General features: G+C 53.2%; 8 protein-coding genes and 1 long non-coding RNA gene across 11 annotated transcripts; 2 read left to right on the top strand and 7 right to left on the bottom strand.

Annotated features, from left to right (window-relative positions):
• Window positions 1-10,958: 10,958 nt before the first annotated feature.
• RAB7A (RAB7A, member RAS oncogene family) lies at window positions 10,959-30,270 on the top strand. The gene is made up of 6 exons (XM_064156786.1): window positions 10,959-11,054; window positions 25,869-25,929; window positions 26,980-27,106; window positions 27,904-28,122; window positions 28,636-28,764; window positions 28,915-30,270. Exons 2-6 carry the CDS (start codon window positions 25,877-25,879, stop codon window positions 29,008-29,010), a joined length of 624 nt encoding a protein of 207 aa, XP_064012856.1. The 5' UTR covers window positions 10,959-11,054; window positions 25,869-25,876; the 3' UTR covers window positions 29,011-30,270.
• Window positions 30,271-37,524: 7,254 nt separating this feature from the next.
• LOC135182550 (histone H1.10) lies at window positions 37,525-39,133 on the top strand. Its single transcript, XM_064156783.1, has one exon. It carries the CDS (start codon window positions 37,673-37,675, stop codon window positions 38,327-38,329), a length of 657 nt encoding a protein of 218 aa, XP_064012853.1. The 5' UTR covers window positions 37,525-37,672; the 3' UTR covers window positions 38,330-39,133.
• A 3,310-nt stretch (window positions 39,134-42,443) lies between these two features.
• LOC135182551 (histone H2A type 2-B) lies at window positions 42,444-44,895 on the bottom strand. The gene is made up of 2 exons (XM_064156784.1): window positions 44,795-44,895; window positions 42,444-44,713 (listed from the first exon to the last, which is right to left on the bottom strand). The coding sequence occupies exon 2, from the start codon at window positions 44,642-44,644 to the stop codon at window positions 44,264-44,266; it is 381 nt and encodes a 126-aa protein (XP_064012854.1). The 5' UTR covers window positions 44,645-44,713; window positions 44,795-44,895; the 3' UTR covers window positions 42,444-44,263.
• Window positions 44,896-46,229: 1,334 nt separating this feature from the next.
• Window positions 46,230-51,731, bottom strand: HMCES (5-hydroxymethylcytosine binding, ES cell specific). The gene is made up of 6 exons (XM_064156782.1): window positions 51,469-51,731; window positions 49,506-49,649; window positions 49,093-49,212; window positions 48,378-48,538; window positions 47,763-47,955; window positions 46,230-47,356 (listed from the first exon to the last, which is right to left on the bottom strand). Exons 1-6 carry the CDS (start codon window positions 51,649-51,651, stop codon window positions 47,150-47,152), a joined length of 1,008 nt encoding a protein of 335 aa, XP_064012852.1. The 5' UTR covers window positions 51,652-51,731; the 3' UTR covers window positions 46,230-47,149.
• Window positions 51,732-51,833: 102 nt separating this feature from the next.
• On the bottom strand, window positions 51,834-75,048 carry COPG1 (COPI coat complex subunit gamma 1). 2 transcript variants are annotated; one of them, XM_064156781.1, is made up of 24 exons: window positions 74,816-75,048; window positions 70,552-70,604; window positions 69,713-69,793; window positions 69,544-69,615; window positions 68,320-68,399; window positions 67,476-67,551; window positions 67,228-67,320; window positions 66,882-66,968; window positions 66,573-66,730; window positions 66,035-66,168; window positions 65,212-65,279; window positions 63,796-63,984; window positions 63,241-63,336; window positions 61,088-61,331; window positions 60,171-60,246; window positions 59,755-59,858; window positions 59,521-59,646; window positions 59,029-59,097; window positions 58,534-58,676; window positions 57,082-57,253; window positions 55,393-55,490; window positions 53,894-54,032; window positions 52,826-52,924; window positions 51,834-52,250 (listed from the first exon to the last, which is right to left on the bottom strand). In XM_064156781.1, exons 1-24 carry the CDS (start codon window positions 74,841-74,843, stop codon window positions 52,120-52,122), a joined length of 2,616 nt encoding a protein of 871 aa, XP_064012851.1. In that variant the 5' UTR covers window positions 74,844-75,048; the 3' UTR covers window positions 51,834-52,119. The 2 variants fall into 2 exon arrangements, with proteins under 2 accessions (XP_064012851.1, XP_064012849.1); XM_064156779.1 differs by lacking the exon at window positions 74,816-75,048 and adding an exon at window positions 73,777-73,892.
• A 3,075-nt stretch (window positions 75,049-78,123) lies between these two features.
• Window positions 78,124-104,308, bottom strand: COL7A1 (collagen type VII alpha 1 chain). The gene is made up of 105 exons (XM_064157072.1): window positions 104,229-104,308; window positions 104,007-104,126; window positions 103,739-103,885; window positions 103,416-103,532; window positions 103,190-103,339; window positions 102,866-102,994; window positions 102,632-102,778; window positions 102,347-102,472; window positions 102,132-102,275; window positions 101,924-102,049; window positions 101,704-101,850; window positions 101,495-101,623; window positions 101,268-101,414; window positions 100,984-101,106; window positions 100,751-100,897; window positions 100,543-100,679; window positions 100,336-100,462; window positions 100,113-100,256; window positions 99,881-100,041; window positions 99,733-99,774; window positions 99,546-99,572; window positions 99,386-99,430; window positions 99,104-99,196; window positions 98,732-98,803; window positions 98,402-98,437; window positions 98,272-98,325; window positions 97,975-98,043; window positions 97,772-97,885; window positions 97,429-97,455; window positions 97,230-97,283; window positions 97,056-97,118; window positions 96,876-96,935; window positions 96,713-96,748; window positions 96,532-96,576; window positions 96,300-96,335; window positions 96,149-96,193; window positions 95,992-96,027; window positions 94,741-94,776; window positions 94,626-94,670; window positions 94,456-94,527; window positions 94,254-94,298; window positions 94,121-94,147; window positions 93,999-94,040; window positions 93,289-93,369; window positions 93,093-93,128; window positions 92,948-92,983; window positions 92,782-92,862; window positions 92,571-92,606; window positions 92,284-92,355; window positions 92,065-92,109; window positions 91,838-91,873; window positions 91,633-91,668; window positions 91,442-91,537; window positions 91,260-91,295; window positions 91,047-91,082; window positions 90,836-90,883; window positions 90,683-90,718; window positions 90,401-90,532; window positions 90,018-90,227; window positions 89,900-89,935; window positions 89,499-89,543; window positions 89,257-89,328; window positions 89,104-89,148; window positions 88,873-88,935; window positions 88,748-88,792; window positions 88,424-88,459; window positions 88,102-88,137; window positions 87,854-87,898; window positions 87,575-87,607; window positions 87,350-87,412; window positions 87,225-87,260; window positions 87,035-87,115; window positions 86,867-86,935; window positions 86,724-86,759; window positions 86,552-86,593; window positions 86,376-86,420; window positions 86,188-86,232; window positions 86,040-86,075; window positions 85,850-85,909; window positions 85,582-85,707; window positions 85,376-85,447; window positions 85,097-85,132; window positions 84,788-84,847; window positions 84,557-84,601; window positions 84,450-84,485; window positions 84,267-84,302; window positions 84,123-84,179; window positions 83,678-83,749; window positions 83,344-83,415; window positions 83,208-83,243; window positions 83,050-83,130; window positions 82,907-82,960; window positions 82,641-82,694; window positions 82,502-82,564; window positions 82,350-82,412; window positions 81,965-82,081; window positions 81,591-81,668; window positions 81,457-81,510; window positions 81,200-81,248; window positions 81,073-81,120; window positions 80,567-80,656; window positions 80,146-80,223; window positions 79,713-79,832; window positions 78,841-79,020; window positions 78,124-78,713 (listed from the first exon to the last, which is right to left on the bottom strand). The coding sequence occupies exons 2-105, from the start codon at window positions 104,116-104,118 to the stop codon at window positions 78,664-78,666; spliced, it is 7,530 nt and encodes a 2,509-aa protein (XP_064013142.1). The 5' UTR covers window positions 104,119-104,126; window positions 104,229-104,308; the 3' UTR covers window positions 78,124-78,663.
• LOC135182547 (uncharacterized) lies at window positions 94,919-95,913 on the bottom strand. The gene is made up of 6 exons (XR_010305240.1): window positions 95,885-95,913; window positions 95,770-95,802; window positions 95,523-95,594; window positions 95,367-95,426; window positions 95,205-95,240; window positions 94,919-95,000 (listed from the first exon to the last, which is right to left on the bottom strand). It is a non-coding gene; the product is annotated as an uncharacterized LOC135182547 (long non-coding RNA).
• Window positions 104,309-121,595: 17,287 nt separating the features above from the next.
• LOC135182546 (cytochrome b-c1 complex subunit 1, mitochondrial) lies at window positions 121,596-130,233 on the bottom strand. 2 transcript variants are annotated; one of them, XM_064156777.1, is made up of 13 exons: window positions 130,074-130,233; window positions 129,417-129,553; window positions 128,894-128,980; window positions 127,802-127,931; window positions 126,903-127,101; window positions 126,267-126,346; window positions 126,004-126,119; window positions 125,658-125,801; window positions 124,911-125,071; window positions 123,861-123,946; window positions 123,301-123,389; window positions 122,686-122,761; window positions 121,596-121,813 (listed from the first exon to the last, which is right to left on the bottom strand). In XM_064156777.1, exons 1-13 carry the CDS (start codon window positions 130,225-130,227, stop codon window positions 121,749-121,751), a joined length of 1,524 nt encoding a protein of 507 aa, XP_064012847.1. In that variant the 5' UTR covers window positions 130,228-130,233; the 3' UTR covers window positions 121,596-121,748. The 2 variants fall into 2 exon arrangements, with proteins under 2 accessions (XP_064012847.1, XP_064012848.1); XM_064156778.1 differs by having other exon boundaries at window positions 129,417-129,557; window positions 130,074-130,217.
• Window positions 130,234-130,566: 333 nt separating this feature from the next.
• SLC26A6 (solute carrier family 26 member 6) lies at window positions 130,567-135,978 on the bottom strand. Its single transcript, XM_064156776.1, has 19 exons — window positions 135,851-135,978; window positions 135,408-135,547; window positions 135,211-135,321; window positions 134,793-134,965; window positions 134,535-134,699; window positions 134,255-134,407; window positions 134,006-134,088; window positions 133,764-133,911; window positions 133,543-133,656; window positions 133,358-133,435; window positions 133,130-133,225; window positions 132,901-133,007; window positions 132,743-132,812; window positions 132,492-132,584; window positions 132,307-132,411; window positions 131,608-131,784; window positions 131,427-131,481; window positions 131,018-131,139; window positions 130,567-130,925 (listed from the first exon to the last, which is right to left on the bottom strand). The coding sequence occupies exons 1-19, from the start codon at window positions 135,976-135,978 to the stop codon at window positions 130,902-130,904; spliced, it is 2,142 nt and encodes a 713-aa protein (XP_064012846.1). The 3' UTR covers window positions 130,567-130,901.
• Window positions 135,979-136,360: the final 382 nt, after the last annotated feature.

The following is a 136,360-nucleotide window of genomic DNA, read 5'->3' as shown; positions in this document are numbered from 1 at the left end:
TGGGAGAGACTGCTTTTGCAGGTGAGAAGTGCAGAAGCTCATGCCAGCTGCTGCCTTCTAATTGTTCCAGGCCATGGTACCTCCATATGGATCCAGCCATCCAGGTCTGGTGCCAAGCAGCAGCAAGAGCCAGGAGTCCAGAACCACTTAATTTTCTCCCTCTGTGATTTATTTTTGGTTATTTTTAGTTCTTCCATTGCGAGGAGTGTCGCCCTCCAGCAGTAATGCCCCAGAGAGCTGAGTCAGGAAGCAGCATGAGAGAGGTGACCAGACACTGCTGGCATCCAGGTACTGGCACAATGCCCTAGCTCCAGGTGACAGTGCTGTGGAGAGCCCATGTCACCCCCAGAGACACACCAAACAATGGGAGAGAAACAACTCTGGTGGAGCCAGTGCTGGCCCAGCCATCTACCAGGGCTGAGGGACAAGAACAACCTCATAAATGCCTCTAGCAGCAAAAGCCATGGACAGAACTGCACCCCAGGAAAAACCCTGTGCTATTTTGTTTTTACAGGGCTGATGCCAAGCACAGAGCTGTGTCATCTGTCAGAGCAATTTGTTCTCAAGGCAGGAAGGATAAGAAGTTACTTTCCTTAAGGAGCGGGTTGGCTGTGACCACAGGAGCCTGTATCAGCAGGGAACAGGATTTATCCCAGTATGAGCCTCATACCAACAGAGAGTTTGTGCCAGGAAGCAGGGACTATGATACAATGTGTTGCTCTCAGAGGAGCCCAGGTCAAGGACAGGAGATACTCCAACAGGGCTGTGTATGCATAGCTGAAGTCATCCTGGCAACACCCTTAGCTTGCAGATTTTAGTACACATCTTAACAGCAATCCTGAGTAAAACACATGCATGTAGCTGTTGTGATGGCTGAGATAAATCTTCATGCTTTGGGTTTTATTGGTCTTTCAGTGCTTAATCAGGTCCGTGTAAAATCACAGCAGCCTTCTGTTTGCCAGTGGGAGGCAGAGGGCACTTCTCTCTCTATATATATATATTGGATACCTGAGGTTTTACAGTTCTCAGCCATGAAAGCACAAGTATGACTTGAGTGAGTGATGGCAGAATTTACTTAGCTTTGCCAAGGCCCTCAAAAAGCACCTGAAAAAAAACCCACAAAACAAACAAACAAACAAACAAAAAAAAAAACCAAAAAAAAAAAAAAAAGGAAGAAAGAGATTCTTACAGTTTAGCTATTTTTTACAGTCTTGTTTTCTAACCAGTCAGCACAGCTCATGCCAAGCTACTGCCAAGCAAAACACATAATGATTCTTGCTTGGGGCTTGCCTGTGATTTCCTTGCAAGTGCTGGGCCTGGAGAGGTGCTAACCAGGGCTGAGCTCCTGCTCTTTGTTCAGCTACCCTGAAAACACGTTCTGCCTTTCCACATTTAACAGGGCACTGTCTGCTCAGGGGCTGCTTCTCTGGGATTTCTTCAGGTTCCATCAGGAACCCTCAGTAGGTTCCCCTTTACAATGTTCACCTTTCTTTAAAAGAATTTCTTCCTAGGTTAAAAAAAAAAAATCCCTTCCAACATCAGACCATGAAACTCACAAAAACTAACAGAGAAAACTGCACAGCAATTGTATGCTGTGGGAAGCACATAGGAAAACCTGCTGGAAGAAAATAGAAGCTGTGAGTCTTGTGAGGGGGTGAGACCAATGTGTGACAGGTGTTGCAATAGGGAGGAAAATCTGCAGCAAAGAGGACACTTTATCACTTTAAAAGGTACTTTTAACTGTTTTTAAAGCTTACTAGAAACATAAATGAAAAAGCCACAGACAGGCTCTGGTGGGCTGCTAATGAAAGAAATCTGCTACACGTGCGCAGCTAACGCGCAGAGCCTGAGCAAGGAATGGGTACATTGTCCTCTTGAGACCTGCTTTGGCATGGGTGGGTCTGGATTTTGTTACAGGATCAGAGCACGTCTAGGCAATTGTGTTAAACTGTGTCAGGTGCTTAGGTGGTGATCGGGACTGCCACTCAAGAGCAGACAGGGCTTAGATACACCACCTGCTTTGAACCAACCCCAAAGCGGCGTGTCCACGCCACACTGCAGTTTGAAAATGCTTGTGGCCGACTGGAGTCTGCAAAGCTAGAGGAGGTAAAAGGGGGACAAGGGTCTGTATTTTCATTTCAGAAGTCAAACGTTGCCTTGTAGAGATAACTAAAGGGGAAAGGAAGCTGCTGTCCTTCAAGGCTCCAGAGGAGGAGGCTGGAGGTCCTAGCCATGAGCAGAGAGAGGCGATGCTGGCAGTCCTCCGGCAGCGGCTTAATCTCAGCCTTTCACTGCCGCTCCTCCTGCCAGGGCCTGCCTGGCACGGAATCACACCTCTGCGAGTCGCTGTTTGCCTCAAGGCTGCAACCCCCCAGGGCCCAGCGGTGGAAGCAACAGCACCCTTGTTTGCCTGAAAAACACAGATACAAACGCCGTGAAAGAGCATCCAGTGGAAACCCACGTAGGAGCACGTAGAGTAAGTGTGCTGGGGTCCTGGCAGTTATCTTTCCGGCAGCGGTGCCAATTCTTGCCCAACCTGGGCTGGGAGATGGGGCGAGTTCGCTACTCTGAGGTGTCAAAATGCCTTGCTTGCCCCAGCCCCGCCGTGCCCCCTACCCCGCAGTGCCCTGCATCACCCACAGCCTGCTTCCTTCCTGCGGTGTCAGCACACCGCCGCCAGGGGGCACCTAGGCGCCCCGCAGCGAGCCAGAGCCGAGGGGGCGCAGCTGGCGCAGTAGGGAAGCGCAGCCCCCTGGCGAACGGCGAGCGCTACGCGGGCGGCGCAGCCCCCTGGCGAGCGGCGTGCGCTACGCGGGTAGCGCTATCCCCTGGCGAACGGCGTGCGCTACGCGGGTGGCGCTGTCCCCTGGCGAGCGGCGTACGCTACGCGGGTGGCGCTGTCCCCTGGCGAGCGGCGTGCGCTACGCGGGTGGCGCAGCCCCCTGGCGAGCGGCGTGCGCTACGCGGGTGGCGCAGCCCCCTGGCGAGCGGCGTGCGCTACGCGGGCGGCGCAGCCCCCTGGCGAACGGCGTACGCTACGCGGGTGGCGCAGCCCCCTGGCGAGCGGCGTGCGCTACGCGGGTGGCGCAGCCCCCTGGCGAGCGGCGTGCGCTACGCGGGCGGCGCGGCCCCCTGGCGAACGGCGTACGCTACGCGGGTAGCGTTGTCCCCTGGCGAGCGGCGTGCGCTACGCGGGCGGCGCAGCCCCCTGGCGAACGGCGTGCGCTACGCGGGTGGCGCAGCCCCCTGGCGAGCGGCGTGCGCTACGCGGGCGGCGCAGAGCCCGTCCGCTGCTCGGGGCCGGGGCCCGCCGCGGGGGAAAGCCCCGCCCGGCACCGCCGCCATAGCGCCGCCTTCCGCTGCCGGCTTGACCGGCCCGTCCTGCAGCCGTCACTAGTAAATGAAAGGGAAAGCGCAGTTTCTTTCTCGCAGGCTGCTGACATGAGCCCTCGATGGAGTTGCATCCCCGAGGTGTGTTTGATGGGCGTGAGCCTCCCAAATCTCGAGGGACACAGAGCACCTTGCGGAGGTCCGCTGCAGAGATCAGCGGTCTTCACTGCATCATCCCGAGGTCTTCGCTGCCCTGCCAAACTGCCAGGCTCTGGGGCGTTCAGTATGTCTCCTGAGGTTGCTGCAGGAGGTGGCACTTGCCCCGGGACAACCCCACCCGGGTTATAGAGAAGGGCTGTGCAGTAATGCAGGGCCTGGGTGCTCTGGACCCGTGCTGTGATTTAGTGCCCTGTCTTCAGATCAGTGGTAATGCATTTTCCGACAGACTTTTCAAGGTCCTGCAAATGCAGGGCTGGGAGCCACCTCAGAACAGCACAGTGCCAGGGCCACAATCCTGTGCTAGGTGTCAGTGAAGCCCAGCAAGGCTGCTGTCGGTACAGTAATTTCGTTTCCGTCTTTGTATGGAAACCTCTTTGCATACATCCTCTTTTTCAGCTTGCTTTTAGGAAGGAAAGCACTTGCTGGTATGTTTACCTTGGAAGCCTGTTGTTTAAATCCGGGTTTTAAAGCCTCAGTTTTGCAGGATTTGTCACAGACAGTGGGAAGTTGAGGATCCCACTAATAGCACCAAGAGGGGGTCATTTGCAGATTGGCAGCTCTTGCTGTGCCTTCTGTTTCCTCCAGAAGCCTCATGTTTGTGCAGTGCTTGCTGTGAGATAATGTAGATTTCTCATCAGGTTACTAAACTTTGGAATCTGCTGGCAGGGACGTCCCTGGATGGTGCACTGTGAAATACCAGCTGGGATTTACATTTCTCCTGCAAAGGCAGCCCCAGACAGGTTCAGTCAAGTCCACTGACCCAAGTCTAGCTGTTCAGGGACCTCAGGCATGCCTGTACATGGTGGTCCACAGTGAACCCTTCCCCAGAGAGAATCCCATCATGCCCTGACAGATAGCTGGTGGTGGTTCCTTCCCACCACAGGGTGATTGATGTGTGACCCCAAAAGACAGAACATTAACTCTCTGTGAACAGCATTGGTCTGCAGCAGTGAGGACAATCACTCTTTCCTGATAAGAAAAAAAAGGCAGTCAAGTGTGAAAAAAACAAGCTTAAGGATGAAAGATACTCTCTTCTTATTCACTTCTTTACTGGCAGGTCTCAGACTCCTCACACAGAGCTCTCCTGCCTGCCTGCTAAGAAGTGCCAGATACGGCGTTTGCGTTGCTTTTCCCCAAGTCACAGGTATTGCTCAGCACACCGATCCACTCCAGCAGAAAGGAAGGCAGGCAGTGGGGCACGCAACCCCAAACAGATCACACAGAAAGCAGCTAAAAGGCAGCGTTAGCCTCTGCCCTGTACTCCAGCAGGCCAGCCCAGGCTCTGATGTTGGAGTGGCCCCAGTACACAAAGCAATTTGCCAGCAGGCAGGAGTGCAGATGTTCCTTAGGCCAGCATTGTGCTGATGTAGATGGGATAATGCATCTTTTGTAGTGCTCTCAGGTTGGCTGAGGACTTCACTGAAGGAGACAAACCTAGAGATACTATCCATCTAAACAAAGTAAGAGATGCTGTTTTCTGTTTGCCAGAAATTCAGGCAGCAACATGGGGCCTAGAATAATCACAGTTTTAACACCCTCCTATAATCATTTCACTTTTAGACTATTTTTCTTTGCAGACCATACCTTCAATTTGGTGGCTCAGGGATTTGCAAACAGTGAGTCATAACTCCCTGGGGTCAAAAATGCAGCTGCTGAGGCACCAGGCTTTGAAAAGTGTTGTCCAAGATAAAAGCAAAGTAAACGTCACTGCCCACACACTCTTATCCTTCAAGGCTGAGTATCTTTGTCACCCTCTTCAAAAGCATGCACTCAAATTTATACAGGCTTCTTGTGGTTGCTATTGATACAGAATTTGCTTCTCCTTTTAGAGCAGACCAGAGGGGATTGCGAAAATCTGTGCCTTGAAAGAGCTGAGGCAGAGAGATCTGAATCTAATATGCAGCCCCCTGTGCTTGCAGGGGGGTGGCTGTGGGATGTGTCTGTGTCCTTCCCAAGGATGACCCAGAAGAACTCTCCAAGCCTCAGCAGGCAGGTCCTGGCCTTTTGATCCAGGGCCTGTAGATCCTGGAGAGCATGCATGCAGCCAGTTCCTACCTATGGAGTGTCATCTTGGGGACACTTCTTGGCACTGACTCATGCTAAGGAAGAAGTAAGTTGTGAGTCACTTGTTCCATAGTGTCTCACTCATAGTGGTCATATGGCAACAGGCTCCTGTCTCATATTCTTGGGTATAACAACAGCATGACACGGCCACCCTTGCCACAAAACACTTGGCTACAGAGCTCATGTGGCTGGCCCACCCCATCGTCCAATGCGCTGTGCAGAGAGGAGTGGTGGCACACAACCTGTAGGTCTGCAGAACATCCTGCCACTGCCAGCCCTCAGCATGTCCTGCCTGTCCCCATGGCTCCAAAGCTACTAGTGTCATGCCCCGTGAAAGCTCTCAGGCACACCAGGCCATCACTGCTTTGGCTTCAGAGCTCAGTAAGTAACAGCTTGCAGAACCTGCTGCTTTGGTAGTGCTGCTCTGACAGAACCCTGATTCCTGAAGAAAGGCCAGCTCTGCAGAGGCCTGTGCAGCTCTGCTCTGGCTCTGTGCACCTCTCTCTGTACCTATTTTTACATTCCTACGGTTTATAAAACCTTTCGGAAATGTCCGTGTTTAGAGGGACTCAGACCTGACAAAAGAACTGACTCACTCTGGCCTGAGGGAAGTTACTTCACTCCCTGGATCATCTTCTCCACTTGAGTACTGAGAACAATCACGTGGAATTACCCTCCAACGCCAACTGTAAAAAGTTAATTATCTGTTATTTAGCGCAGCTGTAGAAGTGGGAAGGTGCTGGTGTTGCTGGAGAACATCTTTAACTGGGGAGGCCAGCTGGGAGCCCTGCAGGGGACTTGGGTGATAGTCACCATTTGTGTGACAATCTCTTGGGATTAAGTCACAAATAGAATGTAGGTACCTCTGTGCTCCTGAGCCCAAGCTCAGGACCATCAAAACACCCCTTTGCTCCATGACACTTGAACTTTCCGTGGGCTTTGGTTTCCTGCAGTCCAGGCTCCAGGGGACACTGAATGAGTAAGTGCAAAGTTGTGTGGTGCCTGCGTTACACTGTGGCCCAGCAGTGTGTGGTTGTTTCTCCCTGCCTGTCTTGGAGAGCCAGCAGAGGCATTTGTCTGAGGGGATGTCCCCTGTGCTAAGCTTTTAGTACACAGTCTCTCCAGGATGCTGTGACTCAAAGGCAGAACGAGGGAGAGATATGGACTTTTGCATCTTGGGGAGCAGGCTGGCATCTAAGGAAAGGTGCCACCATTGCCACCTCTCGATATCAAAGGGATCACAACTCTGCAGTGGCTTTGTGACTCTTGCTGTTGAGCAAGGGGAAGCTGTTAAACAAGTCCAAAGCCATTTCTTTTAGGTGCTTGTGTGTCCTTTGTCTGATGGTGGGGATGTGGCAGTTAGGCTTCAGTGGCTGCATCTAGACTCTTTATCAATGCTTTGGTTTTTCAAGATGTTCAACCTCCAACAGCTGCATTTTATCAGTGAGTACAGATGCTGGTAATCTCTTGCACTATATGCAATGTCCTCTGCACCTCAGCAAAAGCTTGGGCTGGGGATGTGCCATGAGATAACATGATTGCAGTTGCTTCCTATGGTTGGTATCTGGTGATCAAGTCTTGTCCAGAGCTAGCTGTTTGCTTCCATATGTTACTGTTGTATGATTTGGGAACCATCTGAAGATTGCAAAGGTGAAAGCATTAGTAGATTACTGGAATGGTGTTTGTACTGCAGGCAGGGATTAGAGAAGAGGGTAGGTGAAAGACCAGGCTCTGCTCTTGCCAGGGGAAATGCAAATGTGGTCATGCAATAGCAGATTTCTAATGCCAGCAGAAGCAGGGTGAATCCACTTTAGACAACATAAATCAAAGAGCTGACAAAGCTTGGAGCATAAAAGCAAGATATTGTATGTTTACTGCACTTTAGTTCCCCTTTTTTAATGTTAGCATAATGATAATTTGAGGAAGCTGGTCTGGAAAGCCAGAGGTTATGTAAGGAGAGTGTTGTGTAGCTAGCTGAGAGAAGACAGCTTCACATAAGGATCTCTGGACAGCCAGTTTTCACTTCAGCAGTACAGCCAGTTTGGGCTGGTCCTAGATTTCTCTGGGCACAGAGACAAAGAAGGGTTCCAGGGCTGTGTTCAGTGCTGACAAGGAGGGACTGCAAGACTCTGGAGAGCTGAAATGTGATGTAAGAGTAGCAAAGGAATAACTAGCCTCTCCTTTAAACATCAGGAATGGCCAGAGGTGGGGGAGCTATGTGTCCATGAAAAAGGGTGAAAGGATTAGGCACTGTGGGGAATGCCAGGCATTCACAGCTAGTGTGAAGGATTTGTAGGCACTAAAGTGATGTGCTCTCTGGACCTCTCTGCAGGCTCTTCCAAACTCAGCAGCCAGCAGCTGGTTTTGTATCCCTCCTATTTCTGTTCACGCTGCCATCTTACTGGACTAAGAGAAAGGGAGCGTCCCTTTTGTTCCAAGGACAAAAGAAGAGGTGGTGTAAGACACCAGATGTTTTATTGTCTCTAATTGGATCAGAAAGATTAGCAAATAGAGATTAGGTGTCACAAAAGGAAGAAAATCAAGTCAAAGTTTACATCCTGGTTTCGAGGCATGAATTAATGAAAGTGAGGTTTCTGCACTGGTAAATGTCTTAAGATCTGTCGCTATAACCTTAGGGTTCTGCTCCACTTATGTGAAGGACCTTCAAAGGCAGGGAATGGATTTCTTCAGAGCAGTATTTGTGCTTGGGAATTATTTGCTCTGGGTTCCAAACTGAGCTATTTGTATGGGGTTTGTTGGGTTCTGACATTAAGAAAATAAGTGGTCAGATGAAGTATCACTTTGGGAGGGTACATGATGACCCAAGCTTTTATTTTCCTCCTGCTGCCCTTGCTTTCCCCATCAGCAGAAGGATGGGGCAAGCCAGGACATGTTTTAGGCCTATTAGCCTTCCACCACATAAGGTTATTCTCCATGTAACACAGGTATGTGATAGAGAGTGGCAGGATTGCTCTGTAGTGAAGCAAGAAAGAAGAAATTTCACCTGCCCTTTTTGATAGCTTTTCATATTGCATAAAAAGAAGGAAAAAAAGGAAGCTTTTAGAAGCTGAAGAACACCGTAACTCATCATTAATGTCTGCCTGTAACAGCCCACCATGTGGGTCTCCTGGTAAAAAGTGCTTTGCCCCACCAGCTGTTGATGTGCACATTGCTCACAACTGAGAAGATACTTTCCTCCCCACCCAAGAAATTATGTGTGTTTGGGAGGGTTTCCTCCATCATTTCACTAAGGAAAGCTTTTCCCCCTTTTTTTTCAAACCATGTTTTAACTGGTCCCAGATTCTTCTGCAGTTCTCTGCACCTAATGTGGCACCTTAAAAGCACTAAATAAAGTAGATGGAATCACAGAATTGTTTTGGTTGCAAAAGGCCTCTAAGATTATCAAGTCCAACCATCAGCCTGACACCACCATAGCCATTAAGCTGTGTCTTGATGTGCCATGCCTACATGTTTATTGAACACCTTCAAGGACAGTGACTCCTCCACCTCCCTGGGCAGCCTATGCCAGATGTCAGACTCCCCTCTCTTGTTAACAGTGATAAGGTACCACACTTGTAATGAACTTGCTGGCATTTTGTGAGGAAAGCCCAGCTGCCCTGGCTCACATTGACTTTCTCTTATTCTGCATTTCCACAACTTAAACAAGCACAAGGATCAGCAGCTGTGTCCTGCCTCATCTATTCCTGTTCTGCAAGGTATGCCCTGCATGAAGCCAGTCCAGTGCACTAAGCTGGCAGAAAAATTATCCATACTGTTTTGTTGCTGGTTATCATCAGATTTAGTGCTTCAGTAATTCAGGACAGCTTCAGCAGAGAGCAGGTGTACAGGAGAGAGTGTGACAGTGACTATCTGAAGTTGGCTTGGGCTGATCTGCCCTTTGGAGTGGTGGTGGCTCCTGCTGCAGGTAGAACACAGGCTTCTCTGGGTAACTGAGATGCCAAATTTGGCTCAGGCCCCTAGGCCACTGATGTTTGATTTTTTTAAAGTAGGACACTGTAAGGACACTCCACATGCTCTGCAGTAGGGACTCCTCAGAAGGGATTCAGGCCAGGCTTTGTCAGGTGACGCTTGCTGTGATGTGCTACCCTAACTCTACTGATCTCTAACTGCTTTGTGAGCATCAGTGAATCAAACCCTGCAGCATCTTTCTGAGGGAACCTTTCCAGCTGACAGACAGGGAAACTGTTATTACCCTACAGAGGAGGTGAGCAATTTGCTTAATGATATGTGGCAGATTTGTCTCTGGACAGAAGAGCAAAGGTCTTTCCACCTGCCAGTTCTGCGATGTCTCTGGTAAGTCAGTCCCTGTGACTTAAAGAGCTGGAAGCAATCTGCTGTATATTGCTCAGAAGCTATTTGCTTTTTAATAGTAGTAGAAAGTAGTTTTGTTCTTTTATCTCTTTAATTAGCTCAAAAAAATTGGTTCCTTCCTAGATTGCTTCAGTTTTTGCTCTCCAGAGTTCAAAGGTTAATGAAATCCACAGTAGCCATGTGACTTGGGTGAACCCAAGAGAATATTCAAGTAATTCCTGAATAAGAAAACTAACTTGCTGCCAACTTGCAGAGTAGAAAATAGAGATTTCTCTTCTAGCACCGGGATGGCTGTTATCCCATGGATTGAAGTGCCAGAGAGTTTACACAGTCCCATTTTCCTTGCCTATAGTATAGGTCTTGGAGCTGCTCATTGCCTGATTAATCACGACTGCACGTTAAATTGTCATATTTTATTCTTTCTTACTTAAAAATGCTGTTGCTATTTCTCTCCAAATCGCAGCTGCAAATAAAAAGATCAGAACCAACACACTTATGCCCTTGTGTCCTCATCGTTTACTTTTGAAACCGTAAGGTGGAAAAACGTCTCCAGCCCTTTCCTGTTCTGTCTAGACCTCGAGGGAGCTGCAGGCAGTGAGTGTCAGTCAGCAGCGCTGCTAGACACAGGGTGCTAGGAGGGCAGCAGCGTTGCTCGCCGCGGCGTTAGGTGCGGTGACAAGCCGCGCAAGCTGCGCCCTATCTGACACACGCCCGCTGCGCCTGTGTGGGCGTAGCCGCCTCAGTGGCACCACAAACAACATCTGGACTCGCTCTGCACGATGAGCTGCTCGGCCGGGCCTGTCTTCCCACTTACGCTCCCAGTGTCAGCGGGAGGCGGCCGGGCCCCTCGACCCGCGCTGCTCGACCCGGCAGCGGGCAGCCCGCGGCCCCGGGAGGCGACGCAGGTCTCCCCCCCGAACCCGCCGCCACCGCCACTGGCTGCCGGGCGCCGTGGTGACGTCAGGGGCAGCGGGCGGGCCCCGTGACCGGAGGTTGTCGGGGGGGAGGCGGAAGTGAAAGCGGGGAGGCGGCTGGGCCCATTAAAGCCGACCGAGGCGAGCGGGGGGGTGGCAGTGAGTCTCGGGCGGGCGCCGCGGCACACGCACCAGGTAAGCTCTTGTGGGGCCCTGGGCACCTCTTACTGCGGGCGGATCCTTCATGCCAGAGCCTGGGGTTGAGGGGTGCCAGTTCCGCCCTGGCTGCAGGATCCGCCGAGTGAGGGGCGCCAGTCGGGGCCACTCCCCGCGGCCTGGGTGAGGGGGGAGCGCCGGGGACAGCTCGGCGGAGGGGGGGACGGGGAGGCGCTGCATTTTTGCTTCCCAGGCGGGCTCACCCCTGGGGCCTAGTCTGCCGGAGACAGGCAGTGGTTGTCCGCCCCCGTGCCGGGGTCCGGCTGCCGGGTGCTGAGCTTCCTCGGGCCGCGGTGGGCCCAGCCCGTGGCCTCCCACGAAACAATAGAGCTGGGCCGCGAGGGTTTCCCCGGGAAAGGGCTTCTCCGCGCAGCACTGCAGGGAGGGGGACGCGCAGGCCTTCCCCGCGGTGCGCGTTTCTCGAGGCCTTTATTGGAGCCTCCTCGTCTGAGAGGCTTAAAGAGGCCCGAAGCGGTACCTCGCCGAGAGGAGAGCGTATTGTCTGTGACATGTGCTGCTGTAGCTGCTTCTCAAAGCGTGAAGGAGCTGTGGGGTACGTGGTGGTCTGTGTGCTGGCTTTTGGGAGACGCTGCACTGAGGTGGTGTAATGCTGCCCTGGGTGGTCGGTGCATATCGCTTTTAAGATGAGCAGGCTGCTGCGGGAACAATTAACGTGACAAAACAGGCAGCTGAAGAGACTGGCAGTTATTGCGAAAGTGGCTCTCGGCATGTGTAAAGCCTGAGTCAGTTCGGAGAAGTATTAGAGTGGATGCTGGAAGTGCGTTTGGCTGTGAGTGTATAATAAGGTAAATTGAACGATAAATGTTATTAGTCTTTGGGTGTATATATAGACTAATAAATATGGAAATACCTAATTGTTGTACTGAAGACAGCTACGCTATCTTCCCGGTAAATAGAGGGACCATTTTAGCAGTAAAAGCACTGTAAAAAGACTTATTTAGAAGTAAGATAGGGAACCTTAGCATGAAAATAAGTATATCTTACCCAGTTACCTTTCAAGGCAAAGCTCAGTTTTATCTCTGAAAATACTTGCTGATAGGCAGGTGTGTTGTTATATATATGTATGGGTTTTTTACACGTGAACATGACAAAACGAAGTCCTCTTGGCTGTAAGCAAGCAGTTCTTTTACAATTGCCAACATGGCAACTTCAAAACTTACGGCACTTGCCACTGGCAAGCCAGCTCTGACTTATGCTCTAGCACTCTGTGTGACAACTAGGGCTGGAGTAAGTGGAGAGTTCTCTTTTTAAGGGGAACGGTACACAAACAGTTATGCCATGGTGTTTGGCTGGCTGTGACTTGAAGGTTTATCATAGGCCATACTAGAAGTGTGGTAAAAGCTGCAGCTTTGCAGTGCATCCAGTGGAGTCAGGCTGTTGGAGTCAGTGTACCTTGTTCTCAGTAGCTGTATTTGAGGTTAAAGTGGGTGGAGTCATTTGAATATTCCTTGTTAAATAATCAGGACATCATTGCTGTACTTATTCAGGAAGAACAAGTATACTTGTCTCTTTTTTTCCCCCTCCCCCTTGTGACTTTGAACAGCTGACTGAACACATGACTTGTCTTCCATGAACTAATGAGTAGATCTGCCATGCCTGGCCTTAGCCCTCAGAATCCAAAGCAGCTCTAATAACTGTTACTCTCAAGTGCTGCACTCCCTTTTTTTTGTGTGCTATTATGTTAATGCTCTACTTCTCATGTAGAAAAGCTGTAAGATGGGGTTAATCTCACTCCTCAGTAAGGAAAGCTTTTAAAATCCAACAGCAGCTTCTTGCTCTCCTAACCTGCAATGTGAAGTGTAACTGTTAAGATGCAAGTCAGTAGCTACATGAAACTGTCTTGTTTCTTATGGTGTCATGCAGTGGTCTGTGTCCTCAAATGCCCTACTCATAGTTCAACATGGCACATTAAGTGTTGTACCTTAAAAGGCGAGGGTGGCATGTTAAGAATTAAACTGCAGTAGCTGCACTACAGGTATCTTTGCCCTCCTACCAAAGCCAGTCAACCTCTATGCAAAGTAGCAGCAGACAAGTTACAATATTGAGCTCTTAACTGAAAGTGGAAAGTGTACGAGCTTTGTAGACGCTCCTCTGAAATCACCTAAGGAAGATACCACTTGGTTTTGTTTACTACCCAAAATCAATGCCTGTAGGCAAGAGGGCTACCAGATTCAGTTTCTGCAGCACCTTTTTAAAGCTCCTGTTGTAAGACTTGTGTTGAAAGGTCATGTGAATTACCTGTTGGAGCAATCTCTAGCAATGCTTGTCCTTGAGGAAACATGACAGTTGCGATCAGACCATCTGTGCAAAACTATAAATAGCTTTGCCTCTAACATGTATGGGATTTTGGTCTGACTTTTCTGTGAAAATGAGACTGGTTTATGCAGAACTTAACACTTGACTGTAAACAAACATTCTTGTGTTTGATTAGGGTGCATTTTTAGATGCTGCATTGTGAGATGGGTGTCTGGCAGGTCCTGGTTTGGGAATAAGAGCTGTGGATTAGGGGAGTTGGGTATTTGCAGTCTCTGAAGCTCCTGATTTTGAGGCGAGTTCACAGATACTTAATAGTAGCTGTCCATAATTTTATATCTATTTCTTCAGGAGCTGAAGTAAACTGAGTATTTGATAAACAAATACACCACTCTCACCTTGTATGCTGCCAGTGTTCCCTAATGTCTTCTGGGCTTCTCTTTGACTGTGATCTGAACTGCTCTTAAGACTTTATCACTAGGGTCTGATGGACTCACGATCACCTCGCAGACCTGTAGGGCAGCTTAGAGCCTGCTGTCTTCATGGGAGGTAACTGGACTTGACTGGTCACTAGCATGCTTGCCTTGTGCTTGTGGGACAGCAGTCTACATCCTTCAGGTGCTGGAGTGCTTCATCTTTTCTTAGCATTGTTTTGGTAATTGCAGTTTAATTGCCTGATGAGTTGGACTTCAGTTGGCTTCCCCCTGCAGCTTCCTAAAATGTTCTCTTGTAATTGCTTTATAACACTGCCTTCAGACAGTTAAGTTGTGACAGTGGCTTGTGGAAGAGTCACTTTCTGCAGTGAGAATCCAAACGTGAGCTATGCATCTCAAAACTCAATTAGGTACAGGTAATTAATTGACAATATACCACTTTCAATTCTACAGTTAGCTGCTCTATTGAAGGTCATATTCCTCTTTAAATGCACCTTGAATAAAACTTCCAAATGAGTGCCCAAGGTCAGTGACTCCACATGTGTTCTTCAGAAATAGCAGGCAGTGAAGGGATACCCCTCTATCACATGGCTGCTCTCTAGCTTCCAGCGTGCTTGTTGCTTTTGTGCTCGGTCTGCAGGGATGCAGCGCTCAAACGCGGTGTGCTGCTGCATTTTCTGCTCGATGGAGATCTGCCGTGGTGATGTCATTGCTGCTGTTATCGCTGTTCCTGCGAGACTGCTTCTCCTTGATGCCGGCAACCAGCGCTCCGTCCGTGGGGGAAGCTGTGTTTAATACTGCTGTTGCTAGCTCATGGGCAGTGATAGGGAGTGAAGCAAGCTTCTCAAGGCCACTGGAGTGTGTTGATTTATAGCTGACCTCAAATAGCCTTGACTTCTCTTGCTAAGGATCCTGTTCTTGAGGCCATGGCTGTTTTCACAGGGCAGTGAAATCTCAGGAGGGGTGCACTGCCTTTGAGGTGGGATTGAAATGTAAACTTTTGGCACAGACTCCTCTTTGTTTAGCTTAAGGATACTTGATTTGGTGAGTGGTGTCTCTGCATGAGTACTTAATGTCATCTTAAGGTGTCTAACTGTATCTAACTGTGCTTTCATGTTTTCAAGCAGAAATTCCTAAATGAAACTGAATAGATCTTTATACTGTCAAAAAAGCCCCACACAAAAGGCCATCAGTATTTTCCTGTAGTCTGTCCTGTGTTGCTGCATGCTTTTAACTTTGGCCACTTTGAAGACGAGCCGGACTTGTGAAGCTGGGCAGCTGGAACTGCCTTCAGGGCTTGTGTGGCTGTAGTACTTTGACCTTGTTTGGTGGGGCTACCAGTTTATGTAATGGATCTGTGCAGAACCCTTGATCTCTCCAGCTGGGAAGTAGCATCCTCTTGAAAGTAAGCTGCTTGGTACCTGTCTCCAAGTAGACTGAGTCACTTGGTTATGCAGCAATCTCTTCTCTTCAGCTCCCAGATAGGGATAATGATATCTGAAGTCCAAACTGCCATTGTGATAAGCATCTCAAACATGAACAGTGAGATGATGACAATTGAGGTGTATCTAGACCTGATCTTCACTCCTCTGCCCCCAACCAGAAGATGCAGTTTACCAGTGCTGCTTGCATCACACCATGCAAGTGGCTTTAATGAGGTTTTTGGTCCCTTGTGGATCTTCACTGGGATAATGGCTGAGCTGATAAAGCTTTGATTCAGGGTCTGTGCAAGAGGTAATAGGGTATGAAGTATCATTCTGGAGCCAGGTCTCCACAGCAGAAATTCCCTGTTAGTGCCCTGTTAGGCACTGACTCAGCTGTCATGGCAAGTTATCTGTTGCACTCCTATCCTGGGACAGGTACTGAAATACTTGTCCTTCCTGCTCTGCACACTGCATTAGCATAGTAATATGTATTGAGTGTGTGTGGGATCAGAAGTTCTGCTTCACAGATCAAGGTTCTTAGATTGCAGCCTGACCCTAGAGGAAGCCTTCTCTGTAGAAGACTTGTTACTGAGAACAGGAGGACCTCCTGGAACATATGTAAGGTTTTACCATCACTGTTGGTATTGTACTTCTCCTTGTCTGGCAGTAGGATTTCCCATTAGTATTTGCCCTATCTCGTATCAAGCTTTTGGTGCTCAGAGACACAATGTTAATTTTCAAAGCAAAATCTCAGGTGTAAGCTCCGGGGTCCAGCAAGCATCTCAAGGGCCATTGTTTTTCACTTGAAGGTCTCGGCCTTGGTCAGTCTCATTGCAGTCTCTTGTTTCCTGCCCAGCCTCCAGGAACTGGTGGAAGCTAGCAGCCAGGAGCAGATAAACAAGGTTTGTTTGCCACCAACAAGGTCTAAAATCTGTGCTTTGCCTACCACTGCAAAGGTTATCTAACAGTACCTCTTTGTGTTTCTGAAACTGAAAGCATGAAAGGAGTGTGTGAAACCTTAAGAAGCTGTAGACAAAACTAGAAATTTATCTGACTACTTGAAAAATATTGTCAGATACAGTAAAGATCTAACAACTTGGCAAGTTAGCCACACCACTAAAGTCAGTAGTGTTTTGGATTGGTCAGCCTTATCTTCTGGACACAAAGATTAAAACCCAGCTGCCTGTAGCACAGCTTGATTTACTGGGGGAACTGTGTTCAGTGGGAGGGACTGGCATGAGATTTGGGCTGGGCTGTTGGTATTAATACAGGGGCTACTGAAACTGTTATTTGGCTCTACTCACTGGGTGACCGTGTGCCAAAAGGCAGGCAGACATGACTGTATAATTCAGGCTGTATGGGTACTGTAGCTATGTTCCAGTCAGTGGTTTCAGATTTGTCTTGCTTGATTTGAAAGGTCTCCACCAAGGAGACTGCTCTGGTTAGAGGCCTGGCAACATGGAAGCTATACTGGTATAGCTGAAATGCTTTGCGTAGGCAAGGCCCTTAGTCAAGACACATGGCTTGTTGCCTAGTGTCTCCCAGCAGCCAGCAATGTGCTCAACTCTCCTCCCACATCCTGAGATTGTCTCCCCCAGGGCAGAATAGGGGAAGTTCAGCTTGCTCTGATACAGGGGGAGGGGTGTTAAAGCAAGCGTGCCTGTTGTTGTAACAGCTTGATCCATGGGGAAAACCTGCTGGGAACACCCTGAAATCCCGTGAGATTTGCTAGGGAATTGATTCCTCTTGGGAGGTAGTGACGTGCCAGTACCGATCTTTGAATGACAATGTAACTTGAGCCTCCAAAAGAGCAGATGAAGATCTGTTGGTGACCTGTATATGTCTGTCTGTTCCTGGGAGAAAAGATATCCTGTGGTGTAAGGGCCCTTCAGCTGCTGGAGGAACTGGTGGACTGAAACTTCATGACTAGAAATGTCAGCTTCCAGTGAAGCTTCTGGGGTATGGCTTTCTGAAAGAACTGTCTTCCTATAACCTCAAGACTACCACTTGAGCAGCCCTGGCTTTCTGTCTAGGAATCCTGGTGATGTTACTATGTGGCATTAGCTCTAAAGGGGCCTTTCTACACACCTGTGTGGTGCACAGCTGCAGTCTCCAAATGCCTGCTGTGAAGATGATGATCATCATCCTGAGCTGGCTGATGAGCAAAGTGATCTTGTAGAGCATGACTGTCCAGCATTGCTGGTGGCACTCTCTGAACTCGCTTCATTTCCTCTGTCTCAGGGCAGTTGTCACCTGGAAGAGCTTATATGTTCTATTGTAATTTTAGGCTAAGCAGCAGTCTGAACAAAGTAATATTCCTGTAGACATGGTGAAATGACCTCCAGACTTTTCCCACTGCTCCTAAGCAAACTAGTGGTTTGACTAAGCATTCAGAGACACATCTGCCTTAGTACTGTAAGCAGATGCATTTCTGTGCTTGTTTTGTTCCTGCTTTCAAACTATTGTCAGATCAGCATGATTGCTCCTCAAGAGAAGGTGTCTGCTGTGATAGCTAAACTGGTAGAGATCAGATTCTAAGCTTTATACCTCTCTGGGGGTGGAGGATAGTCTTATGTAGTTTGGACTTTTCAAGGGTAGAGTCACAATTCATAGTGGCAACTTTAGAGCAAGGAACTTGTTCAGTTCCACATCTAGTACTTAAGCATTGTGCAGGCATATACCAGTTCTGATCTGGAGAAATGCTGAGAGGTGTAACAGGGTTGTGAATAAGTGAGGCTTGGACTGGAGAACTTGGCTTCAAGAATTCAGGCTTTGAGCCTGACTGATAATATGCATCAGTGCCTCTCAGGAATTCAGTGCTCTCCAGATCTCAGCGCTCACAGCCCAAACTGAGCTGCAGCTGAGCTGAGGCCTAACACAGGACAGACTTCTCATGTGCAAGTCCTGTGATGCTACTTCAGACATGGCTCCTACCACTGGGACTGCTTTTGCCTTCTTTGTGCCATCCAGACTCTCTGGCAAAGTGGCCATTGGCATATCTTCTCCCAAAGAGTTCTTTGAGCCCTTACCCACAGCATGTATGCTTCTTAGAACTTCTGATTAGGGATTCAGTGTCTAACTGAGGAAAACTAAATGTGACTGAAAGGAGCATCTTCCACAATGCCAACTCTGGAGCTTCCTCATTCACACAAAGAGCCTCTTCTACTCACAACTATTCCAAAGTTTTTGCTTTCTGCTTGGGTTTCCTACATGTTTTCCCAAGCTGCATCATTCTCTTACTTGAGTCTGAGCTGTTTTCAGAGCATGATCAGCAACAGGGTACAGCAGGTTGGTCTGGTGTCGTACCCATCTGGTGGCTAGCTCAGACCAGGTCACTTGGCTGTTAGCCCCATGTTTCATCAGTTTAGTAATCACACTACTGGCCAGTGGACCAAACCTGGAGCCACATGGCTGGGCTTCATCTGGCTAGTTCCTGAGCTTCACTTGATCCTAAAGCAGTTCTGCCAGTGTTGGGAGGCTACCAGTCCACCCTTGAAATGAGGTGGAAACTTACTGTAGACAGCTGTAGTCTGAGAAGTCTATTTCTATGTTATATGTGTACTAGCAAGCATCTAAAGCTCTAGACTGTTCTTCTAGAAGGTAAAGCTTTTGGCTTACCCTTCTCAGGTGGGGGCTGAAGATACTGAACAGCATTACCTACACCTGATAAACTGCAATATAATGCTTTGCACAAGGTATCAGAAATTAATTTATAGCTGAGGCTCCTAGCTCTCTGGAGGTAATGCCTGCCTTATAGGGCTGTCTGGGAAGAGCACCAACTGGATGGAAGCCTGCTCTTGGTGAAACTGCAGTAAGTAGCAGGCAGCCTGTCTGCTCCTCCTAGGAAGGGAACTGAGCTCTGCTTGAGCTCTTGGCTGACTGCCAGCAGGAGGGAATATGTTGGTTAGAACAGCAACATAAATGTGTGAGGAGGAAGGAGGTGGAAAGCAGTTTTGAGATGCTGCTGATATAGCAGTAGCTAGAGTGTAGCCTTCTGTAAGGCTGTTGGAGGAATGTCTTTCTACCTGCTTTTGGTATGGGCTTCACTTTGCTGCTCTGTAGTGCATCAATGAAGGCTGAAAACACCTCTAAACCATGTATGACTGTATGGATTGTAGGAGCCTGATGCCCTGAAAAGCCACCCATTTACAGAGTGCAGTTTCTGCAAGTTGTCAATCCCAGTGCCAAGATGCTTCTAATTTGCCTTTTTTAGGCACAATCTGTATTGCTCCCCCCAAACCCAAATGAGAGGTTTTTCTAAATGGGATCATTGAACCAGTTGGGAAAGCTGAGCTACTAGTAGAGCTGTCAAAAAGATTGAAGAGGGTTCTGTACTGCTTGTGCACTCCTTGTCAATGCAAGGCTCAACTTGCTGTTGAAACTTTATGTTCGTCTGTGGCAGTCCTCAGTGCAAGGATGCCAGGTGCTTGCTCTACTTGTAAAGCACTCAAGTGGTATAAGGAAAGGCTTTGTAGCAGTCAAAAAAAATCATAGGCTGGCTTATCTCTAGTTTCTTCATGAAAGGCAGCTTGACAACTCTTAAGCCATGTTCATATAATGGCAACAGCCTCTGCTGATTGTCTTCTGGTTAACTTTTTCCCAGCGGAAAGGACAGGGCTTCTGCTGTGCCTGTGGACTGTTGTCATCCTCGGGAGAATGCAGGTAAGAGCTCCTCAAGGTTAGTATTTTTTAGTGCCAGGTAGAGATTCATTTTGACTTGTCCAGGCTGTCAGTCTAGTCCTTAGCAGGACCTTCTTAGCAATGTCTGCATGACCAGGTAGTTGGAACCAGGGTGGTGGTGTTATGGTATCAGTAAGACTTGTTTGGCTTCACCTTGAGCTCCTACTGCAGTTAGAGATTGAGGCCTCCATATAGAGGTTGTCTGGACCACCTGGGTGCTCTGGAAGTGGGAACTGTGATTCTGGGCAACTAATAGCAATTGCAGACTGGCTACACTCTCTCAGGGTGAGGCCTTGGATTTTCAGAGTAATTGAATTGGAAGAAATTTGTCTGCTTAAAGCCTCACCTAAACTTGGCTTGATAATCATGGCAAGATACAGTGTGACCATGGGGCAAGTGACATATGCCAGTGTGACATGCTTGATCCTGTTAAAATGGGATAATCGTTCAGTGAGCACTGTACTTTGGTGGCTGAAGGTCTAAGCAGGCTGAACATGGTAGGGAACTTGCAGCTTCAGTTAAGGAACTAGTTCAGTCTGACTGAGCTGGTCCTGAATTGTTCTTCCAGCTTCATTTTCCTTGAAATGCAGAACCTTGGAAGGGGAGAATAAGAATAGCTCTTTGTAGTACAGAGATTTAATGCTTTGCAGCCTCCCCCATGTGAGAGAACAGCGAGCAGAGATGGTGTTTCTGTGTCAGAAATTTACTTAGCTGCATTTTGGGACACTTCTTGAATTTCAGGAGCAAAAGTTCTTCAAACGTTTGTGTGGATGTCTTCTGATGAGTATTGTCATTGTGGTGAGCCCACTGCAATGTGTGCTATCTCCTAATGCAGTTCTACGCTTTTGGTTGGGTGTGTTTGCTAAAGGTGGTATGACATAGTGGAGAAATGAATGCTTTGCTTACTAGCCACAGCACCTGGCACAGATCTGCAGTGCTTCACGTTTATCCCTTTCTGTGGAAAACCTACTTGTGTTGCCTCCTGGGACAGGAGAGAACTCAATGTTCATAAGTGCTGCAGCAAGTTGAGCTCTTCTGAGTGCACACTCGCCTACCACTTTGCGCCTTGTCGGCCTAGTGTTCAATATCCCTGGCAGAAGACAAGGCTGGAGATGCAGACCAACAGTCTTGCTTCAGCATTCAGCTGATTTCTGGCAGAAGCTGCAGATGGCAAGCTGGTAGATACAGGAGCAGATAACTCCAGCTCTAATATCCCAGTTCTAGCTTCTGCATAAACATACTTTGGTTATTGTTGAGGATTGCAATTTCAACTGTGGAACAGCAAAGTCAGAACAGTAATGACTGTTGCAGCAGCTTGTCAGCATGTTGAGAACTGGAGCAGATAGAGAGCTGTTGTCTTCTGTGGAGGTGAGTTTTCTGCCCCCCAAGGCTAAGTACCTTCATACCAAAATTGTCCCTGAGCAGCTTAACAGGGTGTTCTTACTGCAAGGCTTACATCTGTTAAAGGATAGGTGATCTAAGACATCTGGTGGGCTATCAACACAAGCTCCTACTGTTCTTTGCTTCTATGAACCTAATTAATATGAAAATGCCCACGTTGTGCCTTGACACACAAACATCTCTAAGGAATCCATAACCATCCATTTCTGCTTTGAGTTAAAGCAGCTGTCTTAATATAGCAGGAGGACAGTTGTAATGTACTCTGAAGCAACAACAGAAGCCTAATTAGATTTGGCATAGGCTTTATTTGTTCTTGCATCTGAGGAGCTGTAGTGCTATGGAGCTTAGGACACGTTTTGACTCTTCCTTTCTGATCAGCTAAGCCAGTCAGATGTTAGGGGTTCTCCCATGCTGCTCCAGCAGGCCAGCCTTACAGAGGCCATAAGTTCTGGGAGAGAGTGCTATACCAGGCTTAATCTCAACGTTGTTAATGGCTTGCTTAGAAATAGGCATTAAAAATTGAAGAGGAAGACTCCTCTCCTGCATCAGTGTAGTGGTTGCCATTCTTCTGGCACCAGTTAAGCCAAGAGGAATGATGCTGACTGATACTCTGATGGCTCCTAAGCAGGGCTGGCTTGCTGTGTTGGTAGACTGCGTTCTGAGCAATCATGCAGGTGACCTTGCTTCAAGACACTTCACACAGTGTAAAGCAGAACTGATGTCTTGGATCAAATCTTAACAGACAGGTTTTTCTTCATGGTATCTTTGAAAAAGGAAGTGTTTGTTCAGAAATGCTCCTGGGACTGGATATGAGCCCTATGAGCTTGAACACTGCCATCTTAAGGGCCAACCTGACTCTTACAGGATGCTGCTCTGGAGTAATTACACCAAGTGTCATAAAATGAGACAGGCTGCATCTATAGTGCATAACAGCCTTAGACCTGCATATCACTGACTCAGCACTATCACAGTTTTGGTCTCAGCTCAAGCAGAGCTTCCTCTTTGTCAGAGCATAGGGAAGCCCTGCACAGCCTGCATGTCAGCTCAGTCATTTAATGTTTCTTGCAGGTGTGACTGGAGAAATAATGTGAACAAACTGCTCCTTTTGTTATTCCAACCTCATTTCTCTCCACTCGAAGTATGTTCTTGGTCTCCTTTAGTTGACTCTGTACTAACAACATTCACTGGAAATAAGATCTACGTAGCATATATGTAGGCACTATTAGGCAGTAGTAAACCTCCTCAGTGCTGTGTAATGTGAGAAACAGCCTGTGACCTCATGCAGGTAAATCCTTGGGCACTCAATCTGGCCCAGGTTGGTTGGTTGCACCTCGTTCTCCTGACACAGCAAATGGCGTGCCATAATCGGGGTCAACTGAGCTATTTGGGTTTACTTGAGCTGCAATGTGGGGAAGCATGCTTTACTGTGAAAATCTTATGTTCTGTTTGCTTTTGGCTTAGTTTGAATGGAATCACCAAAATGCTTTGCATGGTGTTTAGGAGACTGTAGTAAGGCTAATTCCATGGGCTCTTCATGGAGCACTAGTGTGTGGCACTTGTTCTAACTCAGCTTGTGAAAAAACATTGTGGCTGGAAGCAAACATTGGAGGAGACGTCGTATCCTGTCCTGGGAGTGGTTTGATCCTTTGGGTCAATCTGTTGAGACTAAGGTTTCACTAGGACCAGTCAGACCTCTGCTTGGCAGAAATAGCTGCTTTAAAACTGGAGCTACCTTGGAGACCTGCTCAGCTACACAGAACGTGGTGAGAAAAGCAGGCAAAGGTGATGCTCTAGAGAGCAACTTGATGCTACGTAGAGGAGTTTCCTTATATGGGAATGCTTCAGGAAATCAAACACTTCTGTTTCCTTCAAGACGTGGAGATGTGGTCTCTTCTCCAAAGGCAGCATCTCTTCTTGTACTGAGCAAGGAATATTGGTCTGGTTATAGCTGTAATGGGAAGGTTAGGAGGACTCTACTCATCAACTGTCTGAGCTTCCAAATAGCATTGATCAAGCCTGGTGGAAGAGAGTGTGAAACTCTGGGCAGTGTCCACTGCTGACCCCTGCCAGGACTGGAGTTCCTTGTGGCGTCATAACCCAAACCAAATACCAAGCTGAGGCAGCTCCTTCAGTGCTATGGCTCATATCCGTTGCATCACCTGGACTGGCAGCTGAGTGTCTCACCTGACTGGTGTTCATGAATCAGTAATAGCCCTTCATGCTGATGGGGTAGCCTGTCAGCTATGACAAGAAGGCATTGTCAGCCCTTCACATGTCTGCAGGTGGCTGCTCAGCTGAGCTTCCAAGATAATGAGACTTGACAGAGCAGTTCCCCTCTCATCCTAGTGGGACTTGGGACTGTGTTGAATTTGGGTGGTAAACGTCCAGAGAGATTTAGTGTTGTAATTAAGGACTGCAAATCCTTCCTTGAACATGAGAATGCCAGCTTGTCCAAAGCTGCTTCAGGCAGTGGCAAGTGATACTGAAAACACAGAGGAAAATAGAAGCAGTATGTGCTGGGTTCTGGCAGTCACTTCAGGATGAGCTGTTTTCCTCTGTCTTGAGGAAAACAGGTGACTCACACTGGACCTGAACCTATGCAGATGTTTTCCATGACAGTTCAGTATACACAGCTGCCAAAGCTGCTTCAAAGCTCTGATTGCTTCTTGCTTCATCTGGGCTGATTGTGCTGCAGAAGTCTGGCTTGTAGCACATGCTTTGAAAACACAGGGTGTGCAGTTGTTCTGAGGGAACTTATGTGGTCTGTTGTCCTCGTGGCTACAGAGGAGACAAACTGTAGAATACAGAGCTGAGCAGGAGCAGAACTGAATGCTGGCATTGTTAACAATTTTTATCTGTCTGTATCTTGGCTAGTAAAGCTGGGCTGCCAGTTGGACAATTGAGCAATGCAGTCCAGCATAGACAGCTTTGGAAAGGAGAGGTGTTTACACTTGGAGAAAGTGGCCTGTGCAGGCTCACTGGCATCTGTTGACACCCATCTAAGGCAGGCATCAATGCTTTGGGTGGCCTGATACTGCTGTTCACTCAGCAGCCTTGAGTTGTTATCCTCTTAACTGTTTCCCCTCTGGATATATCACTAGATATGAGGTGGAGGAATTCCAGCAAGGGGTAGCAGTGAGTGCACCACCGCACTATGGTGGCTGTAGTAGTGGAATGAGACAGGTTGCAATTGTCTAGCAGCTTAGGTTGTTGCATATCCTAAGAAACAGGACTAAGCTACTTGGGAGACACATCCATGAGGTAGAATTGAAGGCCTCCCTTAGCTGTGAAGTTCATGAATTGCCCCTGAAGAGTAGGAGTTGTGTGTTCAGTGAGATGTAGCAAGATGGGAAGCACATCCCCATAATACATGAAACCTGTTGTCAAGGGTCTCTGAATGCAAGAAGCACATCTGTAACTATATTCTGGCTTCTTGCCATACGGAACCTGTGGAGCTCCTCAGGGAAAGCCAAGGCATCCTTGTGTTGTAGATTAAGTCAGTACTAAATCAGAACCTGATATGGTCGACCCTGAGCACCCAAGAATGCTTCCCTAGGGTGGGGAGAAGGGCCTCGCAGTAAGGGCATGCTCAACTGCTAACAGCAAGACTTGGTACTTGCCCTCACTGTGCTAAAGCACACCCAGAAGTGTTCTCAGGCCTGCTGCATCTGACCGCCTAGCCTCCTCACTAATTGGAGAGAGACCTGAGAGCAGGCAAGACTATATGGATCTCTGGAGCTCAGCTCTCACACTTGCTAATTGGGTGGATCATTAGTGGCCCATTTAGAGATACCTGCCTGCAAGGTGGACTAGTGTCATGGCAGGATGCAAGAGAACAAACAACTCATCTAACAGAGCAATAAGCTGAGTGTTCTGAAGTTCGTCACAGCCTTACTTGTCCCTCTACTGAAGATGAAGTGGCAGCACTTAGCTTCATATGCTCTCAGCAAAGCCAGAGTCTGTTTGCTGTGTAACAGCTGTTCAGCTGGCCTGTGTGGCTATGTTGTGACCACTTCAACTGCAGCATATCCTTGAGACTCAACATTTTCACTAGGGAAAGCTGTCACTTTCCAAGCTGAACTTGAGTGAGGAAGCCCTGTTTTGTTTTTTTTTCTCTTTAATACTTGAAGATACTGAACAACATAAAAATGCTTTCGTGGTGTTAGACACATCTCTGCTTACATCTCACTTAGTGCCACGTGTAAGAACTCACCTGTGTCAGGAGCTGATCTGCTGCACTGCATCTGGTAAAGCTGACAGAGATGGCTCAGGCTGGTGTACCCACACTGAAACAGGGTCCATAATGGACTTGGTGCTGTAAAGGACAAATGCCTGCCTCATCTACATGTTGATATCAAGTTGCTGAGTGGTATGACGTTGCCTTGCCTGTGAACTGGGCAAACACCTGGTTAGTGCTCAAGCGTAGCTTTGAACTGAAGGAATCTGGTTTCAGGAGGGCTGGGCCCTGCCCCTCGCTGGTTCCTTCCTGGGAGTCAGGTTTCTCAGACTCCACACTTGCCGCTTTCTGCGGGAGGAATGACATGCTAATAGTGTCTGATGGGATTGCTTTTCCTTTCTAGTGTAAAAGATGACTTCTAGGAAGAAAGTGTTGCTGAAAGTCATCATCCTTGGAGACTCTGGGTAAGTGGAGAAGTCTTTAAGCTGCCCATCTGCATCTGCCTGGAGCAGTACTCTTGACTAGTGGGAGCCTGGATATACTTTAAGAAACCATCAGTGCCTGGAAGAGAGATTTTTACAGTCCCAGGTAGCTGTGCTGCCTCACAGCTTTAAGAATTCTTCACCACCCTTTGCCCTGAATGTGTTCTCTCAGTTTAATGCAGCCCTGTCACACTAGTAAGCGGGGGGATATGCTGGGCAGACCACTCCAGGAGCAAACTGGATAGCCTTTCTGCAAGCAGGATGTGTGGTGATGAAATAAGCATTAGAATAATTAAAAAACAATATTTTGCAGTCTTAGGTGACTTCTTAACACTCTGCCTCTGACAGAGACATGGTTTGTACTGAGCCATCTGCTTAGCTTCTGACTCTCTGGCTGGAGCCTGTCCCTTGCAGTGAAAAGCTTTGCTCTGTGCTGTTGAAGTAGTTTGCTGGCTGTTACAGGTTCCTTGCTATGCAGGCTGTAACCTGACTCCCATGACACAAGCCTTATTTATACCTCAAGTGCCCAGTAAGCCGTTCATCAAGGAGTGCTTTTCAGCCATGGAACACATGTGAGCCTCTAAGCTGGTGCTTTGGGGAGCATCTCAATCTCTGGGTGCCTAGCAGAGTGTATGTAGCTGTTGCAAGCTGGGATTACCTCTTCTTCCACCACCACCTCCTGCAGAGGTTGGTTTCTGGTGGGCTTCTCTGGGGTGCTTCCTCTCTTACCACAATTGCCCTCATGATCATGATGTGATACCTGCTCGTTACCAGGAAGCAGATTACTCATGGGGAAATGGTTTCTCAAGACTTTAATCCTCCATATGCTTTGGTAGCTGATGCTCTTACTCAGCATGTTGCTTCAGCATCTACTGCTGTGAAAGCCCCTTCTTGCAGAGGTGGATATGTTCTCTGGTTGAACAGCCAGGAGGCTGTGGAGAAAGAGGACTCCATAGTGTTCGGTTCAGGGTGGTCAACACAAGCACTGTTGTAGAAACAGCCTACCTGGTCTTTTCCTGTCTCTCTGTACAGGGTAGGAAAGACATCGCTCATGAACCAGTATGTGAACAAGAAATTCAGTAACCAGTACAAGGCTACGATAGGCGCAGACTTCCTGACAAAAGAGGTTATGGTGGATGACAGGCTAGTGACAATGCAGGTAAGGAGTGACTCTGCTCCCTGCTGTGAGGGCTGCTTGCCTGCCAAGACCATGCTCCTGTGGCCATAGCTGCTGCAGTGTAGTCCAGAGCAGCACAGGAATCAGTGCACTGTGTGCAAATCTTGTTTGCACTGAACTGCTCTTGCCCATAAGTGCTGCTGGGTTTCTCTACAAACTTGAGTGGGCCAAACAAGTGAGGGCAGAGATCAGCTTGGGCTTAGTTGACTGCAGCTTTGACAGGCCCAGTTTCAAGAAAGAAAAAAAAGAAACTCACAGATAACACCAGAAAAAAAATATCTTAAAAATGCATTTCCCTACTGTGCAGGAACTGGAAAACGCTGTGAAGGGACTCCTTGGTCAGCTCAGCTACTTGTGCTGCCCTGAGTCCTGCACGGTGTTCCCTTGCCAGTCTGCTTAGGTCTCTGGTATCTGGAGCTTTCATCTCTTCATGGCTGGACTGACTGCAAGGCAGCAAAAGCCTTGCTGTAGCCATCAGAGGAGTGGTGGAAAGGTGCTGGTGCCCAAGTGTAGCCAAGCACTGCAGGCAGGTCACCTGCTGACCCTAATATTTAAATCCTGATTGCTCAGAACAAGGATATGTCCCTTGCTTATGCTGGACACCAAGGGTCAACTCTTTAGAGTGTCTGGCTCTAGTGACTACAGACATTCCCAAGCCTCAGGTGCTTCTCTCTGGGTGGCTGAGGGTTACAGGTGCCTAGTGGGGAGTATTGAAATGGATGCCCTACTTGTGGACTATTGGAGTAGAGCTGACTTACCTGCCCTGTCTTTTGCTCCAGATATGGGATACAGCAGGACAAGAACGATTTCAGTCTCTGGGAGTTGCCTTCTACAGGGGAGCAGACTGCTGTGTGCTGGTGTTTGATGTCACGGCCCCCAACACATTCAAAACCCTAGACAGCTGGAGGGACGAATTCCTCATTCAGGCCAGTCCAAGGGATCCTGAGAACTTTCCTTTTGTTGTGCTGGGAAACAAGATTGACCTAGAAAACAGACAAGTGAGTACTGGGACTTGACTACACTTAAGAAATCGTTGGAGTGGGAAACCTTGTAAGAACAGGGGAGGGTTATCTGAGAAACAGGAGTGGGAGGTGCCTGAATGTGGCTCAGCTGTTCTGTGCCACTGGGGAAGAGTTTCTCCTGCCCCTGTTCACAGCGTGCTCCTGCCCACTGGTGGAAGGATTGCAGCAGCTTCCCAAGTTAGATGCAAGAAGAGAAGCTGATTCTCCTCCCTCAGAGTTGCTGAAGAACACCTGTGGGACCAAGTCCTTGCTCTGTAGTGCCTGAGCAGTCTGTGTCCTGTGGTTTCATATTCCTTAGATATGGTCTTCCTTGCTCTGGGGCTGAGTGTATCCAGTGGTGGTGAGCAGTTTCCTGTGCTATGTAGTAAGGCTGTAGGTTTCAGGTCAGAACTGTCTTGACTCAGGTTGGATATGAGGGGTCTCTGGTCTTGTCCTCAGAATAAAGTCATCTTTCTGCATAGCTGAGGGTGGTGCTTTCTGTCTACCCAGGTCACCACAAAACGAGCACAAGCCTGGTGCTACAGTAAAAACAACATCCCCTACTTTGAAACCAGTGCCAAGGAGGCCATTAATGTGGAACAAGCTTTCCAGACGATTGCACGAAATGCACTTAAACAGGTAGGGCTTGGGCCAGTGCCTGACTGCTGCTTGGCCTCCTGTGGGCAGCTTTGGGCTCTCCAACAGCCTTCACCAGCTGAGAATGGCTCCGTGCATGCTGGGAGCTGTCTGTAAAGCCATGACACTAACTCATCCCTTCTCTCCCACCAGGAAACCGAAGTGGAGCTTTACAACGAATTCCCTGAACCCATCAAACTAGACAAGAACGACCGAGTGAAGGCTTCTGCAGAGAGCTGCAGCTGCTGAGGGGAGAGGGAGGGGTTGAGCACAGTCCTTCACAAATGAATATCACACTTAGGCCTTCAAACACACAGCCCCTCTTCTGTGTTTAAAACGAAATTTAAAAGAAACTTCCATCTCCAGCTGCCAAAACCCACCCATCTCTCATGAGCAACTGAGAGTCCTGCACCTCAGAGCTCACATCCCTGCACCATCCACATCACACTTTTCATGGTAACAGACCTTTCTCTTAGCTTAAAATGGAAAGTCTTATGTATGTTTGGAACTGAATCTAATTCTGGGTGTCCAATGGAGAGAAACTGTTTACAGGTAATCTGTGTAACAAGTGACATACATTTTTAACTGTCTGGTGTTTTTTTCCCCTGTGAAGGCTGCAACTGGAAAGGCTGATTACCCATAGTTCATTGCAAGCTCAGCACTCAGTCCAACTAGGTTGAGTTTTGTATGTATCTCTGTTAATGCTTGTTACTTTTAACTAATCAGATCTTTTTACAGTATCCATGTATTACGTAATGCTTCTTTAGGAAAAATCTTATAGTACATGTTAATATATGCAACCAATTAAAAATGTATAAATTAGTGTAAAGTTCCTGAATTACATGTTCGAGTACTGAAACACAGATTGTGTAGAAAGTGAGGAGGACACTTGTGAACTGCAGCCTGCTAGCAGCACAGAGTCCAGAGAGAGGCAGTGTTCTGTACAGTAGAGATGAACTATGTAAGCCTTCTTGTTTTGAAGCCAGAAAAGAGGCTTCATCTTCTGGAAAATCTGTCTGGCTTCCTTGTATCTAAATTCTCAGATTTGCGTAACAGCATTGATATGCACACTGGATTATGGGATTTAAAATTAAACACAGCTATGAAAAGACCTCGTTTGTTCACCTCCCCTACTGCTTAACTCCTAACATCCTGGAGCGAGTGTGAGAAGGAGTCAGAGCTGAGGTGTCCTGGTGGCGTTTTTGTACTGTGGAAGGAGCTTCTCTCCTACCTGGGTTTGTGGTAGCTGTTTCTCATTGAATGACCTGGACTATGAATCTTCCCTTTCTCCCTACTGACTGCTAATCTGGATTTTTGGTATGGAAAAACCTGGCAATCTAGTCCCTTTCCTCTCTTTCTTCCTGGTATTTGTTCTTGCGTTTGTAGCTTGCTTAAATGGAGCCCTTCTACCTGTTTTTCCAGAGGTCTACATTCTAGTACGTAGGCTGAGCTCTTATGTAAAGAGACAAACATGATGCCAATAAACTTAACAAGAACAAACCTTGTTTACTCCTGTTTCTGACTCTCTTTTTTTTCCTTCACTAACATGCTTTCTTTCCTCTGCATATTCACCACTTTGGCAAGCCAGTAACTGCTAACTGAAGGATGCTTGTGCTTTCTCCTTACTATAAAGTTTATGCCTTCCGGACTGGTTTTCAAGGGTGGATTGAGCAGGCTCACCTGAAACTGCACTACCCCTCTGCTTCTCTTGAAGCTGTCTGCCAGGGCAGGAATGGTGCTGGATCTGAGTGTCTATGAGCATAGTCCTTCAGCCTGATCCTAGACACATGAAAGTCTTTCTGGAAGGGTGGAGAGGATGGCAGTGCTGTTAAAGCTCTTACTCCCCTCCTCTAGGAAGGGTTGGGGGAAAGAGCAGGCTTGGCCCTCTCCAGCTCACTAGTTAAATGCTTCAGTTGAAGGAGAATCAAGACTGGCCTTCAAGGTAAAGCCTTTAATTTCTAGATGCACTTGACAAGACTGAGCTCACTACTGTCTGCAGGAAGTTGGAAAATAAAGTCTGGAGAAATCAGCACAGTTATTTCAAGAGCCTTCTAAGAGTCTTTGTGCTCTCTATCCTATGTTATGGCTTTGTCTTACCATGCTGTTCTCTCACTTGACTGGGCTTTTGCTGTCCACATCAATTTCAAATAACTACTCTGCCTGCATCTTCTTGAAAGACTCAGACCTGTTCATCTCCATTTAAAGCACCTCTCTGCCCTTGTTCTAGTGCAATAGACCAATAACTAACATGTGATGTTTGAGGGGGAAAAGGGATGGTCTTAACTGTGGTGACCTGCTGCTTTGGGGTGCTGCAGCTGTGGATGAGTGCTGAATTTTCTCTCCCACTACATAATTTCTTAAATGTGTGTGTGGACAGATTTCACAACTTCTATACACACATAAATGGATATTATATATAGGAGTGGAAAAGCAGATCACAACCTCATACAGACAGATACCTCACATGCATGTTTTTGGGTGCCCAGGGGGAGGGGTGTGAATTGGCCTTTTTCCCCACCATTCTCTGCATCTGTGTTTTTCTCTCTCTTGGGGGTAGGAGGGGAAGAGAGAAAGAATGATTGAAAATACAGCCCCCCCCTCCCCACCAGTCGGTTACACATGTAAGGCAACAAATAAACTCTGTGTGCCAGGAGATACATTCTCCTGTATGTGTAGACATCTGTATGTGTCTATACATCTTGGTGTGAGAGAGCAGCTCTTGCTCACACTATGTACATTTGTCATCTATGGTGGTGTGTGCCTCTAAGTACAGAGGTGAGAACCTGAACACCTCTAATTATATATGTAATAATATATAGAATCGTAGAATCAACCAGGTTTGAAGAGACCTCCGAGATCATACAGTCCAACCCATCCCTGAGCCCTATCCAATGACCTAGACCATGGTACTAAGTGCCCCATCCAGTCTTTGCTTGAACATCTCCAGGAACGGCGACTCCACCACCTCCTTGGGCAGCCCATTCCAATGCCAATCACTCTCTCTGGCAACAACTTCCTCCTAACATCCAGCCTAGACCTGCCCTGGCACAACTTGAGACTGTGTCCCCTTGTTCTGTTGCTGGTTGCCTGGCAGAGGAGACCAGCCCTACCCAGCTACAACCTCCCTTTAGGTAGTTGTAGACAGCAATAAAGTTATATATATGAATATACAGAGCAAGTATTGTGTGTTCGTGTGATGAGTGCTCTCTCTTGGTGAATATACATAGGCAAGGACTGTGGTGAGTGAACAGATCACTGTCCTCTCTATATAATGAGTATGTATGCATACAGGAAGAGAGGTGTGTGTGCAAGACAATGACTATATATACACGTGTGTGTATACATGCCTATATACACAAGAGCATCTGTCCTTTTCTAAGCATGTGTGTGCACATATATTTAAACCACACACATATTTCTATACACATATAAATATACACACATATATATGTAGTGAGAAAAAGGTGTGAGTAGCTTGCATGCAACTGCAATGTATATACATGTGCATGTGAACAGTGCTTTCTTTAGCTCTATATATAATCATTGTGTGTGTGAACAGTCTCTCTGTGTATGTACATAAGCATCTATATGAGCATACCTATAATAAGGACTATTATGCATATAAGCACAGCTACGTGACTAAAAAGCCTTCATGCTCTCTCTTGTGCTCTCTCTCTGCATATATATGTATATGTATGCACAAATAGACAAAGACTGAGAGAGGAGGGGTGTGTAGGTGTGTGCAGACTATGAACAAGGCTCTCCAAGTATAAATGCCTCTGTGTGTGTGTGTGTGTGTACATATATATAAAGAGAATTATGTCTGTATGCATGTGGACAGTCTCTGCACATGCATACATGTATGTGTGCATATATATGTGCATATACATGTGTCTATATTTGTGTATGTATATAGACACATCAAGAAAAGTCTGTGTGACAATATATATGTATATTGTTGGGAGGGGGACACACACACAGAGAGCTCTTTCTTACCTCCCCCCAAGTGTCTATGTGTATAGCAAGAGAGAAGTGTGAGTGAACAGCTGTCTCTCATATACAAGTATGTCTATAAATATGTGTGTGGTTTATGTAAGAAGGGAACTGTGCTAGCAGCTCTATCTAAATATATGTAGGGATGTAAGTGTGTGTGTGAGAGAGAGTAGCCACTGTGGAGCACATAGAGCAAGAGAGGAGTGTTGTGTGTGAAAACATGTATGTGTACACATGGACAGAGAACAATGTGGGTTCTGTGTAAATGATACATGCTCTCTCTAGTTCTGTGTCATGTATAAAGAGCTGTGTATGTGAACGACCTCTGTGTATTCATATACATACCAAGGAAGAGTAGTGTGTGTAAGAATGGCTCTTGCTATCCCTGCTTGTGCCTATGCACACAGAGGGAATAGATTGAGTGATATATACACACATATATTTATGCACCTCAGAGATTATATGTGCTGGAGGGATATGTGTGTGTGGAGAGAGTGATGGCTGATGTGTGTGCATGAATCACTGTCACTTGTTTGTGTGCCTAAATATACAGATATAATCAAGGGAGAGAACGTGTGTGACCTCTCTTAATGTGTATATATTTATGTGGAGAGAGAGAGTGGTGTCCATGCACTGGTGTGTGACCAGCTCTCTAGCTAGTGATGAGGATATACAATTTTCTGTAGAGGGCCAAGTGTATGTGTTTGTGTGTGACAAGTGTGCAGTCTCCTCTCACTGGAGAGATGTATGTGCATATTGAGAAAGAGAAGTGTCTCTCTGTCTGAGAGAGCAGAGGTCTCCCCTCATACCAGTACCTATGTGCATATACGTGTGTGTAGTAAGAGACTACAGTTTGTGTTTGTACAGCTCACACCACTTTTATGTACATCCATATATATATATATATATATATACTGTGACAGAAGTCTCTGCATGTGACCATCACTCTATAGAGATACACATATAGATATATGTATATAATCACAAAATGCAGCAGGTTAGCAGGAACTCACAAAGGCCATCTTGTCCATCCTCCCTGCAGTGAGCAGGGACATCCCCAGCTGGATGGGTTGTTCAGGATCCCATCAAATTTGACATTGAATGTATCCAGAAATGAGGCCTGAACCACTTCTCTAGGCAAGCTGGTCCAATATTTTACCACTCATGCTGTGAAGAACTTCCTCCTAATGTTCAGCCTAAATCTACCCTGCTCTAGTTTAAGTCTACTGCCTCTTGTTCTATCACTACATGCCCTTCCCTCCCCAGCCTTAATGTAGGTCCCCTTCAGATACTGACATGCTGCTATAAGGCCTTCCTGGAGCCTTCTCTTCTCCAGGTTGATACCACTCATGAGAGAAGAGTGTGTGCATATAGTGAGGAGTTTATGTGCGTGTGCATATCTATGTACATACATATATAGGTATATATAACAATATGGAATTGTGTGTGAACAGCTGTGTCTCTTCCTGAGTATACAGATATGTGTATACATGTAGTGAGCAATTTACATGTATAGAGTGTATTTGTATAGGTACAGTATATTTGTGTATATAAGCAAGAGAAAGGAGTATTGTGTGCAGGAGACCAGCCCAGTGCATAGGGATACATGTATGTATATGGAAAGAAAAGGGGGTGTGTAAGCAGTGTGCTAACTACATATGCATCTAGAGAGAACTGTGTGAACAGTTTGTCTGCAGATATGTAAGTATAAATGTGTATTTATGCACATCTCTATAGAGACAGCACTTGTGTGTGTGTGTGTGTGAGAGAGAGAGGAAAAAAAATACCTACCTTGCTCATTCTTCACATACATATATGGAAACATACATCTCTGCACCCCAGAGATCATACATGTATATGGAGCAGGGAGGAAATGATAGAAAAATGTGTGTGTGAGAGAGAGAATAATGCTGCCTCTTTCTCTTAATTACATATGCATATCTATCTACACAGAGACAGCAAGAGAGAAGGATGTGTAAGCAGCTCTACACTCACTGTATGTAGCTGCAGATATGTATGTATACAGTGAAAGAGAATGCTGTGATTATCTTTTGTGTGTGAACAGGTAAGTATAAGATGTATGGATGCAGTTCTGTGTATCAAGGAGGGTGGGGCTGTATTGGACCAGGCTGCCCAGGGAAGTGGTGGAGTCGCTATCCCTGGAGGTATTTAAAAGATGTGGTGCTTAGGGACACAGTTTAGTGGCAGTGACTTAGCAGTAGTGGTGGGATTGTGGGCTTTAAGTGAGCAGTTTGCCTTGACAATCTCAAAGGTCTCTTGCAGCCTCAACAGTTCTTTGATTCTATATATGTGCATAGAGAGAGGTCCAGAGAGAAAAATGAACTCTGTGACTGTGAGACCAGGTCTCTTACACCCTTATCAGTCTGTATACATACATTGTGCATACATGTGTGTGTATATGTACTGAGACTGCTGCGTGTGTGCTTGAACATCATGTTCTTTCTCTCCTCTCCCATTTATATATATATATGTGCATACATACATACATATATATATATATATATATGAGATTAAATAGGCATATACAGCCACAGAACTGTTTGTAAGGCTCTTGAAGTCTCAGTTTATGCTATACATGCATATAACATGCTGAGACAGCAGTGATATATGTCCAAAAATATGCATGCATATGTGTGTGCATATATATATATATATATATATATATATATATATAAAGAGTAATCGTGTGAGAACAGGTCACTCTCTGTGTATGTGTACATGCAGAGTGCGTGAGAGAGAAAGAGCAGCATGTGTATGAGTACTCCTATGTGTGTGAGAGGGATGCATATGAACACCGCTTTGTGTCTGGAAGTATAGATGTGCATCTAGCGAGAGAATGTGTGCATGTCTTGGGGCTATTTCTGCCATTCTCCGCGTCTCTGAAAAGCACATGCAGAGAGACACACACAGAGACGCAGGCAGCCTCTCTCCATGTGTGTGGCTCCGCATCAACCTGTGCGTCCTGTTTCCTACCCTCTCTCAGGAGCGACGGGGGGGGGGGGGGAATTGGGGGAAGGGAGCCTTTGCCTGCCCCCCCCAGGTGTTCTGGGGGGAGTCTGTGTGCGTGTAAATCCCCTGGCTCGCCGCACGCCCTCACAGCCACACAGATAAGTGGGAGATCACTGCACCTCTCCATAGGGATTTTACTGAAATAAGTGTATGTCTGTACAACTCTTTTAAATGTACATACCTCGGTGCTTGTGTGCAAGTGTGCGCGGCTGCTGTGGGGGCGCAGAACTACTATAGGGAGGCTCTCTCCTGGCGGCGGGGGGGGGGGAGGGAGGGCAGGGAAGAGGGGGTGGGACAGGCCACTCTGCTGAGGGTATGTGTGTGTGACACGACCACGCAGAATTCGGCCCCGGTCAGGGCAGTGCCCACCCCCCGCCCCTCCCGCCCAGGGACTCCCACCACGGCGAGCAGCAGCCGCCAGTCCCCTCCGGCGCGGGAGATCCGGGCGAGGGAAATGGCGGAGAGGAGACGGGGGATGGGGAGAGGAGGAGGCAGGAGAGGTGGCGGAGATGTGCGGGCTCAACGCGGCGTGCGTGGGCTGGGGGCGGGGTGCGAAAGTGTGCGTGTGTGTGTGTGTGTGTGCGCGCACATTTGCGTGCGTGTGCATGGTGTGTTCGTGTACATGGTGTGTTCGTGTGCATGGGTAGGGGGTGTGTACGTGTGGGTGCCTGTGCCACCCAGCACACGCTCCCGAGCCCCAGCGGACACGCGTGTCTCGGCTGCGGTGTTAACCGCTCGCTCACGGCAGGGGCACATGAATCCCACTCCCAGGTACGGAGGGCAGAGAAGTCCCTTGCCCGAAGTGGGGGCGTCTTGCATATTTCCGTTGCGCACACACACCCCCCTCGCGAAGCCTCGTTTCTCTGGTGGGCTCTGTGGGGGTAGGCTTCATAGCACCACTGCTGTTCCTTCCCCTCAGCCCTTACAGAGCTACACCCTGCAGAGCGGCTGACACACATCCCACCACCCTAGGCCCCCCCGCGGCGCAGGGGACTCACGGAAAGCATTGATTCCCACAGCCCCTGCACCGTGCACTGGGTCTTCTCAGCGTCCCCCACCTCCAGCCCACCCACACCCACTGCGTTCTCCGTATTCTCCGCTGCGGAGTAATGCCCGGGTCCGGGAGGGGAGGAGGGGGAGTGCACATCGGACACGCAGGGCTCCCCACTAGAGGACCTCAACCGAATGGCTTGAGGGTAGAGGTCCGGGTGGAAGAGCGGCGCCCCAGTCACCGGGGCGGGGACCCCCGACCTCGATGCGGCATCTCCGCGCTGCTACCGGCGACCGCGGGAGGGCGTCGCCTGTGTTAGTTCCCTCCGGAGAACCCCAGTCCAGCGTCGCCGCCGCCGCCCCCCGCCGCCCGCTGCCTCCCCTCCCCTGCAGTGGCCCCTCTTGGGCAGCGGATGGCGGCGGCAGCGACGCGCGAGGGGGCCGCCGCTGGCCATTAGCCGCCGCCGCGCTGGGCGCCCCCCTCCTCGCTGCTGCCGCCGCGTCGGGCGCGTCCCCGAAATCGCGGCGGGGGGCGGCTGATAGGGCGCGACGAGGGGCGGCGGGGTGACGACGGGCTAGGGGCCGGCGGGGTGCAGGAGGCCGAAAGGGCGCAACGACGCGGGGGGGGCCAGCGGCGGCGCAGGAGCCCCGCGAATGGGCCCCAAGAAGCACAAGTTGGAGCTGGCGGCGGACCAGGCTGTTGTTGTTCTCAACGTGGTCCGCCCCGCGCCCATATAAGGGGCGGTGTCGGCGCCCGCCCCACCAGAGCGCGGCGGTGGCAGCGCGGAGCCGAGCGGAGAGGAGCTTGAGAGCAGTGCGCCCCGCCGGGCCTCGACCACGCTGCGGCTGCCTCTGTCCGCCCCCACCTCCTTGTTGTTGCCTGCACACCCTCGGCACCATGTCAGTAGAACTAGAAGAAGCAGATTTGCCTCTGACTGAAGCGGAGGAGGTGCCTCTCGCTCCGGAGAAGAAAGCAGCCGCTAAGAAAGCGAAAGGCGGCGGCTCCTCGTTGTCGCCGTCAAAGAAGAAGAAAAATAACAAGAAGAAAAATCAACCGGGTAAATATAGCCAGTTGGTGGTGGAGACAATCCGCAAACTGGGGGAGCGCAATGGCTCATCACTGGCCAAGATCTACAACGAGGCCAAAAAGGTGGCCTGGTTCGACCAGCAGAACGGCAGGACCTACCTGAAGTACTCCATCAAGGCGCTGGTGCAAAACGACACGCTGCTCCAGGTCAAGGGCACCGGCGCCAATGGTTCTTTTAAGCTCAACAGGAAGAAACTGGAAGGCGGTGGCGAGGGAGGCGCGGGCAGCAGCGCCCACAAGTCCCATAAGAAGGCCACGGCATCCACGTCCCGGAGGGCGGAGAAGAAGCCAGTGACCAAGAGTAAGAAGCCCGAGAAGAAATCTCACAAGAAAGGAGCCAGCGGCGCGGCGGCGAAAAAGGACAAGGGCAAAACCAAGAAGGCTACCAAGAAGGGAGCTGCGTCCCCCGGGGGCAAGAAGGTGAAGAAGTCTGCAAAGCCTAAGGCACTGAAAAGCAGGAAGGCATGAGAGCGGGGCACAGGGAGCCCCCCGCCGCCCCCCGGACTGTGGGCCCCGCGGCAAGGACTGCTCTGAGGACGGACCCCAGGGGACCCGCTTTGTCTTTGTGTTGCTGACTCGGCTACGCAGCCGCCGCCGTACGCGGTGAGCGGGGCTGCGGCTGTCCCAGCCCCCTTCCCCTTCTCCGACGCCTTATTTTTTTTCACCCCCAGCCTCCCCTCCCCCTTTCCCCGCAGCATACCTCCTCCCCCCCAGTCGCGCCCTTTTGTTTTCGGCCGTTCCCCGCCCCGCGTGTAGACGGTTCCCGATTCCCCCCCCCCCCTCCCCCGCCCCGTCTCTCCGGTGCTTTACAGAGGCTTTTTTTTTCCCGCCCGGTTTCCATAGCAGCCATTTTGCGGTGGCGGCGGCGCCCCCGCGGCCCCCAGCGCCACGTGGGCCGGCTCCCGCCGCCCGGGCCCGCCGCGCGCCCCCGCCCCGCCCCTCCCGCCGGGCGCCCCGTGCCTGATCCAGGCCGTTTCAAACGCCACGGCGCCCCCTATTGGCTCCCGCCGCCGCCATGGCAACGGCCGGTGCAGCGCCAATTGGCTGCCGCGGCGTCGGGCCGCGCTCGCAGCGCCCGCCCGTTGGCGGCGCCGCCCGCGGGGCCCCTCGGGCAGCCGGTTCAGGCGCCCCCGCGATGGCCTTTGCGGTTTTTTTTAATCGGTTTTGGGTGGGGGTTTCGTTTGGTTAATGTTTCTTTTCGGGGAGGGTGGGGTTGGTGTTAGTTTGTTATTTTCATTTATCGTCGTTTCAAATAAATTGTTACAAAACGTCGAGCTCTCGTCTGGTCCCTGCGGGCAGGGAGGAGAGGCGGGGCGGCAGCGGCCCCGGGGGAAGGGGGAGGGGCTATGCTGCGTTGGTCCCCGCGGAGGAGGGAGGGGGTCGCTGCCCGCCCAGATACTGATGCGTCTGAACGGACCGAAAGGACCGTACCCTGCCTCCGGCTTAAGCTGCGCCGCACCTGGCGAGAAAAGCAGGAGGAGAGACGACGGTTCCCCTGAGGTGGGGGCTGGGGCGTAGAGGGAAGGGATGTGGGGGTGCGGTGAAGGTGCACCACACCTTAGACCCCCCACCCTAGTCGGCATCTCAGTCCTCGCAGCAGCTGGGCTGGGGGGAGCTCTTTAGGGTGCGTCTTCCACCCTCATATATCTCACTTCAATCCCTCCTTGCCTGGAGCTTCTCCCCTGAGAATGACAGCGCAGAGAGCAGAGCCCGCGGAGCCATGGCAGTGCCTATTTATAGCTCACACTAGCGCCGTTGCATAAAACCCTCCCAGGGATCTGGGCCATCTTGTTCTGGCTGGCTGTAGGAGCTGGGACGAGGGAAACCCGCAGCACAAATTCACCACACCCCGACGACCCTCGGCTCGTTGCAGGGCTGCTAGAGAGGGAGGGGGAGTGAGCCTGACCCGCAGGTTTGCAGGCAAGGAGGGTGGGCTGAGGGGGAGATGCACCGTACCGCACCCTTTGGCTGCGGTATCCCCCCGGGCAGGGCAGCGCTGCCCTCAGAACAGTCCGTCTGTCTCCAAGTCACCAGCGACAGCTCCACACCAGGGTCCTGCTCGACTACTCCCCAGCCAGTGAGGGAGAGAAGAGGAAAAAGCAGGAGCATCACCTCAGGGTTGCTGTACCGAGAACATCAACGCGTTTACAGTGCGGGAGGAGCACGGCACGAACATGAAAGGCTCCCAGGAAGAGGGGACAGCGGGACAGAAGGTAGCAATGCCTGGAGACAGTCACAGCCCTGAGAAAACAGTCCACTTCCTTCACGGTCCCTCCTTGCACTGCTGCTTTATCCCTGGGCTCCTCAGAGCACAAGCAGGGTGAAAGGCAGCAAGCTTTACTCCCTCAAGAGAGAGGTCCAGTAGGTGAATTCATCCAGAGCAGCCAGCTCTGGAAGAGACCAGGGATGTTCTGCTGGAAGGCTGTGGTGTCCCTTTGGGTCTATACTGAGGACATGCAACTGTCAGGTCAGGCCAGCCACCATCCTGCTGCCCGTGCAAGCCCCATACCAAGCCTGAGTGCCTGCCAGCAATCGCGGGTACTAGGAAAGAATTGTGCATTTCAGCACCGACCTGCAGTTGTCTCTTTAGTCAACAGATGACACTGCAGGTTTTGGAGGCTTGGAGAATATGACACCACTAAAGTCTAGCTGGTTTTGAAGTCAGCAGCTGCCTGGAGCATAGAAGGCTACAGGCAGGGGGTCTCCCTGCTCCCCAGGAGGGGTGGTCAGACCCATCACATCTCAGCAAGGGCACAGCTCTGCCCTTAGCACTGACCTGGGAGGAAAATCACTTGACTGATACAGAGCATGACCTCAAAGGCAAACCAGTGGCCATCCTGCAAGCAGGCATGGGGCAGCTGAGGGCAGAGGGAAGTCTGGAAGGTGCCCCAATGTACCAGTCCAGATGCAGCCCTGAGGTCTTGGTGGGAGGAGCCGGCAGCATCTTGCTTCACAGGCTGAGACTGCCAGGAAACATGATTCCAAAGGATCCCTGAGTGAGCTCCCATAGTGCTGTCAGCCATGAGAGCCAAGCTCTACAAAGAAACCCAAGCCCCAAGGATGCCCAAGTGACTCATCTCACAAAGCAGACAGTAGCAGTCCCAGAGCTGAGGTACAGCTGCTACACTCTACTGCATACAGCAAGACACACAGCAACCTCCTCCAGCAGCTTTAGGTCCAGGTCTGTGCTTACATCACCTCCAGGTGCCAAGATCCCTACAGCTCCCCCTGCCCTCTCCTCGTAAGAAGTAAAGACCAACAGACACCCTTCCAAGCTTGACATGACCACTTGGCTCCACTCTGCCAAGTCCTTCACATTTTATGAGATCATCTGCTCTTGGTGCAACAAAACTTTGAGGAGGGCCAGGACCAGCAGCACCACTCCAAAAAGCCACAAGATGTAATTCTCGTGCTGCAGACTTGAAGGTGACAAAGCTCATTGCAACCCTCTAATAAAGACCAAGATTTCCACTCACCTGATCACGGCAGTGTTCAGCTGTGAAGTTTAGGAGAAAAGCACTTCATTATCACTTGATGAGCCCAACAGGATTTCCTTCCATCTGCCTTGCAACAGCCCACTTTCCCAGCTGGTCCATCACATGGCTGGCAGAGGAAGTTCAGAACCCAGCTGGGGTTCAGTATCAAGGGCACCATATGTGTCAACAGCTCCTACTTACACCTGCAAGCATCACCTCATGGGTCTGGGCAGAGCTACAAAACAGCTCAGGTAGCCACAGACCTACTCAGCCCCAGGTATGCAGTGCAGGAGTCCAACCTGTCCCTGGTTGCTGCCCCAAGGGCACCACCCCCACTGATCAATATTCCTGCCTTTAGTTTTGGACAGCACATTTGGGCTGTCAGGAGGGGACACGCTGCCCTACAGAGCAGCAGCTCCAGTCCTGACCTGCACATTCTGTTGCCCAGCACAGATGTCACCAGCACCCAACCCTGACCACATTGGGACCTAAGCTTCCCACAACCTTCTCTCCCCAAAGCTCCAGCAAGAAACAACTCTGGCATGTGCACCAGACACTAGCACAGCAAACTGGGAGTTGTTCAATAAAGGGAGAAGGTGTCAGAATAAGGCATTCCCATTCTCCTCCCTCCCCATCAGGACCAACATTTCCCATCTGACTTCTATTAGCCTATCTTTACCTACTGGTCTGCAAGGTCACCCAGAGGGTCCTGGGGCAGTCCATACAGTGAGGAAATAACCACCAGCACTGGGGGAGGGTCCTGGGTCTAGTCTCACTCCTCTTCTGCTGCTGCCATACCCAGCCTAGGTGCAGCTCAGGCTTCCTGGCACTAGTGATGGAGCAATCCAGTAACGTAGCATTGCCATAGGAGGGAGAAGAGCCAGAGGAGGATTTCATCTGCTCCTGGCATTAAAAATAAGGCTATTTATCCAAGCAAAGAGCAAGCAGGACCACTGCAAGGCCAGATCTGGTGTCTTAATACTCCTTCCCCACTTGGAGAAGACTGAGCCCACGCACCAAGCTGCCGCCAGAGAACCTGCTCCTGCAGACCACTGCCAGATTCAGTGGGTTTGGTGAGGTGATAAGACACAGCACACCCAACAGCATTCAACAGGGAACCAGTTTAATCAGACATCGGGTTTGCACCGTTCTTTGTCAGTATCACAAGTACTGCGTTTTTCTAAGAAATACAAAGCACTCAGGGGTTGTACAGAACACTGGTCCTGGAGGAAACAGGAGGGAGAGAGCACAACACTCGGGGTACAGACACATTGACTACCGTGCTGGGCAGCGGAACGGAAACTCCTCGTCCCCACCTCACCGGTGGTAAGTCACTTGACAGGAGGAAGAGAGATCTCAGGGGGTCCATGCCACAGCCACGGGGCCATGTCCTGCTGCCCCCACCCATCTGGGGTCAGGGCACCCCAGCGCACCCCTGTAAGCACAACACTAACAGAGACTCCGCTTCCACGATTCACAAAGCAGTGAAAAAAACCTCCATAAAGACCAGGCAACAATCAACTAGGTTCCTCTACTCCAGCTAATAATAAACTCAGAGCCAGGGTAAGTTACTTCATCCACAAGATTTAACAGCTGATCGAATAGGTTGAACACATGCCACGGACAGCACATAAACAGAAGCTGCCTTTCTTTTGTTTCAATTAAACACGTTACGAAGGTCTGTGGTCTGATTGCCCAGACACTGCCGCATGCACACGACCGTCAGCCGCCACAGAGCAGGCTGCTCAGGGCAGCACGGAAAGCTGTCACTGCATCAGCCATTCCGGGTGTCACGGGACAGCTCGCCTGCCCCCATGCTCACACCTTATCCATACAGCCATCGAATAAACACAGCACTAGCTAAGGGCAGGCTCGATACAGACTCTAGGGTGATTTTCAAAAAGAAATATTTATCCATGGAAGGTTACAGTTAACAGATAGCATCATCACTTTATTTCTCAGAACCAGAAAGTGTTGAGCAAACAAACAACAACAAAAAAAGGGACACGGCATGTCATTTCCAGAAGTGCAACCAAGGTACAGGGTAGCTCTCAGCAAGACGAAGGGCTGCAGCAGCCAGGAGAGGAGGGGAGCCGTAGCAGAAGATGGCAGCTCCCGCTCCCGCCTGACCTTGCGACACTCTAAGGGAATTCATCGCTGCAGCCTCCACCCCGCCCCGCTAGCGGGACCCATGGCATGTGGGACCACCAAGTCCCCCGGCATGCACCGAGCCAGGCAGCTGTAGGAAGGTAACTTCACAGGGAGGTAACCCAAAATAAGAGACCTTAAAATAAATAGGACCAGAGCTTCTTTACAGTAGGCGATGCACTAGCTTTACCATTAACAAAACTAACAGTCACTTCTTGCCAACGGAGAAACTTTTTCTCCTTTTCACATTTTCCAGCCCCCTGCCCTCCCCACTGCAGTGCAGTCAGGATGGCATTGCTGGGGGAAGGGAGTGCAGCAGCAGAAAGTCCCATCCTCAAGCCAGGATGAGCAGGGCCACCTGAGAGGACCCTACACAGCCCCAGGGCAAGTGGAGGAGAGAGGCAGTCACGGTGCCCACGTTCATCCCCACACCAGCCAAACAATCATCAGCAGCTACCAGCAGCTCTGCACCATGACCCAACCATACCGCTCCCGATGTCACCACCACCAGCTATGATCCAGATGCCTCCTCCAAAAACACTTCTTCCAGAGGGAAAAGGGACAGGACGTGGACATGGGCAGGGTCTGACCTCACCCATGCTCCCCAGAACCTCACCACAGCCTAGACCGGGGGGCTACAGGAGGGCTGACGGGGTGCTGCCAGAGCTCACCACCCAGCCCGGGCTGGAGGACAGGAAGGGGTACTTCATCCCAGTTGGAAGGAGAGGAGGGGTAGTGGTGAGGAGGGGGCCGGGAACAGGGAGTGGGGGAGCAGGGCTCACTTCTTGGAACTCTGTGTCTTCTTGGGGAGCAGCACGGCCTGGATGTTGGGCAGGACACCGCCCTGGGCGATGGTCACGCCGCCCAGCAGCTTGTTGAGCTCCTCGTCGTTGCGGATGGCGAGCTGCAGGTGCCGCGGGATGATGCGCGTCTTCTTGTTGTCGCGGGCCGCGTTGCCCGCCAGCTCCAGAATCTCAGCCGAGAGGTACTCCAGCACCGCCGCCAGGTACACCGGCGCCCCAGCGCCCACTCGCTCCGCGTAGTTGCCCTTCCGCAGCAGCCGGTGCACCCGGCCCACGGGGAACTGCAGCCCAGCCCGCGACGAGCGCGACTTGGCCTTGGCCCGCGCCTTGCCGCCGGACTTGCCCCGGCCCGACATGGCCGGCAGGCAGCGGCGCTTCGCCGCCGCCGCCTCTCGAGAAGCGCCGCGCACAGACGGTCCCGGCGCCTACAGAGAGACAAACGCCGTTACACCACACCGCACCGCCGGGCCGGAGTCCCGCCGCTCCCTGCCCGCCACTGCTCTTACCCGCAGCCGCCTCCGCTCCGCCCTGTGCGTCGTCCGCCGCCGCACTGCCGGGGCTAGCGCCGCCGCGCCGCGGATATGCCTGCCCGCCCCTCGGAGTGCCTCTTCCCATTGGCTACTACTGATGCCAGAGCGGCTGTGATTGGTCATCGCCTCGATTCCTGATTTGCATAGGGCTCTCAGCGCCCCGGCTCTGCCTCAAGGCTGCTGCCGAGGGCAGCGCCCGGCGGGGAGCGGCCCAGGTCGGCCCGTTGCTCCGACGGTCTTCCAGCTCACGATCCTGGCTGCAGTCAGCTCTTCCCCATACCCTTCGTGTCTGCGCCGAGACCAAGGGATGGCCGGAAGCCCCGTGCGTGTCCCGACAGCGCTGCTCCTCACCAGCCGCCCCTTCTGCCTTCCCGAAACCTCGGGCAGCGGGATGTCTCTAGGGGGAGGGTGCCAGGGCCTGCGGGCGCAGGGGATGCTCAAGGGTGGTGGGGAGTGGCACCTCGGTGGAGGTGACACCCGCCTCCGGAGAATTCCCACTCCCCTCCCCGGGCATCATGCGTCGGAGGGGAAAGTTGCTCCCAGGCCAGTTGTAGGGGCCAGGGCACCCTGGGTTGAGTGCAGTTATCTCCTCGTCAGGTAGGAGGAAGTGCTGCAAACAGTTTAAAGGTGGTGTATTTCAGTGATAACACCTCACTAAACCCCCGCAGCCTGGAGGTATGATCTGCACTCTTCATCTTTGCATCACCCTTGCTTCCCCATATGAAGGAAAATGTTCCCCAGAGCAGGAAAATGCATCCTCCACAGTAACTGGAGATTAGCTAGCACCCTTTGGAAAAGAGTCTCCGAGGCCCAGGCAGCTGAGCTGGAGGCATTATCCTGGAGAAGCAATGGCTGGGCAAGGAGAAAAACATTCCTTATGGCTTCTGTGAGGACAAGCATCAAGGTGACAAGCTCAGCACCTGCAGACCTATTTACAGTGCCAGGAGTTGCTAATGTGGCAACTCTCTTGCCTCAAGTCACTGTGAAAGCAACGAGGAGCCAGATAGCAATAGGCTTTCTATCTACAAATTCTAATACCATCCCAGCTTTACATGAACCAGGAGACCTTCTGGGCTTAGCCACCTCTGTGGCATGTGAGGGATTCAGAAGTGGATTTGGCTCTGAGAGCACTTGGGTCTCCCCAGGCGCCTGCCCTATGGCTCCCCTGTCCCATCCCAGGGATGAGTCCAGACTACAGCTGCCCTTGTAGGTCTCCAGGGAAAGATCCAAATTAAATCCCTGAGGAATATTTTCCACTGGCAAATGGAAATGCTCCAGCAACATGGCCCTGCTGATACTCTGAAAGCTCAGCCGTGGACAGAGAGGAGATATAAGATCTGCCTGTGGAACAGAAGCAGTGGGGCTGCAGTGGACAGGCACAGTCAGGCATACAGACAAGGGCACTGCACAGTCAACTAGTTAATCCCATTTATTGTTCCCAAACCAAATGAAATACTCCTTTCCAGCAAGAGCCACACAGTGCAAGGCTTTTGGTCTGTAACATCTGGCTGTTTATGAAATCCCTGACCTCAAAAACAACTGCCCTATGCTGTTCTGTAATGGCACTTTGGTTATCCGGGCTTTAACGAAACGACCTTTATGAACAAGGCAGAGCGCATCCCTCCACAGATCAAGAAAATCCTCTCTAAGACTTCAAATCCCATTAACAAAAAGATTGCACAAACAACGTGACCAAGACACCCTGTCCAACCCTGATACCCACAGGGAAACCCAAGCAAAGTTTGGTTCCTCCCAGACACTACTTAAACATCTCTGTTTAGGGGCCATGAATGAATGTGGCGATTCTGATGCAGAGCAGGACAGCTCTGGTAAATCTTCCCAGCCTGGGGTTTCCTCTGAGTATTTACTGCATGCTTCTCTGTACTGCAGCCACACTTTGAAGGCGAGAGTATTAAGAAGGGATTTAAACAGAATCAATATGGAATTACATAGAAAAGAAGTATCAGTTTAATACTGAATAAAGAGGGAAAAGAAAACAGGAGGAGACATGAACTATGAACACTATCAGAAGGTACTCCTACCCAGCAGACTGAGATGCTTCTCAGGGCTTTATCTTTGTTTGGCATGAGCGACTACCAGGGAGGGAGGCCATCAAGTTATATTAACTCCTGCCACCACAAGACAAAGCCTAAACCTTTAAAAAGAATCAGCAACCTTTAACAAAAGAGAATAACAGAGGCAACAACCTGGATCAATGCCTGAGAGGCCAGGAGAATCTCAACACCAGTCTGCAAAGCCTACCAAAGAACACATCACTCATTCTGCTTAGGAAATTCAGAGAAAAGGATGGCCAGCCATCCCAGCAGCTGCCTAAGTCTTGTGCTTCTTTGCAACTGGCTCTCCCTCCTTCCCCAGCCACTGCTGCAGGATACCTGCACTGGTTTTCTTGGGTGAAGGGCTGTGGATGAACTGACTTGTCCACTTGGGCAAATCATTTTCTTTCTTCTGAGGAGAGCCCTCCTGGGAGCTTTTTAACCAGCCCAGCATCACTTTGTTGCTTGAGGTAGTTCTAACCTCCTAGAGAGATAAAAGACAGTGAGACAGAAGTCAGATGCATGGTGAAAGCAGGACCAAAGCCTACTGTGAGAGATGGTACAGAGCAGGATGCAGGGGTTGGAGCAAAAGCTCTGCCTGTGATAGGGCACATCTGGGAGGTTTCCCAGGCTGCTGGAAACAGGCTTGTTCCAAGCCTGATTTCACATGGAATCTGTCTCATTTGGCAGAGAAATCCTGGCACGTGATGACAGTTTGTTTCTGAAAGCAGAGGGAAAAGAGGCTGTCTGGGGCTCTGCACTCCAGCATCATGCACAACCATACCCTGTAGATGCTGCCTGCTGCTTCCCCTTTTGCAGCCCACACTGTCCCTGCTTAGGGACACCGACACAGTCAAATTCTTCCCTGCTGAGCTGCCACCACCACTCACCTTCTTGTCTCCCAGTGTGATGGGTGCAAGACACTCAGGTGTGTTGTTGCGGATGCTGTTGACAAAGGTGGATACTGGGTGGAAAACTATATTCTCTGTGGGCTGGATGAGTTTAACTGCTTCTTGGGTTGGCACCTCAGCAAAGTCCAGCCATTTCCTGATAGCCTCATCCCCATCCAGGATGGCTGGCATCCTAGGGAACAAGGCAGTCAGAACAGAAGCCCAGCATGAATATAGCAAAGATGGGTAGCAAAAGCCAGTCCTGTAAGGTAGCAAGGAACCAGCAGATCAGGGGAAAACAAGGTAAAAACCCAGGCAGCAGGATACTCTTCTGCAAGGCAGAGCACATGTTTGCTTTGCCCAGGTAGCTGCTTTGCTGGAAGAGATAGAGGGGTTGACTGCCAGGCACTGGTCAGGGGAGAGCGATCCAACTTTGACTGCCACAGCACAAGGATGGTGATTCATGGAAAGGGCATCAGCCAGTGACCCCAGCATTTTCCTCCAAGGGCATCAGGAGCAGGCAGGGAGCCCTGCCTGCATACTGTCGAGAGTGGTGTTCAAAGGCTGTTTTCCTTCTTCATCCCTCCCCCTTGCAGCCCCCTTGCTCTCACTTGCCTGTGGTGGATGAAGCTCACATCCTTTGAGGCATCCACGGTGATGATGGTGTAAGTGTAAAGGACTTCTCCTCCCGCTGGTGGCTCCCAACAGTCAAAAATGCCAGCCATGGTGAGTAATCTCCATCCTTGCCATTCCTCATCTTCCTCCTTCCCTTCAGCCTGCAGGAGAGAGACCCCACCACTGTAGTCAGTGCCAGCCCATAGGCAGCCAAAACATCACACACTTGCCTGTGCCATAGCATGTCAGTGACTCAGATCTGGAATCAGGAACTGAACCAATCTGATGGCTTTTCAGGAGCCTTTCTATTAATTTGAGGTGATTCCAGAAGAAGTACCAAGAACCTCATCTTTCCATGTAAAAGTCCTATTCTGAACATCCCAGCCACCAGCTCAGCCAAAGGAAAGAGGTAGTGAAACTGCCAGCCCAGTCACCTGTGAGATGCGTTGCCCAGTCATGCAAACACCCGGCATGTGGGGAGCAGACAGCGTGACGGCAGGGATGCTGCAGCACTGATTACAGCCAGCGTGGGGACCACTGGCCGTGGAAGAATGCCAGAGTGCTGAGTCCACCACACAACAGAGTCCCACTGGCAAACAGAGACTCTCCAATGATGGGCACAGCTGGAAGGAAGGGAGCTTTTCCCAGGGCAGCTGGAGTGAGCAAGGCCACAAGGCAGGTTGTGAGTGTTCAGATACAGTGAGGGACTTCTTACCATAGTGTCCTTGGTCTGGGGGAAGTAAATGAAATATGGCTGCTTCCCCCCACTCTGCTGCTGCCACTCGTAGAAGCCATCTGCCAGGACCACACAGCGCTTGCCCTTGAGGAGAGCACTCTGGGGAGAGAAAACACAAGCAAGTGGTGAACAGCATGATGGGGGCTCCCAAGACCACCTGCTCCCTCTTGGGGCTCCCCTAAACTACCACCACCAGCACTGTGATGAAAGATGAGCTTCACCAGCAACAGCCTTTTCCATTCTTCTGTTTAAATGGAATCTGCCAACTCTGCAGTACAGGGATGTACTCCCTAGCACAGTACACAAAGATACTTGCTAGGGAGATTTTTCAGCTCTGCTTTTGCTAACTACAAGATCTCGCCAAGCTGGACACAAAGCCAGCAGCAACTCACTTTGTAGGAGGACTTCTCCAGCATGGTGTCACTGCGGCAGTTAGAGGTATTGAACTTCATCTTGGAAGGGTCATCCTTTTTGAACCAGGAGGGAATCAGGCCCCAGCGCATGTCCATGAGGACCCGCTCAGAGGAGTCAGCATCCTTTCAAACGAGACAGAGGAACACTTCAGGTCAGAGCCACTTTCCAGAGACTAGAAGCATCCTCACCACTCGAGAAAGGGGCTTCATGAAGCACTGCAGAAGTGGTTCCCTCCTGCAAGGTGGGGAAGATGATGGTGTCTTTGCCAAGAACTGAGTTTGGGCTCCTAGTCTTTCTTCTTCTTGCACACTCTTCTTTTCTGCAGGGATGCCACTCACAGGCTGTGCAGTTATACCCACTTTGCATATTCTTAATGGCTTTCCTGTAAGAATCGATCTTCAGCAGAAAGCACAAGAGTATTTTACAGCAGTAAGGAACTGTGTGCCTCAGTAAGACTCACCCAACAGCTCTCTGGAGGAATGAATGCAGTTGTTCTTCAATGGGAAGTGCCTGGACACACAGGCTCTTGAGTGAACCGCCACGCTGGGCTGATATCAAGATCCTCAGAGCTCCTCTTTTACAGTGCGTGTCTCACAGGGTATCAGCCTCACCTTCATTTTAATAACATGACTCCTGCTGACCTGGTTCACGCTTTCTCCCCATGCTTTGCATATTGCCTGCCTTTGGACAATGGAAAGGGCTTGTGGCTTTCACTTCTTCCCTAGCTCATTCTCACTTTCTGCCCGCAGCCGCCAGCCCTGAGCAGTGCGCAGCTGGAGGAAGTCAGGTCCCAGGGGACATGTGCTCCCAAAGAACTGCAGTAGACACATATATACATACAGACATATGTAGTAGATGTGTGTGTGTATATATATATATATATATATACACAAACACACAGACACATACGCCTATATATATATATGGATGTGTATGTGCCCAGTCTTTTGAAGCTAGAAACTCCTATAGATGAGCACACTGAATCTGTGTCCCTACAGCTGAACAGACGCACAAGCCTCACCTGTATCACGCTCCCAACTCCATAATCTTTTTAGCTGCTCTTGGGAGAACGCAAGATCTTAAGGCAGAAGAGTGCAAAGGATGTCCCACAGCATCCCCGGTGCTACCGAGGTACCCCAGCCCAGTGCCTGTATTAATACCAGCTGTGAAGTGCATCAGTCCTTTTCACTGCCCCATCAGCCAAGTGAGGAAGAGTGGAGGGAGCACAGATTGGGGTGTTCCAATTCAGTACACCCAGCTTCACCCCACCGAACATGAAAGAGCAGCAGTTCACTGGGCAGCCTTCTTATGTGGAAGCCAAAGGAGATGCACGAACAGCTGTAGGAGCTGCTCGGGTTGCTTGGGGAAGGTCTGCTGAGGCTCAATCAGGCGGGTAACGGTCACTGCAGGTGAATGGTTATTCTACAGCTCTGAAGTTGAGATTTTAAAAACTTGTTTTCATTTCTGCCTTCCCCTAGCAGAGTGACCCAGATGCCCTCAGCAGCGTTATGAAAAAAAAGTGTCTCAGGAAAGCAGAATAAACCCAGCATTTGTGAAAAAACTCTACCCCAATTAATCACTTCTGTATCGATTTCTGCAGAAAATACAACACCGCACTTGAAGCGCAGCACTGGTTCGCTGCCTTCCTTAGGAACACGTAAATGTTTAACAAGAAGAGACAGCTTTGGAATCACAGAACCTGACACATACACCGAGCCAGGAGGCGCCAAGCAAGCCGTTACCTCCCAGACTGGGTACCGCATCTCCCCGGGAGGCATAACCCCACTCCCACCGTTCAGGCAACGTCCGATCCAAGCCGCGGAGCTCACAGCAATTCTGCAGGCTCTTGCCCGGCAGCAATCAGTTGCCCAGGGCCAAAGGTCGCTGGCGGAGACAGGTAGTGGGCCCAGGGTTGCAACGGGACGGGCGGGAGGCACCTACCTGCTGAAGGTGCCGGCGGGAGAGCAACACCGGCCCGCTGGACTGCGGGCCCTTGTTGTACGAGGGCCGGTAGCTTTCTGCTCGGATCCACTCGGGCTGCCGCCGGTGGCCCCGCCGGTCGCGGTAGGCGCAGGCCCGGCGGAGGTTGTCGGCCCCGAGGGAACAGGCCGTGCGCCCGCACATCCCGCCAGCTCGGCGAACGCCGCGAGTGGACGCGGCCTCGCTAGCGCAGCGCTCTGCCCCGCCCCGGCGGGAGGCGGCTGCGGGCGGAGCGCAGCGGGAGCGGGGCGGCGGCAGGGGCGGGGCGGCAGCAGGCCCGGCCCCGCGCCGCGGAAGGGAGGTCGCTTCCCGAGAGACAGGCCAGGCCAAGTCACCAGCTGGTTTTATTGGAACGACAGGGACAGGGCACGGCTCCGCGCACGCTGACCCCGCCACGGAGACCGGCCAGCCGCTACGCACCGCTCAGCGCAGCCCAAAGCGCTTGGGCAAATGAGACCTTAAAATATCGCTACTGTACAGACAGAGCCCCCGGGACAGCCGCTCTGCAGAGAGCACAAAAGCCACAGTACTGAACCGGATCCCTATTCCGCTGCCAGAGAAGAAGCGTTGGCCACGGGGACTCGGCGCTGGGACAGTCCTGGGGCAGGTGGTTTATCCGACGGAGGCCATGATCACATCCACCGGGAGCTCCTCCCCACTGCGGGCAGTGACCTGCATTGTTACTGCGTCGGTCAGGACCAGACGAGACCGTACCAAGAGGTCATGGCCACCCCGAAACACACCTGAGAGGGAGAGCAGGAGGAAGGAGTGAGCACTGCCCTGAAAGTCTAAAAATGCACACAACTGCTTGGTATGGGCAGGGTTCTCACATGCTGCCTGGTAAACACTCAGCACTGTGCCGGGAGAGACCCTTGTGCAGCACATTTCTCATTCGTTATAATGTACCTGGGACTCATTACTGTAATAACAGTGTAAAACAAACTCCAGTTGCTAAGAGATCCACACACTCCGTCCGTGGCTGCCACTCATCCAAGAGCTCCAGTACACACCCGGTCTGCTGGGAAAGGGTGCTTTACTTTGGCCCCAAGGCTAGCTCCAAACCAGGATGTCACAGGTCACAAAGACAGCAAATTTAGCCTGGGCCTGATCCCAGCATCGCCCTGCCACAGCACCCCCTCTGATCCCAGCATCAGTTGCTCTTCACTTGCAGAGACAGAAACCACAGCAGGTGCAAGACCCTAAGTCCTACTTGTAGAGCAGTGGGCTCCATCAGAAACTCATGTCTTGATCTTCAACAGGCAACTCCATGCAAATCCCCACACAACTTCTCAAGCAGAGACCTCATCCCACGGCTCACCTGCCAGGTACAGCGTGTGGGAGTTCTTGTTATCTGGCACTTTGTCCGACCGCTCACAGGGCTGCAGCCCCAGGAACTTCACAATATTACTAACGGCCTCTGTTAAGATGAAAAAAATAAAACAGACCCCATGTCACAAATGTCTTCACAAGGACACATAAAGGGCACCTTAAGGTGACTCAAGCTCTCTCTTCACGTTAGGGCTCATGGTCCTTGTCCGGAGTGACTCATTGCATTGGTCAGTATTGTGCTTTGGGAGGCTATCAGGGAGGAAAAGGCCACACACAAAAAACCCTACCACCACACAGCAGTTCCATTAACTGGTGTAGCAAAGGTACAACAGTAAGGTGGTAAATGAGTCAGACAGTGGAGTAGGAGAGTACAGCTGGCTCCACATTTGCTGCACAGCCCCCAACAGCCTGTTGCTTCTCTGGGAACAGATGAAGGAGGAAGGAGACCTCTCGCCAGAGACACAGGTCTTCAGAAGCAATTTGAAAAGGCCTCAGGGAGGGTATTTCAAATCCCAGGGGGCTGTGTAAGGAAGCACAGAGATGGCCATAGGACAAGGACACCCTTCTAAGCCATCAAAATGAGTGATTTTTTTTTACAGGCTTCTCAGGAAAAATAAAAGGGCTGTTTAATACATGATGAAAGTAGAGAGGCCTTACACCACAAGCCTGCCCACTAACCTCATGTCTTTTGCTCTTTGCATCTTTTTTCACTGGTCTCAGAAAGGTTAAGTGGGAGCTCACAGATGAGCTATGGCCTGCAGGCTTGGGAGGGCAGAGTGTGAAAGAACAAAGCAAGAGCAAGGCAAAGTCTTGCCTCCTGCAATCCAGGTTGGTCTCCACAGGGCCCAGAATTCTCATTTGTTTTATTGAAACCTGAACTAGCTTGTTATCACAGTAAAAGTAGCTCTGCATTTAACAGCTGCAGTGGAAGAGCTTGTGAAGGGTTTTGCCCCATTAGCCTGTCTGTGAGAGATCTGTACTGAGCCAGACTGTGCCTCTGGCCTCTGTCTGCTGAAAGGTATGTTAATAGCTCTGCTGCACTGAGACAACTCCTTACCTTCAAGAGTTTTAAAGGCAGATAAAGTAAAGGTCTCTTCCTTTTCATACTCGTCACCCACTTCATCCCAAGCTGCTCCAAAGTTTGGCTTCAGAACTCGCTGGATGTGATCAGCCACTGTTACCTCCAGGTCTTCAAGCTGGTGGTAGAAGAGGTTAAAGTGAAACATGGTTGTTCTTAACCCTGCTTTCTTCAGAGTGAACTTCAAACTGTATTCCCTGAGATCAGGGAATGTAGAAGAAAGCCTCCACTTCCACTCATAGATAGATCAGAGCAAGCTCTGCCCCTTCTGATTTGCTGGAGAAAATACGACTTGGCTGAGCAGCTGCTAGGTCTGGGAAAGTCACTGCTCAAGTCATATCTGGCATTTTCAAAGCAAGTTCCTGTTCTGTGGACAGCCCTTGGCCTGACAGAGATCAAAGCACTGAACAAACATCCAAAACAGAGGCAAAAACAAAAGCTAAAAAATAGCTGCTTGTGCTCACACAGATGCAGCATTTATTTCCTTAGAAAGCACATAAGGCTGTATTTTGCCTTTCTGGTTTATTGTTTTGCAGGCTGGTAAAGTACAGTGGGACACTGTCAGATGCTTGCTATCATCTAATGCTGTGTGCCGGGTTAGCTGAGCTGCTGCCGTGACTACGTCTGTGCCAGGCAGAACTGGGCTTGTCCCTCCAGAGCATGCACTGAAGGGCAGCCCGTGCCAGAACCGGCTGGACAGCAGCCCACATTCATTTCAGCAGTCGCTGCAGGAAAGAAATCTCCTCTTGATTCTAGCTGAAACACATGGAAGAGTTTGTTTAAATATCACTCAAATGCTCTGGTGAGTGTGGGAAGGTTAACCTCGCACATTCCATTGAGAAAAACACTCCCTTTTCCTCCTGGGAGGATTCTGTGTCCCCAGTGACTCACTGCACAGCAGTGTCCCTAATCAGTTTTGAAGCAGTGACAGGCAATACATAGGAAGCAGCCTCTGGAGCTAACAGGGCAAGCAGAAGCTGTGTCACAACATCCCTTCCTCTCCAGAGGGTAAGCACCACCCTCTGTGAGACAGTCTCAGTTTCTAAGCAAGCACAAATTCAGTTTCTTTCTTTGTGCTAAAAAAGCCTGCCTAGAAATATCAAAGCCTGGAAAGGGGAGAGGTGCTTCTGTAACACCAGTGTAACCATGGAGAACACAAGATTTGGTTCAAGGGCCCTGTTTCCATTAACCTGACTGCTACCTGGAGGACATATTATGGCCTCCCAAAACACTGGTGTCTTGCAGAGTCAAGTACCTGACGGGAGAGCAACAAAGGGATACCCCAAACAAGACAAAACAAGCTCTGCAGACCCACATCTACATCCTGGGTCAAAACTCAAAGAGACAGCAAGAAACTACTCTTCACACAAAGCTGCCCTCACCAGCATCACCAGACTCATCACTGCATGTAGCGCAGCTTACAAAGCCCTTCAAAATGACAGCAGTTTTCATGATCGGGTACGCTCCCAGCTCCTTACCACATACTCATCCTCGTAACCTTCGTCATCAGTCTCACCCGTGTTCGGGTCACAGTCCTTGACAGTGAACTTCATCATGCAGCTGAAGGTACAGGCCACTGGAGGCGGGGAAGGCAAAGGCAAAGCTCACATTACCACCAGATCTGTGGTCCCCTGCAGCAGAAAGGGGCTGGGAGATTCAGGGTGGCTGGGTTTTCCTCATTGCTGTCAGCAGCATGGGCTTAGCCACTGACCTAGACAGGGTTCTCAGTTTCTGTCTCTCAAGGACAAGTTATTTCTTTGTAATATAATTATTACCTCTTTGTAATTGTTAGAGAAGAAAGTTAGTTAGGAGTAGTCAGCATGGATTTACCAAGAGGAAGTCATGCTTGACTACCTGATAGCATTCTGTGATGACATAACTGAATGGGTAGATTCAGGGAGACCAGTGGATGTGGTCTACTTTGACCTTTGCAGGCAAAAAAATCTTTTCTTGCCTTCCCTGGTGCTGCAGAGAAGCACCATTGACCTGGCCTTGCCCACAACTACTCTCCCGGGGTCGGCTGCAGTAATGCCTCCTTTCAACTCTGCATTGCTTCACCTGGCTCAAGGCAGTGCTGCTAACATTGGCCCTTGGGGAAGCCCACTGGGTGCAGAGGGTGAGGCAGGCAGGCTGGGTGGCACCGGTGGGTGCTGGCAGGCACGGGCTGACTGGGCTGCCCAGCATGTTGAATCAAGCTCTGCACACTATGGACTCAGCCTGCACACACCATAGGCTGGCAGCTGTTCCTCGGCTTCCCTTTATCTTCCCCTTCCTGCAGGCATCCGAGGGGAATCCACTCCCTCTGCTTTGCCAGCCCCTGCGCTTGCACCCTGATGGGTTTCTTCGGGTCCCTTCCAACCCCTAACATCCTGTGATCTTGTAATACTAAAGCTAGCAAACAGTGATAAAGACAGGCTCACGATGGCTGTTCAGGACTATAATCCTCAGATCAAGTGCTATTACTGATCAACCTCAAATTGTGCAGGGAATACCAACTAAGACATCCCGACAGTGCCTTGTGAAGAGGCAAGTTCCTTATCAAGGGGACCGTTTCATGCACCTCTGAGATGAAATCACCTTGCACTGCAACACAACAACTGATTAATGCCACTCAGCTGGGAGAGAAGGCAGTGACTCATCCACAAGAAGATGGCCACCGACAAGTGAACAGCAGCAACACACAAATGAGCAGTCCTAGAACACAAACCAGGGTGACCAAAGCACAGGCAAAGTCTGGTTCATATTCTGGACAGTGACAAATGAGGGAATGTTCTGTTCAAACAGAGATCCCTGAAATTCTGGCAGCTTGTCTGAAACAGCCCATTGCTACTTGCAGCATCTGAGCACTCCACAAGTGCCAGGCTCCACACATCTAACACAAAGGACAGGCTAAGGAACGTGCCAAAGTGCATGGGAGATAACTCAGCAGACAACTGAATGCTCATCTACCAGCTCTCATAGCCTGATTCCACAATGCTACAGCACAAAGGAACAAGGAGACAGCTCCCAAACAGCAAAGAGAAGTCATGTTCATCATCACTCTGCACTGCACCCACACACAGGCTATAAATACCTGGCTAGGATGCAAGGTAGAATGTATGGGGGCGAGCAATATGGTATGCTCAATTTGGGAGACATTAGCAAAACACAGAGGGCAAACTGTTTACCTGCTGTTGGATCCTCTTCAGATAGTGCCACCAGCGTGTAGCACGTACCCGGCTGGTTGTATACCAGGGTTTTGGCAGGTACATAGCCAATGACCTCATATCCCTCTGTTGGCTCCATCTGCACTGTGACATTCTCCAGGATCTGATCATTCAGGGTGTTCGTGCAGTCAAACTAAACAGGGAAAAGGAAAGCAGCACCAGCTTGAGGCTGCCCACTGTAGATCTAGCAACAGATTCTCTTCAGGCAGAGCAAGGGCCTGGTAACAACTTGTGAATCTCTGGCTCTTTGTGCACCTTGCTGCCAACTGGCCAGTCACAGGGGTTATGAGTTCCAGCTTAGTCGCAGAGCAACAGTGACTTAAACCAACAGATTTAAATATTTTAGAGGAGAAACTAAACCCCTGCAGGGGCCTCCAGTGCTCCAGCAAGCTTTTCAAGGAAACAACACTTAAAATGAACCAGCACAAACCAGCCCACAGCTACCCAGTGCCTGTCCTCTGCAACCCAGATTGGAGCAGAAATTCAGCTGGGTGGGGATGTGTCAGCCTCTGTCTGTTTCAGATCACCAGTTAATATAGAAGTTTTTTTCCACTAAATGTACTTTATCTTTTCTCCCTGGGTGGTTATTCTCAGGTTAACTCCTTGCTGTATGGAAATATGAGAACTGTGTTGTCTGTGTCTTCTCACTTGATACTACAAGACACTGTGCCCCACACCAGATGGAACAGAGTATCATTTGCACAGCTTTAACTAGGGGTAGCTTGGGCAAGTTTCAGCAGGTCTAAACTTGCTGGTCAGACTTTGTTCTAGCCGCAGTGACAAGCCACTTAACCTCACAGTAGATGGACAACAGAAGCAAAGATCAAGCCCTATAAGGACTGTGTAAGCAGTTTTAAGCTTTTGCGGAAGGAGTTGGCCGAGGACAAAACATCACTTGTGCAGGACTTGCTGTGCCTTGAACTCCCCAGAGTCCAGACAAAAAGGCTGGCACAACATCCCTCACATCTCATATGTGGCAGCCAGGTGGTACAGCCCCAGTCAAGGCAGAGAGAAAAGCACCTGTACTAAAACAAAGCATGTTTAGCAGATGGGCAAAACGAAATGTAGGGGAAGAGCTCTCCCCCACCACGTCCCTTTCTTGAGTATCCTTTCCAGCCTTTCAGATATGGTAGGCTTCACTCTTTCATGCCCAAACCGTATAGCTCCCCTTGCCAACTGCTCAGTGAGAACAGCCCCATCTAGTGCCTCTTTGATTTCTTTTGTCTGTGTGCATAAGCATTGTTCAAACACACAAGCTCCCTAATTATTTGTTTTCTAGGGCTCTGCTGCCCTGGGTGAGAAACCCAGGGCTCCTCATTGTAGTCATGTGCTTTTTCCTCACGGTGGAGCTTTTAACCAGTCAGGAGCTTACTTTCCAATCCTTTTTCAGCACCGCATGCTGTAGCTACCCACCTGGAACACCATGTGGTTGACAAACGTATGCTTGGTGCAACGAACCACATACTCTGTCTCCAGCTCTGTCAGGGCGACAGGCTCTGGGGAAGACTTGAAGAGTGGGCCCAGTCCACGAAACTCTGGGATTGCCCCCAATTGTTCTGAAACAGAGAACATGGAAACCATTGCCTTCCCCAACCCACAGGAAGGTGTTGGCAGCTTCAAAGTTGTTGCTGAAGCTGCCGCAGTAAGGAGTTATTCATCAAACATCCATAAACATTCACTACAGATTTTTAAAGGCAGAGTCATCCTTTAGCCACATCCACTGGAAGACAGAAAGAACAGAACTGCAGGCACCCCCAACCCCCAAAAGTGAAGAGCTGACAAAGTTGGAAGTTCATGTCACACTCTGAAAGTACATGGGTAAAAGGCAGAGGAGCTACAGCAGGCTCAGGGAGAGCTGCCTATATGGTTCTCAGACACAAGCACAGAAGAGGCCTTGCATCAGTTTACCCTGGAATATTTCTTGCCGTGTTGCTGCCACCTTTTCTGGCTGTTTGACAACAGCAACAGGGGCATTTTCTGCAAAAGAAAAAGAATACAAACACTAAAGGATTTGAAGGTGAAGATCAAGAAGTAACTAAATCAGAAAATAGCTCCATGTCTGGAGGGGAATTTGGCTGAGGAAAGGAAGTGAGCTCATTTCTCATCTTGCTATGGACTAGATACCCATATTTAGCTTCCTAAACATCTCTAGAACTGCAGCAGCTCCAGTGAGGTTTATCAACCATAACTATTATTAGAAGCTGGACTAAACCAAAACATCAGTGTGGGAGCAACCAGATTTGCTGGCTTTAGTCATTACAGAAGATGTAATCCCACAAAATTCAAATAGGATGGTGCTCAGCAATTCCTAGCAAGCCCAATGCAGCCTGTTGTCCGAGGGCTGGAACTGAGAGGGAATTACTTGCTGTTTGGACCAGTGTTCAGGAAACTGCTCCTCACCTGCTCTTTGCTCAATGATAGGAGCTGTTGCCAAAGGAACAGATTTCAAGTCAAAGGGTTTCTCGGAGGGCTCCAGGGTATACTGATGTAGAGCCTTCTCCAAGCCAGGTATGGACACTGTCAAACCTGGGGACAGAAGGGACAAGTCACTGAAAGCACAGGTAATGTCAGCTCTTTGTCACTCATTAAACCGGGACAGAGATGTAGACTTGTTGCAAGGACTTCCTGTATTACCATTCAGGATGTAGCCAGCATTGAGGGCTTTCTGCTTCTGCTCCAGGACATTCAGGTAGAAAGTTGCTCTGTCTCTTACTTCATTGTCATCGTCCATCACACACCTGAAAGCAGAAAACTTTGTTCAGTCCAAGACAGCAGAATCCACATGATGAATCCAGGTGGCTAAGCCACCTTACATGTCTAGAAAGAACATGCCATAGGAGACAAACAGCAAGGTACTAGTAATGGCATTAGAAAAAGCAAACATCTGCCACATTTGTCTTCTGTCTAATTTGTGGCACTGAATGCAGTGGTGATCCCATCATGGGACCCCTGCATTTTCTCAGATCTACCGCTAGAAGAGATCAGACATGCATGGGGATGTTAACAAGCTCTCAAGCAAAGAGGTTGGGAAACTCCTAGATAACACTCACCTCTTCAGTAACACCAAGATACTGGGTAACATCTCCTCATTCTGGGCTCCAAACTTGGCTAGAGCACTTACAGCACCTGTAGCACAAGTCATGAAAGCAGGATTAGAAAACAAAAGAAATGAGCTGAAGTTTTCTCCATTTCCTGGCCATGAAGAAATGCTGTCAGCGATGCTAGTGCTAGTACAAAGTACTACTGGGACTAGAAAGAGGCACATATATTTGTGGTGGGTCAGGAACTTTCTGCCCCACCTCCCAGTTGAAATTTACCAGACTAGCTCAGATGGCTTGGAAGTAAGATGAAGCTATATTTACAGCAAAGCCAAATTTACAAGCATGTATACACAATATGTTTGCAAGTATTTACAATTATATACAAATAACAAACACAGGAATCCAAACTCCCTCCCAGAGAAAGAAAACTGCCCCCAGAAGGGCTCAAAGCTACCCTCTCTTTCTCCCTCTACTTTCCCAGACAGAAACAAAGCAACCAGCAAAGCTTACACTGTTATGTGTTAGCCAAGATTAGTAGAAAAGATAGAGTGGAGTGAAGAGGAAGCAAATAGATCCAGCACCCCTGACCACAGTGGGACAAGCTGTTGACTTTTTAGCTTTTTATCCCTCTCAGCAAACCAATGAATGATATCTTTTCTTTTCACAGCCAATGATCAAATTTCTCTCGTTAAAATATTCCAGTTAGCCTCAAACCTTTTCTGTCCAGTTTCAGAGTCACTGCTTCTCCCTCTCTATCCCTCGGCTGCAAGCCACCTCTTCCATCAGTACTACTGCAGGATCTCTGCTGTGTGAAAAGACCTGCTCAGGACTAGAGTGACTCACAGCCCTCAAAATCCGAGTTGTTCATACACTGTCTTTCCTTGACATATCTCATGAGGCAGACAGCTTCCCCAGTCCATCCTTACCTGCCCGGACTTCCTCATGCTCCAGGACAACCCTGTTGTAGATGAAGCGAATGTATTTGGAGGGGTTGTTGGTTTTGGGTCCTTCCTGCCCCAACAGGTGGAGGATACGAGTGGCCAGCACCGTGAACTCACAGTCCTCGATGAATTCACAGAGGTGAGACAGGCCTGTCTCTTTGCTCTCCGAGTTCTCCTCAATGATGCTGATGATGCAGTCCACAATGGCTCGCTTGTATTCAAAGCCACCCTCAGGAGAAAAAGGGAAATGCTCATCTGGAAATCTCCAAGCATTTTAGAGACTCTGAAGTAGCCAGGCAGGAAATAATTTCCTTTGGCAAGCTCACTCGCATACTCTTAATCTATGTTTGAAAAGAGAGGGGCAGTAATGCTGCCCCCACTTTTGACCCTCTTTACACAGAGTGCAGCTAATACTCAAGCTCTCCTGCCATCTCCCTTCAGAATGGCTGCAGGGAAAAAAAAAAAGGCCTGAAAAGGCTAAAAGAAACCATCCTCCTGAAGGATTTATATCTCCTTCAAAATCCTCTGCTGCTAGATTTAGTGCATAAAAACAGCCATATGGGAAGAGAAAAAAAAAACAACAACTCTCTCCTCTTTAGCACCAGACATCCAAGGATGAATCACAAGAGAAATATATTAAGGACCACATCTGCCACAGCAGGACCCAGCAAATAGCCCCATTAGTGAGGGAAGACAGGCAATCAATACCACCCCAGGCACACCCCAGAACCTGCCACACTGGTAACGCTCTGTTATCTTCAGATATTATTTACTGTAGTCCTCAGCACACACCAGGGGATTTAACTGCACACTATCCTCTGCCAATTACATGCAGAGTGCTGGGCACTTAGGAGATCTTTCTGGAGCTATTTTGGATTGAAAAAAAAAAAAGCTTGAAAACAATGGTTTGAACTACAAAACCGCATTCAAAATGATACCATCCACCCACAGAAAACCTGGGGAAGGAGAATGGTCCATTTCTCACAGAAGCAAAATGAGATGCTCTGGTTTGCTCCCAGTCAGGCTGTAATGGGCAGAAAGCGATGTCCAAGCAAGCAGTGGTGCCAGCTGTGTTACAGGCATGTTAGTGCTTCTAGAAATGGCCTCAGCAAACCTCGGTAAAACTGTCTGCATGCAATTTATGTCTGACTGATTGCAGAGAATGGTTGTAGGTACTTGTGCTAGTTTGAAGCAGGCTAGAATGTTTTGGTGAGAAGAACTAGATTACAGGCTGTGGAAAGAAAACTGTGGTGATGTCTACTTTGCTCATAGGCTTGCTGAGATGTATAAAAACGTAAGTCAAAACATAGATAAGACACTCAGCACCACTCTTGCTTGGGCTGCTGGCTGAGCTGCATCTCTCTAACCTCACCCTCCATTTTGGGCTAATCCACTTTGCTTCCTAACCCCCTGGCCAAACCTCTATTCTTCCTTGGGACTGGGGTAAGGTTGAGAGGGGTAGGGGGAAGGTGAAGGGGTGGTTGAGAGCCCCTCCTGGGGACTCAGGTTTCTGGGAGGGGAGTTGTGTTTCTGTATTAGCTTTTTTACCTTGTATATTTCTGTACATATCTGTATATACTGTAAATATCTGCATGTATATTATGCCAGCTGTAAATATAAGCTTCATTCATATTTCCAGAGCCGGCTGAGTCTAGTTTGGGTGATTTCTGAAGTGTGGGGAGGCAGGGAACACCCAAACCATCACAGTACTCATGATCCCTTCACCACCACAGCACAGAGAGTAGAACAAAAGTGGGCCCCCGTCATCAATAAATAGGTTGTTATCAAATCTTTGTGTACAAGACAAAACTTCTTGGAATTTGCTGTCAAAGTACAAAAGGAAGCTGGTTCAAATGCAAAACACACATGGACTGCCAACAGATTTGCTGCTGCCTGCATTTGCTTTGAGAGCTAATAAAGCCCCAGAAAAATCAAAGAATGAAAACCACATTAAAAATATCCCTGGCAGCACTCATATCGTTATTGTGCACAGCTGGTCACCTCTGCCAGTTAGACTGCAAGCCTTTTAGAGAGACTCTTCTTGCACAGCAAGAGCTGGACTCCCAGTGGGACAGCTGTGCAGCCTGCAGTTCATGCATGCAAACAAGGAGCACAAAGTAGTTGCCTTGCAAACTTACCTCTTCCCGAAGCATAGTGAAGAGAAAGTTCATGAGGACAGTGTGTTTGCGAGGGTACTTCTGACACAGTGCATTGATGGCTTGCACCACTACAACCTAGAGGAAAAGAGGGGCAAGTGAAAAAGGATTCTGCCTTACAAAGCAGGAAAACATAGTTGAACTACATCAACTTTGTGCTGGTCTCTAGCCTAGAAATTATGGTTTTGCCTTTACTTATCCAACAAATGCAGTTCCAGGAGGTACAATCCTAAGAATTGGAAGAGATCAGTCTTTATGTACCAGCTGCAGCCTAGCAAAAGCCCAAACCCACTATAAAGAAATTCTCAAAGAGCATCTCCCCAGAAGACAGTATGTGACTATGGAGCTGGCTGCTGCATGATTGAGGCATGGCTTAGGTCAATAGCCTCAGACTTTTTGTCCCCCGTCCAAATACTCTGCAGCTCAGCTTCCTACTGGAAGCAGATCCATGCAGGTTTCAGAGAGCACACACAAACAGACAAAGACCAAGGGACTTCTTCAGGAGCTTGCATGTCCCTCTTCCTCCCACTTCCTTACTTTGAATTCATCTGAGATTTCTGACATGAAAGAGGAGATCTGCTTCATGAGCCGGTCAATGCTGCTTTCACTGCCGGTTTTCAGCAGTGTGGTGATGGCCAGGGTGGCTATGCTGCGATTGGAGTCCGTCACAAGGTTCTCCAGGTCTAGGTTGCAGGCAGTCACAGCAGATGGATGCTTCATGGCCACCTGGAACAGACATGAAAGAGTGGAAATCACTCAATAGATGCAAAAGGCCCAGCTAACAAAATCCACCAAGGATCCCACTCCTCCCTGTAAAAGTAAACACTACAAACTGTCCAAGAGGGTTAGCTCAGACAACTCATTCTATGAGGGTAGAGCTTTTTCTTCTTGCAGAACGCTATCTATTGATGGAAGAGAAGCAGCAGCAATAAACAATCTTTTACTACTTTTAATTCTCTCATACTTTTCCATACATTAAGAAAAGAAAGCTGTGAAGTCCCAGCTGAAATTCAGTGACCCCAATCTTTGCAGAACAGCTTTGTGGGCAGAAGGACAGCAGTCACCAGATGCTGCCATTTTATCTTTTAATTTTTATTTCCCCCCACCCAGTACTATTCTTGAATACTGTGCTCAGTTTTGGGCTCCCCCGTTTAAGAGGGACAGGGATCTGCTGGAGAGAGTCCAGGGCTATGAGGCTGATTAGAGGACTGGAGGGCATGGCTTATGAGGAGAGGCTGAGAGACTCAGGACTTTTTAGTCTGGAGAAGAGAAGACTGATGGCTGGCCAGAGGCAGGGGTACAGGCTCTGCTCACTTGCTTCCTGTGACAGGACAAGGAGCGATGGGTGCAAGTTGCAGCAAAAGAGATTATGCCTCAACATAAGGGGGAACCTCTTTACTGTAACAGTCACAGAGCACTGCAACAGACTCCCCAGGGAGGTTGTGGAGTCTCCTTCTACGGAGACTTTCAAGGCCTGTATGGATGTGTTCCTCTGTGATCTGTGTCAGATAGTTTTGTCCTGCTCTGGCAGGAGGTTGGACTGGATGATCTCCTTGGGTCCCTTCCAACCCCTAACATCCTGTGATCGATTATACAAGATCAAGTGAAAAGCTGAAGCAAAGATTGCCACAGAGCAGGCAAGAAACAACATCAAGGTTTGATCCCTGTTTTGCAAGGAACTCCTTCCCCAGAGGAAAACTCAGAAGGCAAAGCAGTAACACTTAAAACCAACTATACTCATGTAGAGACTATGAAAACGATTGCCTCTTTCTTTTTTTTCCTTCTGTAAAGTGTTCTTTGAGGTTTTATTCCACTCAGAAAGCCACGGGATGCAAGGCTGTAGCCCACGATAAAGGTTTACACAAAATCATCAGATAGTCTGCCCCCTTTTCTGAAGCTTGCACCTCCCTGCACACGAGAATTTATTACAGCCCCCCAGAGACTGGCTCCTACCTTGTTGAGGGTACGGACGGCTGCGTATCTCAGTGCTGCTTTTGGGGAACTGCAGAACAGCTGCAAAACTGCAAGGAGAGAAAAGCAACAAAGGCAGACATTTAGGCATCTATTGTTGAGAAGTGTTTCATACCTAAAGCAAGAGTTTCAATGAAGAGGCAGCTGCAAGCACAAGATAACTAGAAGCCTGCTTAAGAAGTAGCTGTGAATTTACCACCTTCCTCCCTCATTTTTGCCTCCTGCTGATAACTATCTCTTACCCATCTCCTTCTTTTTCCACAGAGCTGCTACCCTTTGCTCCTCTTGAAAGCAATTTTTATCACTTTTTCATCTTTTCTATTAAGTCAGTGTGAACTGCTCTCCATTTCCATTCAAACTCTGTGTCTTTCCCAGGGCTGGTTCATGATGGGCACCCTCTCAGTGCAGAGGTGTGACACACAGCCTCCCTTACTTGGCAGCAGTCTCTGCTCAAGAGAATGATTGGACTGGGCTGAGAAGGCAAGATTTCAACACTTGGACTTCCTGCACAGTTACACTCGGTCTAAAGCAGGGAGCTGTATCAGTGAGAATTCAGCCTTATTTCATCATAAAATAAAACCAAATCCTTCTGGTAACCCACACTTTAACACACTAGACAAATACCTTTACAGGAACGAAGCTATCCACACAAACCACAGGATGTCAGCAGCAGCATAAAGCAACAAAGCCTACGGTAGTATTACAAGCCTCAGGCTACACAAGGTCCTTGTTTCCTGGGGTGATCAGCCAGTGACAGCACTGCAGTCTCACAATCTCCTCGCCATTGCCGTGAGCCCACGCTCACCTGAGACAGCTGGAGCCAGCTCTTTAGCAGTGCAGTTGGGCAGGTTAACAATGGCAGAGGCAGCTTCATAGACTACCATCTCGTGCTTGTTCCTCAGGCAGCTCTCAATGAAATCGAATAGGGGGCTGTCACGGCTAAGGGACAGAAAAGACACAGGAATGAATTAAACCAAAGGTACTCACAGAAACAAAGAATCTGGCAGCAGAAATGGGCAATGGAAAGGTCAAAGCAGTCATAGATCTACTGTCCCCAGATTTTGCATTGGTTATTACACTATACTTTCACAATGGCTGAAAGATGCTCTGCCTTACAAGTACTCTCCCTCTGCCCTCACACCCTGACAGCTGACTGTGCACACAAGTCTTCTCTACCAGGAAGCTGCACTGCTAGCCAAATAATTACAGAGGACAGAGAAAACAAAACAGAATATCTCAATAAAAAACAGCTCTGCAAAACAGAGTATTCCAATTGCCCTCAGGAGATGGCAAGTGAGCCTTGAAGAGCAAATTCTTCCAGCAGGGCAAGGGAGCCCCCTCACCTGCCAGCCTCGTCCTCCAGCAGCTTGCTGGCTATTCGAATCATCATGCAGTAGGCAAATGGTGACTTGAGGCCATGGCGCGTGAACTTGCTGAGCATCTTGTTGACTGCCAGGCGGTCATTCTTCCGCACGTGGTAGAGCAAGCCCAGAGCATGGTACTGTGCAAGGAAAGAGACTGTTACAAACCTGTGGTGTGTTCTTTCTGCTTCTATCTCCTCTTCTCCCCAGAGGTGCTTGGCTGAACTGTAGCAGTTTGCTACACTCCAAGCTGCTGCCTGCTATTTCCTGTCTTGGCAGTGAGCTTCCTACCTGCACCATGATATTGTCACTGGAAGCTGCCTCCTGAGCCTCATTCACCCAGCGTTTAACCACATCATAACTGGTCTTCAGCAGGTGCTGGAGGGGAGAAAAAACACAGACAACTGTAAGAAGAATGGAGGAAGCTTTGGGGATCACAGCTCATGAGGGTGCTGGCAGCAGCAAGAGATTGGCCTGCAGAGACTCAGCCATGATGGCTGCAGCCTCAAGAGGTCGATGATATCCCACAAGCGCCAGCTCCTCAATTCACAAAGAGGGGAATAGCAACAATGAAACTCTGAAAGTTCCAAGATATTGAGTTCCACTGCCACTGCAGATGACTGCAGGAAGTACCTACCAGGGAGGACACCAGAGCAGAGCTGGATACACTTGGCACTTTGTCAACAATTGCTTGCTTCATGTAGCGCTCAATGGCCTGCAACATGGTACTCTGCAGGGAGAAGGAAACAACAGCTGATACAGAAAAGCCATTTGGAGTGTGAAAGGGGAGATGCAAAAGCATGAAAAGCAGAGTGGAAGGTGGGATGGGGAGAAATAGGGCAAACTAAAGACCTAGGGCTGCCCCAAGGGAAAAGCAGCACTTACATCAGTGATCTGACAGAGCGCTCTCACAGCAGGGCCTCGGTAATTGTCATCCTTCCCAGTCATATCTTTGGTTAAGCTGGTTGAAAACAAAGCATTCAGTGAGCCAGCAGCTTTCAGGTGCATGCATCATGCACAGAGAGCAGCAGGCAGCTGGCATGTTGAGCAGGCAACTCTCAGGGTGGAAAGGCAGAAGAAAAAGATCAGTGGTCAGGTTCCAAGCCCAGCAGCAGGCTGTACAGGCTCCTGCTCACCAAGTGAGGCTGCAGCCTATATACATATCCCTGAAGCATTTCCCTTCCTTACTGAACTCTCATTCCTGCCTTTCCCCAGAGTCCTAATCAGTGAGAGACCATCTATGAGGGAACAGGGTTCATCACCTAGGTCTGGGCCTTTCACTGAGATGATCAGCAATTCAGGAGTGACTCACAGAGGGAATTTTTTCCCCACTGAAGCCACATCCTGCACTGCTTCAGAAGCAGTAAATCCTTGTCTACCTGCTGAAAGCCTGGGTATTTATGCCAGAAATCTTCAAAAAGCTTCAAGGCATTCAGACAGGAAAGCAGGAGTTCATGAGACAGCCTTCTACAAAAGGGGAAAACCAGTAGCACTGCCCTACCTAGTAACCAAGAGACAACCCAGACACCCATGTGCATAAGAGGTGGGACACAGGCCATTCCCCATACCTCACTGGGAGTTCAGCGTCTGCATTTTAATAGCCCCTTTTAAAGGGAAAATCTTTCCCTATCCTCATCGTGCTTAGGGACTACAATTACCTCCAAGAGGCAGGACAGGCACTACTGGAGGACACATGAATCCAACAGCAAGGGAAAAAAACACCACTGACCTGCTCGTAACAATGATTACATCTTCTGCAATAGAAGACATCTCTTTGATAGTCAGGTAACACATCCTGCGAAGAGTTGGCTGACAAGGAAAGAGAAGCTAAACATCAGCTGAGAGGATCTCAGAGATAGAAAGGGATCTGTTTTCCCTGCTTCCATGATTTTACTGTGAAGATCAAGAACCTGACACCTTCAGAGAGCCCCTGTGCCTAAGTGTAAAAGATATACAAACCCCACAAGATCAACAAAACACCTCTTCTTGTGAAACACTCAGTCTTACAGTAAAGCTGCAGATTTAGCTGGATCTGCAATTTCGTTTTCATTTGTCATTCACAGGAACACAGAGGAAAGCTTGAAGTCATTAGCTGATGGCACCCTGATGCTTCAAAAGCAGGAAAGCAAATAATTTATATTCCTGAGTCTGGGGATTTCTACATTGGTCTCATGACTTTCAATGCCTTGTAGTTTTGGGGACAACTACTGCTGTGGGCCCGCACTAATTTCCTGGCATCCTCCAGGACACACAGTCCTTGATGCTCAGCAGGAAGCAGGCTCTTTTAATGCTAGACACAAAGTATTCCAGCTGATTACATGCTTGATCTGTGTCTAACACAATCACAAGTGTTAAACAGCAACTCAGAGGGAGGAATCCAGTATCTTAAGGGGGACTGCAGGAAGGATGGGGAGAGACTATTTACAAGGTCTTGTAATGACAGGGTGAAGGGTAATGGATTTAAACTGGCAGAGGGGGGATTGAAACTAGATGTTAGGAAGAAGTTCCAATAAGGGTGGTGAAACAGTGGCACAGGTTGCCCAGGGAGGTTGTAGATGCTCCCTCCCTGGAGGTGTTCAAGGCTAGGTTGGATGAGGCCTTGAGCAACCTGTTCTAGGGGAAGATGTCCCTGCCTAAGGCAGGGGTTGGAACTAGATGATCTTTGAGGTCCCTTTCAATCTAAACCATTCTATGATCTCTGTCCCAAAATGAGAGAATGCTTCAGCTAAGCTGCTACAAGGTCTGGAAAGGGCTAGGAAGCTGATCTCTCTTTCTCAACTTCCATGCCTCTCCTCCCAAACGTTTTTATCCTACTCTTCCCACTCAGATCACACAGTTCCAGGAAAGGTTGAAAAGATGATCGTATAAAATCACACACCTCCAGGCTGTAAAAGACACTGTGGACAACTTGTCCCAGTAAATAAATACAGCAGAGCACAACAAGCAGACTTACATCATTGGACTGAAACAGTTTGGTCATAGCAAAGAAGGATTCGGTAGCTTCCATGACACCAAGGTGCTCCCCCTAAGAGATGTTTGGAAAGAAGAAATTGCATTTGTCAGAACCAGACTTGGGCCAGATCTAAGTGTCTCTATACAGGTGTAGATTTTCTCTCCCTTACCTGGTTTATGAGATACAGGATCTTGGTGAGGATATGAGCACATTTTCGTGGATTTATAGGTGTCTCATTAAACACTCGTGCCTGGAAACAAAGCACAGACAAGGATGCTGACACCAACACTCCCTTTCATATGCTGTCCTCTCTGGTCTTGGTCACCAATATGAACATGCTGTGAGAGTGCTACAGCAAGATTCTTAATGGTTTGGGATCCTATTTCCTCTCAATTTCCGTTAAACACAGAACTCATTTGCAAGCTGGTCCTACAGTCTGGGATCAAAAATACAAGTGCAATTAAGGTACAAAGGCCAAATCCTCATCACGCCCTCATTCACCCACCCAACCTGACCTAGCTAAAACACTAGTCTTGAGACAGACATACTGAAGCTCTGTGAGGCTAAGGAGAACCACGACACTGGAAATACACATATAGCACTGAATCAAGTGCATCTGGGGATCCAGGAGTTTGCCTGCTGTTGAATAGTAAGGCATTTTTTTCAGAGCAAATTCATAGACTATTCTTTAACCACTCACACCCTAGTCATGAACTTTGCCATCTAAAAGACATTTGGGGTGTTCAAGGCCAATTTAGGGTGAGCTTTTCCCAAATCATTTTATTCATTTTATAGCTTTTTGTAGCCCATAGTCTTTAATTCACTACAACTTCTTTGCTTCTTCTTTTCAACAACAAAATAAAGACAAGTGCATTGCCCAATTTTTCTGAGCTAGCAAGACTGGAACAAACTCCTACAACCTTGCTGAAGTTCTCCAATGACCCTCTCTACAGATTGGGAGACTCCATTTAGAAAGGGGTATGCAAAGGAGACTGCCTGAGGAGTTACCTCCTGCAAGACTGCACTCTTCTCCAGGTGCTGGAATGGGTTGGAACCTCCACCTGCAAAACAGAGTAAAAGTCTTTCCAGGGAGAGTGCTGTGGGAAAGCAACTTTCTAATCATGTCCATACTTTTAAAACAGATTGATCATTTTGAGGTAACCTTTTTCACCAAACACCCAGATCTCCCTTTAAGTAATACTAATAGGATGTCTTCAGAGAAGTTAGAGAAGGCACAGTAGACAGGACATTCTTCACTTTGTCATACCCTCCAGAAGTAACCAGCCATGAGCCAAGGTAGAGTGATTAGCTGCTCCACTGTTATCCCCAAAGACCGATATCCAACCCTTGGTCTGAGAGTGTGCTGACAGTTAAATCATCAGTAAGAAATCCCTAGAAACAAAAGCTCAGACAGAGGTGCTGCTTGCCAGACTGGTAAGTCAGGACTACTCTATTCCATCCCTTATAAACCAATCAGGAATTCACTAGTGATGTATTTTGGCTCTATTGCTAATTAAGAGAGCAAGGCAACAGAGTAGAGAGTCTGGACACAGCCTAACTTTCATTGTTCCACTTAATAGAATAATTTATATTAAATAATTAAAAACCTCACCAATTAAGGATGATATAATCAGAGAGAAAAGCACTATCATTCTGCATGGTCTCCATTAGCTTTCCTCTTAAGCACTTGTGAGCTGCAGCTTTTCAAAAGCTGCATATTGATAAGCAGGTTTTAATTAGTACTGGTGTTCAGCCTGGCCCAGGGACAAAAAGCAGCCATTCCCAGCTCTCTTCCAGTGTTTAACAAGTCTAATCTGCTAGACAACACTGCTCCTCTGTCGGCTCTGGTTAGATTTGGGCTTGCAGCATCCTCCACTGGTGCCAGAAGCCTTTGCAAAAGCAAGCCTCACACTTGAAGGCAAACATTTGCACTCTGGCTCCTCCTCTGGCTCGGGAGAAGTTTGCAAATGAAGCAAGTGACTGAACAAACACAAGACACTTATGTGGGGTTGAGAAGAAAATTAGGGGTAAGAACAGAAACAATGTCTTTGGTATGAATATGAACCACTCCTAGCATAAGCATGTGAACGTGTTCCCACACCATGCACCTAGCAGCAGAATATTTCCCGTTGCCCAGCACATCTACACCACCTAAATCAATGACATCTACAACATCCAAACCAGCACTGCCTCTTCGTCCTTCCCAGCACTAAGGACCTTGAAATATATTATCCAGGAGGTCTCATGCCCCATCGCACCCTGTGTCAAAGTATTCTACCATCAGAGAAGCAGAAAGACAAAGGGAAGGCAGAGGCTGTGTACTCAGAAAGCTCCTAGTATCAGGTGACTAACAATTTGTACTGATGTGCACAGAAACCATCACTGACTGAGCCCAAAATAACATCTCAGAGTGCACTTCTGAGAGTCAGTGGGAGCAGCTCATCCAAGGCTACTAAACCCCCCAAGAAAAGCAAAGACACAGATGCCAATCAAGCAAACAGTCATCTCAACATAAAAAGACTGTTCTGTTTTCACCTGGAAAGAGCAAATTTAGGGATGACACACTCCAGCTTATACTGGGAATAACACCAGGAATGACAGACACTGAGGCTATACATTTGGGACACAGAATCATAGAACAGTTTAGGCTGGAAGGGAGCTCAAGGATCATCCAGTTCCAACCTCCTGCCATAGGCAGGGACAACTCCCACTAGAACAGGTTGCTCAAGGCCTCATCCAACCTGGCCTTGAACACCTCCAGAGAGAGTGTCCACAACCTCCCTGGCAACATGTTCCAGTGTCTCATCACCCTCACTGTAAAGAACCCTTTCCTAACACCTGGTTTGAATCTCCCCCCTGCTAGTTTAAACCCAATACCCCTTGTCCTGTCATTGCAATGTGCACACCCACAGCAGGAAGGCAGGAGCAGAAAATACTATGCATCTTCACTCGAGGTAGAAGTAATAGGATGAGAGGTAAACCTAACAGCAAAGTAAACATGTTGGAAAGCACACAAACAGCAGTGGAAGAAAGAAGAAGGAAGAGCTCTGTGAGCTCTTGGTACAAAAAGTCAACAAAAGTCAGCACTGCAATACAAGGAAGTGCATCTCCTGCCAGCCTTGGCCATAGGTAATGCCAGCACCTTGAAGTGTGTGACAGGTGTAAATAGCAGCCCTAAAAATTAATGTCAAGTGTAGTTCTCCTCCAGCAACTACCTCACTAAATTCTCCACTTATCAAGATGTCGCTGAAAGCTTTGGACAAGGGAAACAAGGGCAAAGCATTTAATGCACATCAGAATAAAAGGCAAGCACAGTTGCACAGAACAGCCACCAAGATTTACATTGAATCAATTCACTTCAGGATGCACTGATTTGTTATGCAGAACAAGCTGCATAGAGAGCTTCGCAGGAAGGTGAAAAAGATACCACAAGGCACAGCTATGAAAGTGAAGTCATAGCTACTCCTAATACACCTGAAGCACAGACCACACAAAGTATCAGCCACTTCCTTACTACTCGGGCCAAAAGATTGAAAAGATCAAGCAGTCAATTCGTGTTTCCTCATTGCTTTTAGCCTTTCAGATCCACTGAAAGTGGCAGTAATCTTGTTGGAAGGACAAACCATGTTTGTCAAAAAAAGTGACAGAAATTAGAAAATGGATTCTACCCTGCTTTTGCACCTGGCTTGGGAGTTGGGCAACTGAAAGCAGGGCTACTGTGCTCAATATTTAGCCTCACGCTTCACATCTGGCAGTGCAGCAGGTAACCTCAGTGTGCTGTGTCCGGCTGCAGCAGCGAGAACAGCAGCAGACTGCTCCAGAGCTTCCTCAGTGCTCCTGTTCACACCAGCCAGTCCCTGTGGCAAATCACGTACCGAGACGAGACTCTCAGCCCCCCTTCCCCACAAGAGGGGTCTCCCCTCACAGCTCCCTCAGGGATGTCCCTTCATAGCTCTCCCCTTCCCCACAAGAGGGGATGTCCCCTCACAGCTCCCTCAGGGATGTCCCTTCATAGCTCTCCCCTTCCCCACAAGAGGGGGAGTCCCCTCACAGCTCCCTCAGGGCTGTTCTTTAATCACTCACCCCTTCCCCACAGGAGGGGTCACTCTTCACAGCTCCCCCTTATTAACAAGAGAGGACTCCTCTCACAGCTTCCCTGCTACCCACAGGAGGGAGAGCCCCGGAGAGCCCCTCACAGCCCAGCTTCGCCCGGCTCCCCCCGCCTCCCCTTACCGGACTCCTCGTCCTTCTTATCGAACTTCTTCAGCATGGTGCTGCCGAGTGGCCCCTAGTAAGGCCTTTCACGCCCCGTGGCACTCCCGATCCCAGCGCCCGTCCCGGAGATGGTACGGCCACCCGCCCCTTCCTGCTGCCCGCCCCTTCCTGCCAGCCTGTCATCGCCGCCGCCCGGTCCCTGCGCAGGCGCGGCCCAGCCTCCGCGACGTGGCTCCCGGCGGCGGCCCGGGGCGCGGCCGCGGCGTGTGGCCATGACTGACAGCACGGGGGTGGACCCCGGTTGCGAAGGCTGCTATGTGATTGGCGGAGAGGCAGGGGCGGGGCTGGGAGCGCTGGGCTGGAAGGGTGCACTGGGGTAGGGGGCAATGGGCGCTGCTTACCGCTACCTCCCTCCCTCCTGCTAGTAGGGGGTAGCATCACCAGGGGCACGCTGGAGGAGGGATCCACAAGGGGCCCGGTTGGCGGGCACTGGGAGCCCTTGGGGGATACTAGGCAGGAGAGCACCCTGGGAGTGGTGGAAGAAGGGCAGGGTGGAGGGTCTAGGAGAGACATCAGGGCTAGAGCAAGGAATGGCACACTGGGACTAGGGGAGATTCTGGCTGGGGCTTTTTGCCCAGGCGCAAGGAAGGCAGGGAGGGAGACCTGAGACTGGCCCTTGTCACCTAGACTCTCTGTCTTGTAGTGTCCCTGCTATGATACAGTTTCTGTCTGCTCCAGTGCCCAGTGTCCTTGCTGCCATCCTATTTCTACCCTGCACCCACCAACCTCCAGGCCCAGCCCTGTGGTACCCACATACTGAAGCAGAATGTCCTGAGATCCAGCACTGTCTAGACATCACCTGAGCCCTGGGGTGTGTAGGGAAGGCAAAGGACCCAGTTATCCACCCCAACACCTCGCACCAGCCCACCCTAGTCCTAGCACATTCCTTTGGTGGGCACTGAAATATGCCCCTCCTACTGTGCTCAAAGTCACCTCGACTGCATCTGCCTGCCTCCTGAAGCCGGCACCTCCTCCGAGGCAAGGGGGCTGCACTCACCCTGTTGGAGGTAGTCCTCAAAGAACATGGCTGTGTCCCCCACTAGCTCCAGTGGCCTTCTCCAGGGCGTCCCTCAGCCTCTGCCTCAGCGGTGGCAGCCTGTACTTTGCACAGGGCGGCCACGCCGTGCTTCGCACCGCTCTTATCTCCGCAGCCTGCCGAAGACGGCAGCAAGAGCGGCGCAAAGCAGTGTGCCTGCTGGCCAGAGCTGCTGCAGGCACCTTGGGCTGGGGACAGCCCTGCTGCTTGAGCGGGGTTAAAGAACATGAAGTGGGAGTGTACAGGCCTGCAGAACTGGTACCCTTTTATTGTGCACCCCATCAGCCCCAGCTGTGAGGCTCAGCCGAGCTTTGCAGAACGTTTGGTGTGCTGCAGCTTCTCAGAGTGAGGCAACGGGTGGAAAATCTGCCTGACCAGGTGTAGACCCTTTGGAGACATCGCAGCAGTGGGTAAATAGGGAGTGAAGCAGGACACAAAAATCTTCCAGGTGCCTGGAGTTGGGATGCAGCTGTGCTCTGATGCTTCCCCTGCCCCCACCCCCCAATGAGGGCAAGCCCAGCTGTATCTTCTTTGGTGGTGTTGTGGTGCCTGTTATTAAACCAAACCCTCCTGAGACTCCTTGTGACTTGGAAGACGAGGTGCTGTGTCCACAGTCTCTTGTGGGCACACCAGTGCCAGTTTGTGCTCCTGTCTATCAGCAGCACTCAGCAGGCCTGCTGCCCTCTCCAGCCCCGTCCAAGAAGGTGTGCCCCAGCAGGGTGAGGTTTATTTCCTACGTCCAAGACGGGCCATCAGCTCAGCATTGGCAGCCGCCTTGGCCTGCAGCTCCTTCTCTCTTGCCAGGTCAAGCATGATTTTCAGTACCTGGGTAGGGACATCAAGTGACAGGGACACCTTTCTTGCCTTTTTTCTGGGAGCAGGTCTCTTGGCAGCTGGGCTGATTGGCCAGGACAATGCTCTTCTTGCTGACCCCCCTAGCAGCAGCAGGCTGGCTCTGTCCAGGTGTGACTCTTCCCCGGAGCCAGCGTCATTCCTCGTCATTTCAGGGAGATCCCTCAGCATCCTATTCGTGCTGCTGGTTTCCTGCCCTGTCAGCTTGCTTCCACCCGCAGCTCTAGGGGCCAGTGGGAGCCTCTCGTGGCTTGGCCCCTTCCAGGCTTTCACTGGCACTGCCAGGACCACCAGGCAGGTGAGCAGCATCCTGCAGTGCAGCGCAGCTAGGAGCACCTGCAGGAAGCACACACTGAGTATCACCCCTCCAATTGTGCTGTCATGACTCCAGGGCCCCTCAGCAGAGTGCCAGACTCGGAGCCCCCCTAGTCCCCACACCAGCTGGCTATGTCCAGCAATTGGAAGCTCGGCTATGGGAGACTGAAGCAGACGAGAGAAGATGGGTGTTCTCATTTCCCACAGCCCCTGGCCAGTTTCCCCACCTCCAGCCCTTTGTGACTTGAGGAAAGGGACATTCCTGCTTGGAGGAGGTGGCTGCCTGGGGGCCGCAGCTGTTCCTCAGCCCAGACCTGTCCTTTGACCAGGGAAGTGTGGCAGGCCCAGGCTTTCAGTGCAGGCTGCGGGGTTTTCCTCCACTCACATCTTCCCCAGGGGATACTGTCCCCTACGGGGCTGCTGGTCTCTCTGGGGCAAAAGCCACCCTAGCAGGAAGGACACATGTCACTTAGCCTAAAATACACAGCCAGTCAGTGGCTGTGGTGTGGCAAGAGCACGAGCTTGGCCATGTGCAGTGAGTTGTGCTGAGCCTCAGCATCTTCCTCTGCCCCGTGTCCCACCCTGGTCCCAGGCAGGTCCCCAGGCAATGCAGGGAGCTGTGCCACGGGGTGGGGTCAGAGCAGCTGCATGAGCACCACTGCACAAATGCTGCCCTATGGCTGCCTGTCCTCTGAATCAGTCAACCAGCAGGGTTTGCCCAGCTGGAAGGAAGACAGTGAAAGGCATCTAACCTCCTGTAACCCATTTCCAGGGTGAAATCCTCTGGAAAGTACTGGAGCAGGCAGCCAGATATAGTTTAACTCCCTGGGAAGCAGATAATGGAAAGCATCCAACACCCTGCAATGCATTTCCCAGATAAAAGCCCTCTGGAGAACACCCTCAAAGGGCACAGCCTCACCATTTTCAGCAGGTCGTTGTCCCTGTGATGTTCAGGCAATGCTCCTGGGATGTGGGCACCACGAGCTGGGGGTCTGCCCTACTCCCCAACAAGCCCTGGCTCTTATCCTGCCCTCAGCTCCACCTCTGAATCCACAAAGGGGGGTGATGGTGACATGTGGGAGGGGGTGATGTTATTAATACATTTTGCCTAATAGCAGATGAAATCATCCTGGGCTGTGGGTGTGCATGTGCCCCACCACAGTTCCATCAGCTATATTTGGAGGGGATTCCAGGAACCTGGGGTGTCTCACACAGGGCTAGGAGCCAGGGCATCTGGTGCTGGAGCCCTGACTGCTGGGGGTCTTGCCCACACCCTTGGGCACAGGGTGGCCTGTTCTGTCACTGGCAGTAGCAAGGACAGGAAATAATGCCAGCTCTGTTCCTTCTCCCAGGGACAGCCAGGATCTCACCCTTGACAGCCAAAATTAGCCAGCAGAACCGATTCAGCTAGTACATCATTCAGCCCCACGTGCTGACACGTCACAGCCTGGGTGGGGGGTCACAGCCTGGCTTGCATCAGCCAGGCACATACTGGGCACAGAGATGGGGCACTGGGGTCCCCGGGGTTTTGAGGAGGCACAGATGGTGCTGCTAGCAACAAGCAGCTGGAAAGGGCATCCCAGCCGTGATGGGAAGGGGGCACACCTGGCCCAAGAGCTACCCCCAAATGGTGCACCAGGCAGCGTGGCATGTCCCCGTGAGCACAGCTTTAATATCACACACCCCCCCGACGCTGGTACACATATACATTCGCTGTATACAGACATACACAGAAAGCAGGGCTGTGCATGGGTGCCACACAGCCCACCCAGCAGTCCACATGCCCCTGGGCCCTGACTCAGTAGAGACAATGTCTTCACTTGGACCTGGAGCTGGAGGGAGCTGCTGACCCCGGGAGTTGACATAACTTTTCACAAAGGCTGTGAGGGTGAGCGTAGGTAAGCAGGAACCTCCTCTAACATAGCACCATCCTCAGGGTTTCCTAGACAGGCTGGAGGCTGCAGGTGAGCCCCCCTGGATTAAAGATATATGTGCTGCTGGCAGGCATGTGAGATAAAGGGCAGAGCACAGAGAAAGCCTCAAGTCTCCCCATCAGGTCTTTGCCAAACCGTAGCAGCCACAAAATGGGAACTGGGCCCCAGTTGTGGTTAGGGTGAAATTTATTCAGATGGAGCTGTTTGCAGGATGGGGGTGAAGGATGCTGCGTATGGAGGCACTACCTTGTCCAGGAACACAGGCAGTGTGCCCCAGAGGAGAAAGGGAACAAGGGAGGGTTAGGGGCAGGGAAGGGTATGAGAATGTTCTATGAGGGGAGCCAACCCTGGCAAGTCCCAGCTCCACTTCTGGGCTGCCAGAGATGGGGCATGGGGCCAAACATCATCCCATTGCAACAAATAAGTTAAAAATCAAACTGGGAACAGCCCAGGAAAACTCCAGGTGGGAAAATGGATTAAGAGCCTTGGGGATAGTTTCCTGTTTGACATTTCACCTTAATGGGCAATAAAACTAATACGAAAGGAAAACCCCATGAGCAGCAAAAAGACATGTTAGAAATAGCACCAGGTTCCTTCTGGGGGCTGGTGGGCATGTGGCCTCTGACACTGCGGGCAGCCCAGCCCCGGCCAGGGCAACTGCTGGGCCGAGCTGCTGAGCAGCACTGCCTGCTGAGACACTGCCCATGCCTACACCTTTGGCTGCGCTCCCACCTTGCCACTGGCCGTGACATGGGCACCTGTGGAGAGAAGCGAGGTGGTGTGAGGGCAGAGGACCAGCATTGTCCCCCTGGCTCTGCACTGGCCAAGCCTGCAGCGCTGGGCGGAAATGCTGCTGGCATTGCTGGTGCCAGCGGCCATGCCTACCTGCCCCTGGGCGCTGCCCACAGCGCAGCTCACACTCCTCCTTGCTGTCGAAGCGGTTGAGGTTGCCCTGGCAGCCGCTGTAGACGAAGGGCCGGCACTCGGTGACTCTTTGGTTGTAGTACCACCGCAGTGTGTAGCGCTGGCAGTCCCCCTCGTCCAGTGGCAGGCCGCAGGGCTCAGCTGCAGGGGGCAAGCTGTGATGGTGAGGGCAGGCAGGAGCCAGCAGCCTGCCACTGGTGGGGGCAACCTAACCCCCTCGTCAGAGGAGAAACCTCATGAAAGGCATAGGCGGGGGAAGGCTCCCTGCTGAGCGCGGGCATGATTTGGCTGGAGGGAACATCTCTGTGCCATACCCAAGCGCTGGGAGCTGGGGCAGGAGATGCCCCTCTAGGCAAGCCCTCTCCCAGGAAAGACTGGAGATAGAGCTGGAAGAGAGGTGGGCACAGGGACACAACAGCTACAGCATCCCTTGGAAGGGTACTGAAGGGACACTCCACATACTGCTGCTGCCACCACCAGGCCTTCCCTGCTCTTCTGGGGCTTTTAGGATGCCCTCCTACAGCCCATGGCCCAGTAGTACAAGAAGCCTGCCATAAAGGCAGCAGGTCCTACCAGCCCAGCACACCACCCATCACTTCTGGTGAAGGCTTCAGTAGGGGTCCAGAGTGTGAGGTGTGCACAGCACTGTGATGGGGAACACACCACCCACCTGGGTGACAGAGGGCTGCAAATCTCAAATCCTCCCAGCCAGAGGGCACAGGGACCCACTGCCAGGTAGAGATGTGGAAATGTCACCCCAGCAAAGCCCAGGTAGCCCTGTGGCCACACCGAGTGGCTCCATCCTCTGCAAAGGAAGGTGCAGTGAAGCTCACCACCCATTGCAGGCTGCTCCAAGTGCTCCATCTCCAGACCCTCATCATAGTCCTCCTCCTCATCGTACTCACTGTCATAGTCTAGGTCATCGGTGTTAAGCATGACCTGCATGTCCTGTCCTGAGAGACAGCACTGGACGTGAGCAGCCTTTGCCTCCCGCACCACCCCCTCTGTCCTGCTGCCCCCAGCCACAGCCCCTGCCCACAGGCACACAGCACACCCCCATGGATGCTGCAAGCACACAGCTCACACTCGTGCACACACTCCCTGCTGCCCTCTGCTCTTCTCATTCTTTCGTTAACCCCCCTGGGACTGATGGATTATGCCTCAGTGTCTGAAAACTGAAGACAAGGACACAAATGTCTCCACATGCGGAGCAGGTGAAAAGGAGGAATGGGAACTGAAAGCATAGAGATGACACTTGACACTCACCCTCCTCTTCCTCAGCATGTGACAACTTCAGCACGGGGACTGCACTGCCAGTGGGGAAAGGATGAGCGGGGAAGAGCCCTGCAAGAAAGGACATAGCCAAGACGTGAGGGAGGAGGCAATGGGATCCAGGGCTTCATCCCATGCCTCCCATGTGGAAGCCATCTCTAGCAGGTGGGGAGCAGCCCAGCACTGCTGCAGCCTGCTGGGGTACGTGGCCAGGGATGAGGACCTCCTCTGCTGCACTGCAGATGAGGTCTGCCAGGGGTTCCCAAAGGTGGCACAAGCGGGAGGAGCTGCTGTCCAGTGAGATAGTGCCTACTGTGAGCCCAGCAGGATGGGATAGGGAACACAATCAGCATAGGGAGGGGAGAGGCACACATGCCCACGGGGCCAGATCTATATCCTCCAAGCTCTTCATCACCTGTCTGGCCATGCTGCTTCTCCTGGCGGACGATTCTTCCTCCTCCCTGGATAGAGGGGAGGCTACTCCTGGCCTGAGCCCCCCAGCCTCCTTGGAAAGAAAGCATCCACTTCATCTCAGTCCAGGCTTTGCCCCTGTCCCTCCAGCCCACCCTCCCTTCCAGCCATCCTGGGACCTGCAAGCCTGCCTGCCCCAGCTCCAGCAACCAGCCATGGACGTGCTGCAGTTCACATGGTCCCTACTTGATTGGCAGACCCTGCAAGCACCTAGACCCCATTAGCACCAACTCAAGTCAGCAGCTCTGGGGATCTCTCCTTCACCATCACTTCTGCATGCACCATCCCTTCTCCATGGGCACAGTTCTCATGCTGATGCTGGCCCTGACTGAGGGGTCCAGGAGCAATCCAGCTGCCTCCAGCCCACACAAACCAGCGGCACGCCTGGGTGCCTGGACCCCTTCAATGCCACACGCGCAGGGCAGGGTGGTAGGAAGGGAAAGCTGCAACCTGAGTGCTCACGTGAATCCAGACGCCGTGGGAAATGGCCTCCACAGGCTGCAGGAGAGAAGGGATAAGGGATCAGAGGCAGCAGGGCCAGACCCCCGGTCCCAGAGCTCCAGTAGGGAATGCTCACCACAGTGCTGGCTCATCTCCTGCCTGACAAAGGCACGGATCTCCTCCTCCTGCCAGGCATGAAGAGGGACGAAGGACCCAAAGTGCAACAGGAGACAGTGCAATTAGGAAGAAAAACCCTTTCCTCAGGCCCGTGTGCCAGAGCAGAGCCCGGAGATGAGGGAAGCTCCTCCCTCAGGATGGGATGGGACCAGGGCTCCATCGCACCCTGGTGACCTGAATGCTAGGAGCCTGTGCCAGCTCCTCCCAGATCCTTACCCTCATGCCCGGCTCCCCTTTCTCCCCACGGAACCCCTGGGTGCCAGGACTGCCCTAGGAACAAGCAGAGGGGAAGTGGGAGGCTGTCCTTGACTGGGGCTTGTCTACTCAGGGCCAGGCACCTGCTCACTCACCTGCTCTCCTCTCTCACCCGGAATGCCAGGCACACCGCGGGGCCCTGGCACCGACTGCCCAGGGGGGCCTCTCTCCCCCTACAAAGGATAAGTTCTTGTTATCTGGCTGGTGGCTCTGCAGCTCTCTGCTCACCTCAGGGCCATGGATGTACTGCTTTACCCAGCCCCTCACCCTGCAGACTTCTGGGGCAGGATGGAGCAGCTGAGCCCCAGAACAAGCAAGATCCCAAGCTCCGTTCCTTGGGCAGGGAGACACAAAGGAGGACCTCAAAGCCAGTGAGCAAAAAGTGCAGGGACAGAACTGGAACATGGCTCCTGATGCCACCAAATCTTTGTCCACTCCAGGGACAGGCCCATTTATGGTAAGGACTCACCTTCTGGCCCTGTATGCCCTCAGGACCTCGGGGGCCAACACTTCCTGGAGGTCCAGGGGGACCAGGAGCACCATCAATGCCCCGTGGACCAGGGCCACCTACAATGCCTGGGGCACCCTGCAGGAGAGTAGGAGAGCAAAGGGTCAGGTTAGGGGTGTTGGAGGCCCTTGCCCACAGCAGCCACCGTAAGTATTTTCCAGTCACACAGCTGGGCATCCCCAAAGCACCACCACTGATGCCTTCTTGTAGAGCAGACATTTGTTGCCACTTTTAGTTTAGCAACATCATTTAGAGCAGTGCTGTGTGGCTGTTCTGTGAGCAGAAGGCTCCAATGTGCTCTGAATTGAGGCTGGATGCTGGTAAAGGTGGTGCAATGCCTGCTCACCCGGTCTCCTTTCTCCCCCTGGTCTCCTTTGGCTCCCTGCTGCCCGTCGAATCCCCGGTCACCCTGCAAAGAGGAAGGAGCAGGCAGCAGGGGACAGGCAGCCAAAGGGCTTTAGTGCTAGCACAGCTTTTCCCGACACTGCCCTGACCTACCTTGGGTCCCATGAGCCCCTCCTTCCCGGGGATGCCCGGTGGTCCCGACAGACCCAGCTCTCCCTGGGGAACAAAGCAGATGTCTATCAGTCACCAGCTGCACATCCCCGACCCTCCTCCGCATCCACGTGGTGCTTACCGGCTCGCCTTTCCTCCCCGGCAGCCCTGCGCGCCCCGGGATCCCTGGCTCTCCCTACAGCAGGCAGGAGAGAGGCAGCGTGGTCAGTCCTGCCTTCCTCAGTGCTCACCCCAGAGCTACAGGCAGAGATGCCGTGCCCTGGCTGCAGGGCTGAGCTCTAGCCTCAGCCATCTCCCTGCCCCCGCAGGCTGGCAGAGGGGATCCAAGGGGCCGCGAGCCTCCAGGCACCATCAGGGCTCTGCAGCACCCAGTGGGCACCCACTCACCTTCTCGCCCTTGTCCCCATCGAGGCCACAGGCGCCTTTCATGCCCCGGTCACCCTGTGAGGACAAGGAGGGGAGTCAGAGCCCTGCCGAGCTGGCACAAGTGCTGGCCTGAAGAGCACTGGTGGGCAGAGGGACCGACTCACCTTGGGACCACGCATGCCCAGAGGTCCTACGTCCCCCTTCTCTCCTCGGGCTCCGGGGACCCCGTCACGGCCGGGCTGGCCCTGCGGAAGACACACAGTGTGAAGGGGATGCATTCCTGCCCCGTGGTGGAGTGGTACCGGTGGACTTGGCTCCTCACCGGCTCCCCAGGCTCTCCTGACACTCCAGCCTCTCCCTGCGGAAGGCAAAGGCATCAGTTAGGTCAAGCAAGGGGGATAATACCCCCAGCACGCCCCCAGCACCCCGCCAGTGGTAAGAGGTGTCCAGCTCTTTACCTTCTGCCCACCAGGGCCACGTGCCCCAGGGAAGCCTGTGGAGCCCTTCTCGCCTTGCTCACCCCTCACCCCCTGCAAACAGAAATGCAGATGGACACAGGACACGAGGGGGATGTCTGACTACAGCATGGCCATGGTGGTCTCCAAGCCCAGCTCTGACAACTCCCCTTGCCACGGTGTCAAATACTGTGCCACAGTGCCCACAAGCAACAACACGTGGGGTGCAGGGATGCCACCATGCCCAGGTCCCTCTGTCAACTGCCCCCTCTTCAACCCTCCATAGTCCCCAAACTCAGCAGATTCCAGCTCCACAGAACCCCCCCAGGCCCTGTACCTTCTCTCCAGGCATGCCTTGCTCCCCCTTGTCGCCCTTGTCCCCTTCCATGCCCTTCAGGCCACGCTCACCCTGCGGAGAAGGGAACACAGGAGGGAGTCAGGGGACAGGGAGATGTTCAGATGAACAGACTGGGTGGGGAGCACAGATGCCCCGGAGCAGGGACACGAGTCTGTAGAGTGGCCTAAGGACAGGACAGGACATGATGTGCTGTGTGAATGAGGGTCCTTCAGCTGCAGGAAGCACTGCCAGCTCTCCTGGCAGGCAGAGGTGTGTGAGGGGCTGTCCTGTGCCACTCAGGAGAGGGGATGCAGGATCAAACCTCTTGGGCTTCCTTATGCCAGAAGCAGGGCATGCAGGGCCCTGGGGAAGGGGATGCACAGCACAGCCCCTGCCCATCAGAGCAAAAGGGACAGTGCAGAGTGGGGCAGGCAGGGTCTCTTACCGGCTCTCCCTTGCTGCCTCGTGCTCCCGCAGGCCCCTCCACCACCACGGTATCGCCCTGCAACCAAAGATGGGGGGGGGTGTATGAGGAGGGGGGGCAGTGCTGCTGCCCTCCCTCCCACTGGGCCCTGCCCCCGGGACTCACCTTGTCTCCTTTGGGCCCTGGGGCCCCAACATCTCCCTAAGAGGAAGGGGAAATGGTGAGACACTGCAAGGTGCACAGCAGGGAGCAGGAAACACCTCCCTGAGCACCCGATCTCCAGGGACTCCAGCCTGTGGGGGTGCATTATTCACCCACCCTGGATCTCCAGCCTGCAGGGTCCCTTACCTTGTCCCCACGCTCCCCACGGTTCCCAGGCAAGCCCTGTGGGAGACAAGAATGGTGGTCAGGGAGGAGTCTGGCTGGGGGTGCAGCTGGGGGTGGGGGCTACTTACAGCTGGCCCTCGATCTCCTTCTCGTCCTGGGCGCCCATCTTCACCCTGCAAGAAAGGGTTGTGAGAAAGGACTCTGGGATGGGAGCCCCTGCAGTGTGCAGGTCCCTGTGTGGGGCCGGCACGGCGCTGGCTCCCTCTGCCCTTAGGGCAGGCATGCTGGAATTGTCCATTCCTGGTGGTAGAGGCAAGGGTGGCTGTGCTGAGGATGCAGAGGGAGTGTGTGGTACCTACCCGTGGCCCTGGGTCTCCACGCTCACCTCTGGCTCCAGGCAGCCCAGCCCCAGGGGCACCCTGCAAGGGTAAGGCAAGAGCTTACCCCTGTCCTTGTTGCCTACTGCTCCTCTCAGCCATGCCTTGTTGCTCCTATGCCAGGGGACATTCCACAGACCCACCACCACCCTAAGTGCCCCACACAGAGCAGGCTCCTATGTGCCATCATCCAGAGTGGTTTCAGTGTCCCTCATGGATGGCTGCAGTAGAGACACCCCTCAAAGGCATGACCCCCACATGCTTCCTGCTGTATTGCTGCCCCTATCCTACCTTGTCACCCTTCAGGCCAGAGGCCCCTTGTATGCCCTAAGGAAAAAGGAAAGGGATGAATGAACCACAGGAGGAAGGCAGTACCATGTGCTTCACAACCATCCCTGGGGCTCTCACAGTAGCTTCTGCCTTGTGCCAGAGCCCCTGGCAACTCCCAGCCTGAGAGGATAGGGTCGAGAGGTGCAGGGTAGGTTCCCATCACACTGTTCAAGCTGGTGAGAGAGCCAGGGCAGAGCCTGCACTGCCAGTGATGCTGTGGCACTGAAGCCCCTTACTCACAGCTGGCCCAGGGGGCCCTGCAGGTCCTGGTGGTCCAGAGGTGCCATCTCTCCCTGGAAAGCCAATCATCCCCTGGAAGAGAAACATTGTGAGCAGGCAGGGGCCATGGCTAAGAGCCAGTGGGATTTGCAAGAGAACAGTCTGGCACTGTCTGAGAGTCCAGAGCCACCCAGACCACAGAGGTTGAGCAGAGGTATAGCCTTTACCCTCTCTCCTGGGGCACCTGGTGGGCCAGGCTGCCCATTATCTCCTCTCAGGCCCGGCTGTCCTGGTGTCCCAGCAATGCCTGCTAAACCTGGAGGTCCAGGTGGTCCTGGCAAGCCAATGTCACCCTGCAGCAGAGAGTTAAAAGATGTGGCCCAGAGAAGCAGCCTTCAGGAGCATGCTTCTTCCATGTCTGGCTGAGCCAGGGCAGCACCTGGGCGTCAGGGGCACAGTGACAGCCAGGGTGACATGGATGGAAGCGGGGCTTACCTTCAAGCCTGGAGGCCCGTCCTGTCCTGGAGGTCCCTGCACACCGACACCTGGTGATCCCTGTGTGGTGGCAGAGCACACACTGTGTCCCCTGGCTGACGGACACAGGTTTGCTGAGGGCAATATGCCAGTCAGATTTGCCCCACAGGGCTGGGAAGCACCCCACTGCCTGGGACTCATAGACACTTACTTTCTCTCCTTTGGCTCCAGAGGACCCCTTGGCTCCCTGTGAAGACACCAAGCCACCAGCAAGGGCTGTGTGATGAGTGGCAGGGGCATAGGTCCCACTTGACAGCACCTGTTGCCCCCAGCACTAATGCCCTGGTCCTCCTACTCACATCTTCCCCAGGATCCCCTGGCTCTCCAAATCCTCCTGGCTCTCCCTGACAGGGAAAAAAAAGCAAAAATCGGGGTTGGGAGACAAGGTGAAAGGAGAATACCTGCAGCCAGACACCCTCCTGCCATGGGCAGGCGGCTGGAGAGCCCCATGGCTCCCTCCCCACCAGCCTCCCAGGGCAATGCTCACCTTCTCACCCTTGGGGCCGGGCAAGCCTCGCTCACCCTTGGAGCCCTAGCAGGAGGAGAGTAACGTTAGGGAAGCAGGGTGGCCACAGGGCTGGCTCACCCCCGAGAAGGTGGGGTGGTAGTGGCAGGAGGGATGAGGTTAATGAGGAGGGGACAAGGTTAGTGGGGCAAACTCACAGGTTCTCCCAGCAGCAGATCCTTCAGCAGTGCTGGCTCACCCTGCAGGGACACACAGGTGCTCAGGGGTGCCCACAGCAGGCACTAACACCCTGCAGACCCCTGCCTGCTCTGAGGACTTTGGCAGCACTCAGAGGTGGAGGTTGCCGTGCTTTATACCCTGTCTCCTTACCTTCTCACCTTTGGCACCAGGAGGGCCAGCAATGGCCTGGAGCACAGGGAAGAGAGGCCACAGGTGAGCAGAGCTGCATAGGAATGCTCCCTCTTATCCCAGTGTGGGAATGGTGGGGAAGTTCCCAGCAGCTCTGGACTTACCTGCCCTGGGGCTCCGACATCCCCTGGCTCTCCCTTGGGACCTGCAGGGCCTGAAGGTCCTGGCATACCCTGGCACAAGCAGCACAGCGCTCAGCCTCAGTAGCAGATACCCCAGGCTGAGCCCCATGGGGACCCTACTGGAACAGGATGGGGTGAGCAGCAACATACCATCTTTCCAGGCATCCCAGCCTCACCATCCTTCCCTGGCACACCATCCCTTCCTGGCACGCCGGGCTTCCCGCTCTCCCCCTGCAGGCAGTAAGAGAGGAGCTGGCACAGGGATCCTGCAGCCCTGCCTCCAGCAGCGCTGAGCACCCACACTGATGGCCACTGGGCAGGACAGGGATGACACACTCACCACTTGTCCTGGCAGCCCTGGGACACCCGGTGGACCCTACGAGAGAGGCATGAGTAGAAATCAAGCGGCAGCTGGGGCACCAGGAACAGTCAGAAAGCAGGTTGGAGAGGGCTGTGGATACCTACCCCTGGACCAGGGGGGCCGGTGGGGCCAGGCAGCCCCATGCTACCCTGGGGACCAGGCAAACCCTGCAGTGGGAAGAATCACATTAGAGAGGGAACAACTGGCACAGATGGGACCTAGGCTGCCCCTGAAGGAAGTGCATAGCAGCAGGGCTGGCCAGTTTTGATGGGGTGGGGTGGCTTTGAGTGCGGCAAGAGAGCGCTGGGGTGGGGGATGCAGGTGCTTACCCGGACACCAGAGCCAGGCTCCCCTGGCTCACCCTGTGAAGAGAATGACTGTGTCAGTCCCTCCATTCTGACCTACTGGCCACCATGGTCACAGCCACATCCCTGTGCTCACCATGGGACTGTTCCCTAGTGCTGCCTGGATCCAAGAGGAGACCCAGACTGAAATGTCCTTTCCTTCATCCCAAAATGTCCCCAGATGTGATCCTCCCACCAGTCCCCAAATCTGGCAAGTTACTGCTTTCCTCTGCCAGGTTGGATGTGGCAATGCTGATGCCATACCTTGGTCCCAGCTGGTCCCTGGGTCCCTGGTGGTCCAGTGCTGCCCTGCGAGGGACAAAGGGACGTTATATCAGGGTAGTGCTTGCTGATGGCACAGCTTAAAGAGGGGGCAGTGAGGCAGTGCAGTTTCAGCATTGCCACCCCACTCCTGCTCCCTGAGGGGGTTGTCATGCAAGTGGGATGTCAGCCAAGGCAAATGTCTCCTTTGCGTGACAGTCCCCCACATGTAACACAGGGTAGCTCCTTACTGGAGGTCCTGGAGGTCCTGGGTCTCCCTGGCTGCCCTAAGGAGAGGAAGAGATGGGGTCACTGCAGGGGTGGGTTTTTCCCACTGGGTGCATGGGCTGTCCCCCAAGAGGGAAGACCCAGGCAGTGCCAGTGGCTCTGGTAAGCATCTATACCAAGTGAGGACAAGCCTGGCCGGACTTTGGCAAGATGCCTGGGGTGAAACACCCATCAGGGCAGCAGGGTGGCCCCCATGGCTTCACCAGCACCCGTGGCTAGAAGCCCCCAGCTGCACGTTGAGCCAGCAGGGCACAGTGACGTTAGAGGGAGGACACAGACACCTACCGGGCGTCCCAGCACACCGGGGAAGCCTGGCAAGCCCTGCAAAGAACCACATCAGAGACGGGGGTCAGTGGGAACCTTCTACCTCAAAGCAGTCCTGCCTGCCCCCCCAGGGGATGATCCCCATTTCTGGTGTGTGGTACCCAACTCAGGGTGCCTATGGGGAGGGGAGCAGGGAGCCCCATAGAGCCCTGTGGGATCGGTGCTGGTGGGAAAGGGAGGTAAACAAGACATGAATGTTCCCATTGGTGTGGGCAGCAGCTAGTGTGGAACTGCAGGACCTGCCCCACATCCCAGCCTGCACCCCCCCACCGTGTCCCCACTCACCGGCTTCCCCTCGGGGCCAGCCAGCCCTCTCTCACCCGGGAGGCCCTGGAGCAAGAGACAGAGAAGAGGTTAGTGCCAGGCTGGGGTCTGGGACCAGCACAAGGTGGGGGGACTGTAGTACTCACTGGGGCACCATCCCTGCCCTTCTCTCCAGGCTCCCCTCGTTCTCCCCGTGAGCCACCATCGCCCTGCAGTGGGGACAGGACAGACACTGGGTCGTAGGACAGGCAGAGACCTTCCTGTTCCCCTCCAGGGCCTGAAAACACCCAAGGAGGGGTGCCCCCAGCAGTGACCCTGCCCAGGACTTTGCTCCGTCTGGCTGCCACACCGGCAGCAGGAGACTTACAACCGCAGACCTTATCTCCTTTGGGTCCCCTCTCGCCATCGGCTCCTGGCTCACCCTGTGCCAGGGAGAAAACAGATGCCATCAGCCCCCACCTGTCCCCTGAGGACACCTGCCCCACCACCATCCACAGCCTCAGCTCATCACATTGTCGCCCTTAGCTAACCTTCGCTCCCTTGAGTCCAGCAGGGCCACGCTCTCCTGGGAACCCCATCAGGCTGCCCTCTGCCACGTCTGCCTGTGGGCAGGGCATAATCAGGACTGCCACCCAGGGGACCATAGGAAGGTCCTCTGAGTGGCACAGCCCCCCCCAAGCCCCTGTGTTAGGGGACTGGATGTGATCATTCATCACGGGAAGTGCAGGCTGGCACCCCTTGGGGACAGTACCCAGTAGCAGCCATCACCTACCTTGGGCCCTGGGGGCCCAGGGGGACCAGGCAAGCCATCTCTGCCCTGGGGAGGGGAAAAAATAGGTTGAGCATCAAAAGGACAGCAGAGAACAGATCGTAGAACCTCAGACTAATAATAATGTTTTGTGTTGGAGGGGACCATTAAAGGTCACCTAATCCACCCAGCCCTCCAGCCAGCAGGGACATCTTCCACTAGAGCACCTTGCTCAGAGCCTCATCCAGCCTGACCTTGACCGTTTCCAGGCATCGTTTCTCTACCACTTCTCTGGGCAACCGGTGCCAGTGTTTGATCACCCTCAGTGTAAAAAATGCCTTGCTTGTACCTACTCTGAATCTTAACTAAAAGAGGGTAGACTTTGACTAGGGGAGGGTGAGAACTGCGCCCCGATCCCAGCTCACCTGTTCACCACGGTCACCCTTCTCGCCTCGGTCACCCTGGAAAAACAACACAGTGCCCATCACAGGGCTGTCCCCAAGCCCCTGGACCAGGTCACACCATGCCCCTGCACATACTCACTTTCTCACCAGGCCTGCCAGCCTCCCCAAGCTCCCCAGCACGGCCTGGCACCCCTGGGATGCCTGGCTTGCCAGGCTCCCCTGGCTGCCCGGGTGGCCCCTCAGGACCCCGCTCGCCCACAGCACGTCCCATAGGGCCCTGGGGGCCAGGGGCACCCAGTTCTCCTTTGTCACCTTTGGGTCCTCGCTCACCAGGAAAGCCTAAGGAGCCCTGCAAAACATAAAGCCATGCTTCCAGAGCCAGCCCTGTGCCAGGGACTGTCAGTCCTCCCCAAGCACCCCAGGGCTGAGCTGGCTGAACGTCCCCTCAGCCAACTGAAGCAGGGGGCCAGGGGAGAGTGAGGCAGCACGTCCGGGCATGGCATTGAGCCCAGCTCCACTCACCTCTCGACCTGGAGGGCCTCTCTCCCCCGGCTCTCCCCGGCTGCCCTTCTGGCCCCGCAGCCGTTCAGACAGTGGCACGAACGAGTCCGAGCTCCCATCATATGCACCCGTGAGCTCCTTCAGGGATGAAATCTAGGAGGGAGGAAAGAGCCACTGCTCAGAGGTCATGCTCCCCAGCCACACTGGCACTCTATGGCCCTGCCAAGCCATCCATTGTCACTTGGTTTTCCCAACATCTCCTGTATCTCTCCTCCCTCAGCTCAACAGCTGGAGACTACATACCTTGATGCCAAGTGCTTCCAGGCTACGTTCAATGTTCTGCAATAGAGATATCAAAAAGAAGTGAGTGTTGGCCTGCTTCCACCACGGGGGTTGTAGAGGGTTCTCCATACCCCAGGGCTGTCATCCAAGTCCAGCAGGTCAGGAGGGACTCACCACTGAAGTCCCAGGGTCTCCACGTGCTCCAGGGTTGCCAGGTCGCCCCTAGGTTTGCAGAGCAAGAGGGAATGAAAAGATGTACAGAGGTGCAGTAGATGAGCAGTACTGATACTTCCCTCAATAGGTTTCAGAGTTAACACTGCTAGTGCTACCTGGACCACCACCCTGAGGTGCTTGCAGCTCATCAGGCAGTGTGTCAGGTACTCACCGGCTCTCCTTGCAGTCCAGGCTCCCCTGGGTCCCCCTGAAACACAGAAAAGGCATCAAGAGATGCAGAGCCAAGCTGCCCAGTGCTGTCTCCAGCGTCAGGGTCCAGCCCTGCCAGCCTCAGGGCAAAAGGTCCCACCAAGGACTTGTCCCCTCTGGCACAGGGTTCCCTAGGCCTTTGCCTTAGAGGCTTCAGGGGCAGGAGCATACCTACCTTTGGTCCAGGCACCCCACGGACACCTGGCAAGCCCTGAAAGACACAGAGGTGACAACAGCACCCAACACCCTTGGACATGGGGCAGTGCCCCAAGAGAGGCATGGTCAGGGGTCCTGCCCACCCCACAGCAGCATGGGCTCTGGGGGCTGGGTAGAGCCATGGACTCAAGGAGTACGCACCTGGCCTGGGGGACCGACCTGCCCTGGGATGCCAGGGGGGCCAAGGGGCCCTGGCACACCTCTGTCCCCCTGCTCGCCTTTGGCACCACTGGGGCCCTACCAAGAAAGCTGTGTCACCCCCAGGACCTGGGTGCCCAGGTCTGTTTCTGGTGGGGGTATGTACCCAGCACTCCCATCATCATGCTCCTCACCTCTCTGCCAGGGGGTCCTGTGTCACCTTTGTCACCCTAGCCAGGAGAGAAAGAAGTTAGAGGGTTGCTGCCCCATCTAAATACCCCAAAATAATGTTCCTGAGCCCAGGCAGGGGGAAGCCAGCAGAGGTATGTAGATCATGCAGGCATCATACAGGGACCATGTGGGCACCATGCAAGCACCACCCAGGACTTGGCTATTTACCTTTCTGCCATCTTCTCCTGGTGTGCCATCTTCTCCCTGGGGACACAGGCAACACCCAACTCAACCGCTCTGGCATGGGCACCGTGTGGGATGAGGACAGGCAGCAGGGCTGTGGCTCAGGGCAGGGTTTTTTTGCCACATCCCCACCTCGCCTCTATGTTGTAGTGGGATCACTGACCCTCAGCACCCCCGAGCAAGCCTCAGTCAAGCCCACTGCCCCTACTCACATTCTTGCCGTTGAGGCCGGGTTTGCCATCATCGCCTGGTTTGCCCTGAGAGGAAGCAGCAGCAGTGAGAGAGCCCCACCCTGTGCTCCCCCCAGCACCAGCAGCTGGGATCCCCAGAGCTGGGCACAGGGTGAACCTCAACAGAACAACCTGCTGGCACTGGGTGCCGAGCACATGGGGTAGGCTGTGTCCCCAGGGTGCAGGACAGCTGGTACTCACCGGGATGCCAGGTGGTCCCACAGGGCCAATGGGGCCAGGCAGTCCCTGCTCCCCACGCAGCCCAGGCAGTCCCTGCAGGGAAAGGAGATGTGGGGAGCACAGGGTGGGGGGGAACACCAGCCTCCAGACTGTGACCAGGATGATGACAGCCTGCTGGGTACAGGGGGCAGTCCCCACCACACTGCCCCAGACCAGGAGCATGAGACAGGACCAGGACACTGGTCCCTTCAAGCATGGTGTCTCAGTGGGAGGCACAACCCAGACCTGCCCTCTCTGGAGGTACTTACATCTCGGCCAGGGTCCCCTTGCTTCCCCGGGTCCCCCTGCAGATAAGGAGGTGTTGAAGGCAGGGACATGGCTGGTCAGCCACAGTCCCCCCAGCAGCATCCCCAGTTTGGAGGAGAAGAGGTCCAGGGAGGTGGTTCACCCCCACCCTGTCGCCCCTTCATCCTGCAGCCCCCTGCTCTCTGCAGCCCCTCTACCCTGGGCCACACTCACCCGCAGCCCGGTGGGGCCTGGGTGCCCAGGTTTGCCTTCCAGCCCATTGCGGCCATCCAGCCCTGGTGGGCCACGGTCCCCCTGCAAGAGAACAGAAACAGAGAGCTGGAGCTATGGGAAAGGATGGTGGTGCTGCACGGCAGCCTCCAGCCCCCAGCCCCCTCACCTTCTCTCCTGGCAGTCCTCGGTCACCTGGGTCGCCCTGCGGGGGTGACAAAAGGAGTAAGCATTGTCCTCCCTGAACGGGAGCCAAGCAGGTCATGGACCCCTTGCTCAGCCTCTCGTGAGGAAGGGGGCAAGGGGGCACTCACCCGTGCACCAGGGGGCCCACGGGGGCCCTCCACACCCTGTAAGAGAAAAACAGACTCAGCAGTGGAGAATGGGGGGCAAGGAGGGCATCCTGGATGCTGACCCACCACCCCCTGCACACCAGGATCCCCAACTGTGCTACACAACATCATCCACCTTGCTGTCCCACTGCTCTCTCAGCAGAGACCTGGCACCTACCCTCTCTCCAGGCACACCAGGGGAGCCAGCATCGCCCCGGGCACCCTTTGCACCATCCTCACCAGGGTCCCCAGGGTCCCCCTGCCAAGGAAGGACATGGTGGTTAGAGGGTCCTGCTCTGTTGTCGGCATGAACACCTGTCATGAGGTGCCACGCTGGGCATCTCTGCTTGTTCTCTGTGCTTTAAGAGTGGGATAAGAGGCAAAGCTTTCAAAATAGAGCCACAAGCTGGGAAAAAAAAGGGTTGCTGGGCTCAGCAGAGCTTCCAGGTGGCCAGAGTTTGCAGAAGAAAGGCAAAGAGCACCGGCTGCTGAGCCAGGAGCCAGCTGAGTCACAGCTGGGGACCTCATCCAGCAGAGAGCACAGCCCGCGGCCAGAACTGCCCGAGCCGGCTCCCAGAAACAGAACACCGGCGTGTGGGGGACTGCTCTGGGACCCCTGCAGAGCTGGGGAGCCTCGAGTGTGCTGGCTCCTTGGAGGATCTCTGCCCTGCAGGGATCTCCTGCCCTGGCACCCTTCCCTCCGCCACGGGCAGAAGCATAAGCCCATGTGCCCCTGCTCCCGCATGGCTCAGGTGCGGTGTGCCAGCTCCACGTAACAGAGGCTGTTTTGGACAGGGAGAGCTTCGTGCACCAAGACTCCAGCACACAGACAGAGCCTCGTATGGGATGACATCCCATCACCAGCACTCCGGGGGATCCACTTGTTACCTTCTCACCCTTCTCCCCTGCTCCTCCGAGCCCTATGTCAGCCTGTGGGGCAGAGAAGGACTGTCAGAGCAAGAGACTGGCATCAGCCTATGGGCAGGGAGAGGTTTGGGGGCAGAGCTTACAGTTCGTCCTGGAGGTCCAGGAGGCCCCTGAAAGAAGGGAAAGGGAAGAGGGTTAAGAGGAGCTGGTGAGGCCTCAGGGAGAGAAGGGCTCACTCAGGGGAGGGGTTCAGGCACATGGCCTTGCATCACTCACCGGCTCCCCACGGTCGCCCTTGCTCCCTGGTGCTCCAGGGCTGCCCTGTGGGAGAGAGGGACAGGGTGAGGAGAGGAGGGAATGGGGGACTTAGGAGCTCATAGGGTGGAGGTACCCCTAGAGGAAGTGTGGGTGTGGGGAAATGGGGGTCTGGAGTGGTCAGTGCCCACAGGATGGTGGGTACACATCAGGTGGCACTTACATTCCTGCCTTCAAGACCTGGGTCCCCTGGGTCACCTTTCTCCCCAGGGGGACCACGGTAGCCAGGGAGGCCCTGGATGGAGGCAGAGGGAGGGTATGCATTAGTAGGAGCCACCCCAAGGCCACTGAGCATCTGACCTACACTAGGGTACCCACCAGCCCCAAACTTACCCGTGGGCCCCTGTCTCCAGGTTTGCCAGGCAGACCTGCTTCACCCTTTGGGGAGAGAGGAGGTGAATGGGGGCAGTAGGGAAGGAACCAGTGGTCCTGGGGGGTCCTTACTTACCGGAGTGCCTTCATCACCCTTCTCTCCATGCTCCCCCTGCAGTGCAGGTCAGCAGACACCAGTCAGGGGGAGAAAAGCACAAGTCACTGGCAACCCCCTGCTCCTCACGAGCCCCTCGGCTCTCTAGGGCCACGGTGCCCCATGGAGCCTGCTTCTCCCACCCCCTTGTTCCACACTACCTCCTTGCCACGCAGCCCAGTCTGTCCTGGGATGCCTGCTCGGCCTGGCTCGCCCTTCTCTCCTGGCTCCCCTGGGTCACCCTAGGCAGGGAGGGAAGGGGCAAGGCGTCAGAGAAGCGTTGGGAGGGCGCAGGGGCTGCCAGAGATCAAAGAGGCTCAGCATGGCACTCCCCACTCCTTGGAACAGTGCTGTGGCATGGCCTGCAGGGACAGCCCCTCCAGAGCCCAGCAGATGGACAGATGGATGGACAGGACAGGGGGCAATGCCTCCTGCAGAGACATTACCTTTGGGCCACTCCTGCCCGTGAGGCCAGCGATGCCCTGGTTGGTGGAGAGAATGTGTCACTGGGCACGGGGGTAGAGCTGAGCCGAAGAAGGGACCAGGGCCATGTGCTGGTGCCCCTAGGACAGGAGCCCTGCCAGGCCCTGGGGTGCATGCAGACTCACCCGATCACCCTGCTCGCCTTTGGGGCCAGCTGGTCCTGGGATGCTCAGACCAGGGGCACCCTAGATGTGAAAAGATGCAGCTTGGAGCTAGGGCACAGGCACCATGAGCCCAGAGGGGCTGTGCCCTTGTTCCTCCCATCTCCAGGCAGTACTCACACGGGCACCTTTATCTCCCATATCACCCTTGGGGCCAGGAGGTCCTTCTGGTCCTGGGAAGCCTCTGTCACCCTGGAGCAGACAAAATGGCATTACCAGCCCACTCAAACCACCCCCGTGTCCCCAACTGCAGGTGCAGACAGGCATCTGCTCAGGTCGATGCCCAGCTGTGCAGTCCTCCTCAGCCCATGATCATGCCCAGGAAGTGCCAGCACAGGGCTGGGGAGCACAGCCAAGGCAGGGTTACCTTCTCTCCTCCAACACCGGCCACACTGGGAGCCTAATAGAGAAGCAGAGACCATGCTGCATGCTGCCCACAGCTCCCTGTCCTGGGGCTGGGCTTGCCAGGCAGCATCACTTACTGGCTTGCCAGGTGGTCCTGGGTCGCCCTGCGGAGAGATGGATATCATTGCCAGTCCCTTCCCCAGGAGTTCCCTTTCACCCTGTTGGGGCCCCAGTTTGCCCTCACCTTCTCCCCTCGGGGCCCAGCTGGTCCTGGAGCTCCCTGTGGCAAGAGAAGAGATGGCAGGGGGTGGCAGTGCCTGGGGAGGCACACCTGGGACATGGCAGCCCCACCACTCCCAGGGTGCCAGGTCTACAGCACTGTGGCCACTGCCTCAACTCACCTCTCTGCCTGATGGTCCTGGGCGCCCTGGGACTCCTGCCTCACCCTAGAGTGGAGGAGGAAGAGGAAGATGTCAGGGGAATTCTCCCACCCTGTGCCAGGGCAGGGTAGGCATTACCCTGGCATGACAGCAGCCACCACAGCCCACCTACCTTCTGCCCCTCCGGGCCTGGCATGCCACGGTCCCCCTGCAGGAGGGAAGGGTTTCAGAAAGCCTTCCTTCATGCCATACTGTGTTCTGCCCCAAAATCCTTTGGGCCTTGGCACCAAAGCTCATCCAAAACTGCTGCATTCTGACAGTAACCCCTGGTCACAGCTACCACAGGGCCACCAGGCTCTGCCAGCACTGCCAGTTGGAACGGTCCTGCTCTGGTGCCATCTCACCTTCTCGCCCATATCTCCCAGGTCACCTGGTGCCCCACGGTCTCCCTGGCACAGGAGGAAGACAGAGTCAGCAGCAGCAAGACCCACAGGGGATGGCACATATCCCTCTGTGGCACCCAGACCTCTTTTCCCCCCACCAAGTGCAAGCCAAGAGCAGCCCTTTGGTCCCCACACCACTCACCTTCCTGCCCTGCTCCCCTGGTGGTCCCCGTGGGCCCTGCAAAGGGGGATGGAGAAGATGTGACCTCCAGCCTGGCAGGGCAAATGCCCAGGATGATGAGAGGAGGAGCCCTCTGGAGTGCCCCTGGGGCTCAGCTTTCCACCAGCCCTCTCCGAGAACTCACCCGGTCTCCTGGGTCCCCAGGGCGTCCAGGCAGCCCTGGGAAGCCTTCTGCTCCATCACCCTGCACGTTGAGAAGGTGACAGCCATGCTCATGAGACAGGGATGTCCACGAGATGGGAATAGGTATCTGCAGAGCAGTGGAGGGTCTGCCCTCAGCATGGACCATCCCCCTACTTCTTACCTTCTCTCCTTTGAGGCCAGGGGGTCCAGCAGGTCCTCGAGGCCCAGGGTCCCCAGGCAGGCCCTGCAAGAGAGCACAGCTCAGTCCCCATGACACAGCCCAGCTCCAGGGACATGTGACAATGGTGGCACTGCTCCCCTTGGCCATCCCCACTGACCCGGGGGTTGGACTCACCGGGAGGCCAGGCTCCCCTCGAGGTGCTGCCCCATCCACCAGTCCAGGGGGGCCCTGCAGAGACAGGGGTCAAGTCCTGTGTGATGGCTCCAGGAGGCTCAATCCATCCCAGTAGCCTGAGAGAACTGGAGTGCCCTCAGGTACCCATGGGGCCCTCTGTCCAAGAGGGCAGAGAAGCCAAGGAAATGCAGCCACTCACCCTTTCTCCTCGGTCACCTTTCTCTCCCTAGGAGGGAATAAAAAAAGCAAGTAAGGGCAGGTCTGGGCTCTTCCCATGTCCCCCTCCAACAGAACAGGGACATGTTGGGCAGCCCATCATCCATAGTATGCAGGCAGGTGCATACCATGCTCCTCTGCCCACACTGCCCAGCACCAGCTCCTGCACATGTATGTGTGTGCAGGCACAGCTGGTGGGGAACAGAGCCCACAAATGGGACCAACAGGAATGCGCCTGGGAGCAGCTTCGAGCTGCTGGCAGCTCCTCCATCTGACTGTCCACACATCCCCCCAGCTATCATCATGCAGCATCAGCAGGGATGTACCTTCACAAACTCTCCTGGAGGTCCTGGTGGCCCCATGGGTCCAAGTGGACCAGGGGGACCTGGATCACCAAATGGTCCCCTTGGGCCCGGGCTCCCGGGGGGGCCAGGGCTGCCCTGCAGAGAAGATGCTCCATTAGCTGGGGCTGTGGCATGGACCAGGGGTACTGGCAGGGATCCCTTGGCATCTCCACTGCCATCCCTACCACTGTTCCTGGCTCTCCTTTCCGGCCTGGCAGCCCCTGTCCTCCATCCCTGATCACACCAGGCTCCCCCTGAATGAGGAAAGGGAGGAAAAATCAGTGTCCACATCTGCCACATTGTGTTCCCAGTGCAGGATAGAGGCCAAACTCCCACAAGGCCAGCAGCCTATCAGGGAAACAGGGGGATCCTGGGGTCATCAAGACACCAAGTACCAGGAGATGACAGGGGCTGAGATGTGCCCATCAGGGTCCCATCACTCCCCAGGTAGTGCATGGGGCAGCCTTGTGCCCACTACCTACCGGCTCTCCTTTCTCCCCCTTCGGGCCAGAAAGCCCTGTTGGCCCCCGTGGGCCCTGGGAAGGAAAGAGGAGAATGAGAGGTGGGGTGAAGAGAGGAAGCAGGGCTGGGGAGGGATGGGGCCATGCTTACAGGATCTCCTCGGGGTCCAGGGATGCCTTGGGTGCCCTGGAAAACAACAGCTCAGGAAGTGAATGTGTGTCACTCCCAGGCAGGGAAGCAAAGACAGAATGGGATGAATGGGATGCCACAGGACGAGACACAACAGGGGCTCCAGCCACAGCAAGGACAGACAGGCCCTGCCCAGTACACTTGGCCTGGGACACAAAAAGGAGACAGCAAGGACCTTGCCAGATACAGAGACATCCTGGCACAGGGCAAGGGTAGGCAGAAATCTGCTCAGGGAGCAGGGTGATGGGAAGAGCACACCAAGAAGCAAACCCAAAGAACACCTCCACTCACTGGTTGGCCAGGTGATCCAGGATTCCCAGGGCGGCCAGGGCTTCCTGGTGTCCCATCAGCTCCAGGGAATCCCTGCAGAAGAGAGGAGCATCCTGGCACTGCCAGAACCCTGCCCCAGAGCCCCAGGCAGTGCTGGTCCCAGCACCAGGAACCCAGGATAGCTCTGTGGCAGAGCTGATTTCTAGGATGCCTTTTCTGTTCATACTGAGCTGGAGTATGAGGGAGCAGTGTGGGGCTGGACTGGGGCTCTCCAGGAGCATACCCCCTCCAGCATGGGCAAGCAAGAGAAGGAAGGGAAGAGAGGATCCATGCAGCCAGGTTATTGTGCCCCAGAGCACTGGGGTGCCTGGGTGAGAGGTCAAAGATACTCACCCTATCCCCCTTCTTGCCTGGACGCTCGATGGTATCTTCTGGCACAGTCCGTGGCCCCGGGGGTCCTGGAGGGCCAGGTGGCCCATGACGGCCCTGGAGGGACAGTGGAGAGGATGGGCTAGGTGTTGGCCAAGGGATGTTCCTGGTCCATGCTTGCAGCTGGACAGGTCCCTTGCCCCACACCCACCTACCAGCAGAATAAAGGGACAAGGGAACAGAAGGATCATGTCACTGCCTCCTGTCAGGGAGCTGCCCCCCATTACCCGCTAGTCAGGATATTACCGGCTCTCCAGGGAGGCCTGGTGGCCCTGCTCGTCCTTGTGGTCCCTACGGAGACAAAGCCAGCAATGAGCATCCCCTGTGGGATGGCATCAGAATGGCTTGGGGGATGCAGCCCCTCCGTGAGCCACCAGATGGGGGAGGACGACACCGAAGCACTCACTGCCTCACCGCGTTCTCCCTTCTCACCCTGAAAGAGGACAGAGGAAAGCGTTTTAGGGGCTGTATCTCCATGCTTGGCTCCCCGCTGCGCTGCTGCCATTGGCAAGCTGGGGGTGTCCCTGATCCATGCTGAGTCACTGTGGCACAGCATGGCATGGTACAGTATGGCATGGTGTGGGGATGCTCACCCTGGGGCACTGCACAGTGCAGGGCTTCGGCATTGGCTCTGGCTGGCAAAGCAAGAGAAGCCTTTGTGAACTCAGGGGTAGGAGAAGCTTTTGGTGCCCACAGAGCTGCTCCTCTTCCAAAACCCCCTAGGGCACCTTGGCCCCTTACCCTGGTGGAGATGATGGTGCAGAGGTCATCAGTGAGCTCTCCCTCCAGCTCTGCCAGGGTGCTGCCACCACGGTAGATGTACCGTGGGTCCTCGCCAGTGACCATGCGCCGGAGCTGCTCCTGGTCTGCCCCCTCCAAACTCACTGCTAGCACCTGGACCCCTGAACGAAGAGCACCCTCAGCACACTGCAGAAGTCCCTGAACACCCTACTGGGACCCTGTTCATCCTCACCTCCAGCTTTAACATCTCTGGCTGCAGTGATGGCATCGTCCCCTGAAGGGCCATCAGCCAGGACCACCAGCACCGCTGGCACATTGAGCCGGCGCCCTGCATTGGGGCTCAGCAGATAGGTCCTGGCAAAGGTTATGGCTGCTCCTGGGGAGGGAGAAAGAGAAAGAGGGTGGTCACTGGTGTCCCACCAGCCACTGCCCTGGCTGCCAGCACAGTCCCTCACCAATAGCATTGCCGCTGGGCTCCTCGTAGCGCATGGTACGGATCTGCTCCAGCACAGCAGGCAGGTCGCTGGAGCGGTTCAGGAATAGCCAGGGCAGGCTGCGGTAGCTGTATGTGGCCAGAGCCACCTGTGAATGTGCAGGGGAGCGGTGGGCACAACTGCTCACCCACACTCCCTGGCGTCCCTACTGATGTGGCAGCATCCTACCTGTGTGCCCTCAGGGCCCAGGCGCCCCAGGGAGGACACGGTGTTGGAAAGGAGGGTGCGGATGGCATCAGCGCCAGAGGAACTGTCACGGGTGCCGTGCACCAGGAAGACAATGTCACCACGGGCATCCCTGCAGACTGTGAGCACAGAAGGGGTGAAGTTGCCACAGGAGCAGAGACAAGCTCAGCCTGCAGTGTCCCCACAGTACCTGTGCGCTCGCTGACCGAGGTCTCGGCACCTGGCACGCTCCCCAGGAACGGGCGGAGGGTGAAGGTGTAGCTCTGGCCCAGGCGCAGCCCAGAAACCTGCTGGGAGCTAGCAGTACCAGGCACTGTCCTCCTCGTCTCCCCACCAGCTGCCACCCAGGAGACAGAGTTATGAGGATCAGTAAGACCCTACGGGGATGCTGCTCCCCATCCCAGGGTCACCAGCCTATCCCACCTGCGGGGGGGCTCCAAGAGAGGATGTAGCTGGAGGCACCAGGGACAGAGGTCCAGGCGAGTGTCACTGAGTCTCTCCGCACCTCTGTCACACGCAGGTTGGTAACACGGGCTGGGGCAGCTGCTGAGAAGGAAGAAAAGGTGTCCTGGCCCCCTGGGACAGCCCTCACTCTGCTCCTGGCCCTCCACCCATCACACTTCCCCAACCCAGGGCTTTGACCACCAAACCTTTTTGTATTCCTCAGCCCTACTCCAGGGCTCTGATGGCCCCATGCAGTCCCTTACCAGTGACAGCAGTAATGGTGGCTGGCTCACTCTGCCGGCTGCCAGCCAAGCTGCTGATGCTGATGTGATAGCGCCTGCCCGGCTCCAGCCCCCCCAGGTCATAGGTGCTGGTGGTGGCTGGGAGCTGCTGGCTGTGCTGAGGCCCTCCTGCACGGGAGGTGAAATGGGTGAGGAGATGCAGCTCCGGGGCTAGCAGGGATGCCAGGAAGGCAGCTGGCCATACTCACCCTCAGCCAGGCGCCAAACCAGGCGGTACCCAGCACTGCCAGCTGCAGGCACCCAGGCCAGGAGCAGACGGTGCTCAGAGGCCTCTGTCACACGGAAGCTTCTGACAGGGGGCAGCGGGGCTGCCTCCGCTGTGAAGCAGAGGGGCAGGTATTAGGGGCAGGGTTGCTCAGGGCCATCCCAGGGTGCTGCCTCCCGCTCCGGCACTCACGGGTAGTGACGATGATGGAGACAGGGTTGCCCTCCCGGTTGCCTATGAGAGCCGTCACCTTCACAGTGTAGGAGACACCGCCCTCCAGGTCAGGGATGTCAAAGGAGCTAGTGTGGCCAGGAACCCGACGGCTGCTCTCTGAGCCTCCTGCCAAAGACCAGAGTGTCAGCCCCTGACCTCACTGCCCTCACAGCCTGTCCCTGTCCTCGTCCCATGGTACCATCTGTACGGCTCCAGACCACGCGGTAGGCAGTGGCTCCTGGCACACCAACCCAGGTGACGCGGGCAATATTGCTCCTGGACTCTTGCACCTCCAGCTGGGACACCGTCCCCACCTGCTCAGGTGCTGCAAAACCAAGATGGTCACTATGGCCCCAGCTCACAGCAAGTGGCTCTAACCAGCACAGATGGGCACAGAGACACCTCACCAGTCTGCCCTGTGGTGGTGACAGGCCTGCTTTCACGGCCATCCACGATGGCTGAGACGCCAATGGTGTAGACGACGCCTGCGCGCAGCCCCTCGATGGTGAAAGCAGTGGGGTCAGCAGGGAGGAAGCGGGACTGCTCCAGGCCTAGGAGAGATAGTGGGGCTAGGAAGGGGCCAGGCATCACTGCCATGGCACCCTACGGTTCTCACACTTACCATCACTGCCTCGCCATGTCAGCAGGTAGCCTCCAGCACCTGGCGGCCCTCGCCAGGTGACTCGCAGCTGGCTGGGACTGGCCTCTGTCACTCGCAGCTCCGAGACACTGCCCACTGCTGGATACTCTGCACCACCCCACGTGGTGTCACCTCAGGGTGCCTAGAGGGGCCCTGTAGCCACCTCAGTTCCCAGAGGGCTTGTGAGGAAACAGAGGACCAACACATACCAGTGGGGGAGAAACACAGTACCGGGACTCCCGGTGCCAAATGCCAGCATGAACTTACTGAGGCGGATGGTGAGTGTGGCAGCACTGCCCTCTCGGCTGCCTGCCAGCGCCGAGACACGCACCACGTAGGTGATGCCCTCACGGAGGTCACTCAGCTCCAGCCCAGTCTGGCTGCCTGGGACACGCCTTGTCCTCTCTGTGCTGTCTGCCAGGAGCAGAGCAGTGACACACACTCAGCACCAGCTGACTGGCATCTCCTGAGTGCTACCTGTGCCCCTGCCCACAGACTCACCTTGGTTGTTGCGCACCACCACTTTGTACTCAGTGGCACCAGGGACACCAGTCCAGCCCAGCCGCACCCGCCTGCCTGACTCCTCAGTGAGCCGCAGGTTCGACACGGTACCCACGGGCACCTCCACACCTGCAAGCAGACATGCTGAGGTATGGCTGAAGCCACACAGCCTAGATGGCACAGCCCCCATCCTCGCCTTGGGTCACAGTCACAGAGCTGGGGCACTCTCGTGGCCAAAGGGGTCCCTGTGTTGAGCAATGCCACATTCTGTCTCAGTGGCTTGGGAGAGTGGGGCATGCTTCAGGGGACCACAGTGTTGCTCACCTGTCTGGAAGGTGGTAACAGGGGTGGCCACTTCCCTGCCATCATAGAGCGTGTAAAGGGTGATCCGGTACTCAGTGCCTGGCTGCAGCCCTGTCAACTGGTAGGTGTTGGCACTGCTAGGGAGTGACACTGTCCTGGGGGGCTCCAGTCCTGTGGGGATGGGAGAGTCACCACTGGCTGCCAGCACAACCGAGTCTGTGGAGGGGACCAGGCACCTCAAGCCCACCTGTGTCTCTCTTCCACTCCAGACGGTAGCCACGGGCATCACGGGCACCAGTCCAGATCACCTGGATGGATGTGGGGCCCAGGATGTTGGTCTGCAGCGTCTGCTCCACAGCTGCCTCTGTAAGAAGGACTTGTTGGCTGGGCTACCATATGCCACTCTGCTACCAGTCACTTACCCCAGCATATTCCCAGTCCTCTGCACAGAGCAGAAGCATTATGGTGTAGGTAATGGGAGCTGGTACCCCACCCCATCTTGCAGCAACAGCATCAGGAGCAGAGCTCGAGGCCAGCAATGGACTGGCATCACCCATACCCACCACCTACCTGTCCTCTGCCGTACTGTGGCTGTGGGGCCCTCCAGCTGTCCAAAAAGTGGGGTCACAGTCACTATGTAGTTGGTGTTGGGCTGCAGCCCCTCCAGTGGATGTGATGTCTTCCCAGCATCCAGATCCACCCTCTGCCTGTCCTGCCCTGCAAGAGCCAGCGCAGCAGTCCCTTGGGAGTCCAGGCAGTGGGTAACACCACCCCCAGCCCACCCTTCTTCCCTGGGGTAACCGGCACAAGGAGAGCAAGTTCTGGGAGAGGCATCTACCTGTGAGGGTCGCCCAGGAGAGCCGGTAGCCAGTGGCACCACCGACAGGCTGCCAGGCCAGCAGCATGCTCTGCGCCGAGACATTTTGGACAGCCAAGTGCTGCACACCCATCAGACGCCCTGAGGATGAGAGGTGTCTGTCACATCCCTCAGGCAAGAGTGAGGCAGGGAGCAGCTGGAAACCCATCTGGTCAGGGATGGGGAAAGCCTCTTTACCCCTACCCTGTGGGTGCCAAACTGCACTGAGGTCACCAAGTGCAGCTTACGTGCAGGTGGCTGCCTCAGAGCACCCCAGCTCTAGCAAACTGGAGCTCAGATGCTTTCATCTTAATGCCTTAAATACGTTCTGCTGGTTAAGGCTGCCTGGAGCAGCTGAAGCCAATATTTGATGCTTGTAAAGGTGGCCTCACCCCTAGCACTCCTTCACCCTTGTGGAAACAGAGCTTTCTTGCCACAGAGTATAGTACTTGAATGTACCAAAAAAATCAACAACTGTGCTCCTTTGATTGACATTTTTGTGTTACTTGGGGAAAGCTCCAGTGAAAACACTTCCATAAGGCTACGTAGGAGCTGGGAGAAAGATCATGCTGCATCCCTTCTGGAAGCACCTTGTGGGGCTCAGAGTGTGACCTGCATACCCATCCCCATCCCTGCCAGGCAGCTATGGGCCAGGCAGCCTCGTCTCCATGGGGCATGGTCACTGGTGGGGCTGGGAACTTACCCATGTGCCCAGCTCAAGCCAGGTCTGCTTACGTGTGCGGGCGGTGAGAGTAGCAGGGACAGCAGGCTGCTGCGTGTAGCGGGGTCGCAGTGTCACCACGTACTCAGTGTCGGGGCGCAGGTTGCTCAGCATGGCCGACTGCGTGTTGGCTCCCAGGCTTTTCTCCTCTCCCTGGGCTGCTCCTGAGGAGTAGGCAGAGGGGTGTAGGTGGGCATAAGAGCACAGCATGCACCGGGCCCAACAGTAAAGGGGCATCCATGGACCAGGACACTGCCCCAGGGATTCCAGGCAGTGCCAGGGGTGGGGAGAGGCTGAAACAGCAGCCAGGAAAGGGGTATTTGTAGGATGTCTGAAGCCAGGGAGGGGCTTCCCCATGCTGGCTCTAGTTCAGGGCTCAGCTGGGTTTGAGGTCTACCACTCACATCCCCCCACCTCAGTGATCATGGGGGCATGCATATACCTGAGCTCTCAACCCTGGGTAGGGACAGGCGTGGGGCCCCCAGCATTCATGCACACCCATACCCACGTTTCAAGCCCTATGCACTGGAGCCTCAGGGTGCAGGAACACACACGCCGCCTCCACGCCTCTGTGCACACACGTGCCCCACAGCCTGCCACAGGCACCAGCAGTGAAGGCAAGGCATGCACGCACCTGCAGCACGCTCAGCATCCACTTCTTGCGTCACTCTACGCATGTACCCTCCCATGAAACCCCCTGCTATGAGGGCTGTCCAAAAGCAGAACATCCAGATGGCATCCAGACAGGACCACACCCTCACAGGAACCATCCCCTCACCTTGCACGGCATAGCTGAGGCTGTAGCCTTGTGGAAGCTCAGGGCTGGGCTGCCAGGCCAGTCGCAGGAAGGTCGGTCCAGTCTCCACCACACGGAAATCCAGAACAGAGCTAGCACGGCTCTCTGGAGGCACAGGCAGCCCAGGATAAGCCTGCAGCCCCATAGGCACCCAGCTCCCATTCCCATCCCCACTGGGCATGGACACTCACGGGTCCGTGCTCGGCTGGACACTGACTCGCCAATGCTGTTGGCATACTGGGCAGTGACGGTGACCAGGTACTCTGTCCCTGCCCGCAGCCCCCGCAGCACAGTGCTCGTTTCCCGTGGTCCTAGGCTCACCTAGCCAAGGACAGTACATCCCCTTGGCATCCCCAGGCCACACTCGGGGCCGCCAGGGATCCCTGGGGACTCTGAGCAGGCACTCACCTCCTGTCTCTCTGCCACGATGGGCTGCCCCAGCCCTGTCAGCGGTACGTGCTGTACCCGGTAACCAGTGACAGGGCCACTGGCTGCCGTCCAGCGGATCCGCAGCTGGTCAAGGCCTCGCTCCAGGATCTCCAGGTTAGAAGGGCCACTGTGGCTTGGCCCATCTGCAGGGGAGCACAAGGGCCATTGGCTCTAGAGTGTATGGGGCAGGAGGGAGAGCTTGCCAGGGAGGCACAATCATATGCCTGCTGGGATGGTATGACCAGGATGGCATTTTGGGGTGGATAGGTATACTCAGGGTGAGCACAGCCTGGCATCCAGTATTATCGCACCTATAACCCACAAAGATGAGTGCCCATACCCAGGTGGTGCAGAGTGCCTCCAATGCTTGTGCACACCCTTCGTGTCATCAATGGCACCAGTGTCCCCAGCAGCTTGAAGTCACCAACATAGAAGAAGAAGGCATCAGTAGGCATAGAAGCCACACGCATCAGCTCCTTGTGGTCAGCATTCTTGATCCCTGGCAGGGATGGAGATGATGAGTGAGAGTGGGGACCCATCACCTGGAGGAAGTTCCCTATCACCCAGCACCAAAACCTCACTCACCCACAGCAAAGACCTTGATACCCTGTCTCTTCAGCTTTGCTGCTGCCCCCTCAGCATCATCCTGGGACTTGCCATCAGTGATGAGGATGCAGATCTGCAGGGCCAGGCAAGAGCCATAAGAACAAACCCAAGGCCTACAGACCCATCACATGTCTCACTAGTTGTCCCCAGGGCCACCACTCTGCATGTACCTGAGGGACCCCAGGCCGGAGCTGAGTGGGGCCGAAGAAGTTGTCAGCAACGTAGCGGAAACCGGCACCCGTCCGCGTGTTGCCACCCTTGTAGCTCAGCTGCTGGATGGCCCTCCGGACGCTTGTGCCATCGCTGTGCTGGGAGAAGGAGAACTCCACCCTGGGTAGCATAAGGTGATGTGTAACCTTCCAGTTCTGCCACCCTGCCACCCTGTAAGCTCCCTCCCTAGCGCTCACCGCGGCTCATCGCTGTACTGTGCCACAGCGAAGCGAACTGCCTTCTCCCCCACCACCTGCACAAAGGGCCCCACCAGGTCGTCCATGAAGGTGCGGATGGCACGGAAATTGTTTCTGCCAATGCTGGATGAACCGTCCACCAGGAAGGCGATGTCAGCCTCCAGCACATCCTTGCACACTGCTGTGGGGTGGTGACAGCGCTCAGGGCATGGAGTAGCACCCCAGCATGATGGTGCTGGGTCGCTCTTATCCGTCAGACTGTGTGCACCCAGTGTGCTTAGCACCCACCTTGGTTTCTCTTCTGTGCTGTGGCAGATGGGGGACCCAGGAGTGTGAGGAGCACAGCAAGGAGCAGGAGCCTACCACTCATCATGGGAACCTGGGGGAAAGGGCGATGCCACTGATGCCCCACATCAACCCCATGCCTCCAGAGACAGTGGTTATGGAGCTGCAGGGCTTGGGAGATCCCGGTATCATGCCATGTGAGACATCTGGTAGCCTCAGAAGGGTGCCAGTGCCTCCCTGGGCATCACTGCTGGCACCCCAATCCTGCTTTGGGTTAGAGCGGCAGGGCCACGCCCAGCTGTATTACCGCAGTTACTCCCCATGCCAGGGGAGCAGCCAGCAGCACCAGCACCCACTTGGCATGCCAGCTTTCTGAAAAGTCAGGTGAGCAGCGGCTGGCCTGTGCCCGGCCGGGCGGCAGCGGTGCCCCTGGCTGCCCGAACGCATGGCACAGGCGGTGCTGGGCGCTCAGGAGCACGGTCGCGTGCGTGCCCCGTGCCTGGCCACGTTCCAGCCCTCCCCGTTCAGCCTCGCCGGGCCTGGCCACGGCCCCGCTCGACGCCCTGTGCCTGGGGTGGCCGTGCCCCAGCTGCGGGAGGCTGCCAGCCCCGGCTGCAGGGTGTGCGCGGGCTCTGCCTCCACACGCCCTTCCCGCTGCCTCCCGCCTGTCTGCTCCGCGCCTCGGCACCGGCAGCAGCCCACCCGGCTGCTTCTGCCCACCAGTGCCGCTGCCTGCCGGGATTCCCCGCTGCCCCGGGAAGGGCGGCAAAAACAGAGCGCTCTAGGGCAGCGCGCCCGGAGTGCCCGCGATCCCGCACGCCTTGCCGCTTCCCACGCACACACGGCTGCGGGGGGCATCCGCTCTGACACCACTGCGATGGCCACGGCGGCTCCCGGCGCGGTTAATCCAAGAAGGTGCCATCCCGGCGGCTGCCCCGGCGTGGGAGGGCGAAGAGCACCCGTGGGTTCCCACCTGGGAAGCTCGGTCCTGCCCCGCAGCACCCCTCGTCTGCAGCAGCACCGTCTGCTACACCCCCCCGGCCACATGCACTCACCCACTGCCCCATGCGGGGCTGCCCCGAGCCGTGCTGCCCCGTGCCGTGCCGAGCCGAGCCGAGCCGGGCGCAGGCGGTGCCGGCGCGGAGCGGCCCCCGGCGCTCCCGCCCCTTTATTGAGGGCGGCCCGGAGCGCGGTTCCTGGGGCGGAGGAGGGGGGGAAGCGGGAGCGCCACGGCCCCCGCCCAGCCCGGCCCCCCAAAAAGGTTTTCCCATCTGGTGCCCGGGAAGAGCAAGAAAGTGGCTTTTCGGGCTGTTCAGCCACAAAGTGCCGCTCCTGGCTCCCTCCCGTTGGTTGCACGCCGGGCAGGGAGTGGAGGGCTCCGGGATGCAGATGGAGAAGAAGCAGATGGAGATTGGACCCTCAGGAATGGTTTCTGCTGGGAGCACCACAGAGAGCTCAGTACAGGGCTAAAAAGGCTCTGGTGAGGCTCAAGGCAGTTTTGCCTCCAGCATCTCCATCCACCACATCCCAGAAATGTGATGGGTGGCCCTGGAACATGCCAGTCAAGCTCTGGCCTCACACCTTGACCTGTCCAGGAGGAACATGTTCCCAGGGACCTCAGGGCACTGTCCGGCCCTGGGCAGAGCTAGACAGAGCTGCCACGGAGACCTGAGCCACCTCCAAGTCAGAGCCTGGCTCTGAGCACCAGTCTTGGGCAGAACAACAGTGGTGAAGAAGGGCTGCTCCCTATGCCAGCGCAGCTCCCACAGGACTGCAGGAGGGCCAGGTCTTGGCCAGGACCTTTCCTGCACCCACAAATCATGGCACCTGTTGTGTGGAACCCTCGCACCCATGGCTCAATTGGATTGCCCGTAGCTCACGGACTGTCCTGGAGCCAGACATAAACCACCCTTCTCTGCTCTGGACACCCTCTTCCAGCAGCCACCAGAGCAGACTGGTAGCCAAAACCTACCCCAGATCTGGAGAAACTTGCTGGAAAGCCACTGGTAGAGTGACTGCACTTGACAGAAGGAGGTAAAAGGGAAAAGATGTCCAGCAAGGTGGGCAGAGTTGCCATGCTGAACTGGTCTCATGCCCTGCCCACCCAGTAACAGGTGGGACTGTATCCTGGGGCTCCCCCTCAGCCTAGGGTGCAGCCCTGATCTTCACAATGCTCCTTACCCCTAGGGTCCCCCCAGGACCACACTGATCCTTGGGGCCCCATCTTCTTCCCTGCTGGTGCCTGTGCTCACTTGGGTCCAGCCCCAGTTCTTGGCCCCAGCATGTGCCTCATGCCACCTTTCCTCTTTCCCCCTGGTCGTCTTGCACACCCCTGTCCTCAGCACCCCACATACCTGTGCCCACCCACCCACCAGCCCAGGGGCTTCCCTCCAGTTCCTGGCAGGGTAGCAGTCAGGTCCAGGGACATCTCCCTGTAGGCAGCGAGAGGGGTGACAGTGAGGGTCCTTGGGACCCAAGGCCACCTCACAGCTGGGTGCCCGGGGCAGTGCCACCTGCCACTGAGCGAAGATGCTCCAGGGCAGGCTGCAGGCAACTTTCCCAGGCACACACTGTTCCCAAGCAGGGGAGGAGCGGCGATTCCCTGGCTCTTCTTAAAGGCGCAGCAAGCAGCCCATCCCCTCCTCTTCATTAGCCTTCCTCTCGATCGGCCCCAGTCCCGGCCCCACAACCTGGCTGGCCACATCCAAAGTTCAGTGTGGCCGTGGGCTTTCCCCTGCCCGCCTCAGCTCTGTGAGTTCAGCCGTGGGTCCAGCATCTCCAGGTCAGGACCATCCCCAAACCCTCCTCCCACCAGAGCTTGCTTAATGAAGGCAAGGCGGCCTGTCCCAATTAGACAAGGGGCTTCGTTAAATAGGGAGCGGAGGGGTCTGCCAAGGGCTCTGCGGTTGGCCCCAGGCCCAGAGCTGGCGGAGCAGCCCCACGCCGTGGTGTCAGCAACAGGGCACAGGCAGCCAGGGGTTACCCCGCCTAACAGGGGCAGCACTAGGGCAAGCTTTGCGCAGTGGGCACCGCAGGCAGAAGCGCTGGGGAAGCGATGCCTTGCAGCTGTGCCAGGAGCTCTGCCTGCCACCTCAGTGCCCAGGAATGTGACAAGCACCAGCGTGGGGTGGTCTTTAAACTCCACTCCCCCAGGGCACAGGAGCATCTTGACCGTCTTAACAGCAGCATCCCCTTTACATTAGCACTGGAGAGAAACATTCGGGGGTGCCGAGTCCCCAGAACTAGAGTGCCTCCTTCTCCAAGGAGTTTCCCAGCATCCTCCCACATACCAGGGCCCAGGAAGGAATCCACAGCCCCGGGGCACAGGACGGTACTGCAGAGGGAGAGCACCAGGTGGGAGTGACTCACAAGGCTGCCCTGTGCTGCTGCACGCCAGTCCATCCAAGAACATACCAAAAAGCTGCCTATCCTTTCCCAAGCCTGGCTGGCTGTCTGGCAGACAGGGTACCAGCCTTTATTCCCACAGCCTAGGTTTGAGGTTCCCCGTTTTGGGGTCGGCTTGGTCCCAAAACGCATTGACTCCTCTCCAGTGATCACAGGTTGCAGGGCTGATCCTAACTCCAGCCCCTCACCCCTGCCGCCCTTTTCATGCCAGCCCAGTCCACAAATGTTACTTGGCAGCTGGCCACACACACCTTGTGGCACAGCCTCTGCTGCTCCACTACTCTCAGATCATGAGAAGCCCCAGAGTATCTCCCCAGGTCACAACAGCCCTCTTCTCTGCAGGACTGCATGTATAAGCAAGCATCAGCTCCAAGCCTTGCAGGGGGTCACATCACCTCCAGAATGGGAGCCTCCCAGTCTGAGAGCAGGGAAGGCACTGGGCCTGAGGCTTTTCCTGCCCTCTGCTTGCCAAGCAGGCAGCCTCACTGCTGCCTTAGTGGGATACAAGAAGGAAATCTGGTTTTTTTTAGCCCCAGGTAAGGTTTCAGCTCTGCACTGAGCAGCAGGAAGGATGAGTCACACAGAACAGTGAGATGTGGCACCGTGAAATGTGTCCTGGGCTCCAGAGCCAGCTGTGGCCTGTGTGCCACTGATCCCACACCCCATCTTCTGCCCACGTTCTCCATATTCCACAGCTGCTGCCTTCATTGCTGATCTGATGCAGGATGGGATTCAGCACAACACTTACAGGGTTTGAGTTTCCTGGTCCTACTACAGTCCAGCAGCGCTCCCTACTGCAGTAGAGTGTGGGCATTCCCAGCTGGTGGGAATGGACAGGACAGGACCAGGATCTCTTAAACCTGAGGGCTTTCCATTGGAGGTGAACAGTGGATGGCTGGTGCTGAGGAGAGGAGGGGAGAAGGAGCTGGCCAGAGCCAGAGGGAGAACCTCGCCAGCTGAGGGACATGCTCCAGGAATGTCTCCTAGCACCAGGCACCACCAGCTGCTTGCTTCCAAGATCCTGGGAAGGAGACCCATGGATCCTTGCTGCTGTCACCAGCCAGCTTGGGGAGAACATCAGAGGGCCAGCATCATACTCATGATGTGGCCCTAGGGACTGCTTTGAAGCTCCCCAGCAAGCCTAGAGGTCACAAAGTAAGGCAGGGTGGGGAACTGGTAACCTCTTACCTGCTGCTGATTTGTCCTGAGTGGTTTGGAGTAAGAGATGACCATGCCAGCTTTCCAGGCTGTGCTTTCCAAAGGGAGCAGACAGCAAACTCCCAGCTCCTCTGTGACCAAGTGGACACCTCACAACAGTCCTCATCCTTCTGCTGTCCAAAAACACATCCCTGGAGGAAAAGGAAGCAAAGTAACATATCATGGGGGAGCTATGACTGGTGTGCTGGCCTCTGCCCAGTGGCTCTGAGGATACCAGAAGTGAGGAGGATGCTCTCAGCTGTGGGGAGCACAGTAGGTATGGGGGGCAGCTGCAGGGAAGGTCTAATGGTTGAAAGATGGTGGAACAAGTGGTCCTCTGCAGCCAGGCTAGAGCCCGGGGCTGAGACTGCTGTGCCCCCACACCAGGGCTCCCTGTGAGACAGATGTGTGCCCCAGCTTCTTCCACAGCTGATGCAGGATGGGAAGCTTTTACTGCCTGTAAACTGTTGTGTCTGGAGGCTGCTGCCGGCACGGCCACACACCAGTGTCTCACGAAGCTGCACTGGACTGCAGCCATGCCCTGCTGTCCTCACAGACAGGGCTCAGGGAGGGAACAGTGACACCATGGGGATGTAACCTCCTCCTTGTCTGAGTCAGGCAGAAGGCAGCCCTGGTCAGCTTGACTAGAGGGACCAGGCTGGCTCTCTGGGACAGCAAGGGAGTGGAAAGCCAGGCACCTCTGAGGCTCTGCCAAGGGCCAGTGGCGCTTGGCCACTGCACAGAGCCAGCATACCAGAAAGAAAAGGTGATGGTGGGGATGATGACAACGGGTTGAGGAGGAAGCAGCACTACTAAGGCTTGAGAGTTTCCAGTTAAGAGGCCACCTTCTTCAGCTGCATCCTATGGTTGGACTTTGGGTGATGCCATCAATGCCCAGAAACGCTGAGCAGTGGCTAGGGCTGTGCATCAGGGACACAGGGTGAAGTAGAGTGCAGGCAGCTGTGACCATGCTACATGTGACCAGCCATGCAGCCTGGCTGATCCCACAGGAATTCGGCTTCCCAACCGACTGAGGCATGAGCTGCTCCCCTTCACTCCTGGCCCCACAGCAGGGATCAGGCTCTGTAAAAGAAGCCTGTCTTGTCCTCAAGGCTGGAGATGCAGGAGCTGGGTGCAGCAAGGCTTACCCAGCACCTCTGCGTGGAGCCAGTGCTGCTTTTCTCATGCTGGTACCCCACGAAGTGCACACGCCCCGGAGCTGCTCCAGCCAGCCCAGCACATATTGTCGCAGGAGGGAAACTCCTGCCTCTTCCCAAGGGCAGACAAACTGCTTGCCCCGGAGCACAGAGGATTAAGGTTCTCCTGGCCCAGCCCTGGCAGTGGGGTGTGCAGGCAGCAGCAAGCAGTGCTTGAGGCACAGGCAGGCTCTGGGTGCCCAAAGGGGGACTCAGAGACCCATCAGGGTGCAAGCGCAGGGGCTGGCAAAGCAGAGGGAGTGGATTCCCCTCGGATGCCTGCAGGAAGGGGAAGATAAAGGGAAGCCGAGGAACAGCTGCCAGCCCGTGGCATGTGCAGGCTGGGTCCATAGTGTGCAGAGCTTGATTCAACATGCTGGGCAGCCCAGTCAGCCCGTGCCTGCCAGCACCCACCGGTGCCTCCCAGCCTGCCTGCCTCACCCTCTGCACCCAGTGGGGTTCCCCAAGGGCACTGCCCTGGGCCAGGTGAAGCAATGCAGAGTTGAAAGGTGGCATTCCTGCAGCTGACCCTGGGAGAGTAGCTGTGGGCAAGGCCAGGTCAATGGTGCTTCTCTGCAGCACCAGGGAAGGCAAGAAGAGAGTTTTACCTGCAAACGCCAAGATGCCGCATCTTTGGCTGCATCAAGCCCTCTCCAGCATTCCTCTGCGAGGGCACATGAGGCAGCTCAGCCACCACTGGGTGGTGGGGGTTGTCATCAGTGTCTGTTACTCTGCACCAAACTCAGCTTCCAAGGGCAGGGCAGGATGTGCACTGTGGCTCCAGGGAGCTAAAGTGGCACATAGGAGTCCAGTATCGCACTCAAAGACCTGACAGGAATACTCACCAGCACTGCAGGCAGGATGGTACCACCAGTCTCTGCTTCAAATCTGACCTCAGGGCCAGTAATCAGGGGCATCTGCAGGAGTCCTGAACACAAAGCCCAGCCCTGCAGAGCCATGGTGCATGCCAACAGCACAGCAGATCTTAATAGATGCGAGGACAAGCTGCCCACCAGCTCTCAAACCCCACAGCACCTCTGCACCCCATGAAAGGGGGATGAGCACTGTAAGGCTATTGCTTCCCCATCCTTCCTTCTTCCCTCCCAGGACAGGGAAACAGCATCTGCCTGGCTCCCTGCATGGCACCCAGGGCCACGAGGCCACTTACAGTCTAACCTGACCATGGGAGTCCCCATGGGCCCTGGAGACCTATGAGAGGAGACCCTGCGGGAGTGGGCAGCAGCGTGGCAAGGGGCGTCAGGGGGAGGAGTGCAGTGGCAGAGTCACACAATGACTGCTTGCCAGGCAGGGAGGAGGAACAGCAGGAAGGCAGCACGCGTGTGTGGGAAAATGCAGCCGTTCCTGGGATGCTACCAGCTGTGCTGCAAGAAGCTGCTCCGTGCAGGGGGTTCACACAGCATGGTGAAGCCAGGAGCTCCTCCCTCCAACAGCAACAGCAGATGCCTGCTCGATGCACTGGCTCAGGCAGATGTATTCCCAGGGGAGGAGCGTTGCCAAGAGTAATAGTTGTGAGTCTGAGGAGTTTGCCCTCAGGGGCCCCTATCCCAGGCTCAAAGCATGGAAGCCAGGACACACTGGTCTGCCATCCTAGGACCCTGCTGCCACACTAGGCCTTGCTGAAGATGGACATTGACTTCCTAAGAGATGCAAATAACAAGTCACCCCCAACTTGTGCACAAGACTCCCTGCTGCTGAGCCACAGAGGCACAGCCAGCACTGGCAAAGCAGCATGCCAGCCTGCACTCGACTTGCAAGAGGCAGCCACCCAGGAGCTGCCCAAGAGGGAGTTTGTCCACCTCAGTTCTCCAGACAGCTCTCCCACAGCCCCTCTGCCAGCAAAAGGCTGCCTACTGCTACTCTCTCAGTCGATCCTCCTCTCACTTCTCTGCTCTTACATCTGGGATGTGGCTCTGGCAGCTGGGACACCAAGGTGGTTGCTCAATGCTTCCTCTGCCTCTATTCAGGTGTTTCACAATCTGCACCAACACCCCCCAAAAACTACCTGCAGCTCTGTCTAAAGTTCTGGCAGGGCTCATGAAACAGCTCCCATCCTGCTCTTCACCAGGCTTGGCCACTCCTTTGCAAGGGGCACCCAATGCAGCCACGGGGAGCATCGCCCACACTCGAGGGGTGATGGGAGACGTGCGGGGGGGCGGCACCATGACCCAGCAGGCACCCACTGACATGTGCTTCATCGGGGAGGGAACAGCACAGCTTGCACCGAGGCACGGCAGGAGCCCTGCCTGGGACAAGCAGGGGCACGGAGGGGTGTAAGTACCACTGGAGAACTGAGGTCATTCTGCAGCCTCCCAAGAAGGGGCTTTTGGAAGTTTGGAGTGTTAGGCACAGGGATAGCAGCAGCTCCTTCAGCAGCAGGACACCATCATACCTTCCCCTGCACTGAATGGTTTACGCAGAGCCATGGTCCACAGCAAGGGTGATAAATGTTTGCTCATCAGTCTGCTGCAGTGTCAAGAAAGCTGGGGGCAGAGGGAGGTTAGCACTCAAGGGACAGAGGCTGCAGGAAGGGCTGGGAGCACATGTGGGGAGTGAAGGGGGGGGACGGGACATGCTTCAGAGGGATTCGAGCAGTTGACAAGACCAGACTTGTCCTCGCAGCTCGCCCCCACGAGGCTGTGCCACTGCTCCTTTAGCTCTTTGGCTGGGTGCCCGGCTCCAGAAGAAAAGAATAAAAAGGACGAAGCACCCGCCCTGTCCCGTCGGGTGAATTGCTGTCTGTCACCATGGGAACTCCTCCCTCCCCAGACCCCCCTCCAGGATTACTTCATATCTCCATCGAGCCGAACGGCCGCGTCACCAGGCTGGCACAGGGTGGAAGGACACGTACGTGTGGTGGTAGACACAAGACAGGATGCTGCAGGCTCCGGGAGAAGGCTGAACTGCGCAGGTCCTGCAGGGAATGGGGTACAGTCTGCACCCACATGGCACATTCCCTGAGGAACAACTACTGAGGGCTCTCAGAGCACCGTTTCCTTCCTGAACATACATCTCCAGCACCTCTGCACCCTGCCCTGTTGCCATCGAGGAGGGAAGAGTACAGGATACTTCCTGCCACCCACAGAATCCATGAGGACCTCATCTTCTCTGTCCTCCCCAGCAAAGCCAGGGCAAGGTCACCTGTGAGTCACCGCTGTGCGTGCAAGGGCAAAACGAGATACTTGCGTTCTAGTGTCACAGGGGCTCCTGCCAAGTGCTGCACATCTGGAACAGCTGTAAACAAAGCAGGGGAAGTAGGAGAGCAGAAAGCAGCCAGGGCCAGCAGGGACCTCCAGTTTTGCAGCAGTCCATCAAAGGAAGGGGAGGAAATATAGAACCAGCATTTGGGGCCCATGTGCCCATGGCTGAAGCATGCTCACTCATCATCTCTTCCAAAAGGCACACCCTGTGTGCCTTGGCACACCAGGGCATCCTTGTGCCAGCTGGGCAGAAGCTCGTTCCTAGAGCCACTGCACACCAAGCCTGCCCCACTTGCTGTGTCCATGGGCAATTATTGCTCCACAGATCCCTATCTGGAAAACACACCCCACAGGTTTCATCAGTATCACCAAGTCTTTTTCTCAGTTGGCACAAACACTGCTCAGGGGCAGTGTGGTCTGAATAGAGAGGTCACGGTTCTGATATACACAGCTCCGCACGATGCTAAGCTGTACCCAGAGCAGCTCAGAGTACAGTTTTCTGAAGCTGCCTTGCAACAAATCCTAAATCCCAAAGCAACACAACTTCAACTCCCTAGATGAAACACTCAAATAAGAAAGAAGCTATCCCCCTCCAGAAGAGTCAGCTCACTCTTCCCTAAATCAAACAAAAAGCTTAGCAGCACAGTCCCCTTAGAGAATTATCCAAGCACCTACCTGAATACAATTTACACACAAAGGAGAGGATAGCACACAGCACTGGAGTTGTCTGACAGAACACTTGGCTTAAGGACAGCACATGCGGCCAAGCAGCTTTGTTCTGCACACTGCACCCAGTGCCAACCCTCACATCCACAGCAGGGCAATGCAGCACCCAGAAGCCAATGCTCCACAGCACACTGCAGCCTCTTGGTGGAACTAGGAAGGTGGAGGCTCAGCAATGGATGCTGGCACCCTGGACAGAAGTACTGTCTCCAGAGAACGTGGTAGGTGATCCACCACAGGTGCTATACTCATCAACACCCTCTCTCCTGTTCTCACAGACCTGGGCTGGGACCTCCCCCAGCTGCCAGTCCCATCAGCCGAGTGCTAAGCCAGCAGCTCCATTTCCCATTCCTAGATGTCTCACCTGATAAATCTGGGCATGATCCTCCTCCAGGCACACTTCTGTTGGCTGTTCTGGGCATTTCTAGCAACGGGCAGTAAGTCTGAGTGCCAGCCTGGCAGCCCCACTACAAACCTCGGAGCCTAGGGAAAGATCACATATAAGGGGAAAGAGCTAGAAAGAAGAGGCTTGCATGGAAAAGTGAGAACCACTTACTCTCCCTGGACAGTGTGTGGGGTAAAGCAGCTTTTAATGAGGGTGTTCAGAGCTCAGACTCACCCCTACCAGACAAACCATTGAAGACAGCTGAGACAAAGGCAGGTCCTGCTGTTGTGCCCCACTCAATCTCATGTCTCTCAACAGACAGGGAGGGCTGTAGCTGGCAGTCAAGCCTGGATGGGTCCTTTGTTCCTTGCTTTTCCATGCAATGAGTTCACTAAAGCTTTAGATGAAGTTTCCTTTTCAGAATAGGAAATGAAGTTTCTGGATAGGCATCTGGATAGTGCCACTCACCATTCCTCTCTCCTGGTCTAGAAAAGGGCAAGGTTAAGAACAGGAGGCCTGGCCAGCACAAGCCTGTGATGCCAAGCGTCAGGTACTACCCTCACTCTAGCAGTCCTGCAGCCCTACTGGGCAACATTTCATCACAGGAAGAACTCAACCCTCTGAGCAGATCACACTATACAGGCACTGGCAAGGGGAAGAGGTTCCTGATCATAGCCATGCTGGTGCCTTGGTCATTCCCTGCACCAAGGGGACCAAGCAGCACAAGGCTCCAGCAACACAAGACACCAGCAGTGCTGCACTTCTGTCCTGTCCTCTAAACCCCACTCAGTTGTTTCTCCCATTTTTCACCATCCTTAGCAGGAGAGTGCTAGGGAAGCAGGCATGGAGGGAAGCAGGCATGGAGGGAAGCAGGCATGGAGGGAAGCAGGCTCTCCTCTCAAAAGCTCTCTGGTATCAAAGAGCAGCACAGCTCCAAGACTCTAATTTCTGTTAAAGCCTTTCTGCAGCTCCCTGCTCCCCTGAGGACAGGCTTGGCTCAGCACCTATGATTAGTATCAACTGTACTTTCCAGGGCAGGTAATTAGTTCAGGCGAGGCACCTACTGACAGTTGGTTGCTGTGGCCCCTCTCCTGGCAAGCACCCGAATCTCAAACAAGCAGCTCACATATCAAAGAGGCTGCCTCCTCCAAAAGCAGATCCACCCAGTACATCTGCCCTGGCCCCACGGCACCACACTAGGGGTACCAACAGCTTTTCCTGGTGGAGCTTAGGGAAACCTGGGGCACTCAGCGCAGGTCTCTAAGGAACCACTCCCCATTTTCATTGCTAGATCTTACATACTTGGAGTAACTTTGTATGGTGGGAACAAGCCACTGAAGTGCTGCACAGGTTGCGTTGCAGAGCCTTGTGCAGGGTGCACCTAACAATGCACAGTATCCTCCTTTCCAAATCCTCCTCTCTTCCAGCCAAGAGACAGAGTGCCAAGCTGTCAGGAAGGGAAAGCAATTGCCTAGAGGTAGGCGGAGAGCATGAGCTTCAAAGAGGGAACAACTTCACTGGGAGAGGATAAGACTGCACCATGCAGGAGAAGAGGGAGCAAAGGCCAATTCATACACCAGGCTAAATCTATCAGCAGAGCCTAATGGGACCCCAAGTAACCTTCCAAGTGAAGTAGCAAAATAAAACACTTAAGCCTTTGAAAACTAGACTGGTCAAAGAGCCTTGCTGAACAATCCTGTATTGTCTGAGGAGCCAGGAAACAGATTTATTAGGTCACCCAGGCCATCTCCAGTTTCAGTGAAATTGCCCAGTTCCAGGGATGGTTCCAACTCCCCCCTCTGGTACCACCACTGCCCTTCAATGGTCAGTGAAAACCGCAGGAAGGGGAGCAGAAAGGTCTAGTGACCGATTTCACTTTTTCAAGGTTCAGAAAGAACACTGAGGATCAATGTTCTATTGTGCCAGGCATTTCCCAGTTTAGGTTCCCCTGGACTGAGACTGCTGAGGTGGAGCAGAAGCACATCTGCACAGCTTCAACAGCAAGAGACCTGTCAACGAGATTAAAGCTTCAGTTCCTCTGACAACAAAGGATTCAGCTGCCAAATGCTCAACTGCACCAATTCCAGGTTATGGGTCCAGGTCCCTCACTGAGGCTCACAGCATGGCTGGCTTTGCCAAGAAGTAACACTCACTGCTCCTCAATGGGTTTCTCTTCCCTGCCTTTGAGATTTCCCAGTCTGGCTGTTTGTTGTTCACAAAGGAAAAGCAACACTGCAGAGCTGGTGAGACACCCATATTTCTGGAAGCATGACTCGCCCCAGCACCCAGATGTGACCAGTACTACAAGGCAGAGTGCCACTGGAACTGCAGCCAGAAGGTGCCAGCATCTTGGACACAGCTCAGCTTCAACTCCCAGCTGCTAGCAGGCACCCAACAGCACCCTGCATCCAATGCCACACAGCAGGGCACGGTTCCTAGTCCAGATCAGCACAGCATATCTTCTAACATTGCATAAACCAGCCATCCTTGCAGAGCTGCAGCTTCTTGGTCAGGAGAGAGCAGGTGTTAGTCCTTGTTGAAGTGCTGGAAGCACACTGCCTGGCACAGCCAGCCTGCTGCATTTGCAGAGAAACAGCCATTTGGAAAGCAGCAATTGCAGAGAGGTTTGAATCTGTGCCTAGTACAAAGCAGTGCAGTAGGACTTGGGGAATTGCTCAAGGAAGACAACCATTCCCCAGAAGATACCTCCAGAGAAGAAAACTTGAAGGAAATGCCAAAGCAGGGATGTACATCTCCTTTTCTATTTCTCACCAACTGCAAAACACTCACCTTGGGGGAACAAAATATAGAGCAACAGAAGACAAAAGAGGATTACAGTGTGATTGCAGCCACAAAAATCAAGAGACAATCATTTATTGGCTACACATAGCTTGGGGTGTTAAATGAGCTTGTTTAGTTTTTCAGCCCTCGGTGCACTTGTGACGAGCCAGAGCTTGTGGTGATGGCTAAACCCAAATTACATCAAGAACACTTAACAGTTTCAAACTTGCCTGCTGTATGCAATGAGTTCAGACACACCGACTCTCTCCTCAAGAATCCAGATTCAGCACAAATGATTCAGTGCACTGGATTAGTCTCAAGCGTAATGACTAACTCCTAGAAACTTTTACACTATTTTTAAATCCCACTTGTCAGGGCAGCACCTGGAAATTAAATGAGAATCCCAGGGAGATTTATCCCAGACAAAAACTAAACAGGAGTATCTCACAGCTTCCAAGGATAGCTGTGACAGGCTAGTGCCACCTGGTGGGGAGCTTTTCTACATCCTCCTTGCTCAGTTTCGTCCCTTCTGTTCCGTGTTCAGCTTCCCAAGGGAAGACCAACCAGACTAACACAAGGAAAAGCAGAATGGGTTGGATAGCTCTTTCAACTCTTCACACCTAAAGCTTACCTTCCAGGCTCCTCAGCTATTGCATAGCCAAGACTGACTGGATAGGAGGAGGCTCACCTGCAAGAGGAACACCAATATACAGCACACTCAACAAACTGCTCATTATTGAGCTGGTTTATAGCTAACTGGAAAGCTTAAAACATCCCTACACAGGCTCTGGGAAGATGTTTGCCTAGCAACAGCTCCAGCTCCTCATACCATCCTGACTCTTCTAGAGACATCTGTTTCAGCCATACAGAGGCAGCATCAGGCAAAGCCAGGCTGATCACCAGCTTCAGGAGGTGATGGGAACTCAGCCAACCATTTTTTGCTTATAACTGATTAGGGAGAGAGGGGCTGCACAAATCACCCCTACTGCAGAGTCAGCCACTCCAACACAAGGGTCACAAACAGCCAGGCCAGGGGCTGGAAAAGGAGCAACTCTCCATAGATTTATGTCCTTGACAAACACGAGAGCAGAGGTCACCTCAGATGAGGACCTTTTGGTCGTTAGTGCACAAACAGCACTGCTACAAGCCCAAGCTTGACCATGTTGCTGCCCACTCAGAAGGGCAAGGTGGGAATACCTAGAGCTACCTTGGCAGCCTTGTACCAGTGGAAAGACTTCCTTCAAACAGACCAAAGTCAAGACATCTGAAGCAGGACACTGTCATCTCAGGACAGAGGAGGTAGGGTTGCAGACATACAGACAAGATTCTAATATTAGCCTCAACAAATAAAGAGAGATCAGTTCAAGATCTCATCTATGTATATGACTCAACAAGAGACAGTTGACTCCCAGCAGAACCAGCTCCATGTAAGACATATTTATTTTTATACATTTAACACCAAGAAGAGAGACATTTTGATGGGACTCCTCTTGCCCCTCGTGCACAAGACATTCAGATCCAGAGGGAGCCTGTTACAGTCCACAGCTTCACTATTTCCAGCTCGCAGGACACGTCCTAGAAACGGACCCAGTACATGGCACTGCGGATTCGGTTGTAATCCAAGAGCTGTTCAATGGGACCTGAGAGAGAACAGAAGTTGGTCACTGGAGGCACAGTAGCTAAAATACCCACACGGTTTCCCATGGTCTTAAAGCATTTGGAGCAAACTGTGCTCATGAACCAGAGCAGCTAAGCACAGACCCAGGCAATCACAGCTCAAATCTGCATCAGGAAAACCAGCAGATCCCCCCCTCTTGACAGGGAAACAGTTACTTGTTTCCTCACAGTAAGTTGTCCTCTCACACTCCTGCATAATGCTCAGTACAGGTCCACACACAGGTATGAAACACAGGGAGACACACCAAAGCATGGAGTTTTGGCTAGTTCATTGCAACTTCCTGTTCAGAAATTGTCTCTCTTTTCCAAGCAGCTCCACTTTGAAGGCCAGAGGAAACAGCTGCATGGAGGAGGGGAATCCACCACACACAGGAAGGAGGCAGCAGAATGGAGCTGAGCTGCTCAGGCAGGTTTTCTGAGAGGAATTTGTCCTTGGCCAGACAGACATGTCAGAGCAGCACAAGAGAATCAAGTCCCTTCACTTCCCTTACATAAACCACCATGACCTCAGGGTAAGGACACCTGGCAGACACCACTGGGCCCACACCCAACCCATGGAACTCCCAATCTTAGTCATGGCTCCACAGCAAGTAGAGAGGTGGAAGGACATCCAGCAGGCCACTGCCACTGTCTCCATCACCTTGCAGGTCTGATCTCTCAGCAAATGTGGTGTGACACATCTCACATGCAAGGGAAAGAGGGCATCAGCAAAGGACCAGAGTGGTTAGGAGGCCAGAACAGACACATGAAAACTGCCTGCAGCTCATTTTGGCTCAGCTATTGACCCCTTGCTGGTTTTGGAGCTACTGTATACAAACTGCCACATGCTACTCACCAACTGCTGCAATTGCTGGGCACTTGTCGTAGATGTATTTACTGCAGACATCTCTCACCATTCTTGCATCAACAGCCTAATAAATATCAAGCAGTTAGTTAATGCCCACCCCAGCAGACAGCATTTCTCAAAGTTGGAGGTTACAGTTGCCATTACATATCAACACCATTTAAAAGGCAGTCAGGCTCTGGGGCCATGTGCAACACCTGCTCAGCTCCTGTCTCTGAGGATGGCTAATATTCCATACAGTACACTCTTCTCAGGATACAGAAGGCACTGCAGCCCAAAATCCAAAGCCTTCCAAGGCACTGTAGCACTAAAGCTAGATGCTGGCCACCTCTATGGAGCCTGCTGAACTAATTTCAAGTTGTTCTACTTATACACAGGCATATGGCCTTTTCCTGGGATGGACTGAGCCATCAGGGGACACAGGATATGCCAAGTCTATGCCAGAGATTCTAACATATTGCTATCAGTCAGTGAGTTGACTGCCCAGACTCTGGGTAGCCTAAGACAGAAGCAAGCCTCATGTTACTGCAGCAAGCTAAGGCCAGAAAATGCTGACACCAAACAGCCATACTTAAGATTCCCTAACCAAAACAACTGGATACATACAGCAATCCTGGCATCCCACTCCTCCAGGGGGATGCGGCGTCCGTAGTTTAAGAGATGGCTTCCGATATTCTCACACACTGGTGTAGTACCTGGATGTTGAAAGAGATCATGTGGTCAGCACAGCAGAAAGCCTTCCAGAACCACACAGCCTGACTGTCACCCAGAGCAGACAGAAGAAACTCTTTGTTAAACTGGTTTCTCATGAAGTTGTAGTTACCACTCTAAGCAGCTCCATCCGGAAGTAAGCAATACAAAGATTGCTTCATCCACCTCCAAAGTGCCATGGCCAAGACAGATCAGTTTGAGGGTCTCAGTTCTAACTTCATCAGGCAGTACGTTACTCTCAGCAACAGAGCAACTAAGTTTACAGCTAGCCTGGAGCACAGCAGGCTGGAGTCAGATAGTGTGGTAGGAGGAATGCATAGCAGAGGCAAGAAAGCTCTGCCTGGTGCCTGCCAGTACTACTGCAATACCTAGCTGAGCTCCTGCTCCCCAGCGGAGACAGTAAGAGGCAATTCTCTGAAAGCTGCACAGTGGTCAATCCATAAACCAGAACATACCATCCAGCTGAGCCACCAGAGCATTTCGGAGATAGTTCTTGGCTCTCTTCACCTCTGATTCTGTGGCACTAGTGCACAGACGCATCCTGGAGAGGAGATGGAAAGACCACTAAAGCTCTTAAAAATGTTTGTCTGGTCAGACAGAAAGTGAACTCCTCCCCAGGCCTAAGCTGTTATCAACACTGCTTGTCTTGTTGGCTTGAGATTCATTCTTGATTGCTGCAGAGCAGCTAAAGACTGGGGAGCACGGAGCAGCGGGAGGCAAGGGCTCAAGCTTAGAGGCAGGAGGTATCATCCAGCAGTTATGCACTGAGTTACAGTCACAAAGGTCTAAGCAGCTCTGCTGCTGGCTCTAGCTTGCCAGCTATCACAGGAGAAGGAAGGCAGGGCAGATACTCCCACGCATGGCAAGCAACTAAGGAAACTGATGCTGAGAGAACAAGACAGTTCCACAGAGCCTCTTTGGACTCCAGCTGCTAAATCCCTTCCCCCCTGCCAACTGCAAACGTTTCTGGGGCAAGGGCTAACTCCACATGCTTCAAACACAGTGCAGCTCGTCTCTGAATGTCAGACATAGCCTCAAACCATTACATACATACAGTAAGGCAGACAGAAGCCCCCCAAGCATTGGCACGACTCCAGAAGTGGGGCATTTATCAGACACGACACAACAGTGTAAAAGACTGGAAGTCTGCCTGGTTTTCTCGGGCTTAACAAGACAATGGAGATGCATCTTTTGGGCACCTGGGAAAGCCTTGTCTCCAAGGAATGATCTCACTTGTAGATGAAAAACCCCAAAGCCTCAGTACTAATACTTGGAAGCATGAACAAAAGACCTGGGGAACCCCAAAGGATTAAAATAGCTCCTCAAAATCCACATCCTAAGACATTTACAGAAACCACTCACTGGACCACTTAACCAGAATGCAAGGTACAAGAAGTTTATAAAGAGGCACATCTCTCTGAAGATTTAGTAGGCTCCTCCCACCAGCTTAGTCTCCACAAGAGCGTTAGATCTTCAACATGAATTTTTACTGAAGATGTACTTACCACTCCCCCTGAGCACAGTACATCATATCATCTATGGACAGAGGATCAGAAGCAAAATGGAACCCAAAGAGGCCAGTATCAGAGTAAGAGGTGTTGAATGTCTGGAAACTGTGGCAGAGGTTGTGCTCCACAGCAAGCGTAGCCAGCCTGCTGGACTGATTCTGAAAGTGAGGGGATACCATCAGCCATTCCAGTCTCACAGCCTCCTCAGTTCAAATTCTTTCCAACTGAGCTGTTTTCACACAGACCACAGACAAGACAGAGTGGAATACCTTACTGAAGAAATGCTTAGTTTAGACCCTTCATTTGGTCAACAGATGAGACTCACTGCGGGAAAGCCACAACAAATGGCCTGGGAGTCCATCCAGCAAAATCATTTCCATGTCCAGCTGCAGATGAGGAGCTGGTATGCAAGGAAAGGAAGTGCAAAGTCTCCCAGTACCAGGGGTTAACACAGTTAACCACCCTCACTGAGCAGTTAGTTCATGAGGGTAGGAATAAAGTTGCTGAGAATTCATCAGCTAAACCTCTTCTAAACATAGCAGAGAAGGCTCAGTTTGTCTGCCAGCATCACCTGTCCTGGATTAGCCTTGATTACTCTATTTTATTTTCCAGACTCCTAACCACTCTGCTGTTGGAAGCTAACCACAACAGTCTCCCATAAAGCACGTTCACCCAAGGTCTCCACAACACTTCACATTCAAAGGCTCCCAAGTTTTTCCCATCACACTCAAAAAAGTCTCTTACCTTACCACCTCCAAAAGTACGGTCGTAGCGTCCAATGATGGCATTAGCCACATTGAGGACAATGTTGTCTGGATTAGCCCATCCTGGCCCCTCCACAGCAAGAGCAACATGGGCAACAGGCAGAGCATCATCTCTGGCACGGATCTAGAAAATAACCAAGGAGCAGAGGGAAGAACTCCATGAACACTGCAGCTCTGTCTGCAGCCTGCTGCAATGCCAAGGGACAAAGTGGGGCGCCTGGGATTATCCCAGCTGAAGAGTCTCAGACTACTAAGCACAAACCAGCTGCTCAAATACACCACCATTGGCAACAACTGTGTCTTGTTCAGGACCAATACAGCTTTACCTCACTCCCTGTGAAGCGACAGCGTGAGAGGACAGGCACAGCATCCTCTTTGTACTTGAAAGGCACTCCACTGAAGTGCTGCTTAGCTGCATCTACCAGCTCTTTGTGAGAAACACCTGGCAAGAGGAAAGGGAAATTTGCAGCCTAAACCAGCTCAGTTAAACAAAATCAGCTGATTTTACATTACACATTGAGTGACAGGGGGTTGATCACCATGTTGAAAATACCCAGGCTTTCTAGAATCACAAGGACCTAGAACTTACCTCCAGCAGCTGCCAGGACCATACGAGGTGCCTTGAAGTGACTATCAACATAGGAAGCAATATCTGCTCGAGTCAGATGCCTAGAAGGAAGAGAGACCCATATATCAGCATCTGTGAGCAGGAGAGGTAAGAGCCTTAGGAGACAGAAGTTCACAGTGCAGAGACAGCAGTGATGCTGTCAATTCTTAGTTGCAATGTAACAATATTTTTTAAAAGCAAAACTGCACCATCTGCACTTTCCCTGTGCTCCAAACACAGAGAACTGGTGGCCAAGATGGAGAATTAAGGATAGACTTCAATTCATCCTGAGTTACTAGCATGCTAGCAGGTGTGCATGCTCAAGGCCATTGCTTTAATGAGCACTTCCAGCTCTTGACTTCTCTAATGGTGTCAAACTGGCAATTAATGGGACAATGTTCAAACCTAGGCCAACCTCAGATATCCCATGAGGGGGACTGTAAAGACTGTGTGCAGCATTACATTTTGACCAGCACTAACAGGGAGAACACAGGATACAAGGAGAAGCCCACAGGGTAGACCACCTCTGGTAGAGACTTGTTTCCTCATGCAGTCACCACTACTGAGAAGCAGCAGTCATGCACTCCAAGGACTGAACCCATCCACCCTGTTGCTCACTTGATGTTCTCTGTGGTCCCCTCGACAGTGCGGGCCAGTGCAGTCCCCTGGAAAGCTGTGGCGTGAAGGTAATCGAAGGTGACCTCGGTCAGGTTGCTGTCATTCTCCTTCAACTCCTGAAGGATGACGCCCCGTTCCTTCTCGATCTGAGACTCCTCCAGAGCACAGTTCTGCACAATGTCAGCCAGGAGCTCTACAACTGCAACACATTTCTTATGTTAGCAATCCTGCTGCCCAGCTGCTACCCAGGGCTGCTGAAAGAGGAAAAGACACAGGCAGCAAGGACACCACAACGAGCGAGCAACAAACCACGCCGGGGAGGAGATGCAGCAGAAATCAACTCCCACAGCACCAGGGATAGACAAGCCAGGGTAGCTTAGCGTGAAGCCTCCAAAGCTTGCCAAGCATCACTCCCAGCAGAAAGCAGGCAGCAACTGCAGAAGGTGAAGCACATCAGAAGTGTCCTATCGTTGTAGAAACATGCTTAACCCTTACACTTAACCCTTTGACTCAACCACCTACGGACAAAACTGGCCCCAGGTGGAGTCTGCTCATAGTAGTACAGAGCACAAGCAAGATCTGCAGCAGCTGCACTGAGGACGCCTAAGAGTAGGTATCAACAACCTCAGTTGGACTACTGACTCCCTCAGCACTCCCTCCCAGCAACACAGTGCAGCCTGAGAAGAGTTTTGCAAATCTAGGTTTAGGAACACATGAACTTGCAGTCTTTGAAGCACTATGTCACAAAAGTGCTCTCTTCAATTGCCAGTTAGACTCTCCAATTCACTGTTAGGCTGTTACTTTGTTCCCTGGTCTGCTGTTAGAGAGGCTGCTGGTGTCAGAGACGCACACACACTTGATTAACATGCAAATCAGACTTTGCCCACTGGCCATCCTACCTTTGGGCACATCCTTGGACAAGGCTTTTATGTAATAGGCAGTCTGCTCACGCGAGGTATACCCATTCAGGTGAGCACCCATGCTCTCCACCTCCTTCTCAAAGGCAGTGCCAGGACGGTTCTTTGTGCCCTGAAGGAAAACAAATAGACAGAATTATGAAATGAAAAAAAAAAATCCCTCTCAAGAAGAACTAAAGCAAGAAAAAGAACAACTAACATCTAAAGCAATAAAACCTGTCATATGAACCATAAAAGCCAGAAACAAGTGCAGAAAGCAACAAATTTAAAACTTGGCTTCTTTGCTCTGGGCAGTCAAGGTGTATGTTTAAAGATTTAAGAGACCTAGCAGAGAGGGAGATGACCTATGCTAAGACAACTCTGAAGATCACATCCATGGAAGAAAACCAAGAATAAGACTAAATCATGTTTTTATCTATGCAAGCAGCAATATTCAGAAGCAGACAGAAAAGATACACAAAACTACTTTTAATACAGAGGTCATCTCTTAAGGGGCAAGCCCTGCTACGTGTAGTTGCCTGTGATGGCACAGGCTGGACAGGGTCAGCAATACTCAGCCTCAGAGCTGTTCAGCAGACACATTACTAGAAAAGTAAGAACAGGTGCCTCTAAACTTTGCTGGTCTACTAAACAAAGGCCCAACAAACTGAAAACTAAGAAAACAAAACAGTTATGGAAAATCCAGCTTTGTGCTCTGCCTGCTAACCTGAAGCTTCACTTCATGCTTCACTATGAGGTGGCTAGGACAGCCAAGGATTGGAACCACAGCGTCAGAGACGCAGTGTCATTTATTACTGACAGTCTTTTTCCTTTAGAAAGGAAAACAGCAACTAGTAAGAGCTGCAGTAACCCATGCACACGTGTGAGTTGCCACACATTCAAGCAATGAGCACCATATAGACTAGGTACCTTCTGAGGTTTACCTTTATACTACACACACAGCCTCTGGGATTCAGATGACCTAATTTATGCTCTTAACAGCTACAGCCTCCGAAGGGAGAGCACAGCCCAGAAGTAGAATATTTAGAACAGCTCTCCATGCACTCCTGTGTCAGACCTAGCATATCTCCTCACCTTAAAGGCCAGATGTTCTAGGAAGTAACCAGCACCGTTGTTCTTCTCATTCTCATAGCGGCTCCCCACTGCGATCCACACCCCCACCTAACAGGAAACCACACACTTATCAGAAGAGAAAACAAACAGCACATTCAACCCTCATGTCACAAGTTTAATGGCAGGGACAAAACGTCTGCTTCACAGACACTGCACTAGCAGCAGCAAAATAAGAACAAGCACCATAAACTGCTCCCAGTACATGTTCTGGCATTTCATGTGGCAGCTTCACAAACTCTTCTGACAGTTTTGCCAAAGGTATATGTGCTGCTCACTCCTTACACAAAACGTGTAAGGCTAAGAACATCTGTGAGCATGGAAGCTTGACTACAGACTTATACAAAGCCAGGCCAGGCCTTCCACAACACTAATACCCCCCAGTTAACAGAGAAGTGATAGCGTCTCTGTCAAAACCTTCGGTTCAAACAGACGTTTGTCACTGCTGGAAGGTCAGCTACAGACCCTTAACTCATCTGCAACTCACTGTACATGTTGGCTGATTGGATTCCTCTGAAGCAACACGAAGACCATTGTCCAGAGTGGTGACCTGGGTCTCGGGGATATTCTGGAGTGTCTGGGCATAGGTGGCAGCGCCTCGGTTCCTTGTCAAAGTCATTAAAGCTGCCTAAAGAAAACGAGGCTATCGTGACCGCTGAGCAGCAGCGTTCCTCCACAGGGCACGGGCTGCCAGGCACGCAGCTGACCCGAGCTAGGCCAGACAAGCTGGTTCACGTCTATACCGAGGAGTTCCCGCTACACACTGCTCGTTACGCAGAGGGCTGGGAACTCTCGGCAATACCTGAGGTGTCCAACAGGCCGAAAACCCCTGGGAGGAAAAGGTGTCGCGAACCAGTCACAACCCAGTACGGGACGGAGGAGGGGAGGGGACAGCAGGCTACTGGCAAGCCCCGCAAGTGGTTAACGTCGCTGACCCCCGGTCGGCCCGCCCCGCTCCGGAGGTTGGGGGTTTCTATGGCGACCGCTGTCCACCCCGCTCCGCCCGCCGCATCCCCGTGACCTTCTCGACCTGCCGGCAGGATAGGCCCAGCAGCCGCACGGCAGCGCCGGACTTCCTGCTCCCCTGACCGGCCTCCCCCGAACCAATCTTCCTCTGCCCCCTCCGCCGGCCACGATAACTCACCGAGGGGCGAGGGCCCCGGAGCAGAGCCCGCCCAGCCACACAGCCAGCCCGGCACACAGAGGAAGCCGCCATCGTGTCCCCGGCACCGCCGCTGCCTGACCGCCCGGGCCCCGGCGCGCCTGCGCGGGAGGCGGGGCCGCGGGGTGCGGAGCATGCGCGGGAGGCGCGGTGGCTGTGGGACTGCGCATGCTCTTGAGGCGGAGCGGTGGGCGGTGCGTCCCACGCGTGCAGCGGCGCAGACTGCGGCGGCGCACCCTGGCGGCGGGAGGGCGCATAGGCGGCTGAGGGCAGGAGCTCCTGGCAGGCGGCAGCCCGACCCGAGCGGAGCGCGTCGAGGGCCAGAGTGATAGAGACCGGCTAGAGGCGGGGCGGTGGCGGGGGGCGTGCCAGGCTGCCGCAGGGGAGGTCAGGCTCGGGCCAATGCCCAGCAGTGCCAAGGTACAGCCAAGCGGCCCTGCCCGAGATCGCCTTTATTGAGGAAAGTGCCATAAAGTGACGCTTGAGAAACGTGTCACGGTTTAATTCACGATGCCAAACAGCTGCCGGGAGCGGACACCCCTTGGCTAGGTCCAGGGGTCCCTCTGCCACTCCTCTAACCATTGGCCGGCCCAGTGGGAGAGATTGTGCAGGGGCTGAGGCGAGGTGCGAGTGCGCCTCGGAATGCTGACCTGCAGCAGCTCGCAAGCTGGACAGAGCCCCAGCTCTCAGAGTCCAAAGGGGTGGGGGGACACAAGGTGCCCAGACCCCAGGGTGAGTGAGCTGGTGCCATCACAGTGGCAAGACCTTTCTCACCCACCCCGCTCCTCATGGAGATGTCCTCTTGCAGAGCTACATTTTGGTGCTGAGGTCCACCTAAGGGGGACAAACACAAAGGGATTAGATTGGCTTTCCCCCTCCGCCTTAGTGATTGAGAGGTCAGGTCCAGGGCAAGTCTGGGTGCTTACTGAGGGCAGGCGTTGCTCTCTGCTGCTGTGGACCACGGCGTCATGGACCGACGGGAAGAAGCAGTGCTTGGTGATGGTTGAGCTGAAGAAGTTGCCGCGCTCCAACTGGGCAAGGACAGACACTGTGTGGTGGGAGAAACACACAAAGCTATGGCACTCACCTGAGCCCCCCGCACCCCTTGCAGATCAGCCTCCCTCCTGCTGTGCTGCAGAGCGTACTGGGGCCACCACCAGAGCTCCAGCTGCCTGGCACGGGGCTGCAGGGCTCAGACGGGGTCCATGTAACGTCTGTCCCCTGGGGAAAACCCTGGGGATGGAGACATTATGGAGGGAGCATGGCCAGCAGCTGTGTTGCAAAGGGGTGGGCAGGCTCAGCAGAAGTGTTGATAGCTGTTTGGAAACTCCTCACCCGGGCAGCCAGCAATAAAGACATCCACTTCTATGTCATGGAAATCCCTGAAGATCTGTAAATGACACAAACCGTTTTGCCCAGGAAGAGCGGCAGGCAGCAGCCATCAGGCCACCCCGAAGAGGGCCCTGGGGATGCACTTGGTGAGGCTGCCGGCCTGCCTGCTCCTCCAGCCCCTTACATTCTTGAGGATCTTGATGGACACAGTGTCCACGAAGCTGACAGGGCTGAAGTCCAAGATGACGGCATGGAAGTCAGGCTGGGGCAGCCCCAGGCTGTGCAGGGTGGGTTCTGGGGGCGAGCTGTTCTCCGTGCTGCTCAGCTCGATCACTGCTACGCCTGGGCCATTCTGCACGTCCTAGGGGAGAGAAGGAGAATCAGTCTCGCTGCACAGGAGCTGGCAACACCCCTGGCTGGGCAGTGTCCCCTCCACAGGCTTGACCTGCCCCATAGCATGGTGGGGCTTAGTAAGGCTCTCAATGAGTGGCCCTGGGTGTGGGTGCCTTGCTTGCACCTTAACCTATCCCTGAGCTCTTCCCGGATCATCCAAGACTCAGCCCTCTTCCCAGGGATCTCCACTGCTGGGCTTGTTCACCGGCGCCAGGTCAGCCTTTGCTCTCACTCTTGATTCTGATTAACTCAACAAATGGCTAATGACTCACTGGCTCCACCACCTAATCACTAACGACCTCATTTTCCCACCCAGCCTTGGGTGTGACACCGTGGCCCAGCTCTGCTCAGGTGCCTCTTTTCACCCAGACTGAACCCAAAGCCCCACATGGGCCACTGAGCCCCACAGATGAAAGGGCAGGAGGGCCAGGGCCAGGCAGGAAGGCGGTGCAGGGGGGTGCTGGAAGGGTCTCCCACGGCAGGGAAGCACCTTTTTCCTCTTTGCCTTCTCTTTCTCTGCTTTCTTCTGTTGTTTCTTCAGCTTCTTGAGGGCCTTTTTCTTCTTCTCGATCAGGCGGTCCACATTCATGCCGCTCTGCGGAATAACAGCCCCGTGTCTCCAGGCACACCACTGCCAACTTAGTGCTGGCACCGATGACCTGGCAGCTCTCCTACCTTCTTCTTCAGGGCCTCAGCATACAGCTCCACGTTAGCAAAATAGACAGTGGAGGATGAGCGGAATATCTTCACACCAGGGACCTCCTGTGCCTAGGGACAGATGGGGAGGGTGCTACCCCTGGGATGGAGTGCCCTGCTCCCCTTCTCTCCCTCCAGATGCTCACTGTCCCCAGTGAACAGCATCTAGGAGTGCTTTGACCTGCTCCCACATTGCAGGCAGCTCTTCTCCCACCCCCTAGCGCTGTTACCATCTGGTATTCAGCCACATCTCTGTAGATGTCAGTGCCAGAGATCCGTCCCAGGATGGAGTAGTGAGGGCTGCAGGAAGCAGAGCAAGAGACTGAGGTCACCATGATCTTCCCCTGCCCTCAGGATGCAGCACTGAAGCTGGCCCCAGGATACTCACAGCTGGGTGCGGAAGATGACAGTTAGCAGCCCAAAAGCTACTGAGACTCCCAGGCCTATGTCCAAGTTCAGCAGAAGGGTGGCCACAAATGTCACAATCCAGACAAGCTGGAGGAGGAACATGGACAGCTGTGTCTCAGCCTCACTGCTGGCACCTGCAAGCCTCAAGGAGGGCAGAGATATCCTCTCCAGGGACAAGACCAAAGCCCCACAGCCAGTCAGCACCTTACCAGGTCCACACGGTTGGACTTCCAGAGTGTCTGGAGATCACTGAACTGCTTGAACATGCCTTTGAGGTTGACGATAATGATGGCAGACAAGATGGCCTAGGAGAAAAGCTATGAGAATACTGATGGCAAGTCTGAGGGAGGCCTTTGTGTATTCCTGTGCCACACCACCTTGGCATGGGAGTGGCACAGGGGTAGGACATGGCACAGAGGCTGTGGGACCAGATGTACCTTGGGCAGGTCTCGGAAGAGCTCCCCAATCTTCAGGATGGTTACTAGGATGACCAAGGATGCAATGACACCAGCGACCTGAGGTGAAGGAGGGCAGAAAGTGAGGAGTGAGCCCTACCACCACTCACTGTGCTCCTTGTCCCTGGTCAAGCCCTGTGAAGGGAAGTGGTGCTGCCCAGACCCACCTGGCTGTTGCCTCCTGTGCTCTCTTGCACCAGGCTCCGTGACATGGAGCAGCTGATGGCGAAACACTGGAAGAAGCCCCCTAGGAAGTTGCAGAAGCCCAGTGCAATCAGCTCCTGCAAGGACAGATGAGTGCTGGGGGAGCACCATGCCTTCCCCCATCAGCAAGAAGTACAAGTGTGATTTACACCCAGGGTAGGGGCCCTGAGTGTCGAAGCGTCACCTGGTTGCTGTCCACTTTGTAGCCATGCTTCAGGGCAAAGATCTTGCCCAGGGAGATGCAGATGGCATAGCCCACCACAGCAATGGCAAAGGCATTGCCCACCACTTGCCCAAAGTAGCTGACATTAGGGGCCACAGGTGCCTTCAACCTACAGCCAAGACAGGAAGACAGGGCTCCAACAGGGGTCCTGCGGACAGCATGATGCCCTGGTGCAGACAGCCTCACCACCCAGCCCTGCTGACCCGCTGGGGATGTTGCCAACCACAGAGATGCCAAACTTGTCGTTCAGGTTGACGCCATAGGATATGCCAGTGGAGACGATGATCTAGAGCAGGATGGCTGGAGTGAGGCAAGGCCTTCCTGTGCAGGTACCATGGTGGAAGAGGAGGGGATACCAAGGCACCCTGGCAGCATCCACCTCTCCCTACCCTGGAGGAGACAGGGACCGCCAAGTCTGTGCCCCCAGAGGGAGCTGGGCCAGCTTTGGGTACCGTGATAAGCTCGATGGGGATGGGCATGGGCAACTTCGCAGCAAACTTGTGGTTGAGCTCTTTCACTATGAGGATGGCCACCATGGCAATAATGGCTGTCACCAGTGTGCCCACATTGGTCTCTGGAAGCTTCTTGCAGATCTCAATGAGTGTCTAGAGGACCAGGAGGAGGGAACTAGGTCAGGAAAGCAGATGTCCCCTTGGCAGGCTTTGAGGTGTCTCTGTGTGCCCCACAGGTGAATGCCCAGGAGACCACAGGCAGCAGTGAGCCCTCACTCACCATGAACATTGAAAGTGGTCCTGACGGTTCACCCGCAGAGACCCCAAAGACATTCTTGAGTTGTGAGACAAGGACATGTACAGAGGCAGCAGTGGTGTAGCCGCGCACCAGTGGGTCTGAGAGGTAGGTTACCACGAAGCCAAACTGCAAGAGGCCCAGGATCACCTGGAAGGAGAGGTGGCTGAAATAACCCACAGCCTGTGGCCCTGGGGCACACATCTTTTTGTTCCCTGCCAAGCCAGGCTAGGCCCCCCTTACCTGGAAGATGCCTGTCAGGACAGTGATGGTGGCCACCAGCTCCACCCTGGCAGCATCCCGCTGTGCCTCATTGATTGTCACATTGCTGCCATTTACAAACTCCTGGAAGTTCTCACTGGGCAGCAGGGACTCTGTCAAGCTCCCAATCATGACAGAGATGACAGCAAAGGGGCCTGGGGACAGGGTAGGTGTGGGCACAGAGCCCAAGGTCAGCACCAGGTCCTCTTTGAGGTCCACAGGCTCAGATAGCACCCCCTGCTCTTCGTCTCTGGTTTGGCCAACCAGCTTCTTAGTGAGGCAAAGTAAAGGCAAAAAAAGTCCCTCTCAAGCATTGATGTGCAGTTCTGTGCTGCAGATTAAGGTTTGCCCATCTTATCCTTGATCCCTCCCCACCATCCCTATAGGAGTATGTGCTCACCCACAGAGTTGTGCCTGGATGTCCCGAAGAAGAAGTAGAGGAGGACAGGGTAAAAGGAGGAATAGAGACCGGTGACGGGTGGCAGCCCAGCCAGCAGCGCGTAGGCAAGCCCTGCACATGAAGGAACAGGAAGACACGTCACAGGGTGCCCCCAACCTGTGGGGATGTCATAGCAGCCTGAGTGTAGCATCACTCACCTTGGGGCAGGTGCATGATGCCCACGCTGAATCCTGAGGTGATGTCCCCCAGGAGCCAGTCCTTGACTGGGTAGCGAGGCAGCCAGCGCAGGAAGGGCAGGAACCGAAAGATCAGGGACTTAGCAGTGGAGGCTGAGCATCTGATGGGGAAAGAGCAGGAGCTGAGCACAGCTGCAGGGGGCTGGGGACATCACTGGGACGGATAGAGCCCCACTGGAAATAATGCATCCTGTGGGACCCCAGCTCCATCCACAGGATCCAGGCAGGAGAACAGAGTGGGGACAGGTGTTTGGGCTTGGAGGAAACAATCCCCAGGTCTGCACCATGTCTACCACAGGAATGGGGACAGGGACAGCCAGAGTCAAGCTCTTCATGGCAGTGGGATTAGGGTGCAGGATGCTTGTTAGGGTCCAGGCACATCCCCCTGACCAGCGCAGTCTTACCTGGTCTTACGGAGACAGCTGCACAGTGAGGGCTCTGGGGGGGGGTTCCGCTGTGCCACCTCCTCCAGGGCAGCCTCGCTCAGTACTTCATGGGGTGCCCGGTGTCTCAGCACCATCTCTTCTCTCATGGCTGCTTGTCCCTCTCACGCGCAAGTCCACTGCAAGGAGGCAAGGGCCAGCTCACCCACACGGCCATGCTCAAGGGCACTTGGCACCCTACCCACCCTGCAGCCCTTCTTCCACCCCAGCTTGCCCCTCAGAGCCGTCTCATTCCAGCTGGGTGTGCAGGACCATCCTTGAGGCCAGAGGTGAGCCAGATTTTGGAGTCCGAAGTGGTGGCAGCAGCTCATGGTGGAGAACAGCAGGCAGCTGGTGCGTGGGCAGGAAGGGAGTGGATGCCCCTGCAATCAGCTCTGCCTGTTCCTGCCCCACACCAGCCCCATCTGCCCCTCCTGGGTGCAGCTGCCCTGGTGGAGGACCTCCCTCTCCACCTGCCTATGTGGGACTTAC

This window comes from Pogoniulus pusillus, chromosome 16, assembly GCF_015220805.1.
Source record: "Pogoniulus pusillus isolate bPogPus1 chromosome 16, bPogPus1.pri, whole genome shotgun sequence".
NCBI lineage: Eukaryota > Metazoa > Chordata > Aves > Piciformes > Lybiidae > Pogoniulus > Pogoniulus pusillus.
This window is presented reverse-complemented; position numbering and strand designations above follow the sequence as displayed.

What these genes read in the sequence shown, in the direction of transcription:
- LOC135182551 (XM_064156784.1), bottom strand. Translation starts at nt 44,644, where the DNA reads ATGTCGGGCCGGGGCAAGTCCGGCGGCAAGGCGCGGGCCAAGGCCAAG.
- COL7A1 (XM_064157072.1), bottom strand. Translation starts at nt 104,118, where the DNA reads ATGGGTGTGCAGCACTTGGCTGTCCAAAATGTCTCGGCGCAGAGCATG. An exon ending in AGGTCGGTCCCCCAGGCCAG is followed by an intron (nt 91,296 to 91,441) that starts GTGCGTACTCCT and finishes TGTGTCTTTCAG; the next exon opens with GGCTTGCCAGGTGTCCGTGG. An exon ending in AAGGAGATCGAGGGCCAGCT is followed by an intron (nt 84,486 to 84,556) that starts GTAAGTAGCCCC and finishes TGTCTCCCACAG; the next exon opens with GGCTTGCCTGGGAACCGTGG.
- LOC135182550 (XM_064156783.1), top strand. Translation starts at nt 37,673, where the DNA reads ATGTCAGTAGAACTAGAAGAAGCAGATTTGCCTCTGACTGAAGCGGAG.
- RAB7A (XM_064156786.1), top strand. Translation starts at nt 25,877, where the DNA reads ATGACTTCTAGGAAGAAAGTGTTGCTGAAAGTCATCATCCTTGGAGAC. An exon ending in ATCATCCTTGGAGACTCTGG is followed by an intron (nt 25,930 to 26,979) that starts GTAAGTGGAGAA and finishes CTCTCTGTACAG; the next exon opens with GGTAGGAAAGACATCGCTCA. An exon ending in CACGAAATGCACTTAAACAG is followed by an intron (nt 28,765 to 28,914) that starts GTAGGGCTTGGG and finishes CTCTCCCACCAG; the next exon opens with GAAACCGAAGTGGAGCTTTA.
- COPG1 (XM_064156779.1), bottom strand. Translation starts at nt 73,813, where the DNA reads ATGCTGAAGAAGTTCGATAAGAAGGACGAGGAGTCCG. An exon ending in AGAGTGCAGTCTTGCAGGAG is followed by an intron (nt 69,794 to 70,551) that starts GTAACTCCTCAG and finishes CTTTGTTTCCAG; the next exon opens with GCACGAGTGTTTAATGAGAC. An exon ending in CCGTCCGTACCCTCAACAAG is followed by an intron (nt 63,985 to 65,211) that starts GTAGGAGCCAGT and finishes TGTCTGTTCCAG; the next exon opens with GTGGCCATGAAGCATCCATC.
- SLC26A6 (XM_064156776.1), bottom strand. Translation starts at nt 135,978, where the DNA reads ATGAGAGAAGAGATGGTGCTGAGACACCGGGCACCCCATGAAGTACTG. An exon ending in TCCTGACAGGCATCTTCCAG is followed by an intron (nt 134,700 to 134,792) that starts GTAAGGGGGGCC and finishes CTCTCCTTCCAG; the next exon opens with GTGATCCTGGGCCTCTTGCA. An exon ending in CCATCAAGATCCTCAAGAAT is followed by an intron (nt 131,482 to 131,607) that starts GTAAGGGGCTGG and finishes TGTCATTTACAG; the next exon opens with ATCTTCAGGGATTTCCATGA.
- LOC135182546 (XM_064156777.1), bottom strand. Translation starts at nt 130,227, where the DNA reads ATGCTCCGCACCCCGCGGCCCCGCCTCCCGCGCAGGCGCGCCGGGGCC. An exon ending in TCCGGGGCCCTCGCCCCTCG is followed by an intron (nt 129,554 to 130,073) that starts GTGAGTTATCGT and finishes TTCTTTAGGCAG; the next exon opens with CTTTAATGACTTTGACAAGG. An exon ending in AGTGGGATGCCAGGATTGCT is followed by an intron (nt 122,762 to 123,300) that starts GTATGTATCCAG and finishes GATATTTATTAG; the next exon opens with GCTGTTGATGCAAGAATGGT.
- HMCES (XM_064156782.1), bottom strand. Translation starts at nt 51,651, where the DNA reads ATGTGCGGGCGCACGGCCTGTTCCCTCGGGGCCGACAACCTCCGCCGG. An exon ending in CCCAGACCAAGGACACTATG is followed by an intron (nt 48,539 to 49,092) that starts GTAAGAAGTCCC and finishes TCTCTCCTGCAG; the next exon opens with GCTGAAGGGAAGGAGGAAGA. An exon ending in TCACACTGGGAGACAAGAAG is followed by an intron (nt 47,357 to 47,762) that starts GTGAGTGGTGGT and finishes TTATCTCTCTAG; the next exon opens with GAGGTTAGAACTACCTCAAG.